General features: G+C 45.3%; 1 protein-coding gene across 1 annotated transcript; it reads left to right on the plus strand.

The window, feature by feature from the left end:
- Positions 1-96,529: 96,529 nt before the first annotated feature.
- On the plus strand, positions 96,530-100,092 carry KLHDC7A (kelch domain containing 7A). The gene has a single exon (XM_082273482.1). The coding sequence runs from the start codon at positions 96,713-96,715 to the stop codon at positions 99,689-99,691; it is 2,979 nt and encodes a 992-aa protein (XP_082129608.1). The 5' UTR covers positions 96,530-96,712; the 3' UTR covers positions 99,692-100,092.
- Positions 100,093-144,179: the final 44,087 nt, after the last annotated feature.

The following is a 144,179-nucleotide window of genomic DNA, read 5'->3' on the forward strand; positions in this document are numbered from 1 at the left end:
AGCGTTAACAGACATTTTCCTGAGAAAGTCCCAAGTTGTACTTAGTTGAGCCTAAAGGAGCATCCCACTCATTCCCTTCTCCCATCCCCTTAATTACAATAAAACAACAAAACAAAGATGCCGGAGTTGTTCATGTGTCAGTTCTCACACCCAGGGTCGCAGCTCTCATGGGCTGGAGGGGTAACCGTTAACAATGGCAGACCCACATCAGGCCCAATGCCTGGAAAACCTGCTGGAGAAGTGGAGGATTGGCCAAGTAAAAGTGCTTTTACTCTCCCCTTGAATAAACAGGCGTTTAACACATACAGTGCAGATACAGCCCCTCTGCATGGGAGGATATTCAAGTTTCCCCTAAATAGAAGTGTTGAGGCTTTAGTACTACTTTAACCGTCTTCGAGATTTGTAAATGGAATAATAAATGGCACTCCAGTTAAAAACAAAACAAAAAAAAAAACATTGCTTAGAAACTCTCTTCTTACCCAACCGGTTGATCACACCTTGTGAAAGGCCCTTCAGATCCCACATTTTTGGTAATGAACCTTCCAATGCTGGAAGTCATGGCTATTTCAGATTCTGGTCTGAGATGAGATTAGACGCTGGAAGGGCTTGTGGGAAATCAACATGGTACTGGTGTACTATTATGATTTTTACAGCCTTGCTGGATAATATGCAGAGGCCGAGCGAGGCTTGGAATTGCACGCTGAAAGACAAGTATAAAAAGGCGAGCTGAAAAACAAAGGGCCGCCGGTATCTCTGGCTGTTGGTATAATGGCATTTTTTTTTTGAAGATTGTGAAAACTAAAATTGCTGCAATCTTCGATAGCGGGGATCTTCTTAACGGCAATAGCTCGAAATGTCAAATCGTTCTCACACGGTGCATCCAGCAGGGCAGATGTTTACAAATTCCAGGTCCACCTGACTTTTAAATGACAGTTTTTTTCCCATCATACAAATAACAACAGGTCGTAACACAGATTCTCTTTGTTCTGGTTAAATCCCACGCTATATGTTCTCTATAAAATCAGTAGCATCGTTTCCGATGAGATCTCCTGTCCGGAATTAGTTTTGTGGATCACGAGTCAGGCGGGATTTTAATGTCGCGGTGGCTACACGTAAGCGGTCGTGTTAATCAGATTTAAATCTAATAATGTTACGATCTGTGAAGTCTAAATAGAATTTTTCAACCGAGAGAAAGTGCGAGGTGCTGGATACAAGTTATTTTGTGGATAACGAAAAAAGTCTTTAGTGGAGTTTAAGATTATTATTATTATTCAGGATTTCTATAGCGCCAGCAGTTTACGCAGCGCTTTACAATATTAGAGGGAGACAGTACATTTACAATAAAATACAAGAGGATTAAGAGGGCCCTGCTCAGAAGAGCTTACAATCTAATGGGGTGGGGTAGGTGTTACAAGAGGTTGTAAGAGTAGGGAATGAGCTGACGGAAGATTAGTTGGTCGTGTGATAGGCTTCCCTGAAGAGATGAGTTTTCAGGGATCGCCTGAAAGCAGCTAGAGTAGGGGATAGCCGTACAGGTTGAGGTAGAGCGTTCCAGAGGATGGGAGAGGCCCTGGAGAAATCCTTGGGTCAGAGAGATAAATGTTGGGCACTTCTAACCAAAAAAGAAAAGGGGGATCCACCAAAACGAAAGGGCACAGGGGATGTCCCCAAGTTCTTAATATACACTGTCCCAATGGCCGGGTACAAGGCAGCACTGGCGGTAAACTTCGAGAATTCCAGCTAGCAGAAGTAAGAGGAAAAACAGGCGCCACTGTTCACCAATCCTGGAGACGAGCATGGGAGGAGGAGACAAGGGAGCTTGAGAGTAGGAGGTCTTGAGAGGAGCGGAGAGGACGGTTTGGGTGATATTTGGAGACAAGATTGGTGATGTAGCTCGGGGCAGAGTTGTGAATGGCTTTGTATGCTGTGGTTAGTATTTTGAATTTAATTTGCTGGGCAATCGGGAGCCAGTGTAGGGATTAGCAGAGAGGGGAGGCAGACGCTGAGCATTTGGTAAGGTGGATAAGCCTGGCAGCAGCGTTCATGATAGACTGAAGAGGGGATAGCCTATGAAGTGGTAGGCCTATGAGAAGGGAGTTGCGGAGGTGAAGTCTACAAGCTTTTGACAATGATTGGATTTGGGGCTGAAAGGACAGGTCAGAGTCCAGGATTACACCTAGTACCCTTTCATGAGGGGAGGGATTGATGGTTGCACTATCTTCCACATGTCTTACTTTTGCTGCTGTATTAAGCTGAAGCACCCATCCGGTTCTAATACCTCTCCGCACACTGTTGGTGGCTCTGCCTTTCTCATTTTCAGGGAGATTGTCCAGTGGGGAGTGTCGGCATCCGCAATGCAGCCTGGGCACCTGCTTCTCCCTTGTCCCCATTCTGCAGTCAGTGGGAGCCACTGGGAGACCCCCCCCCCCCCCACTGCCCCCATCCTCCCAATGCTCCACTATCTTCCACATGTCTTACTTTTGTTGCTGTATTAAGCTGAAGCACCCATCCAGTTCTAGTACCTCTCCGCACACTGTTGGGGGCTCTGCCTCTCTTATTTGCAGGGAGATCATCCAGTGGGGGCTTTCGGCATACGCAATGCACCCTGGGCACCTGCTTCTCCCTTGTCCCCATTCTGCACTCAGTGGGAGCCACTGGGAGACACCCCACTGCCCCCATCCCCCCCAAAAGCTCCACTATCTTCCACATGTCGTACTTTTGTTGCTGTATTAAGCTGAAGCACCCATTCAGTTCTAGTACCTCTCCGCACACTGTTGGTGGCTCTGCCTCTCTCATTTGCAGGGAGATTGTCCAGTGGGGGTGTCGGCATCCGCAATGCACCCTGGGTACCTGCTTCTCCCTTGTCCCCATTCTGCACCCAGTGGGAGCCACTGGGAGACCCCCCTACTGCCCCCACCCCCCTCCTCCCCCCAAAAGCTCCACTATCTTCCACGTGTCTTACTTTTGTTGCTGTATTAAGCTGAAGCACCCATTCAGTTCTAGTACCTCTCCGCACACTGTTAGTGGCTCTGCCTCTCTCATTTGCAGGGAGATCATCCAGTGGGGGGTGTCTGCATCCGCAATGCACCCTAAGCACCTGCTTCTCCCTTGTCCCCATTCTGCACTCAGTGGGAGCCACTGGGAGACCCCCCTACTGCCCCCACCCCCCTCCTCCCCCCAAAAGCTCCACCATCTTCCACATGTCTTACTTTTGTGGCTGTATTAGGCTGAAGCACCCATCCAGTTCTAGTACCTCCCCGCACACTGTTAGTGGCTCTGCCTCTCTCATTTGCAGGAAGATTGTCCAGTGGGGGTGTCTGCATCCGCAATGCACCCTGGGCACCTGCTTCTCCCTTGTCCCCATTCTGCACTCAGTGGGAGCCACTGGGAGACCCCCCTACTGCCCCCACCCCCCTCCTCCCCCCAAAAGCTCCACTATCTTCCACATGTCTTACTTTTGTGGCTGTATTAGGCTGAAGCACCCATCCAGTTCTAGTACCTCCCCGCACACTGTTAGTGGCTCTGCCTCTCTCATTTGCAGGAAGATTGTCCCGTGGGGGTGTCTGCATCCGCAATGCACCCTAAGCACCTGCTTCTCCCTTGTCCCCATTCTGCACTCAGTGGGAGCCACTGGGAGACAAGCTGTCACTGGTAAATACAGAAGCCGGATGTCTGTGTTTACAAAAGATAGTGGTGAGCAGGGAGCCGAGGGCCTGAGCCAGAGGTAGTGGAACGGAGTTCCACCAAGTTCCAGCTGAGAAAAAGCCCTCTCACATTTAATTTGCAGCTTCCGATTAGTTATTGTAGCACATTTTTTTTTTTTCCTTTTGAATTGTGCAGCTCTAGCTAGAAATAATCAAAATACAATGTGAAAATGAAGATCTAATTTTATATGTTGACCATGCACTTTACGATAAGCAACAAGTTTTATCGTGTTATTTATGTTGCAAGTCCCACAAAATGAATACACCATACATATTGCATTACTGATCATTGGCGTGTTGTCATTTCTCATATCTTATGTTTTGGCCAAAAATAGAAAATCTGCCTCCTCTTACTTGCTCAGCAGTAATCACCACATGCCATGTTCCTCTTTGTAAGACAAAGCATCTCATTTATCAAAGAGGCCAAAATCAGATCCATGGCAACCAGTGTTTCCATACAGTTCTTCTCTCGGAGACTTATGTAAACCGAGACGTTGAGTGGTCATAGCAGCTGGTGAGCAACACAATTGTTGGCCTCAGGTCATCATGTAGCACTACTAAAGGACGCAAACAGCCCACAGGCCAGAATATCTCTACCAAAGTGAAAGGTAGAAGGAAGTTGAGTGAGAAGTCACCAGTCACGTATGGGGTCACCAGTAACGTGGAGGTTATGTTGATGCTATTCCATGAACTATCAACTCATTGCTGTTTTCCGAAACCTGCTGAACACAACATTCCTGCTGCAAGGCAAAACGCTGTAGAAGATCATCATTTCCGACTAAATTATGTATTGAAGAGGACATATCAGAAAATCCAATTGTTCTTTATAGATATAGACCTACCGGCCACTTTATTAGGTACACCTGTTCAATTGCTTGTTAACACAAATTGCTAATCAGCCAAATCACATGGCAGCAACTCAATGCATTTAGGCATCTAGATGTGGTGAAAACAATTTGCTGAAGTTCAAATTGAGCATCAGAAAGGGGGCTGAGTTGACTTTGAACATGGCATGGTTGTTGGTGCCAGACGGGCTGGTGTGACACTGTGGGACTGCGGGGGCACTGTGATGAAGAGGGGGACTGTGGACACTGATATAAAGGGGGAGTGTGCTGCAAAGGGGGGCTGTGTTGTGAAGAGGAACTGGGGACCCTGTGGGACTACTTTAAAGGGGGTACTGTGATGTAAAGAGAAACTATGGACACCAATATAAAGGGGGGGACTGTTCTGTAAAGAAGGGTTGTGGTGTGAAGGAGGCTGAGGACAGATGTGAATATCCCATACCCTGACCCATCCACAACAACCACCATCCTCCCCTGACACCATCGCCCCCCCCCCCCCCACCAAGACCATCGCCCCCCCCCCCCACCGAGACCATCGCCCAAAGGGGGGCTGTGATGTGAAGAGGAACTGGGGACCCTGTGGGACTTCTTTAAAAGGGGCGCTGTGATGTAAAGAGGAACTATGGACTCCAATATGAAGGGGGGGACTGTTCTGTAAAGAAAGATTGTGGTGTGAAGGAGGCTGAGGACAGATGTGAATATCCCATACCCCGACCCATCCACAACAACCACCATCCTCCCCAGAGACCATCTCCCCCCCCCCCGAGACAATTGCCCAAAGGAGTGCTGTGATGCTGTGATATGAAGAGGAACTGGGGGCACTGTGGTGTAAAGAGGAACTATGGACACCGATATAAAGGGGGGGACTGTGCTGTAAAGAAGGGTTGTGGTGTGAAGGAGGCTGAGGACAGATGTGAATAGCCCGTGCCCCGACCCATCCGCAACAACCACCATCCTCCCCTGAGACCATCGCCCCCCCCCCCCACCTGAGACCATCGCCCAAAGGGGGGCTGTGATATGAAGGGGAACTGAGGACCCTGTGGGACTGCTTTAAAGGGGGCACTGCGATGTAAAGAGGAACTATGGACACCGATATAAAGGGGGGGACTGTTCTGTAAAGAAGGATTGTGGTGTGAAGGAGGCTGAGGACAGATGTGAATATCCCATACCCCGACCCATCCACCACAACCACCATCCTCCCTCGAGACCATCGCCCCCCTCCCAGTCCCTTGGAAAATTGGCTGCCATGAAATCGGCACCTAGTGCCAAAAAGGGTGGGGGCTGCTGCCCTAACACAGTGGTCCTCAACTCCGGTCCTCGGGGCCCACTAACGGGCCAGATTTTAGGTATTACCTTGGGGAGATGCAGACTAGAATACTGCAATCACTGAGCAGCAAATGAGATCACCTGTGATGTCATTTAGTTATCTTGCAAACCTGGCCTGTTAGTGGGTCCCGAGGACCGGAGTTGAGGACCACTGCCATAACAGACTCCACTCCATCTCTAATAATGGCACAGTGCCACCTACAGGAGGGAGGGTAAACCTGCCCCTGCTGACATGTTGGCCATTATTGGGCACATCCTCCACAGTCCAGATCCTTGTCAAAGGTAGATTTAGGAGACACAGAGAGAAATTGAAGGCAAATCAGGTTCCATAATGTGATTTATGACCGTATCTGAAGAAATGCCTCTTTGTGCTACCCAATCAGAAGTATCCTTTCCGGTCTCCCATGATGCAGTGGTAGAATGCGATGCAGAATCTAGTTACTATCAGCAGGTATATTAATTCTTCCTATAGACGTTTTGTTAAATAAACCGACTGTAAGAAGAGAGAAGTAAAGTGCGGGCGGATGGGGATAAGCGCGTCGTGAAACACTATCAGCATGATGTTGTGTTTTGTAGTTGTGGGTTGCTGGTTTATATTAAGCACCTGATAGGGGACTTTTATCTACACTGCTGTGCTGTATTAATGCTTTCTACATCAATGTATACTGTATATTATAAGCCTCTAGAATACCGCACTGAGCCTTCTATAATTCGCTGCATTCTAGTAGAGGGGATGTTATGCTTCTTGTGCATTTTACAAGACGGAGCTTTCCATATAAATAAACCTTCGTTCCAAGCCCTTCATCAGGGATTATTCACGTGTGGAATGTTTTATTACTGGGAATTTATATATATATATATATATATATATATATATATTTAAAAAAAAAAAGGCTCTCCATTGTGCATTGCCAAGGATAGGCCAGTGAGGAGTTTAATGAAGTGGTGTATCCAGAAAAAAAGGCTTAAACTGATACTAAACACACACTGTTCCATTTATATTTACAATGTTTCTTTTTCTTTCTGTATGTGGATAACGGCACTGTAATTCTAAAAAAAAACAAAAAAAAAAAAAACCCAAGTACCTTTTTCCTAATTAACCACTTCTGGATCTGAAGATTTTCCCCCTTAATGACCAGGCCATATTTTTCGATTCGTCACTGCGTTAATTTAACTGCCAATTGCACGGTCGTGCGACACTGTACCCAAATAAAATTTATGTCATTTTTTTCCCACAAACAGAGCTTTATTTTGGTGGTAATTGATCACCTGTGCGATTTTTATTTTTTGCGCTGTAAACAAAAAAAGAGCGACAATTCTGGAAAAAAAAAAAACAATATTTTTCACATTCTTCTATAGGACATTCTCCCCCCCCCCCCCCCCAAAATGTAAAAATCAAAACTTTTTAACATTTTAGGCATTTTGTTTTCTGCTACATATTTTTGGTAGAAAAAAAAACTAAATAAGCGTAAGAGAGAGTGAGAGTGGGTCTGCCCTCTGAGTCTCTGAGTGCCAGCATGACTGCCTTCTGAATCTCCAAGCCCCAGCATGATTGTCCTTGGAGTCCCCTAGCCCCAGCATGACTGACCTCAGGGTCTCTGAGCCCCAGCAGGACTGCCCTACAAGTTTCCGAGCCCCAGATGACTGCCCTACAAGTTTCCGAGCCACAGATGACTGCCCTACAAGTTTCTGAGCCCCAGCATGACTGTCCTCCAAGCCCCCGCATGACTGCCCTCTGAGTCTCTGAGCCCCAGCATGACTGCCTTCTGAATCTCTGAGCCCCAGCATGACTGTCCCGAGTCTCTGATCTCCAGCAGGACTTCCCTCTGAGTTTGCGAGCCCCAGCATGACTGCCCTCTGAGTCTCCAAGCCCCAGCATGACTGCCTTCTGAATCTCTGAGCCCCAGCATGACTGTCCTCTGAGTCTCTGATCTCCAGCAGGACTGCCCTCTGAGTTTGCGAGCCCCAGCATGACTGCCCTCTGAGTCCAAGTTTTGCATGTGGCCCAGCAGGATTGTCCTTGGAGTCCCCTAGCCCCAGCATGACTGACCTCAGGGTCTCTGAGCCCCAGCAGGACTGCCTTACAAGTTTCCGAGCCCCAGCATGACTGCCCTCTGAGTCTCCGAGCCCCAGCATGACTGCCTTCTGAATCTCCGAGCCCCAGCATGACTGTCCTCCCAGTCTCTGAGCCCCAGCAGGACTGCCCTCTGAGTTTCCGAGCCCCAGCATGACTGCCCTCTGAGTGCAAGTTTTGCATGTGGCCCATCAGGATTTTCCTTGGAGTCCCTTAGCCCCAGCATGACTGACCTCAGGGTCTCTGAGCCCCAGCAGGATTGCCCTACAAGTTTCTGAGCCCCAGCATGACTGTCCTCCAAGCCCCCGCATGACTGCCCTCCGAGTCTCCGAGCTCCCGCATGACTGTTCTCGGAGCCTCAAAGCACTAGCATGACTGCTCTCCAAGTCTCAGAGCCCCCGCATGACTGCCCTCCGAGTTTCTGAGCCCCATCATGACAGTCCTCAGAATTTCAGCCATTGAGGACCACTTGTTCAAATTATTAGATTGTAATACAATGTCTGGGCCATCACCATTTCATGCATTGAATACCACAGCTTATAAAGAATAACACTCCTCCATTTTCTCAGGTATAAAACAGCTTGGCTCATCCCGCCTCATAAACATGTAAATAGTTTTTTTGCATCTCGTAACTATGACGAGGTCATAAAACGGAGCTCCATATAAACTATTTATTATGGGGATTTTGCTTTGTTTATGCAGGCTCTGACATTTGTTTTGGCATGGCGGCTCTCCATCATAGCGAATGTCAAAGATTACATTAAGGCGCGGGATGAATTTGGGGCTGCTCCCCTGTGTAACACGGAGTAGAAGGTCAGCGACAAAATGGCCTCTGACCACCGTCTCCGGCTCACAAATGACTTGGATAGCGATGTAAAAGCAATCAGTCAGCATCATATAAAAAGCCTGCTCGTTTCTCTGTGAACTGCTTTCTCAGTAAAAAACCTGCTTTATGGCTTTTTCCCTCCAACCCAACCATCCAATGAATCCTCTTTTTATGATTTGATACAGTTACACTAAAAAGAGATACCTTAGTTGTTCTCTGGGGGCTATTAACGAAGGAATAATTTATCCTGGAAATTTGTTATGTTGGAATCACCAATTAGATGTAATTATAACTTACTGCGGCTCGTGCGGCTCTACAGCCGAGGAATTTGGATGGCATTAAAATCAAATTAGCATATATTAATATAGCCGGGCTTCTGGGCTACATCCTGCCAGGCCGCAGAGGGGGTGGGTGACCACAGGTGGGAAACAGGTAAAGTCTATAGTGTGAACCCAACAGTATAGACCAGGGGGTCTCCAAACTTTCTAAACAAAGGGCCAGTTTATTGCCCTTCAGACTTTCGTGGGGCCAGACTGTTGCCAGTGGGAGAAGAAAATGCCCCGGCATCAGCCATGCTGATCTTTGGTTTTGGTGAGAGGGATAGTGTTACTTGCCTAGGATCATTGGGAGGAATGGTGCCCCAATGTTGTTATTCAAGGGAGGAATAGGGCCCTATAGTTGGTGTTAGTAGGAGGAATAGTGCCCCCCATCATTGGTGTTAGTGGGAGGAATAGTGCCCCATCATTGGTGTCAGTGGGAGAAATGGTGACCCATCATTGGTGTCAGTGGGAGGAATAGTGTCCTTTCATTGGTGTCAGTGGGAGAAATGGTGCCCCATCATTGGTGTCAGTGGGAGGAATAGTGCCCCATCATTGGTGTTAGTGGGAGGAATAGTGCCCCATCATTGGTGTCAGTGGGAGGAATGGTGACCCATCATTGGTGTCAGTGGGAGGAATAGTGTCCTTTCATTGGTGTCAGTGGGAGAAATGGTGCCCCATCATTGGTGTCAGTGGGAGGAATAGTGCCCCATCATTGGTGTTAGTGGGAGGAATAGTGTCCCATCACTGGTGTCAGTGGGAGAAATGGTGCCCGATCATTGGTGTTAGTGGGAGGAATAGTGCCCCATCATTGGTGTCAGTGAGAGAAATGGTGCCCGATCATTGGTGTCAGTGGGAGGAATAGTGCCCCATCATTGGTGTCAGTGGGAGAAATGGTGCCCCATCATTGGTGTCAGTGGGAGGTATAGTGCCCCATCATTGGTGTCAGTGGGAGAAATGGTGTCCCATCATTGGTGTCATTTAATGGAATGGTGCCCAAAAGGCCAGATAAAGGGTAAGTAAAGGGCAACATCCAGCACGCGGGCCACAGTTTAGATGGTAAAGATAATGATCATTAGGCCTATAGAAGGAAAAGAATCAGAAAAGTACATGTGACACCATTAGCAGCTAATTAAATGCTAGGTGTCATTTGGCAAAGAGGAAAAAGGGAGTATTGAGGATGTGAAATCTGTGATGGTAGATGGACAGCTTTTAGTTACACATTTTTTCGGCAAGGGTGCCCTCTTCCCACACCTCCATTTATTCTTCCTTTACTTACCGGCTTCAACCCCACCTCCCACAAAGAGCAGATTTATATATTTTTTGAGCTTACCCAGCTGGCTGTTCGCCATGATGTGGCTAGTTAAAGAAAGTATGCATGGACACCACATTTAGAGAAGGTTTCTATGGACACCAAATTTAGAGTAGGTATGCATGGATAATACATTTATAGAAGATATTCAGAAATACCAAATATGGACACAAAATTTAGAGAATGTATACATGGACACAAATATGGTCACAGAATTTAGAAAAGGAATGCATGGATACCAAATTATAGAAGGTTTGCTTGGATACCAATTTTTGAGAAGGTTTGCAAAAGCAGACGGACCAGCAAAACCTCTCAGCCTTAGCCAGCAATGGTCGGTATCCGTATTTTTGGAAATTCAGCTGCCATGCAGCAGATGATGGGCATGTCATATACAGAACAAAGATTCATGAGTAATTACACATAGCACAGCCAGGTAAGGTGCAACTTTACTCTTTACTAGAAATGCATACTTTTAGTGCCCATGCACAGCTTCTCTAAATTTGGTGTCCACGCATACCATCTCTAAATGTGGTATCTACACGTAACTTCTCTAAATTTGGTGTCCACACAGTTTCTCTAAATCCGGTGTCTGCACATACCATCTCTAAATTTGGTATCCAAGCGCAGCTTCTCTAAGTTTGGTGTCCACTCATACCATCTCTAAATGTGGTATTTTTTTTTCTCTCTTTGTTTAAAAAATAAGAAATCAATAAAAATCATTGAAAAATTAAATGTGGTATCTACACGCAGCTTCTCTAAATGTGGTGTCCATGCGCTGCTTCTCTAAATTTGGTGTCTGCGCATACCTTTTCTAAATTGGGTGTACACTCATACCATCTCTAAATGTGGTATTCACGCACAGCTTTTCTTAATTTAGTGTTCATGTGTACCTTCTCTAAATATGGTGTCTACGCATACCATCTCTAAATGTGGTATCCACACACAGCTTCTCTACTGTATATTTGCTATCTACACATACTTTCTCTAAATATGCTGTCCACGCATACCCTCTAAATATGGAGTCCATACATACCCTCTCTAAATATGGAGTCCACACATACCCTCTAAATATGGAGTCCACACATACCCTCTAAATATGGAGTCCGCACATACCCTCTAAATATGGAGTCCACACATACCCTCTCTAAATATGAAGTCCACACCTCTAAATATGAAGTCCACACATACCCTCTCTAAATATGAAGTCCACACCTCTAAATATGAAGTCCACACATACCCTCTCTAAATATGAAGTCCACACATACCCTCTCTAAATATGAAGTCCACACCTCTAAATATGAAATCCACACATACCCTCTTTAAATATGAAGTCCATACATACCCTCTCTAAATATGAAGTCCGCACATACCTTCTCTAAATATGAAGTCCACACATACCCTCTCTAAATATGGAGTCCACACATACCCTCTAAATATGGAGTCCACACATACCCTCTCTAAATATGAAGTCCACACATACCCTCTCTAAATATGGAGTCCACACATACCCTCTTTAAATATGAAGTCCACACATACCCTCTCTAAATATGGAGTCCACACATACCCTCTCTAAATATGAAGTCCACACCTCTAAATATGAAGTCCACACATACCCTCTCTAAATATGGAGTCCACACCTCTAAATATGAAGTCCACACATACCCTCTTTAAATATGAAGTCCATACATACCCTCTCTAAATATGAAGTCCATACATACCCTCTCTAAATATGGAGTTCACACATACCCTCTCTAAATATGGAGTTCACACATACCCTCTCTAAATTTGGTGTCCATGCATACCTTCTCAAGATATGTAGTCCACACATACCCTCTCTAATTAAGGTGTCCATCATATGTGTTGACCATGCATACCTTCTCTAAATTTGGTGTCCATATTTGGTGTCAATGCATACCTTCTCTAAATTTGGTGTCAATGCATACCTTCTCTAAATTTGGTGTCCATGCATACTTTCTCTAACAAGCCACATTGTGCAGAACAGCCAATTGGCAAAACTAAAAAGTGTTCAAGTCTGCCCTTTGTGGTAGGAAACTGAAGCCATCAAGTCAGCTGCAATACTTCCTTAGCTGCCTTTTCCTTTCTCGCTACCCCCCCCCCCCCCCGCCCTGGTTTTCCGGATTCAGTTGACCCTGGTCTCTCCGCCCAGAAAAGACAGAAGATCAAGAAATCCCATTGCAGTCTTGAATCACCAACAACCAAGATGAAAGCATGCCTCTGTATTGCAGCCTCAGAGATTCCATTGGAGCAACCATCACTTTTTTTTCAACTGTTGCAATAGGTAGAAATAAAATGAAAGTCCATGTTATACTTCTTTTTTTTTTATGTTCCTGGGTCTAGCATATTATTATTGATGAAGCAAATTGCATTAACTATAGTTAGAGCCAGTCAGGGAGCCCCGTCGGGATTTAAAGATTTGATGAAATGTTAAAATGTTTTCACAATGGGAGGTATGCATAAAATAAATGCTGGGTAAAATTGTAGCTTAAAAATAGAATATTGAGCCCAGTGTGACCCCTCCATCATTTCAAACGATAAACGGAAAATGTAATGTGTTACAGTAATCAGCAAAAACACACATATATATATATATATATATATATAATACACACACGGTATAGTGTCAAAAGTATTGGGACGCCTGCCTTTACACACACATGAACTTTAATGGCATCCCAGTCTTAGTCCGTAGGGTTCAATATTGAGTTGGCCCACCCTTTGCAGCTATAACAGCTTCAACTTTTCTGGGAAGGCTGTCCACAAGGTTTAGGAGTGTCTATGGGAATGTTTGACCATTCTTCCAGAAGCACATTTGTGAGGTAAGGCACTGATTTTTGACGAGAAGGCCTGGCTTGCAGTCTGGCTTATAATTCATCTCAAAGGTGTTCTTTCGGGTTGAGGTAAGGACCCACAAAGTTGGGAGCATGAAATTGTCCAAAATGTCTTGGTGTGCTGATGCCTTAAGAGTTCCCTTCACTGGAACTAAGAGGCCAAGGCCAACCACTGAAAAACACCCCCACACCATAATCCCCCCTCCACTAAATAATTTGGACCAGTGCACAAAGCAAGGTCCATGAAGATATGGATGAGCGAATTTGGGGTGGAGGAACTTGACTGGCCTGCACAGAGTCCCAACCTCAACCCGATAGAACACCAGTGTCTGACCTCACGATCCATGTCTTTATGAACCTTGCTTTGTGCACTGTTTAAAATTATTTAGTGGAGGGGGGGGATTATGGTGTGGGGTTGTTTTTCAGGGGTTGGGCTTGGCCCCTTAGTTCCAGTGAAGGGAACTCTTAAGGCGTCAGCATACCAAGACATTTTGGAAAATTTCATGCTCCCAAATTTGCAGGAGCGGTTTTGGGATGGCGAAAATATGTATGGTAATACTGCCCTATGGATGCGTAATTGCTACTCTCAATCCAAAAATGCTGCTGTTGAAGATACTAGACACAGCGCAAATTGGGATATACAACAAATAAAGTGACTAGTGCCAAAAAGATTCTTATGGGCGGTTGATAAATCTCAATGTGCAATATTCCAAATAAATAAATAACTTCACCCCAATTGGAATCATAAAGTGCTACAATAATGTGAAAATTAGGTGCAAATATGATCTGCGTGATATAATGCAAAAATACCAAACTATAAGTCAATACATCTATAATAGTGCATATATAATGAATAAATAAAGTCCCAAAGTATATAAATAAATCATTGAATTAAGTCCCAAAGAAATCCAATTCCTTAAGCAAGTGGCCAGTGAAAAGTGCAAAGTGCTTGGGTGCTCCTTAGTATACAAATTAGTGACAATCCGTGCCAAAAGATAAGGTGCAATGGTGGAAGGTCCACTCCCCATGGATACTACCACTTACCAGACTCCCTGGACCCCTTAGCAATATTACAATATATCAAATACGTCTTTGATAACACCCCGGAGGAGGGCGAAACGCGTTGACGCAATTTCTGGTTTACGCAGAAGAGTTGAAGCTGTTATAGCTACAAAGGGTGGAGCCAACTCAATATTGAACCCTACGGACTAAGACTGGGATGCCATTAAAGTTCCTGTGCGTCTAAAGGTAGGCGTCCCAATACTTTTGACAATATAGTGTATTGGGTCAAACTCGATGGAACAGGTCATGTCATCACTCCATGTTTCCAAAAGATTTGTCTTCTCTGGCATCTGCAATAAATAATTTCTTCCTTTGGCCATGTAGACCTACCAAGGAACGATAAACAAAATCTCCAATAATTACATCAAGATGATGAAACTGCCATGAATGACATTTGCTCCTCCGGAATACAAATTGGAAGCCAGTATAAACCAGCACGGTTTGTAGGCTCAGATACAAAAAAAAAAAAGTACACAGTGGAAAATGGGGACGAGAAGAGAGATGAAAGTCAGTTCCTCTCGGCAGAGAAAGAACTCAGCGGCTGAAGGCGTGAAAAATTCATTTGTAATGGAAAATTCAACTACAGAGCTTGACTTTGTGTGTCGGCGTTCAGCAGTCTGGAAGCCGCTTCGGCTCGTGGATGAAACAGCGGTCACAATGCAACACAATTCTGACCTGTGACGGGGGAAAGAGAACTACGGGGAAGTAGGATACTCCGAATGAATGAATGAATACTTGACTGTGCCGGTGGGTCTGAGGACAGAAAAGCGAGGGAGAAGCAAACCTTTGTGTTGCCAGAGGCAACATATAACATGCCAAAACCTTTAACTAAATGTCACCGTGGCCTACTGAAGTTCTACGGGTTAAAGGCTCAAATCACAAAGATGGAAGACAAGGATAAGTGTTCTCGCTTTAACCACGAGACGGTTATTTTTAAATCTGATTGGACGTAACTAAAAATAACTGTCACTTCTTTTGAAAATAAGTATCTATATCCTGGTGTTGTTAGCTTTAGGATTTGAGCCTATTAAGATAAGGTGACCAGATTTTTAAAATGAAATCCGGGGACATTTTTTTTTTTCATCAGCAAATGGCACAGGACTGCATAATACACAGAGCGCTGGGCACAGGACTGCATAATACACAGAGCGCTGGGCACAGGACTGCATAATACACAGAGCGCTGGGCACAGGACTACATAATACACAGAGCGCTGGGCAGAAGACTACGTAATACACAGAGCACTGGGCACAGGACTGCATAATACACAGAGCGCTGGGCACAGGACTGCATAATACACAGAGCACTGGGCACAGGACTGCATAATACACAGAGCACTGGGCACAGTACTACATAATGCACAGAGCACTGGGCACAGGACTACATAATACACAGAGCGCTGGGCACAGGACTACATAATACACAGTGCGCTTGGCACAGGACTACATAATGCCAGAGCGCTGGGCACAGGACTACATAATACACAGAGCGCTGGGCACAGGACTGCATAATACACAGAGCGCTGGGCACAGGACTGCATAATACACAGAGCGCTGGGCACAGGACTGCATAATACACAGAGTGCTGGGCACAGGACTGCATAATACACAGAGCGCTGGGCACAGGACTACATAATACACAGAGAACTGGGCACAGGACTACATAATACACAGAGCACTGGGCACAGTACTACATAATGCACAGAGTGCTGGGCACAGGACTACATCATGCACAGAGCACTGGGCACAGGACTACATAATGCACAGAGCACTGGGCACAGGACTACATAATGCACAGAGCACTGGGCATAGGACTACATAATGCACAGAGCACTGGGCACAGGACTACATAATACACAGAGCGCTGGGCACAGGACTACATAATACACAGTGCGCTTGGCACAGGACTACATAATGCCAGAGCGCTGGGCACAGGACTACATAATACACAGAGCGCTGGGCACAGGACTGCATAATACACAGAGCGCTGGGCACAGGACTGCATAATACACAGAGCGCTGGGCACAGGACTGCATAATACACAGAGTGCTGGGCACAGGACTGCATAATACACAGAGCGCTGGGCACAGGACTACATAATACACAGAGAACTGGGCACAGGACTACATAATACACAGAGCACTGGGCACAGTACTACATAATGCACAGAGTGCTGGGCACAGGACTACATCATGCACAGAGCACTGGGCACAGGACTACATAATGCACAGAGCACTGGGCACAGGACTACATAATGCACAGAGCACTGGGCATAGGACTACATAATGCACAGAGCACTGGGCACAGGACTACATAATACACAGAGCGCTAGGCACAGGACTACATAATGCCAGAGCGCTGGGCACAGGACTACATAATACACAGAGCGCTGGGCACAGGACTACATAATACACAGAGCGCTGGGCACAGGACTACATAATACACAGAGCACTGGGAACAGGACTACATAATATACAGAGAACTGTGCACAGAACTGCATAATACACAGAGCGCTGGGCACAGGACTGCATAATACACAGAGCGCTGGGAACAGGACTACATAATATACAGAGAACTGTGCACAGAACTGCATAATACACAGAGCGCTGGGCACAGGACTACATAATACAGAGGAGGGTGTTAGGCACAGAGTGCAGGGTTCAGAGAATTGCTATGCACAGAGGGCACTTCTGCCTCCACATCCATAGCTCACCTCTGCACCCTTCTCTCATAGATTATCTCTGCAGCCACCTCTTAGCCCTTCCCCCACATGCTCTCCATGCAGCTGCATCAGCTCTGACCCCTCCTCCCCCACTGCCCTCACCTTTTCCTCTGTGCTGAGTGGGTCTAATGGGAGTGGTTTCATAATTATCTATCAGCTGTAGCAGCTGCAGGGCTTTAATGAGGAAAGCTGCATGGCCTGCATCCCTTCAGACGTGTTCCTATTGGGAGGATCTCACCAAAAATGACATTTATGTTACAGGGGATGCCAGAAATCTGACTTGTATCTTCTGGGAAAATTGGTGAGCCAATCACACAAGCAGGAAATTATGTTTCTGGGGGTGTGGTCAGTATACATTCTGTGTACAGAACAGCTCCAGGCGGCCATATTGCATTGCATTTTCAGAAAATTACAACAGCGGCAGATTGAAAAGGAAAGGGAATTTTTAATAACATTCAATTACAATCTGATTCGTGACGCTATATTGTTTTTTCTTTATTTGCTGATTTTTTTTTTTTCCCCCAGGAAAGTGAAGTTACCATTTAACCACTTGCCGACCGCCGCATGACTATTTACTGCGGCGGTCAGCCACTACTGGGCAAAGCGACGTAGTACTACCCCCCCCCCCATGAACCTCTAGGGGGCGTGCACGTGCCGCCGGAGGCGCGTTCCCGCCCCCGCTCGTTCCCTGACATCCCCGCGCGAGTGAACGGTGGCTCCGATGTTCGCCGGTCACTCGTGATCTCCCGCTGGAGAGGGAGAAAGGCAGACGGCTGATGTAAACAAAGCCATCTGTCATTCTCCCTGGTGTAACTGCAGAGATCATACGATCCTGCTATATAGGATCATATGTCTCTGTGGTTACATCACAAGCCACGCCCCCCCACAGTTATAATCACGCCCCTAGGGACACATTTAACCCACTTTTTACCAATAAAGTTAACCCCTTCCCTGCTAGTGTAATTTTTACAGTAACAGTGCATATTTATAGCACTGATTACTGTAGTAATGTCACTGGTACCCCCAAAAGTGTCAAAAATGTCAGTCAAGGGTCCGATCTGTCCGCTGCAATGTCGCGGTCCCGCAAAAATAAATTGCAGATCGCCGCCATTACTCGTTAAAAAAAAAATCAATAAAAATGACATAAATCTTTCCCTTTGTTAGTAAATGTGATAACTTTTGCGCAAACCAATCAAAATATGCTTCTTGCGATTTTTTTTACCAAACATATTTAGCATAAAACAAATTGGCCGAAAATGTTAAAAAATTTAGATTTTTACATTTTTTTGGGGGGGGGGGGAATAAATTTGAAAAATATTGTTTTTTTTTGCAAAATTGACGCTCTTTTTTTGTTTATAGCACATGATCAAAAAACCGCACAGGTGATCAAATACCACCAAAAGAAAGCTCTGTTTGTGGGAAAAAAAGGACTTCAAATCCGTTTAAGTACAGCAGCGCACGACCGCGCAATTGTCCGTTAAAGTCACGCAGTGCCGAATCGCAAAATAGGCCATGGTCAGGAAGGGGGTAAAATCTTCTGGGGCTTAAGTGGTTAAGCGCTCTAAAACTTTTGGCCAAACTGTCACTGATGGGAGAACGCGCCTGAGTTTTCACCATGAATCCCCCCCCTCCCAAGCCGTTTAATTCCCCTCGTCCGTCATTATGATTATATTTAGGAGGGATCGTAGGTGACGCGCCACTTGCTAAGCACCATTTCACTTGGGATCGCCACTCAATCCGGAGACTGATGTATTGTGGGAACACCGGAGTTTTATTGAAAGACAAATCAATTGAGCCTCGCCTGCCGCAATTAGTGTCAGCTCGGCTAACGCTCTCGGAGATTTTGATGCCTGAGAATGCTTCCTCCGCATCCTCCTGGCTCTGTATGTTAATGAAGCCTTCATTGTTTTGCGTGGTTTTATAATAAGCAGACAATGACAGAGGAAAGATATGAAAAATCTACAATATCTGGATCGGTTACGCCGCTGCGTCGTGTCATTGATTGATCTCCTGGGTTACGCGGAGATTCTTGTCGCTACCGAGCAGAACAAAAGCCATTCCGTTCGGGCACAAAGCGTTACAAACTTCATCATTTAAAGATCTCAATCGCAGTGTGAACCAGAGACTGACTGCAAGCAACGGAGCCAAAAAAAAGGAGCCCAAAAATGCTTACCGCAGCAATATGGCTCCCTCTGCCCCCCGTCGCAGCGCCTTTCACTTTCAGAAAATAATTGCAGGCTGTCCCTAAACAAAGTAAAAAAAAAAGTGAACATATGCCTCTCAATAATGCAGAATGTCATTTTCTACTTGTAGTGTCAGAATTTTGCCTATGCAGGAACTTGAGAAATCAAACAAAGTCCATCTGTGCGCTGCAGAGAATTCAGCCGCCGTTCCCAGCAGAGGGGCGCTAGGCGGCGGCAAAGCTCCTGGGTGGCCCCCCGACAACATGCAGCAATCTGCCATCGTTATTTCTACCTGGCTGGGCTTGGAGATATGCAGCGCTGTGTTATATAAAGCATCAGGAGACATTTGGGGGCATGACCACCCTCATGAATATAGTATATACCATAAACAACCATTACAAAAAGAAAGAAAACAGAAGGCACAAGACGTACAACACTGACAGAGGTGCACTGCGCACATTATAAGTGAAGGGGATGGCAGACATTGTGCTAAAAAATAAAGTGAAGCTGAGCAGTGCTGTTGTGTTGGTTGAAATGTGCTCTAGACTGCACACAAATTTTCTCGGCCAACAACAACCAATTTCAGAAGTGATGTCATGTGCTGGTTTACTTTCCGTGTGTTTTTTCTTCTCTGAGCATGCCCAGTCTTGCTCATCTGATTTTTGTCTGCCGAAATCTGTAGTGACTGACGGAAAATTGGCCGTTCTGTTGACGGCCAACAAAAATTTTATAGCATGCATACCAGATTTTGTTCGGCCGAAAAGTCAGAGTCGGTTGTCGGAAGCATCATACTAACAAGCCAAAAATCGGCCGATCGGACGTTGGCCGAAAATTCACGGCCAACAATCGTTGCGTGTGTACGAGGCATAAAACTGCATCTACAGTCAGGTTCATAAATATTGGGACATTGACGCAATTCTAATCTTTTTGGCTCTATACACCATGGCTCTATACACCACCACAATGGATTTGAAATGAAACAAACAAGATGTGCTTTAACTGCAGACTTTCAGCTTTAATTTGAGGATATTTAAATCCAAATCAGGTGAACGGTGTAGGAATTACAACACTTTGTATATGTGCCACACACTTAAGGGACCAAAAGTAATGGGACAGATTAGCAATCATAAATCAAACTTTCACTTTTTAATAGTTGGTTGCCAATCCTTTGCAGTCCATTACAGCCTGAAGTCTGGAACGCATAGACATCACCAGACGCTGGGTTTCATCTCTGGTGATGCTCTGCCAGGCCTCTACTGCAACTGTCTTCAGTTCCTGCTTGTTCTTGGGGCATTTTCCCTTCAGTTTTGTCTTCAGCAAGTGAAATGCATTCTCAATCGGATTCAGGTCAGGTGATTGACTTGGCCATTGTATAACATTCCACTTCTTTCCCTCAAAAAACTCTTTGGTTGCTATCGCAGTATGCTTCGGGTCATTGTCCATCTGCACTGTGAAGCGCCGTCCAATGAGTTCTGAAGCATTTGGCTGAAAATGAACAGATAATATTCCCCGAAACACTTCAGAATTCATCCTGCTGCTTTTGTCAGCAGTCACATCATCAATAAATACAAGAGAACCGGTTCCATTGGCAGCCATACATGCCCACGCCATGACACTACCACCACCAAGCTTCACTAATGAGGTGGTATGCTTTGGATGAGGAGTAGTTCCTTTCCTTCTCCATACTCTTCTCTTCCCATCACTCTTCGATGTTGTTTGGCAAACTCTAATCTGGCCTTCCTGATTTTGAGGCTCACCAATGGTTTACATCTTGTGGTGAACCCTCTGTATTCACTCTGGTGAAGTCTTCTCTTGATTGTTGACTTTGGCACACATACACCTACCTCCTGGAGAGTGTTCTTGATCTGACACACATACACCTACCTCCTGGAGAGTGTTCTTGATCTGGCCAACTGTTGTGAAGGGTGTTTTCTTCACCAGGGGAAGAATTATTCGGTCATCCACCACAGTTGTTTTCTGTGGTCTTCCGGGTCTTTTGGTGTTGCTGAGCTCACCAGTGTGTTCTTGCTTTTTAAGGATGTTCCAAACATTTGATTTGTACACACCTAATGTTTTTGCTATCTCTCTGATGGGTTTGTTTTGTTTTTTTTTTCAGCCTAATGATGGCTTGCTTCACTGATAGTGACATCTCTTTGGATCTCATATTGAGAGTTTACAGCAACAGATTGCAAATGCAAATAGCACACTTGAAATGAACTCTGGACCTTTTATCTGCTCCTTGTAAATGGGATAATGAGGGAATAACACACACCTGGCCATGGAACAGCTGAGCAGTCAATTGTCCCATTACTTTTGGTCCCTTAAAAAGTGGGAGGCACAAATACAAAACTGTTGTATGTTCTTCATCTTTCTCCTGATTTGGATGTAAATACCCTCAAATTAAAGCACATCTTGTTTGTTTAATTTAAAATCCATTGTGGAGGTATTTAGAGCAAAAAAGATTAGAATTGTGTTGATGTCCCAATATTTATGGACCTGACTGTACACTATATTACCAAAAGTATTGGGACGCCTGCCTTTACACACACATGAACTTTAATGGCATCCCAGTCTTAGTCCGTAGGGTTCAATATTGTGTTGGCCCACCCTTTGCAGCTATAACAGCTTCAACTCTCCTGGGAAGGCTGTCTACAAGGTCTAGGAGTGTGTCTATGGGAATGTTTCACCATTCTTCCACAAGCACATTTGTGAAGTTAGGCACGGATGTTGGACAAGAAGGTCTGTTTCTAATTATAGAGCAATCAAGATAAACAAAAACAAAAAACTGTGCTGTATCCTAAAAGTCAAAATATAAGGGCTAGTGTACATGGACTTCAGACTTCCAACTGAAACAAAGGACTCTTATCTCGTATCTGGTAGAAAAGGGGTCGATTAGAGGGCTCCTAGTGCTAAACACTCCTGAAGGTGGTAACAGAAAGTGAGAGGATACAGAGTGGCACAATTGGCAGTGTTGCAGGCTGTACTGGAATGGTGTCATGGCCCGATGTCTGGCACAGAGAATTTAAGATCATGGAGCAGGATCTAAATGAAGGAATACGGTGGTACTGGAGCAGGTTACGGGAACTAGGTTGAGGCTTCTGCCGAAGGTGAGCACAGTCAAGCAGTGGGATACCAGACAGAGGCAGAGTCGGAGCACAAACCGAGGTAGTGCTCTTAAAAGTGTTCCCCTACACCAGTGGTTTTCAATCTCATTGAGACTAGGGATCGGGAAATTCTTCCAAAACCTTCTGTGCCCTACCAGCAATACAAAACAGTTATATTACCACCATAAAATTATGGGAATGCAAACTATGTATTCAAATGTTGAAAGGTTCTGGATGGGGCTGGGTGCCACTGTGGAGGTGATTGATGGTCTGGAGGGGGTTAGGTGGCTCTGCAGCAGACTTTTAGCCCTGTAGGGGTTGGAGGTTTCTAGAGGGGACAGGGGTCTCTTCAGGAGGTTGGGGGATTTGCAGGGGCACCGTGGAAGATTGGAGTGCACTGCGGGGCTAGGAGGTGCAGTGGGACATTTTTGGATATTGAAGGCACTATGGGGCTGGAGGCTCTGTAGTAGGTTGGAGGGGCAATGTGGGGGCTAAGGGCTCTCAGAGGGCCCATGGGCAATGTGGGGAGTTGCAGGTCACTGTTGGCAACTGTAGGAGTTTATGGGGCACTATGGGAGTTGGGAAGCACTATGGTGGGTTACAGATCTACAGATGGCTGGCTGGAGGCCCAGGAGGAGGGGGACCACAGCCTGGCAGCAGGCCACGACCTACTGGTTGAGCTGCTCTAGACAAGCTCCTATCAGACAGATGACAAATAAGGCCAATGTCCCTGGGGGGGGGGGGGGTTAATATAGATGTATTCTTCCTCTAAACAATTTGGAAGTGTGACACAGAACTTTTGAATCAGTTACATTCTTGCATACAAAATATCAGGTCACCCATGTCTATACAAGGTCTGGGGTACCAACCAGTATAGGCACATCTGCTGTGTACCTACCCCAACGATCAATAGGGCACCCTTGTAACTTTTATTATGTTACATCAGCACTGTGCAGATACTGACTGGTAACTGCATACGTCAACAAAGTGCAGCCAGAACAGAATATTGCCTATGTCAGAGCACTCCGAGGATTAGGGAGTTTGGAAAACTGAATGAGGGAGGCTAATTGATGCTTACGTTGATGAAACTGATTAAGCCAATAATGCCTCTATTGATTATGTAGCTTAATGTACATAATAAAGCAGCTCAGTCTGGCTACGCTTGGCTGCAGACAAACCTCCGTGATTACACTCCAAACCTGTGAATCTCCAAGATGGAGGAGGAGGAGGAGGAGATAATGGGACCATATGTGACCATTATATCACTGCCGACACTCTGCGTTAACATGTTTAATCGCGTAAAGCCACGGCTATGAATCTGCGCTCCGTTTTACAATCTGTAGACTCATCAATTCTGTCATTTTTCTCACAATATGGAATACAACACCTACTTGTCTAGCATGGGGCCTGTAACACTGAAGAGGCACAGTCACACTGACTGGGGACTGCCAAAGCTTAAGCCCCGTACACACGATAAGAAATTCGGCCGGGAAATTTCTTCCGACGACCGATCTGTCGATTTTCGGCTTGTTAGTATGATGCTTCCGACAACCGACTCCGACTTTTCGGCCGAAAAAATCCTGGTGTGCAGGCTATGTAATTTTTGACGTCCGTCAACACAACGTCCGATTTTCGTGCAGTCAGTACAGAGTTCGTCAGACAAAAATCTAAAATCGGAACAAATGCTACCGAAATCAGCGCAAGATGCCCAGAAGAGTCACGGCCAAAAACTCACTTCCTCTTTTGTAGCGTCGGACGTAGTGACGTCATCTTTTTTCGGACGACAAAATTCGTGTGCTGTCATGAGCACATTTCAACCAACAGACACGCACTCTGGACAAAAGACGGACGACCGGTCGGCGGAAATTCGTTGCGTGTGTACGGGGCTTTAGGCTGAACCATTAGAGAGCTTATCAATTTTCTATAAACTAGAGAAATTGGGTGCACGGTACACACAAGGGAGCCAAGGTGGTCTTACCTTTTGGAGTCATCTTAAAGAGAATAAAACTTGGTTTTGGTAAAATGTATGAATATATTTATGCCTCTAATGTCCATTGAAGTTCCGGCGATTGGCATTTTTTGCAAATCTATGCAGCATTCTCCTAGTTAGAGTAGGCTGCTAGGTAAATTTATTGAGCTCCTCTGTAGGCAGAGGAGAAGGGGTTGATTCTTGGGCTGTTCAGTGTCTTACGGGCTGCTGTTCTGCTACTTCTCTTTGTCTTCTGAAAGATTCCTGAAGTATACAGTGGGGAAATAATTATTTGATCCCTGCTGATTTGGAAGTTTGCCCACTTTCAGTGAGAAAAATATTTTTTGATTCCCTACCAACCAACAATAAATCTGGCTCCCACAGACTGGCTACAGTAGGTGCTCATGTGGTACAAAGATTAGTCCTGTCAATGTTAGAAGGTGCTCCTAACGACAACTCCTTATCTGTATAAAAGGGACCTGTCCACAGAATCTCTTTCTTTCATTCGAACCTCACCAGTATGGGCAAGACCAAAGAGCTGTCAAAGGAAGACAGGGACAAGATTGTAGACCTGCACAAGGCTGTAATGGGCTTACAAGACCAATCAGCAAGAAGCTTGCTAAGAAGGAGCAATCATTCGCAAATGGAAGAAATACAAAATAACCATCAATTGCCCTCAGTCTGGAGCTCCATGCAAGATTTCGCCTCATGGGGTAATGATGATCATGAGAAAAGTGAGAGATCTGCCCAGAACTACATGGGAGAAGCTTGTGAATGATCCCAAGGCAATTGGGACCACAGTACCTGGTTGGAGGCAGAGGCGCTGGGACGGCTTCCCTTGCGGCTGAGTGCAGAGAGCCCCTGAAGGTGGTAACAGGCAGTGCTATGCTCAAAAAAGCAGGGGTTGACAGCTGGGACAGGCTGAAGAGTTTGAATGTCTGCTGGATGGCGGCTGACAAGCAGGATGCGCTTCTGGGCAAGAGTCCCTTTAGGAGTAGCAGATGAGACTTGGCAGAAGGGAGAGCCAGTAGCCATACATGAAAAATCAGCCAGGGGTAAAGCAGCAAGCAGAGTTTGTAGTCAGCCAGGGTCATACACTGGTAGTCAGGCAGCAGCGGAGTCAGAAGAGCAAGCCAGAGGTTATACAAGGATCGGCAGGCAGAGTGGAGTCAACAGAACAAACAGGGGGTCAAAGCCAGGAATGAAGGCAAGACAGGTGAGTAACAGGAAATCCAATAATACCGTTCTCTGACAGTCACCAAACAATCCATTGGTAACACAATACACCACCATGGATTGAAATCCTTCAGCACACGCAAATAAATAACACAAAACCAAAACCCCTACACTGATTATTGAGCCAGTGGAAGAATGCCAGAAATGCTGTGTGCCTGACTGTGCGTGCTGTGAATGGGGAAATAGGCTGAACTGCCTGCAGCTCCTGCAGGGGTAGTGCTACACTTACACTGGGTCAGCTTGGCATGATACAAGTATCCATAACTGATATCCACAGGGCCACTGGTGATGCTGTAAAACTCAAGGCACTCTATGAATGGAAGAGGTGCCAAGCAAGTGATCCCTTGTGTTCAGTGTGTAAAACTTGGAAGATCGTGGCTCTTACTGTACGTAGCACAGATTAAAATAGGCATTTAAATCATCATCAGCACCCTACCAGATATATGGAAATTTGCATTGAACCACCAAAAACACCCAATGCGTTTCAGCGAGCACTTCCTCCTTTCTCAGGGCTCGAAAATTGGATGGTATTAGAATGATGAGATGCAATAGGAGAACTAACCCAGCCAGCAGTTCATAGTGCCATTAAGATTTGACAGTCTCTATCAGGCCCTAACATAGTTCTACGGCATCTCAAGTCCTGAGGAAGGGGGGAGGCCTTTCCCCTGAAATGTGTTGGATGTTTTTGATGCTCTTAACCAATAAACATTTCAAAAAGACCTTTACATTAAATTATTTTTGTACTAGGTGCTCCTTAATACCCACCCCAGAATTCATCATCTGTTGAGGGCACTATTTGTCACGATCAGAGATGTAGCAGCCTAGGACCAGAACAAGGTCCACCTATACAATACCTTCATCATGGATTCGCGTCTTTGAGGGAGACACACTCCATTGTGGATCCATCAGAACCAAGCCCCACGTCTATTGGTCCAGCACCATCACAGCCTAGGACCAGAACAAGGTCTACCTACACAATAACTTCATCATGAATTTGCTCATTTGAAGGAAGACACACTCCATTGTAGATTCATCAGAACCATGCCGTACTTCTATTGGTCCAGTAACATTATAGCCTAGGACCAGAACAAGGTCTATCTACACAAATACCTTCATCAAGGATTAGCTCCTCTGAAAGAAGACACACTCCATTGTGGATCCTTTAGAACCAAGCCTCACTTCTATTGGACCAGCACCATCACAGCCTAGGACCAGAAAAAGGTCTACCTACACAATACCTTCATCAAGGATTAGCTCATTTGAAAAAAGACACACTATTGTGGATCTATCAGAACCAAACCTCACTTCTATTGGTCCAGCACCATCATAGCCTAGGACCAGAACAAGGTCTACCTACACAATACCTTCATCATGGATTAGCTCCTTTGAAAGAAGACACACTATTGTGGATCCATCAGAACCAAGCCTCACTTCTATTGGTCCAGCACCATCACAGCCTAGGACCAGAACAAGGTCTACCTAGGACCAGAACAAGGTCTACCTACACAATACCTTCATCATGGATTAGCTCCTTTGAAAGAAGACACACACTATTGTGGATCCATCAGAACCAAACCTCACTTCTATTGGTCCAGCATCATCACAGCCTAGGACCAAAACAAGGTCTACTTACACAATACCTTCATCAAGAATTAGCTCATTTGAAAGAAGACACACACTATTGTGGATCCATCAGAACCAAGCCTCTCTTCTATTGGTCCAGCACCATTACAGCCTAGGACCAGAACAAGGTCTACCTAGGACCAGAACAAGGTCTACCTACACAATACCTTCATCATGGATTAGCTCCTTTAAAAGAAGACACACTATTGTGGATCCATCAAAACCAAACCTCACTTCTATTGGTCCAGCACCATCACATACTAGGACCAGAACAAGGTCTACCTAGGACCAGAACAAGGTCTACCTACACAATACCTTCATCATGGATTAGCTCCTTTGAAAGAAGACACACTATTGTGGATCCATCAAAACCAAACCTCACTTCTATTGGTCCAGCACCATCACATACTAGGACCAGAACAAGGTCTACCTAGGACCAGAACAAGGTCTACCTACACAATACCTTCATCATGGATTAGCTTCTTTGAAAGAAGACACACACTATTGTGGATCCATCACAACCAAACCTCACTTCTATTGGTCCAGCACCATCACAGCCTAGGACCAGAACAAGGTCTACTTACACAATACCTTCATCAAGAATTAGCTCCTTTGAAAGAAGACACACACTATTGTGGATCCATCAGAACCAAACCTCACTTCTATTGGTCCAGCACCATCACACACATCTTCTTTATAAATATTTTTTTCCTTAAAAAAACATTTTATTTGGTTCTGCAAAAGTCTCAAAATTGAAACCCTTTTATTGGCTTTTGAGAAAACTAGAAATCCGGGATATGTTCCGTTCACGTACTATAAATCAGCAGTACTATTTTAAAGCTGTGGGCTTGTCACAAACTTCTACAAAGTGACAAGAACAACAAAGAAGCGGTATTGTTATACGCAAAAGCCTCACTTCCCTATAAAAGTCCTAATAAGCTGAACAATTGCTTTCCCAGAGAAGGTGCTTCTTTTAAATCAGGTTAAATGCCTAAAAATTGGAAGCTGCTCACCGTGAAACACTCCAGTAGTAAAAAGATGGAAAGCAAAGCAATAAAGTGAAAGCATAAAAATTAATTGTGAAATTGTGACATAAAAAGTGTAACCCTTCCCTTTACTATGGAACGTGAGGACAGCACAACCTCGGGACGTCAAAGCCCCAAGTAAATGTTATCCGGAAGGTCACTGGCAAAATGTTATTCAGTAGGATCTGCTAAGTTAGATTGCTAGCTTATGGGGCATGGAGATGGATTTTTGTACTTTATGGTTGCTCTGCGTTTCCTGAATAATTCCTCGAAAATCAATAAGCAGGTTCTGTAGCAGAAGCTTTGAGTATCTTACGGCTAAAGCAAGCATAAGTGAGTTAAAGGGGGTCCTTTTATAACCCCAGCCCACGTTCGGAGTGGCGGATTAAATGCGCACTGTCCCCCTGTCTGCGGCGGAGCTCCAGGCATCATCTGAACATGATTAAACAACCATTATGCCCACTCACTAAGAAAATTGAGATTTACAGACTTCCGACTCTCCATTTAAATGCAAATGAAAAGTTTTAGCCTGGAACCATGGAAATAAAGAGACAGCATTAAAGACACAGGAGTGCTGTAAAGGTCGCTGGGCCACCGGTGAGATGGCTCCGCCAGACTGACAGGCTTTCGATGGCGGTACACTCATCGCACATTACCTCCCTGTACCGGGAACGTCTCCTTCACACTGGATAGAGTTAGTGAGCCTAACACAGCCCCTGACAGCGTCTGTCTGCAACGCTCTACAATGTCCCAGCAACGCGCCAAGGTCACCATGTAGAAATGTCCCTGAATGCAAGGCTGGGATAGGAAATGGGTTAATAGGTTTATGTTACATTCTATGCGCATGAGTGAGGTCAAGGTGACGGTAACAAGAAAACCTGAAACTACTTTTTTTTTTTTTGCAGAAATACCTAGCATTACTTAATATAACCTTGTAATCTATAGCAGCCTTTCTCAACTTTTTCACCCTAGAGTAGAGGTGTCCAACCAGTGGCCCAAGAGAGGTAAGCATGTGGCCCAGCATGTCTGTAGGGGCACTGTGCAAGCATAGAAAGCTATGGGGGTCAACAGTGATAAGTTAGGCACATGCACGGCATCCCCGGTGTCTCTCCATACATGCAAGCATAGCTGCCATGGTGGCCAACAACGAGAATCTAGGCACATGCATCTCTGGAGGGATGCCAGGGCTCCTGAGTTTGTAATAACACCGGCAGCAGCAGCAGCAAATGCAGGGACTCCCGATAGCCCCAAGCTAGTAAATGCTACATGGCTGCATTTAGAGGATGCCTGGTTGTGCTGGGCTCCCTTCACCCTCCCAACGCCCCTTGCCCTCAAGCTCCTCTCTATTTTCTCACACAGCACGTACCAGGGTTGCCAACTGTCATTAACTGACCAGAGCCTAAGACGGAACCCAGGAACAATGCCCGAGGTGGAACCCAGGACCAGTGCCCGAGGCGGAACCCAGGACCAGGGCCCGAGACGGAACCCAGGACCAGTGCCTGAGACGGAACCCAGGACCAGTGCCCGAGACGGAACCCAGGACCAGTGTCTAAAGATGGAACCCAGGACCAGTGCCTAAGGATGGAACCCAGGACCAGTGCCTAAAGATGAAACCCAGGACCAGTGCCTAAAGATGGAACCCGGGACCAGTGCCTAAGACGGAACGCGGGACCAGTGCCTAAGACGGAACCCAGGAACAATGCCTAAGACGGAACCCAGGACCAGTGCCCAAGACTGAACCCAGGACTAGTACCCGAGACGGAACCCAAGACCAATGCCTAATACGGAACTGAGGATCAGTGCCTAGAATGGAACCCGGGTTCAATGCCTAAGACGGAACTGAGGATAAGTGCCTAAGATGGAACCCGGGACCAGCGCCTAAGACGGAATGCGGGACCAGAACCTGGCTGAACCCAGGATTGTTAACTCTGGTCTTACTAGAGAATGGTGGAAAGCATCATATCTTTCTTTTAAATCAGTCACAAAACAGAAAGGATTTAGAAAGAAAGGTAGTAAATCAATTTGCAAAATATACAAGACGTGCCACTATACCTGGCAATACCTACCAAAATGTGTGACTTATCCTCTACCGCCCATAGAAGATGCTCAAACATCTGAAACATGAAGGATCACAGAAGTGAGTTGTGTGATCTACCTTCAGAGACAAGATTTCAAGCCCAGCTCAAGGTGTTTGAAGTGAGAAGCCTCATTCAACCAATTTCTGAAACACTTTTTAACTTTCCTCCTCTATCAAAAAAAGTCAAGTCATTTAAAGTGGAACTTTTTTTTTTCTTTGTGTTGATGGAGTTCAGAAATGTTAAGCTTGTCAGGATTTCAACGCACAAAGCAAAGTGAAGAGTCAAGTTTTCGGTTAGTACATTAAATTACCACTGGGCACAATGGCCCAGCATGCCGCAGCTCTCCACAAATTGGGGGTACCCCTTAGGAATGGGAGTTTAGAATTCAGATATAAACAACCTAATAAGAACATGAAAGAACATTTTCAAGAGTCTTCTTCAGGGCTCTCATTTTAAATATAAATCAAAAAGGGGGACAGCGCTCAATATTGACTGTGCATAACAAAACCACAAATCATAAATAAATAGATAGATATTGGTTGGGTTGCCCCAAATAATTCGATATAGAATGACTGTGCAACTATAAGTAGATAAAAGACAACTTAAAGTCCAAAAGTGCAAGTGCAATTTGTGCAACAAAGGTAATTTGGCAAAATATGCAAAAATATCCAAAAATAGTGAACAAAAGGTTGAGCAGCTGATCAAAAACACAAAAACCAGTAAACACGAACCAGACAAAAGGCAGCGCTCAATAATAACTGTGCATATCAAAAATCACAAATAAATGAATACAATTGGGTTGCCCCAAGTAATTCAATAAAAGTGACCTGTGTGATGTAAATAAATATATATATATGAAAATATTGCAACTAAAGTCCATTCATAAATGTGCAGGTGCAATTTGTGTAGCAAAACAGGTTTAAAGTGACTGCAGTGCTCAGTGTTCAAAAAGGGTGCATCCTAAGGGCTCTTTCACACGGGTGGTCCGATCAGATCCGCCTGTCAGTTTTTTAGGCGGATCTGATCGGATTCTCCATGCAGCTCTATGGGGCTGCGGGTGTCAGCGGAGACACCTCCGCTGACACCCGCTGCCATCCGCATCCGATCCTGTGCTGAAATCTGGACGGATGGAAACCCTATTTTTCCATCCGTTCAGTAATCGGATCGGATCGGATCTGATGAAAGCGGACAGGCGGTCCGCTCTCATCCGATCCCCCATAGAGGGCAGCGGGGGCTGAGACACCTCCCTCTCCGCTCTGCAAGCGGAGACGGAGCTGTCATCCGCCGGCTCAGCGGGGATCGCGGATCGATCCCAGCTGAGCAACACGGATCCGCCTACGGAGGCGGATCGTGTGAAAGAGGCCTTATACAAATTCAGATAGAGGAATCCGTCACCAGGTGTGATGCATACTAGCTCATTATGGGTTTCTCTTTCAGGTTGAAAAAAAAAAAAAAAACAACCTCTTTAACACCTCAAACCTTTGAGGCATAAAGATGTTCATGGGGATTGTGTGCCCCAAGCCCAATAAAAAACATGCCCACCAAAGGGCCCCCACATCCATTATTTGATATCATGATAATCAAAATTAAAATAACATTTATCAGGAAGTGAGATTTACATGCAACAGCACCTTGTCTATATGCAAAGTTATATGACATACCCCCATGTTACTGCTCCCCCATCTTGGCGCCCTAGGGCATCCATGGGTGCAGTGTGTGTCAGCACAGTGGGCCCCCCACCCCCACCCAACAGGGCCTGTGTGCAGTGAACAAGTTGCACCCATGGATGATATGCCACAGGAACAGGGCTAGGGTAGTATAGGGGGTGGGCTAGTGTAGTATATAGACAAGCTAGGGTAGTATATAGACAGACTAGGGCAGTATAGGGACAGGGCTAGGGTACTATAGGAGCGGGCTAGTGTCGTATATAGACAAGCTAGGGTAGTATATAGACAGACTAGGGCAGTATAGGGACAGGGCTAGGGTAATTTAGGAGCGGGCTAGTGTCGTATATAGACAAGCTAGGGTAGTATATAGACAGACTAGGGCAGTATAGGGACAGGGCTAGGGTAGTATAGGAGTGGGCTAGTGTAGTATTTAGACAAGCGAGGGTAGTATATAGACAGACTAGGGCAGTATAGGGGCAGGTTAGGGTAGTATAGGGGCGGTATAGAGAGGAAACATATTACCTCTCTGTTGCTCTCTCCCAGTGCTCCCACAGTCTTCAGTGACTAGCCTCTTGCATGCACAAAAGCAGGCCAGCCGCACCTTCCAATCCAGTTCCACCAGGGCCATCTTACCGAATGGGCACGCTGGGCAGTTGCCCGGGGGGCCCCACCTGCCCAGCCCCAGCCAAGCATTAGTCCCAATTCCCGTGTGCATCCGCCTCCGAACTTAGCAGGTGGCAAGTGCCTGTCAGACCACTTGGGCTGTGGAGGGAAGCCCACAACTGCAGTAATGCCTGTCCGCCTCCACGGGAACAAGCACACACAGGACAGTCGAGTCTGACTCCTGTCCCGGTGTGTGTTCACCGGACCCAGCCGCCCAACTTGGAAGCTGTCATTAGCATGGCACTGCTGTACCAATAAATATCGCCTTATCAATAATATGCCTTTTTATTAACGTTGGTGAATGTGCAGGCAGGGCTCCAGTGCACTGCATTGCCCATGGGCCTGTAATGCTCTTAAGATGGCACTGAGCTCCACCCAATAGAAATGCAAGCCTCGCAAGCTGCGCTCGAACATCGGCTGCTGGCGGAGCCGGTGGAGAAGGGATCTTTCATTGCTCTCTGTGGGTACCCCATTCCCGGCAGCACACAAGTGTGTTCAGGCGTTTAACAGCCGGTGTTAGACTGTGTGGGAGCACTCTCGCCTGGCAACTATGAGTATGCGTGTTGAGGGCAGCCTTTTTTACAGGGCAGTGGAGCAGCCCGGGGGGCAGTTGCCACACACAAAACTGCTAGATAAAAAATCTTTGGCTTCAATTTGCTGCCCCTCTCGAAATGCTACCTGGGTCCAATGGACCCAGTGGGACCCATGGTAGGGTGGGCCCTGAATGTCATAGACTTGTGTGTGTCTTGTTAGCCCATGTAAATTAGAGAAATGCTCAGCGCCTGTGCTAGCTATTTCCTTAATTAACTTTCTATATTGCCAGTACCACCATTGGCTACAGACCCTTCTATACTGACTGTGGGCAACAGTGCAGGACAGGTAACCTGATCTTGTCGATAAATGGGCTGCTTACACTTTGATTATTGTTTGCAATATTTCAATCCTGCCCACAAAATGGGTATTTTCACGCAGACATGTAAAAAGGTGAGACTGCAGAGGTGTAATTACAGCTATATACCATTTTTAATTACAGGTTGGCTGGTGTTCAGCTGCATGTGGGTGGTAGGTAGACATTAGTAATGATTACGTGAAATATATTTTCCTTGATAGATACTTGATATAAATACTCATGGTTGCACATATACAGAGTGATGCACCGTCATGAAAAGGTTTTTCCTCTCCTTTAGCAGTAAAAATAAAGTTTCTAGAAGATGAGGAGACCAGCAGGACCATCTGAGCAGATGTTGGGTCTAATTTGAATGTAGCCATCCAGTTGTCATAGGTCTCTAGTAAATGTCACTTTCCTGTGGAGTAGTAGTATGCCCAGAACAATTTATAGCCTTTCATTGGATTTCTACCCTAGGTTTAGGGTTGCTGCTGTTCCCTACACGGAAAGGGTTTAACATATTTCCATCAGTTCTGACCCTTCCTAGCAGGAAGTGACCCAATAACCAAGGCAGATCCCCTCATTAACATTGGGTAGAGTCTAGTAAGGTTGGGTAGAGTGAGATGTAACTTAGCGAAGGAAGATGTAAATGTGGACTAGTGGAGCCATGTTTGGTTCTCCTACGTGGGCTTCCCCTACCATGAGCTTTAAAAGGCACCGGCCACTCAGCACTGACCTAAAATGAATAAGGACTAAGCCTCTCTTTAACAGAAAGCAAACCCTATAATCCTGGTATATCGTCTCATATACATTGGGTAGAGTCTAGTAAGGTTGGGTAGAGTGTATCTTAAAGAAGGAAGATGTAAAGGTGCATTAATGGAACCATGTTTGATCCCCCTACATTGGCTTCCTCTACTTTGGGCTTTAAGGCAGCCAACACTCAGCACTGACCTAAAAAGAATAAGGACTAAGCCCCTCTTTCACAGGAAGCAACCCAATAATCCTCACAGATTCTCTCATATACATTGGGTAGTATCTAGCAAAGTTGGGTAGATTAAGCTGTATCTTACAGAAGGAAGATGCAAAGGTGGACTAGTGGAACCCTATTTGGTTCTCCTACAGTATGTGGCCTTTCCCTACCATTGGCTTTAAGGCACCTGATACTTAGCACTGACCTAAAAGGAATAAAGATTTGACATCTTACTAGGTCATGTGGGTTCTATGGACTGTATCAAGATGTTTATTCTTCTTGTGGCCACCCTGTCATTCAGAGGTGTCTAACAAATTTACCTGTCCTGGGTAGTAGTATGCCGTCCCCAGGCCAAGCAGTCGTTTTCTTCATTTGGTTTCTCCTTTAGGTTTAGAATTGCTGCTGTTTCCTGCTGCCACCACTGGGTGTCACTGGCACTCAGGACAATAGTCATGGGGGGGGGGCAGTACCAATCTTGGGCTAATGAGAAGTTATGTATCCTCTGCCAACTACTGGGAGTGCCATTGCCAGTGGTGCATGCTGGGGAAGGACACCAGAGCTTGGCTGGGGCCTAGCTCAGAATCCTCAAGCTGGCCCACCTGGTCAAGGAGGGTACAGTACCCAAGGTGGAGATCCAGTGGATGGAAGTCCTACTAGAGGGGGATTGGTCTCCAGAATCCTGTCACTAACTTGGATGGAGGAGAAGATTGGTGGAATTTAAAGCCCTGTAGCTGGAGACCTATACCCTCTTTCCCTGTGACAGAGGGATTTTAAAAAGTGACTGACACCCATCTTTGTCTTGACTATCTTCTTAACGGTTATGGATTCAACCTGGGATAATGCTAGCCCTCTCCCTACCCCCAGTCAGGAGAGACGCTATGGTCAAAGGGGTTCAATCTACTGCATGTCAACAGCCTCAGTTTGTAGTAGAAGGATATAGCTGGCCTTTGGTTCCTGTAAAAAGCACAATGCCAGCCTCCCATTGTACAAAATCGAAACGCCGACTTCGGGTCACGGTAAATGCACAATACCAAACTATTGCTGGCAAAAATAAAAAAAAAATAAAAACAGATCGCAGTAATGGGAAAATATAATGATGAGTGATACCTATTGAAGGCTACCTGAATAGAATACAATTAAAAGCTTTCAAAACATATGGGGTCTCTCCATCAGAAAAGCCTGACAAAAATATCTGAGAGGTCGGAAAAAACATGCAATTTTAATCTGCTGCAACGTGTAATTACCTAATATTGCCCTTTTGTGCGCCAATTGAAGGCCAACATTCTGCAACTACACATTATAGTAACTTGAATGCCGGTTGTTAATGGATAATGCCAGCCTCTCACATTTGAAAAACCCATCAGTGGCATCAGGTAGATGTAAATAATTACTGCCGGAATGCGGTGGACAAATCAGTCACTAAGTGAAACTTTTTGGGGACCAGTGACATCAATACAGTGATCAGTGCTAAAAATATGCACTGTTGCTGTACGAATGACACTGGTAGGGAAGGGGTTAACATCACGGGGCGATCAAAGGGTTAAATATGTGACTAGGGAGTGCTTACTAACTGTGTGGGGGAGGTGCTTGTCAGTGGCGGCTGGTGCTCCATGGGGGGGGGCCGGGCGGCAGAATGACCGCACCATACACACTCCCCTCCCCGACCACACCAGGCCGCACACCATACCCCCCCCTGCAGGACCGCAGCAGCACCCCCCCCGCTCACTCACCCTCCCTGCCTGGACATCTGCAGCAGCAGGGGCGGCGGCTTCTTCCCCCTCTTCTGCGGCTCCTCCTCCTCCATGCCCAATGGCATAGCTTCTCCTTTCAACCAATCAGGAAACTGGTCTCAGGGCCCGCTGTGATCCATGTGACAATAGCAAATATTCAGTCGCTATTGTCACACAACTGGGTGGGCTTGGGGCACAGTGCTCTGCGCCCCGAGTCCACCCTTTTTTTTTTCCTATTAGAGCCTCTGGCTCTAATCACATGGTTAAAAAAAAGCCTTATTGAAGTCCATGCGTCCGGCGCCCTGCATGTAGATTAGGGGGCCAGACACATGGCGCTCCCAATGCACCAGCCGCCACTGGTGCTTGTACTGTGTGAAGGCAGGGATCCATGTTCCTGCTTAGCAGAAACACAGGACCACAGCCGTCCCTTGTCACAGAACGCGACCTGCCTTCTTTACATCGGCAGATTACCATTCTGCCTGTCTCCTGAACGATTGGCGGGTCCCAGCGGAAACACAGCGTCTGCCGGACACACTGATTGGCTCCCGCTGTGTCCAGACCTGGAAGTGCAGAATCACGTATAGGTACGCCGCTTTGTATAGTATATGGTTAGCAAGCGGTTAAAACACACATCCATGAAACGTCGACAGACTTTGGTACCCAACATTGTCCATAAGCAATGCTTTAAAAGCCTTTATGGGTCATCAGTTTAGAGTTTGAACCAAAAAAATATTGAAAGGAGCGCCAGACCAAAACCAGATGAAAGAGTCTAAGATCATTTTAATTACTGGTAATATCAAAATGGGCAACGCGTTTCAAGAGCAACACCCCTCACCCTTATCAGGCCTCACTGCTTGTGGAAAGTTAGATAAAGATCTGTTTTCTGAGTCCTTCCAAAATTAATCCCGTGTTGAACCTTGATGATGATGATGATGATGATGGTCCCCCCTCCCCCCCCCCCCCGAAACACAGTCATTGGATTTTTTAATACATACATTGAGACCAAGGCAGGGGGACTGTGTTTCTACATACAGTGGGACCAAGGCAGGGGCACTACATTCCTATATAGTGTGGGACCAAGAAAGGGTAGCTATATTCCTACATACAGTGGGACCAAGGCAGGGTGGCTATGTCCCTTAATACAGTGGGACCAAGGCAGGGGCACTATGTTCCTATATAGTGTGGGACCAAGGAAGGGTGGCTACGTTCCTACATCGAGTGGCATTAAGGTAAGGTGGAGAGATTTTGCTGCACTGAAAGTAAAGGGGCTGAATAGTTTTGCACGCCACATTTTTCAGTTTTTCATTTGTTAACAAAGTTTGAAATATCCAATAAATTTCGTTCCACTTCATGATTGTGTCCCACTTGTTGTTGATTCTTCACAAAAAATTACAGTTTTATATCTTTATGTTTGAAGCCTGAAATGTGGCAAAAGGTTGAAAAGTTCAAGGGGGCCGAATACTTTCGCAATGCACTGTATAGTTTAGAAGAATTCTTATGTTTTTAAACCAGATTTTAGTGTCACTTGTAAAGATCAAGCTTAAAAATAAAAAAAAAACTTAAAAAGGAAAACTCTCTAATGGCTCCAGGAGCAAAGCTGCTAGAAGCCTAAAAATATCTCCTGTCACCTAAACATGCTATAAATTGCAGCAAAAAAATGAGACACCGCCAAGAAGTAAAAAAAAAAAAAAAAAAAATGACAGTAAATAGCAATGGGGAGAACACAACTTATCTTAAATGGCATCAGCGAACTATTTGCTTTTCAAAGTACTTCTAGCACTCGGTAAATTAGAATATCAATGGAAAAAAAGGCCTCTTCGCCTCTCCTGCAGGTTCTGTGTACATTTGTGGGCACCTTCAGATCCACCACTTTCCGAGGCTCCCGTGTAATTGTGTCTGTTAAACCCACATATCCATATTTATACGGAGGAGTATAATCCGCCTTTCACGCCGTACTCCGCGCCGTACACAAAAAGCCATTACTGAAGCCTTCACATCACTCCCGCAGACGCCGTCCGTGATCTAGCGTATATTGTGCTTTTACAATTCCCTGAAAGCGTTCCCTGAAGCATTTTTTTAAACGCATTTTCTTTTACCAAATTCGCATTTTACAGGAAGTGCGGCGGAAGATACCCGCCTGATTTTTTTTATTTTTTTTTTTCCGCAATGTGTCAGAAAAGTTTGACTTCATTCGTTTCATTTGCAGGTGTCAGCTCCTTGCGCGTTCTGCGGAGGCTACGGGGGGAAAATATATAGCCGGCACAATTAACCACTTAAGCCCCGGAAGATTTTACCCCCATTCCGACCAGGGGGTCTTTTGCGATTCGTCACTGCGTGAATTTAATGGACAATTGCGCGGTCGTGCGACGCTGTATCTAAACTACTTTGACGTCCTTTTTTTCCCACAAACAGAGCTTTCTTTTGGTGGTATTTGATCACCTGTGCGATTTTTTGATCATGCGCTATAAACAAAAAAAGAGCATCAATTTTGCAAAAATAACAATATTTTTCAAATTTTTTTATATGAAATTCCCCCCAAAAAAATGTAAAAATCAAAATTTTTTAACATTTTAGGCCAATTTGTTTTATGCTACATATGTTTGGTAAAAAAAAAAAAAAAAATCGCAAAAAGCGTATTTTGATTGGTTTGCGCAAAAGTTATTGCGTTTACTAACTAAGGGAAAGATTTTTGTCATTTTTGGTGTTTTTTTTTTAACGCGTAATGGCGGCGATCTGCGATTTTTTTTGCGGTACTGCGACATTGCGGCGGACAGATCGGACCCTTGACTGACATTTTTGACACTTTTGGGGGTACCAGTGACATTACTACAGTAATCAGTGCTATACATATGCACTGTTACTGCAAAATGACACTGGCAGGGAAGGGGTTAACTTTATTGGGGAAGGAGGGGTTAAGTGTGTCCCTAGGGGCGTGTTTCTTACTGTGATTGGACATGGCTACTGGTGTAGGAACAGTGATCAACGGTCCTACATAGTAGAACCGTATGATCAACATTCCTACACAGGGGAGAATGACAGGCGGCTTGTTTACATTAGCCGCCTGCCTTTCTCCCTTCCCGGCGCACAATCGCAAGTGACCGGCGGACATCGGGTCCGCCGGTCAAACGCACTGACTTCCCCGGGAACGAGCCGGGGCGGGCGGGCGCGCGCTTGTCCGCTATTGGCTCACGAGCAAGTGACAGGCTAGTGACGTACCGGTACGTCACTTTGCCTGGCCGGGGCTGACCGCTGCAGTATATGTACTTGCGGCGGTCGGCAACCGGATAACTGAGTAATCACATAAAGAGGAAATTCATCTATGACTTGCCAGATAACATGTCTAGTGGCCTCCATCCCTCTGTGTATACATAAAAAAACAAGAACAAGAATGTGGGACTTTGAATGAGGTTAACTAGACATGAACGTTTATTACAATAATACATAAACATATAAAGATATTGTTGCATAAGCACATACAGAGATGTAGCATACAGTAGATAGCATAGTACAAATTGATACAAATAAAATACAATGTTTCTAGGATCACACAAGGATCTCTCAAAAGTAAATGAGTACAATAGGACATCATGATCTCTATGTGCTCACAGTCTTAAATATGTCGCAATATAATAGGCAATTGTAGGCTCGACGCGTTTCATGGACCTCCGTCCATTCATCAGGAGCTTGAATATAAATGTTGTGTCTAAAAGTAAATAAAAATATGGGTTGTAAAAATATGCTAGTATTATGTAGTAAATTATACTGAGGGGTATAGTGGAAAAACACGTGTCGTAGATCCATGAGCAGGCCAGTATAAGGGAGGGAGACCGAAGCCGATCACGCCGTACTCTGCGCTGTACACAAAAAGCCATTACTGAAGCCTTCACATCACTCCCGCAGACGCCGTCCATGATGTAGTGTATATTGTGCTTTTACAATTCCCTGAAAGTGTTCCCGGAAGCATTTTTTTAACCACTTGCCGACCGCCGCACGACTATTTACGTCGGTGGTCAGCCCCTCACAGGCAGAGCGACGTAGGACTACGTCGCTAGCCTGTGAGGGTCTAGGGAGCTCCCGTGCGCCGCCGGATGTGCACTCCCGCATGGTCACGGACACCCCCGCGCGTGTGACCGGCGGACCCGATGTCCGCCGGTCACTCGGCGATCGTCGGTGCAGAGGGAGAAAGGCAGGCGGCTGATGTAAACAAGCCGCCTGTCATTCTCCCCTGTGTAGGAATGGTGATCATACGTTTTGGTACAGTTGATCACAGTTGATCACTGTTCCTACACCTCAAGCCACAGCCAATCACAGTGAGAATCACGCCCCTAGGGACACACATAACCCCTCCCTCTAAAAATAGTTAACCCCTTCACTGCCAGTGTAATTTTACAGTAACAGTGCATATGTATAGCACTGATTACTGTAGAAATGTCACTGGTAACCCCAAAAGTGTCAAAAATGTCAGTCAAGGGTCCGATCTGTCCGCCGCAATGTCGCAGTCCCGCAAAAGAAAAAAATCGCAGATCGCCGCCATTACGCGTTAAAAAAAAAAAACAACAAAAATTACAAAAATCTTTCCCTTAGTTAGTAAACGCAATAACTTTTGCGCAAACCAATCAAAATACGCTTTTTGCGATTTTTTTTACCAAACATATGGTAAAAAGAAATTGGCCTAAAATGTTAAAAAATTTCGATTTTTAAATTTTTTGGGGGGAATTTCATATAAAAAAAAATGTGAAAAATATTGTTATTTTTGCAAAATTGACGCTCTTTTTTTGTTTATAGCGCATGATCAAAAAGAAAGCTCTGTTTGGCTTACCTATAGGTACTGTAAATATCTCCTAAACATGCACCGTTTAGGAGATATTTACCTTACATGCAGCCAGTGACATCACTGGCGCATGCGCTCTGAAGGAACGGCCGCTGGTGCCGTTTCTTCGGAGCTCCGTGCCGTGACCGTCGGCTCCCGCGAGCGTGCGTGGGAGTGACGTCACCGCGGCTCCGGCCAATCAGATGGCCGGATGCCGCGATCCCGGAAGACGGGCGACTGGACATGTCGCCCGTCATACAGGTGAGTGGGCGGCACGGCGGGGGCTCGTTCTTAGGTAAGTATTGCATACTAGCTCAGTATGGGTTTCTCTTTCAGGTTGCTGCAAAAAAAAAAAAAGTTTTGAGGGTTTACAACCTCTTTAAGCAGTGTCGTAGATCCATGAGCAGGCCAGTATAAGGGAGGGAGACCGAAGCCGATCACGCCGTACTCTTCGCTGTACACAAAAAGCCATTACTGAAGCCTTCACATCACTCCCGCAGACGCCGTCCATGATGTAGCTTATATTGTGCTTTTACAATTCCCTGAAAGTGTTCCCCGAAGCATTTTTTTAAACGCATTTTCTTTTACCAAATTCGCATTTTACAGGAAGTGCGGCGGAAGATACCCGCCTTATTTTTATTCTTTTTTTTTTTGTGTCAGAAAAGTTTGACTTCATTCGTTTCATTTGCAGGTGTCAGCTCCTTGCGTGTTCTGCAGAGGCTACGGGGGAAAATATATAGCCGGCACAATTAACGGAGTAATCATCAAGCCTTGCGAAAAGTTAGAGAGAAAAAAAAAAAATACAGGGAGAGAGGAAAAAAAAAAGCGCGGCGGGTTTTTATTCTTCGACAAGAGGACGTTTTTATGGGCTGTGTTTGCAGAATGGATAATTCATTTCTCTTAATTAACAGGTTTAAAATAGTAATCCCGAGAGGAGGATTTAGAGCCGGGGAGAATAGTAAATTGCGGCAACTCTGGAGGAATTCAGGATTTGGACCCAATATAGAGTGGAGGAAATAATGATTTGATCTCCTGCAGATTGAACAAGTTTGCCCACTTACAAAGAAATGAAGGGTCTATAATTTTGATCATAGGTGCATTCAGAGAATAGGTGCAGGAACCCCCCCCCCCCCCCACCGAGTCACCCCTTGTCTTCACCCTCTACCCACCTCCGAATACCGTCCCTTGGCTCCTCCCCTTAGCCACCTCTCAGTACTGCCCCTTTCTGAGAATACAGAACCAAGTATCATTTTGTGGTGCTAAATAATTTGTATGGATTTTTTTTAATGATAACAAGTAAAGCAGTAAAATAGATTCACTGCAACCAGCAAAAATAGACCCCCTCAAGCAACAATGGACTTCACCTTCACCCCAGCAACAAAAGATCCCACCCCAGCAACAATAGATCTAACCCCAGCAACAATAGATTCCCCCACACAGCAACAATGGACCACACAACAAAATACCACAACAAGCAACAAAAGATCCACCCCAGCAACATTAGACCCCCCCCCCCCCCAGCAACAACAACAGATCTCCCAGCAGCTAGCATTAATAGACCTTTCAGCCGCTAGCAATAAAAGATCTCTTCCTCAACATCAGAATCCCCCCCCAGCATCGATAGAACCCCCCACCAGCAACAATAGACCCTCACACAAAACAGATCCTTGCCAGTGATCCCACACTAGCCAGTCAGCATCAATAGACCCGTCAGCACACCCCACGCCCCTTGCTATTATATACATTTAGAGCTGGAGGTGCCGGGACTGCAATCCCCCCCCCCCCCAGCATTCCCACTGTAAAAAAAAAAAGCCCTGAGTGTATTTCAATGATAGAGACAGAATATCAACCAAAAATCAAGAAAAAAACACACAATACAAATGTTATAAATTGAGTTGCAGGTCAGTGAGAAAAATAAGTATTTGATCAATGAGCAAAACATGACTTAGTAGTTGGTGGAGAAACCCTTGTTGGAAGCACAGAGGTCAGATGTTTCTTGTAGTTGGTGACCAGGTTTCCACACATCTCAGGAGGGATTTTGGCCACTCTTCTTTACAGATCTTCTCTAAATCCTTAAGGTTTCATGGCTGTTGCTTGGCAACTCAAAGTTTCAGCTCCCATCATACATTTTCTATAGAATTAAGGTCTGGAGACTGACTAGGGCACTCCATGACCTTAATGTGTTTCATCTTGAGTCACTGCTTTGTTACCTTGGCGGTATGTTCTGGGTTATTGTCATGCTGGAAGACCCATCCATGACCCATCTTCAGTGTTCTGGCCGAGAAGGTTCTCATCCAAGATTTTACAATACATGGCCCCATCCATTGGCCCCTCAATGCGGAAAAGTCGGCCTGTACCTTTGCTCCAGCCCCAAAGCCTAATATTTCCACCTCCATGCTTGACTGTAGGGATGGTGTTCTTAGGGTCATAGTCAGTAGTTTTCTTCCTCCCAACACGGGGGAGTCAAGTTAATGCCAAAGGGCTCAATTTTGGTCTTCTCTGGCCACAGAACTCTCTCTGAATCATTAGGATGTTTATTGGCAAACTTCTATATGGCCTCTACATGTGCCTTCTTGAGGAGGGGGACCAGGCGGGCGCTGCAGGTTTTCAATCCATGGCGGTGTATTGTGTTACCAATATTTTGTTTGGTGACTGTGGTACCAACTGCCCTGAGATCATTCACAAGCTCCTCCTGTGTAGTTCTGGGCTGATCTCTCACTTTTCTCATTATCATCCTTACTACATCCTTACGAAATCTTGCATGGAGCTCCAGACCGAGGCCGATTGATGGTTATTTTGTATTTCTTTCATTTGCGAATATTAACTCCAACAGTTGTCTCCTTCTTCTCACCAAGCTTCTTGTTGATGGTCTTGTAGCCCATTCCAGCTTTGTGCAAGTCTACAAATCGTGTCCCTGACGTCCTTTGACAGCTCTTTGGTCTTGCCCATGATGGTTTGAATGGAGGAAAAGAGATTCTGTGGACAGGTATCTTTTACACACATAACGAGTTGTCATTAGGAGAACCTTCTCACATTGACCGGACTAATCTGTGTACCACATGAGCACCTACTGTAGCCAGTCTGTGGGAGGCAGAATTATTGTTGGTTGGTAGGGGATCAAATACTTATTTTACTCACTGAACTGCAACTCCATTTAGAACATTTGTATCGGTTAGAAACCGTTTGTTAGAAACTGCTAATTGGCTAATATGCATGCACGAATTAGCTCCCGTTAGCAACCGCTATTTGGCTAACGTGCATGTGTGAATTAGCCAATGCGCACGTCATGCGTTCTCACGTTTGCACGCACTGACCCAGACGTTTTGGCGCCAAAGAAGGCCTATTTAAAGGCAACTGATGCACTGGCACCTTACTGTCTTGTCTTCAGCTCTTGCCGTTGTTCCTGAACCTGTGACCTGTTTCCTGCTGATTTCCTGTTGACCTTTTGGCTTGTTCCTGACTCCGCTCGTCTGCTGCCCGTCCTGACCCTGGTTTGTTTGACCATTCTCTCAGATCTGCCTTGTCTGTTTACCTGCATTCGGACCTTGACCGGTTCTCCCTTGGTGGGGCGACCCTGAGGACCGCGACCTGGTATCCACACGCAGCGAAGTCCATCTTCACCACCAGAGGCGATGGCGAAAACCAGTGGATACTTAGACTCCGCTCCTCAGGCTAGCCTGTGTCACTTACCTTGGGGGTTCCTGTCCAAGCTCCGCCCTCTAGCGAACATCAGGGCCTATATCTGCCGTCAGGCTACCACCAGGGCCCTAACAGTATCACTTGCTTTTTTCTGGATTTTTGGTTGATATTCTGTCACTGTCATATAAAATTCTCCTATGATAAAAATTATTGACCCTTCATTTCTTTGTAAGTGGGCAAACTTACACAATCTGCAGGGGATCAAATCATTGTTTTCGCCACTGTAAAGCAGGTCACACATACTGAGCAGACATGGGAGGCTCGTCACCTTTCTCCATTATACTGCTAACTGGCATCGTTCTTCTAACCTCTGCACTCCCTGGAACGCAGCTCGAACCATGCCCTTAGGTTCGATATGTTAATAAGGCACTTCGTTCTTGGAGCAGAGACTTCTGGGAAATCCAATGCCATCTCGAACAATGACCTGCGACATGCTCTTAATATCCGGAATGCCAATCGTCTCTTCAGGCAGGAATGACAATGTCCGCTGTGTCTACATGGAGTTCATTATTAACAAAATAATAATGTTCCAGCATTGAATAATTCCAACCAGAGCCATGTCCATAATGACCAGATAAAAGAACCCAGTTATGGTACTGGAAAAACTTCAACTGTGCAGAAATTTAAAGTGAACCTCCCAAATACAGTATTTTAACCCCTCAATGCCGACCTCGCACAAATACGCGGCTCCACTAGATTGGGCTTTTTCTGTGGGGCCACATATTTGCGTATCTCCCTTTGTGGCTCTTCCAGCACACAGACCAGGGTATCATCAAGAGCCCTGAGCTCTGGACCAACGATCAGGACCCAGAACACCAGATTTCAGGTCACCTGATTGCTGTGATAGCCTCTGATTGGCTACCACAGTGATCAGTCACTGGGAAGCCCGTCCCCCCATGTTTTCTGTCTGGGAATGGAGGTGAGAGATACATTGTATCACTCTCTTTCCTTGCAGAGAGAAAAAAATAAATAAAGTGTTTAAAAAAATTATTAAAAAAAAATACAAAAAATGCCTAGATCAAGGTTTGATCTAGGTCAGTGCCAGGGTTAGTGTTTTGGTCAAGATCAAGGGCCAAAGGTCAGGGTAATTTTTTCCGACAGGATTATTTTATTTTTTAACCACTATGCTGAATCCTGTGATCTCCTCCTGTCTGTCACTGAGAAGATCCGCCTGCTTTGTTTAAATAAGCAGGCGGGTCTTCTCACCGTTTTCCCCGACGATCGGGGAAGGGAGGCGGATATCGCCACCTCTCCTCCTCCGGCCCAACTCCCGCTGTGTCTAAACACTAGATCGTAGGTCTACGTCGCTGGACCCAGGAGAGCTGCACTGCCGCAGCAGGATTACTGTGAGCAGTTGGCAAGTGGTTAATTAGTATCAGTGTCAGTCAGTGTCCATGTGTCCGGTTAGATGTAATGCCAAATTTTCTGAAACGCCTTTGGAGACGGCTTGTGGTAGAGAAATGAACATTCAATTCACGGGCAACAGCTGTGGTGGACATTCTTGCAGTCAGCATGCCAATTGCACGCTCCCTCAAAGCTTGTGACATCTGTGGCATTGTGCTGTGTGATAAAACTGCACATTTTAGAGTGGCCTTTTAGTGTGGCCAGCCTAAGGCACACCTGTGCAATAATCATGCTGTCTAATCAGCATCTTGATATGCCACACCTGTGAGGTGGATAGATTATCTCGGCAAAGGAGAAGTGATCACTAACACAGATTTACACAGATTTGTGAACAATATTTGAGATATAGGCCTTTTGTGTACATAGAAAAAGTCTTATATCTTTGAGTTCAGCTCATGAAAAATGGGGACAAAAACAAAAGTGTTGCGTTGATAATTTTGTTCAGTGTATACAGTATATATACACACAGTATCTCACAAAAGTGAGTACGCCCCTCACATTTTTGCAAACATTTTATTCTATCTTTTCATGTGACAACACTGAAGAAATGACACTTTGCTACACTGTAAAGTAGTGAGTGTACAGCTTGTATAACAGTGTAAATTTGCTGTCCCCTCAAAATAACTCAACACACAGCCATTAATGTCTAAACCGCTGGCAACAAAAGTGAGTACACCCCTAAGTGACAATGTCCAAATTGGGCCCAAAGTGTCAATATTTTGTGTGGCCACCATTATTTTCCAGCACTGCCTTAACCCTCTTGGGCATGGAGTTCACCAGAATTTCACAGGTTGCCACTGGAGTCCTCTTCCAGTCCCCCATGATGACATCACAGAGCTGGTGGATGTTAGAGACCTTGCGCTCCTCCACCTTCCGTTTGAGGATCCCCACAGATGCTCAATAGGGTTTAGGTCTGGAGACATGCTTGGTCAGTCCATCACCTTTACCCTCAGCTTCTTTAGCAAGGCAGGGGTGGTCTTGGAGGTGTTTCTGGGGTCGTTATATTGGAATACTGCTCTGCGGCCCAGTCTTCGAAGGTAGGGGATCATGTTTTGCTTCAGTATGTCACAGTACATGTTGACATTCATGGTTCCCTCAATAAACTGTTGCTCCCCAGTGCTCCACCACCATGCTTGACTGTAGGCAAGACACACTTGTCTTTATACTCCTCACCTGGTTGCCGCCACACACACTTGACACTATCTGAACCAAGTAAGTTTATCTTGGTCTCATCAGACCACAGGACATGGTTCCAGTAATCCATGTCCTTAGTCTGCTCGTCTTCAGAAAACTGCAGGCTTTCTTGTGCATCATCCTTAGAAGAGGCTTCCTACTGGGACGACAGCCATGCAGGCCAATTTGATGCAGTGTGCGGCGTATGCTCTGAGAACTGACCCCCCACCCATTCAACCTCTGCAGCAATGCTGGGAGCACTCATACGTCTATTTCCCAATAACATGAAGCTGAGCACATGCACTCAACTTATTTGGTCGACCATGGCAAGGCCTGTTCTGAGTGGAACCTGTCCTGTTAAACCGCTGGATGGTCTTGGCCACTGTGCTGCAGCTCAGTTTCAGGGTCTTGACAAATCTTCCTATAGCCTAGGCCATATTTATGTAGAGCAACATTTATTTTATTTTTTTCAGATCATCAGAGAGTTCTTTGCCATGAGGTGCCATGTTGAACTTCCAGTGACCAGTATGAGAGAGTGAGAGCGATAACACCAAATGTAACACACCTGCTCCCCATTCACACCTGAGACTTTGTAACACTAATGAGTCACATGACACCGGGGAGGTAAAATTGCTAATTGGGCTCAATTTGGACATTGTCACTTAGGGATGTACTCACTTTTGTTGCCAGCGGTTTAGACATCAATGGCTGTGTGTTGAGTTATTTTGAGGGGACAGTAAATTTACACTGTTATACAAGCCGTACACTCACTACTTTACATTGTAGCAAAGTGTAATTTCTTCAGTGTTGTCACATGAAAATATAGAATAAATTATTTACAAAAATGTGAGGGGTGTACTTACTTTTGTGAGATACTGTGTATACGAAATGTAGCTTTCCGTATTATTATCTACAAGTGGCATTATACGTTGGTGGGCACAGACATTTTTTGAAGGTATCAGATCTTGAGCTGCCACAATACTAAAAGGCATGGAGTCCTATTTAGTGACTTCTCCAGCTCCGTGTCATAGAACAATATCCCGCCTGAAATTCTTCATGAAATACAAGCGCTAGATTGAAAAGACGAGATTTATTTTTTTCACTTTAACGGGGAGAACACAGGTCAGTGCTCACAATTTTTTCTCTGGGCAAAACAACTGTCATCAGAAGCTAAAGAAGCCGCCCAAAGACTGTAATTCAGCTCCAGCGATTGTTAAATATAGATTCAACAATTATTGGTGAGATTCGCAGACCGAGATGAAACGATCGTTCGGCTTGATATGGGTGATTCTGCATAGACATGCAAAAGACGGGATCAAAGCACAATAATCGAATGGCTGACCAGGCTAGATGGGAGTATTCGTTCCATCATCCATCATTCCATGACTAGAAGATTCGTCAACCTTTAGTGGGTTTAAACGGCCACAGCAGCCAATTTATTACCAAATTAATAAATAACAGAAGCCGAACAATTTTCAACAATGTAAGCACAACAATGCAACCAGGAGAGGGTCTTTGGGTGTCCTTAGGGCACACTTTATGACTATAATCGACCAAGTCCTCAGCCGCGCCCCATCCATGTCGAAGACGTTGTGACTTACACATTTTAGACTTTCCCCCAGAGGACCTAGCTCCTGGGAGAACCACCAACAACCAACCAGGTGGAAGCAATATGAACACATACATGCAGCGCTGAATCAAAACATAAAGAATAAAGTCCAAAATTATCCAATAGTGATTTAAAACAAGATCTTCCACCCCAGTATTAAGGCCATGCAGTACTGAGCCCAAACCTCCACCACACACTGTCTCTTACTCTAATGTGTGGACCATCGTTCCCACAATGGTCAAACTGCGCAGTGGGTGATTTAAAAGGATCACTCAGCCTTATGCCTCCAGAGCGGTCTTGTACTAGAATCTCTCCAGTATGTCCACAAAGTGCCTCATATGTGAAAAGAGGATCAAGGAGAGAGACCCATAGTGTAGTATATTCTCAGCAATTTATTAAGATAAATAAAGTTGCACTCACCAAACGACAGATAAAATGCACATGTCAACACGAAAAAACTTCTTGTTTCCAACCAACAAGATGGCCGACCTCCAGGCGTGATGACTAGATTTAAGTCTAGCTCCTTCCAACGCGTTTCGTCATTAGGACGTCAACCAGGTGGAAGCGCCATACCCTAGATGAGCCCCCAATTCTTTAACACTATGGTTATTCACTGACCCCCCCCCCCCTCAAAGACCCCCTGACCTGCCAGCTGCTGCAACAAAAGTGGCAAATGTTAAACTCTTTTCATATAAAATGAGCAACATAAAAAAAAAGAAAATCGCCCCCCTCAACCGACAATACACCAAAACCCAGAGTACAGGGCGGGAGGGAGACAAAGTCTTCTCCTCACCTAAACCTTCCAGAATGACTACCCATCAACCACTGCGGCTCCACCCTACCCATCTGACCCTCAGCAACCACACACAACTACAGAGTTCTTTCTGAACTCCTCTCTGACCTGTTCCTCCCTTAGTAATGACGACCCTATGTCTATTCTCTCTTCTCCAGGTCAAACTGGACAGTGTGTGGGGGACACTGCAGGATCCACATCCATGGAATAGATGGCTGGGATTAGAAATCTGTTGGTGTATATCACGTGGGTTCTGAAACACTTGATCCCCTCAGACCTTTTCTGACACTTCCAGTTTACAAGTAACATTCAGTATTTTTTTCTAAAAAAGGACTTGGAACCCCCAAACATTATATATATATTTTTTTGAAAGAAGAGGCCCTGGAGAATAAATGAATGGGTTTTGCATTTTTTTATGTCACACTGTATTTGCGCGGCGTTTTTTTTAAATGCAATTTAAAAAAAAAATACACTTATTTTAATTTTAATGCAAAAAAATTCAATACATAACCCTAATATGTCACGCGTTAAAATTACGTGTGCCGTGCAACAGCAACAGACGGCGTAAATTTTACTATCTATAGGCGAGGCTTTTTATAGCCTTTACAGGTTACCACTTTAGATTTAAAGAGGAGGTCTGGTGCTAGAATTACTGCTCGTGATCTGATGTTCGCAGTGATATCTCACGTGTGGTACAATCTCTTTGGGTATGTTTTTTATTGCTGTCACAATGTAAACATCACCTGTGACAGCTACTCTTTATGGAGAGATCTGGAGTCTATAAGACCCCCGATCCCTCCTCTACCCTTAAAGTGGTAAAGTCTGCTTTGTGATTTTTACCCACAGGTAAGCTTATAATAAAGCTTACCTGTATGTAAGAATATCTCCTTAATGTGCACCATTTAGGAAATATTCTCTCTTTTGGCAGCCGGTGACGTCATCGGCGCATGTGCTCTGAAAGAACAGCATACCTATGCCGTTCCTTCAGTATGCTGTGCTGCAGCTGGGACTTTTGCACTCACGTGCGGGAGTGACGTTGTCCAGACTCGGTCAATCAAGCTGCTCGGAGCCCACGAACCCAGAAGGGAAACCGAGTGAAGATGGAAGCCAGTTGCTGGAGTCTAAGGTAGGTGATTTGGGATCCTCCAGCCAGAAGCTTAAGACTAAGGTAGTTGATTGGGAATCCTTCGGTCAGAAGCTGGAATCTAAGGTAAGGGAATTTTCGATTCTCTGGTCAGAAGGTAGAATCTAAGTTAGGCGATTTGGGATCCTCCAGCCAGTAGCTGGAGTCTAAGTTAGGTAATTTGGGATCCTCCAGTCAGAAGCCAGAATTGAAGGTAAGTGTTTTGGGATCCTCCTGTGAGAAGCCAAAGTCTAAGATAAGTGATTTTGTATCCTTCCGTGAGAAGACAGAGTCTAAGGTAAGTGATTTGAGATTCTCTTGTAAGAAGTTAGAGTCTAAGGTAGGGGATTTGGGATCCTCCAGTCAGAAGATAAAATCTATGGTAGGTGACTTGGAGTCCTCCGGTCAAAAGCCAGAATGTAAGGTAAGAAATTTGTGATTCTCTGGTTGGAAGGTAGAGTCTAAGTTAGGTAAATTTGGGATCCTCCAGCCAGAAGCTGGAATCTAAGGTAAGTGATTTGGGATCCTACCATAAGAAGCCAGAGTCCAAGGTAAGTGATTTGGGATCCTCCCGTGAGAAGCCAGAGTCTAAGGTAAGGATTTTGGAGATTCTCAGATCAATAGGTAGAGTCTAAGTTTGGTGATTTGGGATCCTCCAGCTAGTAGTTGAAGTCTAAAGTAAGTGATTTGGGATCCTCCAGGCAGTAGCTGGAGTCTAAGGTAGGTGATTTGGGATCCTCCAGCTAGAAGTCAGAATCTAAAGTAAGTAATTTAGGATCCTCCAGTTAGAAGCCAGAGTCTAAGGTAAGTTTACTTGGGATCCTCCAGCTAGAAGTTAGAATCTAAAATAAGTAATTTAGGATCCTCCAGTCAGAAGCTAGACTCAAAGGTAAGTGATTTGGGATCCTCCAGCCAGTAGCTGGAGTGTAAGGTAGGTGATTTGGGATCCTCCAGCCAGAAGCTGGAGTTTAAGGTAGGTAATTTGGGATCCTCCAGCCAGAAGTCGGAATCTAAGGCATGTAATTTAGGATCCTCCAGTCAGAAGCCAAAGTCTAACGTAAGTTTATTTGGGATCCTTCAGTCAGAAGCTAGACTCAAATGTAAGTGATTTGGGATCCTCCAGTCAGAAGTCGGAATCTAAGTTGAGTAGTTACATACATAGTTACATAGTTACATAGTAGGTGAGGTTGAATAAAGACAATAGTCCATCCAGTTCAACCTGTGTAGGTGTGTGTGGCTGTAATCATCTCACATACCCCTGAATGTTCTGATCCTTGAGATGTAAGTCTAAGAGTACAGTAGCTTCTCCTTTTTTCCCTACAGTGGAGACACCTGTTTAAGTGGCAACTAAGAGGAGACTTCATCTTGTGTCTACGGGACGAGAAAGTGAGGAGAAATCATCCAGACAAAACAGAGATAGAAAAAAAACTAAGGCTTTAGATATAAATATTTGGGCTACCAAATTGCTACACTAATTTTAATTTGGCAAACTGGCAGACAAAAATTTGCAGGAATTACTTCAGAAAACTAAATAAAAACGGGAGCTGCTGACCACTAAAATCCTGCTGGTGTTATGTTTTCCTTCAGTGATAAATCCTTAATAGTTGATGTGGACACCTCTTCACTGCTGCTCCACTTTCCATAAACCTGCCCCCTCGATGTCTGTAGCCAACACAACGATGAGAACCATCAAGGCTCACTTCATGCTCGTAACTGAAGAAAAAAAAGGAACTGTAAACTCCTCGTCGGGAGGTCACTGACACAATCACTCGTGAAACTAATTTCATCTTTTAATTGCTTGTTATGGCTTATCGTTCCACCTCGGTTGGTTCACCCAAAGACTTCATTGAAATGAAGCACATTCTGGGCACGAGCTGGAACCGCGGCCTGGTACAAGACGTTAGGACGAGAAGCTGTGTAAACCCTAATAACACGTCTCTGAGCCAGATAAGAAATTAATCACTGTATTATGTGGCTGCAAAACAAATAGGAAATAATGAGTGTGGATTAACGCTCTACTTTCTCTTCGTGCCACATTGATGCGTTCCAGATGTTATTAACAGAAGCCGGTTTTAAATCATTAGTGCTGCAGATATTTTCGCCTTGCAGCCATTCAGAGGATGGGCGACGCTGGATTTCCATTGTGGAGTTAATCATCGTCTAGAGGAAATTATTAACTGGAACACTTGTTCAGTTCAAGCTGAATGCACGAATGGTATGCGCAAAAGGACGTTCGTATGCCAAGTTACTGGTCTCCAAAAAAAATAATAAATTGGCCACAAGGTCAACTATATCGGTTACAAGGATTTTCAATTTCACAATCTTTGTTGCAGATCCTTCTTTGCTTCTGTTAAAAGGACAAGTCCATTTTGATTGAGAAGAGAAAAAAAAATAACCCCTTGTGGTGACTAATGTACATTGCAGGGATTTTAACAAACATTATAGCAACTTGTGTTGCTCTGAAGAAATAGCTGTTTGTTTCACCATGTCCTGTACAGACCGATTCTGAATGTAAGGGCCTGGTTCATTATAATCACCTGGTGCACTCTCATTCTCAGTGTTCTGATGAGAAAGGGTCATTCCTTCAGAAGTGATTAATCCTTGGGTAGTATCTCACCAAAACTGAACTTCATTTTGCAGATGATGCCTCAAATAATGCAAAGTCCTCTTTCCTTCCTGCCACCTGGCCCATTAAGGGTTCTAAAAGCTGGGAGGACTAGGTGGGCATTCGGGTCATGTGACAGCTGTGATTGACTAACAGTGGTCACATGATCGGAAAGCTCCCGATCGCTAGTTTACACTGGAAGATTTCCGGTAACAGCCAGCTACTGTGGCGGGAGCACACTCTCATCATGGTACGTGGTTTACACAGGGCCACATATATGTACACTGTATGTGTGTGGCCAGCATTAAGAGGTTAAGTACACCTTCTTGGGCATCTCACAATGCACTGCCGGAACCTCTTATGTGTCACGGTCAGGGGTCAGGCTTGGAGACCAGTAGCTATAGCAGCAGAGAGGCAACCACTGACTGGCAGAATAGGTACAGGAGCATGTTCCACTGGTGGATGATGGGGGCTCACCCAAGGTGCAAGGTCTAAGTGTTAACCAGTATTCACCAGAACTCCTGATAGTGGGGATGGGTCTTGCTGAGTGGTAGTACCAGGTTATGGTCCACAGGATCCCCCCCCCCCCCACACCAAGAAGTGAGCAAATGGGAATCAAATTCTAGATATAGCAGGTAGGGATCAAGCATAAGCATAATCAGTAAACAAGCCAAAAGGTCAGTAACAAGTGTTTACAGGTTGGGATTAAGCCAAAGGTTGATAAAGAGAGGTAAGAGTGACAAGGTGAGAGATTGGCTGGAGAGTGCACAATAATCTGGCTTACCCCAGGTGGTAAGACAGTAAAGCTAGCTTCCGTGTTCTTCACCTATAGCAGCCCTCTTTCCATAAGGCAAGCAGGCCTACTGGTACTCGGTTGTCCCCAAGACACATACAAAATGCTATAGTGCTTGGCCACCATGCTGGGGTACGTGCGAAATGAGCAAAGCAAACAGGTACTTGCGGTTTGCAGACAGGCGGAGTAGTTCAATGACAGTCAAGGTACAAGGCAGGCAAGGTTTACAGTAGTCAGGGTCCAATCCATTGTCAAAAGGGAGGCAGAGTTCAGAGAATAGTTGATCCAAGGTGGAATCCAATCTAGCAGAGCAGGACAGGCAGACAAGGAGCTTGAGCACGTATTACACACGCAATCATAAGCATGAGACTGCAGGCTTAGCTGATGTAAATTGGGTTTGGTCTCCACCTAGAGGCTGGCCACATCAGTCACCTTGCAGGTGGGACACACCGACAAGGAGAATGCCACAGCCAAAACCAGGATACGGGAATGAGGAGCAGGAGTGCTACACGCTTCTGACACTGGCAAACAGGAAGTGCAAAGGTATGGCTTAAATAAGAAGTTTATGGAAGAAGCAAATGATTCAAGGTTCAAGAGAAACAAGACACAAGGCAAGGTTGTCTACAAAATAGGGCAGGGGGATGTCCAGCATCTCAGGTGGCTCAGCAAGAAGAGATACTGCTAGACACAGACGCAGAGGTTGCAGGTTCAGATCCTGACATGAGGTCAATGAAGTGGCTGCATTGCAGTGTGTTACAAAAGGGGGCTTGGGAGCCTCGGGAACTGAATTTTGACTCCATACCAGGATCTTATGGCACCTGCCTATGCACAGTAAAGATAAATCCCTGTGCTTTTGCCAATGACATGTTCAGTTTATGTGACATTATGATTATTTTCTTGGATCCGTCTGTCTTTGTAGTAGAACCCGGTAATTGTCACGTTGTGAACAGAAAACGTCTGAACATAATTTGTCCTCTACAATTATCACCAGACAACAGGTAGGATATGTCTGGTTCTCTGCAATATCTGCCATGTTTCTTTACTGGATCGGATGGGAAATGTCTTTCATTCAGCACTCTGGGTCCTCTTTTTGCCGCACTCAGTCTTGGCTGGTAAAATTAAAAAGGACGTCAATTAAAGCTCAGCTTTCTTTTTTTTTTTTCGCCTTTTGAAGACCTGGCAGTAAATAATGCAGGACAGCACTGAGCTACAATCTGCCTTGATTATTCCATTATTGATGAGTGGCGACACCTCCTCTGCTGACAATCTGATTAGTTGGTAAAAAATTCATCCGCCGTTCTTTGGGCAAAGGCGGAAGCCGCCCGGCACCCCCAGGAAACCGCGTTCAGTAGATTCAGGAAATTTCAGCCGGGGCTTTCATGAAACTTTGAAGGTGCAATTAAATTCAATTAGCATCAGGACAGTGAGACGTTCCGTGCGTAACGCTAGGTGGGGAGATGGGCAGAGAGATTGGCACCCTGGCACTTGGCTATTCCCTCCGATCTTTGAAGATAATTCTGTACTGTACAAAGCCTTCCTGCAGACTGAACAAATTACGGCGTAATGCTATTAAAGGGAAACAAGCAGGCCACTGCTGACCTTGTTCTGGAAATGCTGGCTGTATGGCCATTTCAATTACCATTTACTTCCTAGCGTAGGATGCCAGGCAAATGTAGTTTTTAGCTCCTTTTGTAGTCAAGGGAGCAGTGATTGTTTGTTATAGTCTGTTCAGGGTTTCCCAGGCTAAGAGTTTGACTGTCTCCCCTTGCTTCTGGAAGAAGTTTCTAGAACATAGGGCTGGGAGAGTCAAATGACCAAGATGAATCAGTGCCATCTTAACAGCATCATAGGCCCATGGGCAAAGTAATTCACTGGGGCCCCTACTTGCCTGCATCAGGTATCCCAATCACAACGCCCCCTTACTTCAGCTTCCCCCATCACAGTGTCCCCCATACATCTGGCGGTCTAATCACAGTGCCCCTTTACATCAGGTTCCTCCATCACTGTGCCCCCTTACATTAGGTTCCCCCATCACAGTGACCCCATACATCAGGTTGTCCCCATCACTGTGCACCCTAACATCAGGTTCCCCCATCACTTTGCCCCCTTGCATCAGGTTCCCCTCTTACTGTGCACCCTTAAATCAGGTTCCCCCATCACAGTGCCCCCTTACATCAGGTTCCCCCCTCACAGTGCCCCTTACATTAGGTTCCCCTTTCACTGTGCCCCCTTACATTCGGTTCCCCCATCACTGTGCCTCCTTACATCAGGTCCCCTCCTCACTGTGCCGCCTTACAGCAGGTTCCCCCATCACTGTGCTCCCTTACATCAGGTTCCCCCATCACTGTGCCCCCATCACAGTGCCCCCTTACATCAGGTTCCCCCATCACAGTGCCCCCTTACATCAGGTTTCCCCATCACAGTGCCCCCTTACATCATTTTTCCCCATCACAGTGCCCCCTTACATCAGGTTTCCCCATCACAGTGTCCCCCATACATCAGGTTTCCCCATCACAGTGCCCCCCATACATCCGGCGGTCTAATCACAGTGCCCCTTTACATCAGGTTCCTCCATCACTGTGCCCCCTTACATCAGGTTTCCCCATCACAGTGTCCCCCATACATCAGGTTTCCCCATCACTGTGCCTCCTTACATCAGGTTCCCTCCTCACTGTGCCGCCTTACATCAGGTTCCCCCATCACTTTGCTCCCTTACATCAGGTTCCCCCATACATCAGGTTCCCCCATCACAGTGCCCCCATACATCAAGGTTCCCCATCACAGTGCCCCCTTACATCAGGTTCCCCCATCACAGTGCCCCCTTACATCAGGTTCCCCCATCATAGTGCCCCCTTACATCAGGTTTCCCCATCACAGTGCCCCCTTACAACAGGTGTCCCCATCCATCAGAGTTCTGTTCCCCCTTATACTCACAGATCACAAATGTTGTTCCCACCTGCAATGAAGGCAGTTCTTCCTTCCTCTTCCGCACTGAGGTGAGTTTTGAGTGTCAGTGCCAGCTCTCTTCCACCTCCTGCAGGAGGGATAAGAAAGCTGAATCCTCTCCCAAGCAAAAGCCAGGCGCTGCCCCTTCTAACAGAAGTGACATTGCAGTTACTCCTGTCAAAAAAGAGTGCCACAAGCAGAAAAATCACCAGTGCACCCCAACACACTTCCTGCACCCCCCTTCTCCTGGCCCTGATCATGGACCCCCATGCACCTGGGACCCCTGGACAGTGCCCATTCGTTAAGACAGCCCTGGCCTGAATATCTATCATGCCCTAGCCAATCCATGGTGGAGAGTGTCCAGAAGGAGGCTAGGGAGATAATAAATAGGTAGGAGAGTATGTCCTTTTCTCTTCTGGAAGGGTTTCAAAGCCTTTTGGGGGATGCTGCCCCTCTGAGACAGCCTTTGGAGAACCTGAAGCAATCTATCCAGGAGCTGGCAGAAGGACTTCACCTTATGGGAGCCAGCTCCCACAGCACAGAAAAAACTGGCACCAAGACACATCCAAGTACTTACTGTATATCAATTGTATGAATGAATAGAGAGCTGTAACAATGTGTCTTTTATTTCTGCCTTGAGTCCTGCTATACCTCTATGAAAACTAGAATAATATCCATTGTTATCAGTAGGGACGTGTAACAAGCATTGGCAAGAAAGAACAATAAGCTACAGGCAGCCAAGTTCCACCTTGCTGAAATGAAACCGCTGAAAGATGAATTCTAACTTCAGTGCAGTATCCCCAAAATAACCCCCAGTGCCATTCATTAAACAAAGGGCAATGATTTCTAGTCTACGTATTCTGAAGAGCTTGCAATCCATACCCTGTACTCTTCCGAAAGGGAGTAGATCTTTGTCTGAAGCTAATATATCTAAACCTCTAGAACTTGTGAAGCTCCGCCAGGCAGGGTTCCCACTTCCCTTTGTCTTTGTTCTCTGCGGTATTCCGCTAAGCCGTGCAAGTTGGGGGTCACCGATATGCCTTTAATCTGACTCTGCAACCGAACTTATTATTGCGTGAAAACTACTTCCACATCAAATCTGACCTAGAAAAAAAAAACAGATGGAAAGTCCCGAGGCGAAGAAATAAAAAAAAAAAAAAACGCCTTTACACTACAAACACAATATCAGAAAGCATTCCTGAGCTTTGTATCCGTGGAAGATCTGAAGGACTGTCAGAGAGTGACCGAGGAGGAAACGGTGAGGAGGGACCAGGATGGGACAACTGTACAACCGCCACACACCGGGAAGATGGCGGACTGTGATCAGAGCATGCAACAAACACTGGACGGTGTCTGAATACGCCTGCACTGAGCAGGGGAGAATCAACATCAATAAGAACATCAACTAGAGTGTTCTTCATTGGAAGGAAGAAGAAATAATCTGATACATAGAAGCTGCAGAGACAAAGATCAGACATGTGAACTGATACAGGGGCGTAACTACAGGGGTTGCAGGGGTTGCAATTGCAGCCGGGCCCATGCGGCTCCCCTGTACACCTGGATAGGAGGGGTGGCGGGGGCAGCATGTAGAGAAACCACTGACCTCCTTTTTCCTTCTGTAGCTGCAGGAGGAAAATGGAGGAGATTGGTTCCTCTGTATGCTGCCCCCACCACTCCTCCTATCCAGTTCACTTGTGTTCTGTTGTCTCTGGGCGCCTGTGTGCTCCCCCCCCCCCCCCACCACTGTGCTCCCTCCCCTCTCCTGCCGGCTGCTGCAGGGGATGTGTCACAATGGAGAACCAGGAAGGGGTCGGTAAATATGTAATTTACCAGCTCCTTCCTTTTCTGAATGGACAGAGTCCTAGTCAGTCACATTGTAAAAAAATAAAATAAAATGATAAAAAATAATACAATTAAAATACCAAAAAATAAAAACTACTGACACCAGTGGGTGAACTTCCAGGATCACAAAGGTCACACTTGCAACCGGGCCCTGGCATTCCACCACCGTGGGGAGACCCCAAGATGGCAGGAAGGGGGGCCACTGCAGAACTTGTGAAAGGATCCTGTTGTGGGACCGTAATAAAGGGCCCCGCAATGAGAGTAAAGGGCCCCAGGATCAGTAGTAAGAGCCTCAGGCTTGAAGGGAAGGGCCCCGGCCAGGGGTCCGGGGGGGCCCTTCATGGTTTCTTGCACCAGGGCCCTTAAGGTTCTAGTTACGCCTCTGGTCTGATATATTGACAATAGCAGAGAAACATTGTAACTGGCTGGAAATGTTACATATGCATCCAGCCTAATATACATATTTACTTTATTTTACTTTATTTTATTTAAAAAAAATAAATAATATATATATACACTATATTGTCAAAAGTATTGAGACGCCTGTCTTTACACACTCCACTGGAGGGATCTGCTTTACTAGCAGATTATGACATTAACCAGCAGGGGGACCAATTTTTTTTTAGGGTACAGTTTATTACTGCTTTAAAAAGTTTCCCTTAACAGCAGTGCCAGGACACGATCATCCAGTCCACAGGGCAAAAACGGAAAGTTGCGCATTTCATTATGTGCGAGCTTATGAGGCGAAAAGGGAGAGAGGCTGCACAGGCTGCACCTCCTCCTGGCTCTCTTCTTTTCTCCTTGCTGCTTCCAGCAGTGGGCAGACAGGAGTAGTTATTCTGCTGTGACTACCCCTGTCAGTACAATACACACTGCACCCAGGGCAGTCGTCCCTTCTGCCCACCACTTGTCTGGGCCCTGCTTAGCAGCATTAAAAGAGAAGTATGGGGTTATTGCGTATATATACTTACCTAGGTGGATGCAGCATCGGTCCGATGCTGCATCTGTCCCCTGGCGCCTCAGCACTGAGAACCGAGCGATCGAAGACAACCATCAGCTCAGCTCAGTTCTGACAGCTCCCAAGCAGAGAGCTGCTAGCTGTCAGTCACTGGCTCTCTGCTCTGCCCCCTCCTCCCTCATTGGAGCTGTGGATGGGCGCGGAGCGGCCAGGTCATGCTCTCAGCGGTTCACTGAGAGGCTGAGCCGAGTGTCGGTCCAGGCACCTGAAGGATCCCAACTCCGTGGTCATGACGACGCGGTGCCTGGACCGACATCTGTGACGTCAGCAGAGCGCGGACTTCAGACCCCTCTCTGTTGTTGAAATTAAATTTGGCTGTACATCTCCTTTAACTTAAAAAGACAAAAAATTAGGGTTCAGGCTGCAATACTCACCTCTAAAACAGAGCGCTCTCCTGCAGTACCTCTTCTTCACCATAATATGTCCTCAGTCTTTTGTGTTAAATGATGCCCTGGAAGACTGAGCACATACAGGGAGTCTCGGTCATGTTACCTTTAAAGCCCATCTCGGGAATATTATCCCCACTGGAAGATTTCTCCTCTATTCCTGTTCTGGTGACAACCCAAAATTTGGAATTTTCTTTCACTTTCAGTGATAACGGTCACCAGGACAGATAGAGGGGGTAAATCCCCCTATCAGGGGCACACAGCAATAGAAACCCCTCTCTACGTCATCCAAAAATAAAATAAAAAGTTTTGCCTTCAGTAATACTTTAAATGGAGCCCTATGGAGGTGGGGATCGCCAATCTGTAGAAGATTCCAATAAGGAGTATTAGGAAAAGAATCTCAGTCCAAGAAAGGCTTCTACAAACTTTTATTTCTCTTAGATTAGTAGATCTGCCTTCTAATTAACTTCCAGTTAATGATGTGTTCATTTCAATTCTAGGTTATTTATGCACTGGTGGAATCTCATCACACGGAGCGGGCACCGCGCTGCCCGGAGGAAATCCAGAGGAGGAAGGGCTGTGGGCACGTCTCAGCCGGTAATGAGGACTATCCAGCAGAAAATACAGTATCTCACAAAAGTAAGTACACCCTTCACATTTCTGTAAATATTTTATTCTATCTTTTCATGTGACAACACTGAAGAAATGAGACTTTGCTACAATGTAAAGTAGTGAGTGTACAGCTTGTATAACAGTGTAAAATTTACTGTCCCCTCAAAATAACTCTAAGTGACAATGTCCAAATTGGGCCCAAAGTGTCAATATTTTGTGTGGCCTCCATTATTTTCCAGCACTGCCTTAACCCTCTTGGGCATGGAGTTCACCAGAGCTTCACAGGTTGTCACTGGAGTCCTCTTCCCCTCCTCCATGGTGACATCACAGAGCTGGTGGATGTTAGAGACCTTGCACTCCTCCACCTTCTGTTTGAGGATGTCCCACAGATGCTCAATAGGGTTTAGCTCCCCAGTGCCGGCAGCCCCAGACCAAAAGTGAGTACACCCCTAAGTAAATCTTTCCCCACTGAGAGAGGACGGTCGGATTTTGTAAACACATCTGACCGTTCTTCTCTCTGGAATGATCATAGAGCGCCTGTGATCCTTCTATATAGGAACACAGGTCTCTATGATCATTTCACAAGCCCCGCCCCATACAGTTGGAATCACTCCCCTAGGCCCACATTTAACCCCTTGATCACCTACAGTATTAACCCCTTTCCTGCCAGTGTCATTAGTACAGTGACAGTGCATATTTATAGCACTGATTACTGTAGTAATGTCTCTGATCCCCCTCCCCCCCCCCCCCAAAAAAGTGTAAAAAATATCAGTTAAGGGTCCGATCTGTTCGCCGCAATGTCGCAGTCCCGCTAAAAATCGCAGATCACCGCCATTACTAGTAAAAAATTAAAAAAAAAACAATAAAAATTACATAAATCTTTCCCGTAGTTAGTGGACACAATAACCAATCAAAATAAGCTTATTGCGATTTTTTTTACCAAAAATATGTAGCAGAAATAAAATTGGCCTAAAATGTAAAAAAAATTGTGATTTTTAATTTTTTTTTTTTTGGGAATGTTATATAGCAGAAAGTGAAAAATTGTTTTTTTTTTCAGAATTGTCACACTTTTTTGTTTATAGTGCAAAAAATAAAAATGGCACAGGTGATCAAATACCACCAAAAGAAAGCTCTATGTGTGGGGGGAAAAAGAACATTCATTTTATTTGGGTACAGTGTCGCATGATCGCACAATTGTCCGTTAAAGTAATGCAGTGCCGAATCGCAAAAAATGGCCTGGTCATTAAGGGGGCAGAAGTGGTTAAGGGGGTGTGGCAGGGGGGTGTGTCCGGTGCCTGCATACTTTTGGTAATAGGTGTCCCTCATTCCCATCTCAAAAAGTTGTGAGGTATGCTCGTGGCACAGACCTGGTCCACCGTTGTCACCATGAAAAAACCCCGCCCTGAGAAATGGCAACCATCAAAAACAGGAATTGTCCGCAAAAGGGTTGCAGGAGAGCAGCAGCACTGAGATCCAACAAAGGATGAAAAAAATATTGTATTAAAATAAATTGCATAAGATATAGCGTGCTTTAGCAAAGTAAATGTCAGTGAAGGATTACATCTACTTTACCGTCCCCCCCCAAAAAAAAGTTTTTTTTTGCCTTTAATGTACATTCACGTCTGACCGTCCTCGCAGGTCAATGGGCCTTCTTATCTCCCAGCAGCATGGAGCAGACGCTCGGCATGCAGAGATTAAACCGGTCTATAGAACGTCTTGAAGTACAGACACAATAAGAGGGGGGGGGGATCTGGAAATGGCGTTCTTATGAAGAGGAGCGCGGTACAGGCGGAGACGAGAGCCACAGACGAGTCCTAATTGTCTCCATTAATACGATGAACCTGGATGTGTCCTCTTCACGCTGAGGATTCTTTTGTCTCATTGATTGCTACACAAACAGGAATCCCGCAGACAACGAGCTCCTGACTTGGACTGCATGCAGTATGAGGGTGGTGCAGACAGGAGACCGTCGTATGAAATTCCCCGACTCTGCAGAAGAAATCTCCGGATGTATGTGGAGAGCTCCATGGCTCTGCCTGGTTTAGCGGAGGCCATTCTGCTTCCCTTTGGCCTTCTTTAAGTCTTTTGTGGGTAGATCCGTTTTGGCGTCCTTTTACACGCATTTAAAAAATTGTTTTAGGCCTGAAGATTAATTAACCCCCCCCCCCCAAAAAAAAAACCCTAAATTATAAATTGGTGGTAGTTCCGATTTTTCCATGTCATGCATGAGCACAACAGTTTATCAAGTGAAATATTTCAGTAAAAATTACACTAAAGTTAATTTAAGGCTGAGCTCAACAAATCCCAGGCGCCAGGTCGTCATGGCAACCAGAAATTGCATCCTGGCGCCTGGGCCTTTGTCAGCCCATTCCCAGGCATGAGCAATTCCTATTGACCGATGCCCTGGATATGCTGTTTCCAGGCGCCGGGCAGCTGGTTGCTGACCGTGCAGTTAGCTAGTTCTGGGAGAGCGTCCATTGACTTGCCGGTTATCGGCAGAACTTTCCTCATGTGCTGTCCCAGCGTGAGGAAAGGAGAGCTGGTAACTATCAGTGTAAATATACCTGTCAGAATTGCCAATCAGTTCAGCCCATCAGTGCAGCCAATTAGTGCCTCCTCATCAGTGTAGCCCATCAGTGCCTCCTCATCAGCGCAGCCCATCAGTACCACCTACCAATGCTCATCAGTGCCGCCTATTTGTGCCAATTAGTGCCACCTATCAGTGCAGCCTATTAGTGCCCATCAGTGCAGCTTATCAGTGCCCATCAGTGTAGATCATTAGTGCCTCATCAGTGCAGCCCATCAGTGCCACCTTATCAGTGCCCATCACTGCCACCCATCGGTGCCCATCAGTGTCACCTATCGGTGTCCATCATTGCCGTCTATCAATGCAGCCTATCAGTGCCTATCAGTGTAGCCCATCAGTGCAGCTCATTAGGGCCTCCTCATCAAGACCTCATCAGTGCCCCCTACCAGGGCCCATCAGTGCCACCTATCAGTGCCCATCAGTGCAGCCTATCAGTGTCACCTATCAGTGCCCATCAATGCAGCCCATCAGTGCCTCCTCATGAGGGTGGATCAGTGCCCATCTGTGCTGCCTCTTCATTAGTGCCGCCTATCAGCACCCATCAGTGCCGCCTATCAGTGCCCCATCAGTACCGTCTATCAGTGTCCATCAGTGCCTCCTCGTCAGTACGCATCAGTGCCGCCTATCAATGCACAGCAGTAAAGAAGAAAAATTACTTATTTGCAAAATGTTCTAACAAATTAATTTTCGGTTTTTTTTTTCAAAATGTGCAATCTTTTTTTGTTTTCTTGGCAAAAAATCTTAAAACAAAAACAGTGTTGATAAAAGAGGAGCCCCCCCCCCCCCCACCCAAAAAAAAAAAAAAAAAAGAATTTAGCAGCTACAAATATTGATTTTGAAAAACCAGGTAGAGAAGGTATTCGCAAAATACCGTGAGAAGGCATGGGGGAAGGCATGGGACGATGGGAATCACATAAGGTACCAAGGACCCGAGGGGTGGGGGAGGGTGTTGTGAGTTCACCTTTTCCATCTTTTTGTGAAAAGGTGAACTAATCCTTTAATGTTTTTTAAAATCTTGCTTTTAATTATAGCTTTTAACTACCTTTGTACACGTGGCGTATGAAAGGTATGGTGGTGACTGCGCTTTATCATTCCCATCTCTTAATGCAATCTGATAGGTGGCTCATCCTGTTCTCTGTTCACAAAACATCTTCTGTATGATTGTGAAAGTCACAATAAAATACTTTTAGGCAAATCTCACAATATCACCTCAATAGAGATTATTTATAAATAAGTTTAATAATATTTCACTGGTTGTTTTTATAAAAAGTATCAATTCTGACATCCACCACCTTTCTACAGAGCTGGATTCATCCAGTAAAATGTATAAAGTAGAGCAGACATCTCAACTAGGGTTCTGTGGAACGATAAGGTTCCTCCAGAGGATGCTGGGGTTTGATTGGATGATTGATTTCCCATCTGACGGTGTCTGGAGGGTTCCAGGACCAACATCACATCACAAAGTCAGAGGCATGACTCCAATTATATTTTTAGCGGCCAATGTAAGAGGCATTCTTCCCACTGACCACCAATGTAAGGGGCATTCTTCCCACTGGCCACCAATGTAAGGGACATTCTTCCCACTGATCACCAATGTAAGGGGCATTCTTCCCACTGACCACCAATGTAAGGAGCATTCTTCCCACTGATCACCAATGTAAAGGGCATTCTTCCCACTGATCACCAATGTAAGGGACATTCTTCCCACTGATCACCAATGTAAGGGGCATTCTTCCCACTGATCACCAATGTAAGGGGCATTCTTCCCACTGACCACCAATGGATGGAACATTCTTCCCACTGACCACCAATGTAAGGAGCATTCTTCCCACTGACCACCAATGTAAGGGACATTCTTCGCACTGACCACCAATGTAAGGGACATTCTTCCCACTGACCATCAATGTAAGGGGCATTCTTCCCACTGACCATCAATGTAAGGGGCATTTTTCCCACTGACCATCCAATGTAAGGGGCATTCTTCCCACTGACCACCAATGTAAGGAGCATTCTTTCCACTGACCACCAATGTAAGGATAATTCTTCCCACTGACCATTAATGTAAGGGACATTCTTTCCACTGACCACCAATGTAAGGAGCATTCTTTCCACTGACCACCAATGTAAGGATAATTCTTCCCACTGACCATTAATGTAAGGGACATTCTTCCCACTGACCACCAATGTAAGGGGCATTCTTCCCACTGACCACCAATGTAAGGAGCATTCTTCCCACTGACTACCAATGTAAATACCATTCTTCCCACTGACCACCAATGTAAGGGGCATTCTTCTCATTAACCACCAATGTACAGTAAATGCATTCTTCCTATAGACCACGAATGTAAGGAAATCCTTCCTGCTGACCACCAATGTAAAGGAAATTCTTCCCGCTGACCCCTGATGGATTCATTTTAGCTAAGGGACTTGAAAATTAATTCAAACATTTCTTTGAAAGATTTCGGCTTGGTTTTCTATGAAGGATGCCGATAATTTACTGTATCCTAAACCTGGTGATTTCTGCTAATTCAGTGTCAAGGATCGCTAGTTAGGGAACTTTCCTGAAAGCAGTGTATCTGTGGTCAGTATTTCCAATTTAATTTGGCAGTGTAACTCAACAAATGGGATATTCTAGGCCTCCAAACATGAGAAGCTCCATAAGTTGCGCTTAAGCAGATGTATACTAGTAGATTTATAAAGTACTTTATTTTTAATGATGGTGCCAGCCGCGACTTTCTGATGACCTTGGCAGTGCAAGGAAGAACGGGTCGTGGCGCATCTCTGGTCTGTAGCCATGTGCATCTCAGTAGCTTTCTTTCAAGTCTGTTTTGATGAGGAAGCTGGAGAACCAGTCAACAGAATTTAATGACTCTGAATTGTCACTGAGTTTTGTAGTTGTAGCTTGTGAAACTACCTGATTGGATGCCCAAGCGTCTTCTGAGTTCTCCGAATGTTCAAAGCGCTAATTATCTCCTTAGATAGGGAGCGCATGTGGAGTGCCTGGGTAGCAGTTTCCGTGTTTGGCTCCGATTAGTTCTTGGCTTTCCAGCCTGGTAACAGTATGAAGCCTATAGAGATCGGAAACGACGGGCTGGGTAGTACAGAAGAACACTTGACCACTCCACGCCGTCATTCATTGCCATGTCTGAGCTCTTCAATGCCGCCATTACCATACCAGTCAATGGAATTCTGGATTGTCATTGAGTTTTGTAGTTGTAGCTTGTGAAACTACCTGATTGGATACCCAAGCGTCTTCTGAGTTCCCAGAATGTTTAAAGCACTAATTATCCCTTTGGGTAGGGAGCGCATGTGGAGTGCCTGGGTAGCAGTTTCTGTGTTTGGCTCTGATTAGTTCTTGGCTTTCCAGCCTGGTAACAGTATGAAGCCTACAGAGGTCGAAAACGATGGGCTGGGTAGTACAGAAAAACGCCTGACCACTCCACACCGCCATTCATTGCCATGTCTGAGCTCTTCAATGGCGCCATTACCATACTAGTCAACAGAATTCTGGATTGTCATTGAGTTTTGTAGTTGTAGCTTGTGAAACTACCTGATTGGATGCCCAAGCGTCTTCTGAGTTCCCAGAATGTTTAAAGCGCTAATTATCCCCTTGGGTAGGGAGGGCATGTGGAGTGCCTGGGTAGCAGTTTCTGTGTTTGGCTCCGATTACTTCTTGGCTTTTCCAGCCTGGTAACAGTATGAAGCCTACAGAGGTCGAAAACGATGGGCTGGGTAGTACAGAAAAACGCCTGACCACTCCACACCGCCATTCATTGCCATGTCTGAGCTCTTCAATGCCGCCTTTACCATACCAGTCAATGGAATTTAATGACTCTGAATTGTCACTGAGTTTTGTAGTTGTAGCTTGTGAAACTACCTGATTGGATGCCCAAGCATCTTCTGAGTTCTCCGAATGTTCAAAGCGCTAATTATCTCCTTAGATAGGGAGCGCATGTGGAGTGCCTGGGTAGCAGTTTCCGTGTTTGGCTCCGATTAGTTCTTGGCTTTCCAGCCTGGTAACAGTATGAAGCCTATAGAGATCGGAAACGACGGGCTGGGTAGTACAGAAGAACACTTGACCACTCCACGCCGTCATTCATTGCCATGTCTGAGCTCTTCAATGCCGCCATTACCATACCAGTCAATGGAATTTATTGAAACTGAATTGTCATTGAGTTTTGTAGTTGTAGCTTGTGAAACTACCTGATTGGATGCCCAAGCGTCTTCTGAGTTCCCAGAATGTTTAAAGCGCTAATTATCCCCTTGGGTAGGGAGCGCATGTGGAGTGCCTGGGTAGCAGTTTCTGTGTTTGGCTCCGATTAGTTCTTGGCTTTCCAGCCTGGTAACAGTATGAAGCCTACAGAGGTCGAAAACGATGGACTGGGTAGTACAGAAAAACGCCTGACCACTCCACGCCGCCATTCATTGCCATGTCTGAGCTCTTCAATGCCGCCATTACCATACCAGTCAATGGAATTTAATGACTCTGAATTGTCACTGAGTTTTGTAGTTGTAGCTTGTGAAACTACCTGATTGGATGCCCAAGCGTCTTCGGAGTTCTCCGAATGTTTAAAGTGCTAATTATGTCCTTATATAGGGAGTGCATGTGGAGTGCCTGGGTAGCAGTTTCCGTTTTCGGCTCTGATTAGTTCTTGGCTTTCCAGCCTGGTAACAGTATGAAGCCTACAGAGATCGGGAACGACGGGCTAGGTAGTACAGAAGAACGCCTGACCACTCCACGCCGCCATTCATTGCCATGTCTGAGCTCTTCAATGCCGCCATTACCATACCAGTGCATCAATTCTTCTGGCTCAATAGCAGAAGTGGGAGCGAAAGCCGGCTACTTAAATGAATTCATATTTATCAATTTATTTGCAGGATTTGTAGAAGTGTGTTTATTTATGCGTCAGGGAAAAAAAACCCCTGAAAATTCAAATTACTCGTACCTATTTCTCACATCCCGTGTTTACGATATCATTTCTCCCAAACTGAACCTTGCGGAAGGCATACGAGGTGGCAGGGAGGTGATAAGCAGGTGGCAAAGTTCTCCTAATTGCCTCAGTTTGTTGTGCGTGTGAGTGAAAAACGAAATATCTGCAGCTAAACAGACTGCCTAAACGGTGAACCGCCACCTTATCGCTGCAGACTGCCATTAAAATGCGCTTGTTTGATGCTGCAATAGGTTTTTTCTTCTTCTTATTTGTATCTTAAAAAAAAAAATAAAAAAAGATATTCCTACTGGGGATAGTAAATTATTTTTTTTTAATTAGGATTGCCTGCAGTTCCTCGGTTGGATCCATGCCGCTGATAAGGCCTTACACGAACAAGTCCCAGAGCCGCAAAACCGCGCGCGTGATGGTGGTGCCCTGGACGCTGTATACTGTGATTATTTGTAGAGGCCGCGAGCTCAGAGGAGGTTATCATGCAAAAACTCAAAGTCTGCCAAATGGGAGATTCACGTAGAACACTGGAGCAGAGAACGAATACATAATGTATATATACTGTTTATACTTACTATATCTCTCATGTTATACTTGCAGTGAGTGCAGTTTACCAAAGAGGAAAGCAACATCTCCGTGTTCCAACTAACAGGAGTTTACAGGGAGGAATAATGAGGGGCAATTTTATCCTATGTATTATGGAAAACATCCATACACAGAGACACCGACATGTACATCTGTTGTACCAGGCCAGAAATGTTCAAAAATACCTAAAAAACAAATGATCAAACACACTATTTTATTAACCACTTTAATACCGGAAGGATTTGCCCCCTTAATGACCAGGCCCTATTTTGCCATTCGGCACTGCTTTACTTTAACGGACAATTGCGTGGTTGTGCGACGTTGTACCCAAACTAAATTTACATCCTTTTTTTCCCCACAAATAGAGCTTTTTTTTGGTGGTATTTGATCACCTGTGCGATGTTTATTTTTTGCGCTATAAACAAAAAAAAGAGCGACAATTTAAAAATATATATATATTTTTCACATTCTGCTATATAATATTCTCAAAAAAAAATGTAAAAATCTATTTTTTTTAACATTTTAGGCCAATTTGTTTTCGGCTACACATTTTTGGTAAAAAAAAAAATCGCAATAAGCATATTTTGATTGGTTTGCGCAAAAGTTATCGCGTCTACTAACTACGGGAAAGATTTATGTAATTTTTATTGTTTTTTTTTATGAGTAATGGCGGCGATCTGCGATTTTTTGCGGGGCTGCAACATTGTGGCGGAAGATCGGACCCCCTAACTGCCCTTTTTGACACTTTTGGGGGTACCAGTGACATTACTACAGTAATCAGTGCTAAAAATATGCACTGTTACTGTAAAAATGACACTGGCAGGGAAGGGGTTAACCCTGTTGGTAATCAAGGGGTGAAATGTAAGCCTAGGGGAGTAATTCTAACTGTAGAGGGGTTGGGCTTGTGAAACAAACACAGAGACATGCGATCCTATATAACAGGATCAAATGAGCTCTGTGATCATCTCAGGGAGAAGGACGGTCGGCTGTGTTTACAACAGCCGACCATCCTTCTCTCTCAGCGGGGAACGATCGCGGGTGTCAGGTGGCAATCGGAGCCGCCTGACACCCGCAGCGGCTTCCCCCGATGACAACCGGGGGTGGGAGCGTGCCGCCGGTGGCGCACGCTTGCCCCCTAGCTGCCTTCAGGTCTACGTCATTTTGCCTGTACGAGCCAGCCTGCCGCAGTAAATATACAGGAGGTGGTTGGCAAGTGGTTAATAGATGCAAACCCAGTAATTCCATCTGTAGGGTTCTCATGAATGCGGGTTGAGGGGCTCCAGAATGTCAGTTGTGAGAAGAGAAAATAGTTTTTCAGTTTTCTCTAGGATTGGTAACTCCGGGTTGAGTTCTGGAGTCCAGAGACTTTGAAGAGTCTTGGGAGAGATGAAACCTCTAATCCTATGATCATGTCTTACAGGAAACTAGCAGTTCCAGCTGTAGGGTCCTCATGAATGAAGGTTGAGGGGCTCCAGAATGTCAGCTCTGAGAAGAGAAATCGTTTTTTCAGTTTCCTCCTGAATTGGTAACTCCTGGTTGAGTTCCGGAGTCCAGAGACTTTGAATAGTCTTGGAAGGGATGAAGCCTATAACCCTATGTTCATGTTTTACAGGAAACTAGCCGTTCCAGCTGTAGGGTCCTCATGAATGAAGGTTGAGGGGCTCCAGAATGTCAGTTCTGAAAAGAGAAAATTGTTTTTTTTCCCGTTTTCTCCAGGATTTGGTAACTCCTGGTTGAGTTCTGGAGTCCAGAGACTTTGAAGAGTCTTGGGAAGGATGAAGTCTCTAACCCTATGATCATGTCTTACAGGAAACTAGCAGTTCCAGCTGTAGGGTCCTCATGAATGAAGGTTGAGGGGCTCCAGAATGTCAGCTCTGAGAAGAGAAATTGTTTTTCAGTTTTCTCCAGGATTTGGTAACTCCTGGTTGAGTTCTGGAGTCCAGAGACTTTGAAGAGTCTTGGGAAGGATGAAGTCTCTAACCCTATGATCATGTCTTACAGGAAACTAGCAGTTCCAGCTGTAGGGTCCTCATGAATGAAGGTTGAGGGGCTCCAGAATGTCAGCTCTGAGAAGAAAAATAGTTTTTCAGTTTTCTCCAGGATTGGTAACTCCTGGTTGAGTTCTGGAGTCCACAGACTTTGAAGAATCTTGAGAGGGACGAAGCCTCTAAACCGCTGATCGTGTCTTACAGGAAAAAATGGATTTTTGTAAGAACTTACCGTAAAATCCTTTTCTCTTAAGCTCATTGACAGACGTAGTCTTCTTGATTCTCAAGAGCTGGGTTATGTTGTCTCCGCAGGAGTAGGACTAGGCAGAATGACAAAAACGTTCTGGCTCCACCCTAGGGGGCAGTCCCTGAGGGTATATCCTCCCTCTCTCTGCTACAGGGAATCAGTTCTGTTTAAAGCAGTACAGAGAAATTAACCCAACCCAACTCAATGATAGAGGGGCGGGTACTACGTCTGTCAATGAGCTTAAGAGAAAAGGATTTTACGGTAAGTTCTTACAAAAATCCATTTTTCTCTATCGCTCATTGACAGACGTAGTCTTCTTGATTCTCAAGAGCTGGGACATCCAGAAGCAGTGCCACAAATGAGGGGTGGGATTGACAAAATCAAATCCAATCTAGTAGGCCCAACCGGTGCCAAACTAGAAGTTTTAAAGGCTCATTATAAACAAAGAATGAGACTAAAGAAAAATTTTCCAACGGAAAAAAACCCTCGAGGTAGACCACTGGTCTCCTCAAATTGCGGCCTGCAAAACCTTGCGGCCAAATGAGGCATCAGACGATGCCATTACATCAATTTTATAATGTTTGGAGAAGGTATGCACCGACGACCAGGTAGCCGCCTTGCACACCTGGACCACTGACGCCTGATGGCGAAAGGCCCATGACGCACTAAGTGCCCGAGTGGAGTGCGCCTTAACAGGGAACGGGGGCTCCCGACCCTTAATAGAATAAGCCTGCACTATCGTCTGTCTGATCCATCTGGAAATGGTCGCGGCAGATGCAGGCAACCCCTTTTTGGGTCCATCTGGGATCACAAAAAGTGAATCCGTCTTGCGAAACGAGTCTGTCGTTTTCAAGTATACCCTGATCGCCCGGACCACATCCAAGGAGTGCAAAGCAAATTCCCGAGGATGACTGGGCTTAGGACACAGGGAAGGTAATACAATTTCTTCATTCAGATGAAATTCTGAAACTACTTTTGGTAGGAAGGATGGATTCGGACGAAGAACCACCTTATCTCTATGAACCACCAGATATGGTGAACGACAAGATAATGCGGCCAGTTCTGACACCCTGCGTGCAGAAGTAATAGCCACCAAGAAGGCCACCTTCTGGGACAACGTGGGTAGAGGAATCTCCCTAATATCTTCAAAGGGAGGTTTCTGAAGAACCGACAACACTAAATTAAGATCCCAGGGGGGTAACGGCGCGCGCACTGGCGGAGCCAGATGTCGCACCCCCTGGATGAAATTCCGCACCAAGGAATGAGTAGCCAAAGGCTTCTGAAAGAAGATGGCTAATGCTGAGACCTGACCCTTGATAGTACTCAAGGCCAGTTTCTGCTCAACCCCTTGTTGCAGAAAAGCCAATATTCGACTAATCGAATAAGACCGAGGACGGAACCCCAAAGGTTCACACCATGCAATGTAGGACTTCCATGTGCGATGATAAATCTTTCTGGAAGTCGCTTTCCTTGCTTCAACTAGAGTAGGAATAACTGAAGCTGACAAACCTTTGTCTTTCAGCACCTGGGTCTCAATAGCCAGGCCGTTAAAGCCAGCGATCGTAAAGCAGGATGGAAGATCGGTCCCTGAGACAGTAGATCCTCTCTGAGAGGAAGTCTCCACGGGACGTCCGCCACCAGTCTGACCATGTCGGCGTACCAAGCTCGACGAGGCCAGTCCGGAGCTACCAGGATTACTGGGATTCCTTCCTCCTCTACCCTGCGAAGAAGTCTTGGCAGTAACGCGAGAGGAGGGAAGGCATATATTAGCTGGTATTGCCCCCACGGGGCGATCAGGGCGTCTGCGGTTTCTGCTAGAGGATCGCGGGAGCGAGCCACGAATCTCTGAACTTTCCTGTTGAATCGTGATGCCAACAGATCCACATCCGGGGTGCCCCACCGTAGGCACAACTGGTGGAAAACGTCTGGATGGAGGGACCATTCCCCCTGATCCAGGGTCTGACGGCTGAGATAATCTGCCTGCCAATTCTCCACCCCCGGAATGAACACCGCAGAGATTGCTGGAACAAATCGTTCCGCCCAGCGAAGAATGCAAGCCACTTCTTTGGCCGCTCGGACACTCTTGGTGCCCCCCTGGTGATTGACATAAGCCACGGCCGTGGCATTGTCCGACTGGATCCGAACCGGGCTGCCCTGGAGCTGCTCGGTCCAGAGAATCAGACAAAGTCTGATCGCTCTCAGTTCCAATACATTTATCGGTAATCTGGATTCTTCCGGGGACCAAAGTCCCTGGGCAGATAATTGACCGAGAATTCCTCCCCATCCGGATAGACTGGCATCCGTGGTCACTATCGTCCAATATATTGGCAGAAATGACTTTCCCTGGCTGAGCATTGGAGACCGAAGCCACCAAACCAGAGACTCTCTGGTCTGTTTGCTCAATCGTATCTGATTGTCCAGGGATTCCGGATTCCGATTCCATCTGAGGAGAATCTCTTGCTGAAGAATTCGGGTATGGGACTGGGCAAATGGGACTGCTTCGAATGAAGCCACCATCAACCCCAGAACCCTCATGCAAGTCCGAAGGGAAGACCAGCTGTTGGACAGTAACAACTGGACTGCTGATTGAATCTTTTGAAGTTTCCCTACCGGAAGAAACACTCTTGTCCTGACTGTGTCTAGAATTAGACCCAGATATTCGAGCCTCTGGGTGGGAACCAGAAAGGACTTTTGCTGGTTCACCAGCCACCCGAATTCCTGTAAAGAAATCATAGTAATTTCTATGTTTTGTAGCAAGGTCTGAGGAGACTCTGCATGAAGCAGAAGATCGTCTAGGTAACCTAGAATCGATATACCTCTTTGGCGCAGAAGTGCCAACATTGGGGCCAACACTTTTGTGAAGACCCGCGGAGCCGTGGCGAGACCGAAAGGTAACGCCACAAACTGATAGTGGTTCTCCTCTACGGAAAAGCGTAGAAAACGCTGATGTCCTGCGAAAATGGGAATGTGAAGATAGGCGTCCTTGATGTCTATGGACGCTAGGACATCCCCTGGATGCAGGAAGGCTGCTACCGTGCGAATGGACTCCATTCTGAATCTTCTTATGTTGACGAAAGAATTGAGTGCTCTTAAGTCCAGAATTGGACGCACTTTGCCCTCTTTCCTGGGTATTGTAAACAGGTTTGAATAAAACCCTTGAAACCGTTCTGTCCAAGGAACGTGGACTACCACTCCTTGTTGTAGTAGATCTGTGACTGCTCTCCGCAGATCTTCTAGACGATCCGGAGATAGTCGGATATTGGAAGGGAAGAATCGCGCCGGTGGAAGAGATCGAAACTCGATCTTGTACCCTGACTTTATGACTTCGCAAACCCATTTGTCCGGGATTCTGGAAAGCCATGGATCCGGGAACCGGCGAAGACGTCCCCCCACCCCAGTTATGGGTGGGGGCGCACCTTCAGGCTTTGGATGGTTTATCTTCAGGTCTGGAGGGGGCGGGCTTTTGCTTGCCCGACCAACGACCCCTGATGCCTCCTGCAGGAGGCTTGGAGGACTTAGTTTTTTCACCCGCTGGACGAAAAAACCTCTTGTGAGCAGAAAAAGAAGGCCCTCGTCTTTGACGAGTTCCTCTACCTTTAAAATTTTGCGGTAAAAAGGTGCTTTTTCCACCGGTGAGATCCTTAATGATCTCATCTAAGTTGGCTCCAAATAGACGTTCTCCTGCCTTGGTCGGCTATCCAACCTTTTAGCCACAGTGTGCGCCTGAGAACCACTGCTGAGACTGATGCTCGCGCCATTAATGGAGTGGCGTCTAACGCCGCATCACATACAAACTGTAACCCCTGTATCATTTGTTCCAACAAATCTGATACCGCCTGAGGGACTTCTTCTAAGTCCCGGCGTAACCACTTGGTCCATTCAGTTACAGCCTGCGAAACCAGACCAATAGCAATTATTGGCCTGAAAGCTGATCCAATCAATGAAAACATGGTGCGAGACATAGCTTCTATCTTGCGATCCACTGGATCTTTAAAAGACGGAGCGTCTTCCAAAGGAATAACCGTGGCTTTATTCAATCTAGCAATTGGTGAATCCACCACAGGTGGTTCTGTCCATTTCTTAATAAGGGTTTCCTCAAACGGATAACGCCTGTCAATGCGTTTGGAAATATTAAAAGTGCGTTTTGGCAGACGCCATTCTTCATCGATTGGATTGCCAAAACATTTGGGCAATGGAAAAACCTTTGCCACTTTGATGCGCTTTTTAGTCCCAAAAGGGATCTCAGTTTCAGCTATTTCTGATGGAATACCCTGTAACCTTAAAGTCTCTTGAACAGATACAATGAGTGCGTTTACCAACGCTTCCTCTCGGGCTATGGCTGATGCCGAAACATCCTCCTCACTGTCTGAAGAGACAGGACCCGAGACACCAATACCAGATGAAGTACCTGCAACTGCAGAAATAGGCTCAGAGTCTGAATCCGAGGTTTCAGATAATAAGGGGTTAGGCGGGGGTCGCTTTCTTGCGCCCTGTCCCTGACAAGCCACTTCCACCCGGGACACAAAAGTTTCCATAATGGCTGACAAAGATTCAATTGTCAATGGGGTGCTGGAGGATCCCGCAGACCCCTCGAGGGGATCCGGAGGAGATACATGAGTGGCAGGGTCCATGTTAATACAGAACACTTTTGCCAGCAATAAACAAAAAACTTCTTTTTTTTTTTTTTTTTTTTTTTTTGTGTGTCTCCCCCTAGCGCAATAGCGCCCCTCAGAGTACCTGCTTCTCGATCCCAGAGAGAGAGAGAGGGACCCCCAAGGCTCACCAACCGATGCAGAGCAGTTTCCAACAAACTGCAGCCAGCGTCTGTCTTACACAGACTGGAAGGAGCTGTTTGCTTTTTCCCGGGCAGAAGGCGTGGCTCCGCCCCCTGTGTACGCCTTCCGGCGTTCCCAGCCCTCCACGAGGACGCTGGGCTCACAAAACATGGCCGCCCCCATAGAAGAGACATAAGACTCCAAAAACATGGCGGCCGGCGTGACCTGAGGACATACATGCATTCGGTCTACGGCAAAATGGCGGCGGACCGCCGATATCGTCTTCCCAGCACATCCACCTGCACTCTGCTGAGAGGTGACATATGGATCTACAGAGATACACTGCACATAAGGTAGTATTATACCTCCTATGTTTGCTGTAATGTTACAGTCTGCTGGGTAGAGTGCTAGCTCTTGAACCAAGTCCACTTCCCACAAACACATGCTGTATTACAAGGGGGACTTGTAAGTGTCAGATATATACTGACCATATATGGAGGGGCCCATAATATATACTGCCTCATAAATGAGGAAAAAAAGGGAACGTTTTACTCACCATACCGAACCGACAGGCACCCTCTCTTCATAATACCCTCTCCACCGAGGTGGGGGTTTGTGGACGCCTCGACTCTCTGGTCCTGGCGTCCAAGCGAGCTTTTAACTCGCAAAGTCAGTCCCTTAACTGGGACTCCGTCGCGGCCGACTCAGCGCACTGGTCTGCACGCGCTTTTTAGGCAGAGACCGGGGTGACCACTGGATCTCACATCCAGCCCGTCGCCCGGCCCCGCATACTTACTTGAATATGTCGCGGCCGACCAAGCGCAATGCCTGGTCTGCACGCGCTCGTAGGCCGGCTGGGGTGACCACAAGTGTCGCCCAGTCCGGCATCTTTGCTTGAAGATCTCACAGGAAAAAAACACTGGAGAAAAACTACCTAAAAAATGTCTTTTTCTTAAAGAAAAAAAGTCTTGCCAGGACCAAAAGATCCCAGCAAGGAACTTAGGTCCTTACTCCTGACTAGACAGAAAAAAACTGATTCCCTGTAGCAGAGAGAGGGAGGATATACCCTCAGGGACTGCCCCCTAGGGTGGAGCCAGAACGTTTTTGTCATTCTGCCTAGTCCTACTCCTGCGGAGACAACATAACCCAGCTCTTGAGAATCAAGAAGACTACGTCTGTCAATGAGCGATAGAGAAACAGCAATTCCAACCGTAGGGATCTCATGAATGAAGGTGAGGGTCTCCAAAATGTCAGTTCTGAGAAGAGAAAATAGTTTCAGTTTTATCCAGGATTGGTAACTCCTGGTTGGGTTCTGGTGTCTAGAGGAGTCTTGGAAGGGACAAATCCTCTAACCCTATGATCATGCCTTACAGGAAACCAGCAATCCAACTGTAGGGTCCAGAATGTCGGTTCAGAGCAGAGAAAATATTATTTTTTTTCAGTTTTCTTTAGGTTCTGGAATCCAGAGACTTTGAAGAGTCTTGGGAGGGATTAAGCCTAAGCTACATTCCTGTGGCTGTAACAGTCAGGGAGTGACAGCTCCGAAACCAGTAGCAAATCATCATTGCTTTCGGCTTAATTATTCACAGAGGAGATCGGAGAATGGGTGTTCCTCCATCTCCTCTGTGTGAATCGATCCTGGCTGTTTACCACTGTCCTGGGCTGGGGCTCACTGGAGGAATAGGAAAGCCTGGGAACCACTATAAGCGTTCTGTGGTTCTGCAATCAGGTCTAAGCAAAGTCCATTAAAACCCCCAGTACTGGTACCTCTGAGGTCTCTGGAGCAGTTGTACAGTTCATGGGCTGCCTACAGGCAGCAGCCTCTGAACCTCTAGAAACCTCCCAAGGAGAAGAAACCCTGCTTTCCAGTGTCTCAGACTATTTATATCCATTCCAGCCCCCTACTAGACTTTAGGAGCCTAGGTGAACAAAATAACAGCCAGCAAACACCCAGGCAGGTGCTAGGATTCTAGAGACCTATCACTCAATTTCCATCTTCTGGCGTGCTTTGAGATGGCCCATGTTTAAGACTCTCCACACTGTGGGTGTAAACTGTTTGTTCCACTCTGGCTATGTGATGCTTCTACTAGGTTTTAAGCTTTGTTGGCTGCTGTATATGCTATTTGTTGACTCTATACATTAGTGATGTTCTTCTACAGTGTAAACCCCTGAAAAAAGCATCTAATTTCTGAAACGCGTTGGGTAATTTCTGTGTGGTTGGTCCTCAGGAGACTACTATATCATCAACAGATACTGTAGAACACCATCTTATGTTGTTTTTTGCTTTTTTGATGTCAAACTATTACACCAGCCAAAACTTAATTTTAACTCTATTGATTGTTCTAACGCGTTGTATTGAGCTTTTTATACTAAAAAATTCTCAAGACATTGTTATTTCATCCACCTAGGCTCATAATGTCCCGTAGGAGTTCTCTTTTGTTTTTGTATTCCAGGATGTTCCTCTCCTGGGGATTGGCTGGAACCCTATGAATATTCAGGCTAGTTGATTTGAATCTCCCGCCCTAAGCTCTGGAAGCTTCTTTTAGAGGCAGGGGAAGCAATCTTCCAGCCTGTTAGACCAAAACAAACAATTACTGTCCCCTCGATTACAGAAGGAGCCAAAGCTAAATTTGCCTAGCATCCTACACTTGAAGGTAGACATGTGCAGAACAGAAAAATTTGTTTTGTTTCGGATAGATTTGTTATGTTTTGTTTTGTTGATTCATTTTGGAATTTGTAAAAAAGTTTTGTTTAATTTATACATTTTCTAAAGAATTCCAAATTTTAGTAACAATTAAAATTTAGATTGGTTGAAAAATTATCGACCGAATCGAGTTCTGTGTGAAGAATAGCTGGTTGTTAAGGAGCAGGCTGGGAAGCCTCAGCTTCCACGCTAAGAGCTGAAATGTAAATAAAACAATGCCGGCAATAGAAAAGTCAGAAAAAAAAATTGGGTGGGGTCCCCCCCAATCCATACCAGGCTCTTCGGGGTCTGGAATGGATTTTAAGGGAAACCCCACACCAAAATAAAAAAAGGGAGTGGGGTCCCCCCTAAAATCTATACCAGACCCTTATCCGAGCATGCAGCCTGGAAGGCCAGGCAATAGAAAAGTCAGAAAAAAAAAAACTGCGTGGGTCCCCCCAATCCATACCAGGCTCTTCGGGTCTAGAATGGATTCTAAAAGAAACCCCATGCCAACATAAAAAAAAAAGGAGTGGGGTCTCCTCCAAAATCTATACCAGACCCTTATCCGAGCATGCAGCCCGGAAGGCCAGGCAAGGGGGGGGATTGAGCGAGTGCCCCCCACCCCCTCCTGAACCATACCAGGTCACTGGCCCTCAATATGCCTCCTACCCCAAAGCACCTTGCCTCATGTTGATGGGGACAAGGGCCTCTTCCCCACAACCCTGGGCTGTAATTGTGGGGGTCTGCAGGCAGGGGGAGCTTTTTGGAATCCGGTCCCCCCTATGTGAATGAGTATGGGCTACATAGTACCCCTACCCATTCACCATATAAGTGGAAAAAGTGGTAAAGGCAGTACATGAGTTTTTGACAATTCCGTTATTAAAAAAATCAAGTAATAAAAAAAACAATGTCCCGCCGGTGTAGATCCATTGTCAATCACGTCACCCGCTGCACCACCAGACCCGTAAAATGAAAAAAAAAAAAACCTCTGGCCTCGTCGAAGGCTCCTCGCCGATTGCCTGCTCCTCTGTCTGAGATTTCTTAAATAGAGTAGGGGTGGAGTCGCTTGATGACGTCAGCGGGCGTCTACAACCCCTTGTGATTTCACCAACCCAGCATTCCCCATTACCATTTCATTAGAAGATTTGGATACAAACGAATCTCCAAATAACCAAAAATTGGTCTAAATTTACATTCGGACCGAAACGAATTGCACATGTCTACTTGAGGGGTGCTACAGTGAAGTACATCGAAAGGCACACATACAGTATACTGGGGTGATACATAGAATGATGAAGTTCAATTGGGAAAACAAGAAACAAAGTAGAATAAAAGTAGCATTTATTTTTTACTAGAACTGCTGAGAATAAATTGATCGGACAAATGTCCTCCTAAACTATCCAATGCTTCCTGAAGAGCGTCTGTCGATGTGTAATGTTCAATAAGTGTATAAGAGATGTCAGAGGACGGGAAGTGCCGTTCCAGGATTAGGTGGACGCTCTAACAATGCTCTAACGGGGACATTGATTCAATGCGACTAATTAAATGGTGATGTTCTGAGCTCTCTTCTTTAAAAATTGTCAGGTGTATCAGTGAGCAGAGTCTGAATTCCGCAAGTTCGGAGAATTGTTCCAGGCAAAGGCCGAGTCACTTACCGGGATAAATGACAAATCTGTTTTATTTATTGAAGGAAGTTATTTAATGGAATCAACATTTTATACAGGGAGTCTAAAGGCCTCATTCACACTTTCTAAATGCAGGAGACGTCATCTTGGAAGTATAAATAACTTTTAGGCCCCTGTGCATGCAACACAGGCATTTTATTGGGTGGGGGTTAGGGGGGCCCTGCTGCCAGCAGCCCCCCAAAAGTCTTTGGCAGGCTGAAACACACTGCGGCTGGACCCCGTACCAAGTAGTGCTCACATTTAGGGGCCTATGTGTCTGGGACAAATTCCTGGAACGCAGGTATTCTGCAGTGGAAAGCCCCTTCCTCCGCACCTGGTGTCAATGAAACCCAACTCTGAACCATTTGGATTTCCCAGCTATAGGAACATACACTATATTACCAAAAGTATTGGGACGCCTGCCTTTACACACACATGAACTTTAATGGCAACCCAGTCTTACTCCGTAGGGTTCAATATTGACTTGGCCCAACCTTTGCAGCTATAACAGCTTCAACTCTTCTGGGAAGGCTGTCCACAAGGTTTAGGAGTGTGTCTATGGGAATGTTTGACCATTCTTCAAGAAGCGTATTTGTGAGGTCAGGCACTGATGTTGGACGAGGTTTGCAGTCTCCGCTCTAATTCAGCCCAAAGGTGCTCTATCGGGTTGAGATGCAGGCCAGTCAAGTTCCTCCACCCCAAACTCGATCATCCATGTCTTTATGGACCTTGCTTTGTGCACTGGTGCGCAGTCATGTTGGAACAGGAAGGGGCCATCCCTAAACTCTTCCCACAAAGTTGGGAGCATAAAAATGTCTTTGTATGCTGGAACTAAGGGGCCAAGCCCAACCTCTGAATAACAACCCCCACACCATAATCCCCCTTCCACCAAATGATTTGGACCAAGGAAGTGGGCATAGGCACGTACATGCACGCAGGAGTGTGCACGCACATGGGAGCGTGTAAACAGTTCCTGTTGTAGCCAGACAGGCTATTTAAGGGATGCCCTTGCACACTTTCAGTGCAGAATGATCTTCAGCTATTCCTGGGTGCCCTGCTTATATCCTACATTATATCTGTTGCTGACTCGGCTTGGTTTTGACCCGACCTTGGATTCTGTTTATCGGTTCCTAACCTTGGCTCACTCCTGATAACGTCTATGCCTGATGCTTCTGTACTTCGTTGCCTGCACGTTGCGGACCCTGACTACCCATCTGTCTCCAGTTTGGCTCCACATTATCTCCAAGTGTATACCCTGGCTGGCCCTCATCTCAGCTTCAGTTGTTGTAGTGTGTGTTCCTGTTTCAAGGTTTCTGGGAGCTCTGCCAAGCCACACATTCAGAGTTTGCAATTCCTGCGGAGTACCCCTTTAACCTGGTCTATTCAGCATTGTCTCTATTGCTGACCTGATGCCCTGCCAAGTCTTCATCTCCGGCTGCAAGTTCTGCTATCAACACCTGATGGCACTCGTGTTGCTCCTGTCCCTTGGCACCCTCTGTTCCACCTTCAGTGGGGCCGAGGCTGGAGATACAAGAGGGGCCAACCTTGTCAATTTAGTCTCCTACCAGGTACAGAATACCGTGCTTCTTTGGGCTCAGCACCTCCTGTTACCACCTCCAAGGATGCTTGGTATTCAGCCCCAAAGGGAAGCCCTCTTGTCACTTCGGCCTCCAACCAGGTACATGACACACCATACAAGTCTCAACTGATGGGATATCCACAACAGGGCTTACTTGAAGGTATGGAGAGTCTCTAGTTAGTGAAAGTGAAAACTAGAGACACATTTATGAACCTGGTCCATTGTCACCTTCAGGACAGCATAAAAAAAAATTCAATATGCAATTATAACATCGCCATAAAAAAGGCAGCCATGACCAGACCACATGACCGTTATTTTCCTATGCATACTTAAAACAGACAATTTCTGGGAGATTAAAAACTCTCTTTTTTATTGCAGAGTCTCAAAATGTAATTACAAGTTGGCAGAAACAAACACATGATAAGGGCATTCATAAGCTTCCTAAATATTAATGAGAAAAGCACATTTGCGTCCAAGATACAAAGCCTCGCCAGATCGGTAATAGAAAATCTTTGAAATAAATGGAAAGTAAAACAAGTTTTTTTTTTTTTACATTTATTTAATATCCAGAATCCTTTGTAGATCTGAGGTAGAGAGCCGGCCGTATATCATGGGGGGGTTCTTAAACAGGGATTTGTTTGCCAGCAAAAGTCCACCATTCCAAAAAGAGTAGAAGCGTCTCCTATATATTCAATATCGTCTCTTGGATAAGAAAACAAACAAAACGGGAGTGCAGAGATTACCGGGCCTAATGCGTTCTGTAACCAAAGTGTGCCAGGACCGTAAATCAAAAAACACATTTCCATAGAGATCATTGTTTAATGCTTATTCATTTTCTAAGCTTAGAATTTCAATATAATATTGTAATATCTTTCCCTGATTTCTCTGTCAGAATCAACGGCTCAACTATCAACCCGTCCCCCCATGCCAAGGTCCTAGGTGTAATCCTCGACTCTGAAATATCCTTTCGGCCACACATCCAGTCATTGTTCAAAGCTTGCCGCCCCAACCAATGTATGAGTGCTGCCAGCATTGCTGCAGAGGTTGAAGGGGTGGGGGGTCAGCCTGTCAGTGCTCAGACCATACGCCGCACACTGCATCAAATTGGTCTGCATGGCTGTCGTCCCAGAAGGAAGTCTCTTCTAAAGATGATGCACAAGGAAGCCCGCAAACAGTTTGCTGAAGACAAGCAGACTAAGGACATGGATTACTGGAACCATCTCCTGTGCTCTGATGAGACCAAGATAAACTTATTTGGCTCAGATGGTGTCAAGCGTGTTGATGGCAATCAGGTGAGAAGTACAAAGACAAGTGTGTCTTGCCTACATTCAAGCATAGTGGTGGGAGTGTCAAGGTCTGGGGCTGCATAAGTGCTGCCGGCACTGAGGAGCTACAGTTCATTGAGGGAACCATGAATGGCAACATGTACTGTGACATACTGAAGCAGAGCATGATCCCCTCCCTTCAGAGACTGGGCCGCAGGGCAGTATTCCAACATAACCCCAAACACACCTCCAAGACGACCACGGCCTTGCTAAAGAAGCTGAGGGTAAAGGTGATGGACTGGCCAAGCATGTCTCCAGACCTAAACCCTATTCAGCATCTGTGGGGCATCCTCAAACAGAAGGTGGAGGAGCGCAAGGTCTCTAACATCCACCAGCTCTGTGATGTCATCATGGAGGAGGGGAAGAGGACTCCAGTGCCAACCTGTGAAGCTCTGGTGAACTCCATGCCCAAGAGGGTTCAGGCAGTGCTGGAAAATAATGGCGGCCACACAAAATATCGACACATTGGGACCAATTTGGACATTGTCACTTAGGGGTGTACTCACTTTTGCTGCCAGCGGTTTAGACATTAATGGCTGTGTGTTGAGTTATTTTGAGGGGACAGCAAATTTACACTGTTATATACAAGCTGTACACTCACTACTTTACATTGTAGCAAAGTGTCATTTCTTCAGTGTTGTCACATGAAAAGATAGAATAAAATATTTACAGAAATGTGAGGGTGTACTTACTTCTGTGAGATACTGTAAATCCTATATAATAATAATAATAATAACATTGACAAAGTGTGACGTACTAAACATGGAAATGTAGGGACTATCTGGCAAATGGGAAAATCTGGTCAGGCTCCCCATTGCATAGCTACCAACTGTCACTGATTTCGAGGGACTGTCCTTGATTTAGACCAAAGTCCCTTTGCCCCTTTTTCCTCCTCATTTTGGTCTAATCTATATAGTTGTAAATAAATAAAACACATTTTTTATCTTTCAAAATGTGTTTTCCAATTTTAAAAGCCAGTACAAAGAAATAGTAGTAAAAAAAAAAAACTTGTTTACCTAATCTTATTTTTTGTATAATTCTTCTTTAGAGGGGCGTGGCAGGGGGTGTGTCCTATGCTTACAAACTTTTGCTAATAGGTGTCCCTCATTTCCAGGGCTTTTTTTTCTCAGAGAATAGGTGCTCTGAGAACTTCCCTCTTCTGAGTTACTCTTCGTCTCTGCCCCCTACCCACCTCTGAGCACCGTCTCTTGACTCCAACCCCTACCCACCTCCCAGTACTGCCCCTTTTAGAGAATACAGAACCAACTATCATTTTGTGCTACAAAGTCATTGGTAATGAGTTTGATAGACGTGTGCATGGCAAAAAAAATTTGTTTTTCGTTTTGTTTATCTAGTTATTTAGTTTTGTTAAATTCGGTTGATTCGTTCAATCTGTATTTGGGATTTTTGGGATTTGTATTTGGAAGTAGTATTGTGTCTTTTTCGAATTTTCTTTGAATTTACCGATTCTTGTGATTCAAAGCTCTTGAGTCGATACATTTTTAAATCAGTCGAATTAAAAACTTTAGATTTTTTTTTCTTTTTTGATTCGAAAGTGAACAAACAAAAGAACAATCTTCATCAAATGGTTACAATGACTCAGAAGGAAAGGCGCTGGGACTGATGGAAAAGGAACCGGCGATCAAAGGACCCTTCATGGTTTCTTTCAAAGTTCTAATTACATAGTTACATAGTAGTTGAGGTTGAATAAAGACAATAGTCCATCCAGTCCAAGTAGGTGTGTATGGCCGTAATCATCTCTCATACCCCTGAATGTTCTGATCCTTGAGATGCATGTCCAAGAGTCTTTTGAAAATAGCCATACTTCCCGCAGAAACTACGTCTCTGATCTTCATCTAATCGGGGTAGGACCTCGGGCTTGGAGGGAAGGGCCCCGGGACCAAAAGAAAGGGTCCCGCACTGATGGACGATCAGGGGGCCCTTCATGGTTTCTTGCAATGTTCTAGTTACACCTCTAGTCTTCGTCTAATTGGGGGGGGGGGGCCTTGGCCTTGGAGGGAAGGGCCCTGGGACCAGTAGAAAGGGCCCTGGGATTAATGGAAAGGGCCCCAAGACTGATGGAAAGGATCCCAAGACTGGCAATCAGGGTGTCCTACATGTTTTTTTTGCAAGGTAAGAGTTATGCCTCTGGCCTTCATCCAATTGTGTGTGGGGGGGGGGGAGAGGGCTTCGGGATCAGAGGGAAGAACCCCCAGGACCGATGGAAAGGGCCCTGGGAACGATGGAAAGGACCCAGGCGATCGGGGGGGGGGCCCTTCATGGTTTCTTGCAATGTTCTAGTTACACCTCTGGTCTTCATCGAATTGGGGGGGGAAGGGCCTTGGCCTTGGAGGGAAGGGCCCCCGGGACCAGTAGAAAGGGCCCTGGGATTAATGGAAATGGCCCCAAGACTGATGGAAAGGATCCCAAGACTGGCAATCAGGGTGCCCTACATGTTTTTTTTGCAAGGTTGTAGTTATGCCTCTGGCCTTCATCCAATCGGGGGGGGAAGGGCCTCGGGATAAGAGGGAAGAGCCCCCAGGACCGATGGAAAGGGCCCTGGGAACGATAGAAAGGACCCAGGCGATCGGGGGGGGGGGGCCTTCATGGATTCTTGCAAGGTTCTATTTATACCTCTGGTCTTTATCCAAGCAGTTGGGACCCCTCCAGATGCTCTTCCCACCAAAAAGTAAGCTGGGGTCACTATGGTTCCACGGTTGGGGCCATTTTGGAGCCTTCTCTCCCCTTAGCATTCAGTTCCACCCTCACTAGATTATGCCACACAATTCCTCCCTTTGCCTCTCCCCAATTCCCACTCTTCTGCCCTTGGGATCGCTCCTCCTCCCTCCTTTGACAGCTCCCTTCTTCGTGTTGGGGGGTGGCAAATCAACAAAGACCACTAATGCCGTGTTGGGCTTCGTAAACCAAACAGAAAACCTTGTGCAGATCTTCAAAGACAAGAAAACCATCAACGATGAAACTATTGAAAAGTAAAAAAAAATATCCGCCTTTAGTAGAGAAGACGTAGCAGAAGGCTATCATGGCCCATGTAGCAATGATGCAGCTGTTCTGAAAAAATGATCCGTATAATTCTCTCCATGTTGAGGTTTTAAAAATGGAACAGAAATGTTCCATAGAGCGGCTCAATGTGTCCCTTTATTCTGCAGCTGGTACCTTCAGACGACTCTTCTGCCAGGCTTACGCCGATTGCGTTAAAAAAATTCACATTTCAGGATTTCACGAGCTCCGGGTGTTCTCGTCTCCTTAATACAAAGTTCTGGGTGCAGAAATAATACACGAGGTTCTATTCCATTGACTTAGTGAAGTGGTGACATCTTCTAGCAGCCTTTCTACGACAACAGGCCTTGTCATGTACAATCTGAGCATTAGTCGCCATGTGAATTTCTTAATAGGAAAAGCAAGTCATTTAACACTCCAATGCTGCACTGCTACACTCTACAAGCCAGGCTGTGTAGCTGGCGAGGAAGACATGCTGACTCCCTTGTATTAATGCTATGGTTTCTGACATTTGCTTTACCCAAAGATTTCTCATCTTGCATACAGAATTCTCCTAGAAGTATAGCGTTTTTTTTTATTGACTAAAACAAGACTACATATAGGGTTGGGATTTGGGGGTCCAAGGGGATCTGAGGGCTTCAGCCATAAAGAGGTTGGTTGCAGACCCTTGGAGTGATGCAGGATGTCCACTTAAAAAGAAAAGAGGGAGACGGGAGAGCCCTTATAGTGTAGAAAATGGCTCAAATACAATGATTACCCTAAAATGGTTTCTCCCTGAAAGCAAAAAGGAGGTAACTTAGATCTGCTGAGGTTGTGGTTACCCCGTAGGGCACGGGTGTCAAACTCAACTTAATTGCGGGCTGCTTCTACAATATGAATGCCTTCATAGGGCCAGTTGTATCTGTAAGACAAGTTTTCCATAGCACTCTTCCCCCCTCCTTACATCAAGTGTCGAAAGCCCCCCCCCCCCACCATAAGCATTAATGAATGCAAGATTTCCAGAACAACTCACCCCCCTTTATATCGGATGTCAAGAGCCCCCACCACCATCAGCATTATGATTGCCTTCATAGGGCCAGTTGTATCTGTAAGACAAGATGTCCATAGCACCCCCCCCCCTTACATCAAGTATCGAGAGCCCCCCCCCCCACCATAAGCATTAATTAATGCAAGATTTCCAGAACAACTCACCCCCCTTTACATCGGATGTCAAGAGCCCCCCCCCCCCCCCACCATCAGCATTATGATTGCCTTCATAGGGCCAGTTGTATCTGTGAGACAAGATGTCCAGAGCACCCCCCCCCCCACATCAAGTGTCGAGAGCCCCCCCCCCACCATAAGCATTAATTAATGCAAGATTTCCAGAACAACTCACCCCCCTTTACATCGGATGTCAAGAGCCCCCCCACCATCAGCATTATGATTGCCTTCATAGGGCCAGTTGTATCTGTAAGACAAGATGTCCAGAGCACCCCCCCCACATCAAGTGTTGAGAGCCCCCCCCCCCCCCCCACCACCATAAGCATTAATTAATGCAAGATTTTCAGAACAACTCACCCCCCTTTACATCGGATGTCAAGAGCCCACCATCATCAGCATTATGATTGCCTTCATAGGGCCAGTTGTATCTGTAAGACAATATGTCCAGAGCACCCCCCCCCCCCCCCTTACATCAAGTGTCAAGAGCACACACACACCATAAGCATTATGATTGCCTTCAAAGGGCCAGTTGCATCTGTAAGACAAAATGTCCAGAGCACCCCCCCCCCCTACTTTAGATGTCAAGAGCCGCCCCACCTTTAGCATTATGATTGCCTTCATAGAGCCAGTTGTATCTGTAAGACAAGATTTCCAGAACAATCCACCCCTCTTTACATCAGGTGTCAAGAGCCCCCCAAACCACATTATGATTGCCTTCATGGGGCCAGTTGTATCTGTAAGACAAGATTTCCAGAGCCCCCCTCTTTCTTTTTTTTTTTCCCTCTTTCATCAGATGTCGAGAGCCCCCCACCATCAGCATTTTGATTACCTTCATAGGGCCAGTTGTATCTGTAATTTGGTATTACTAATATCAGGTATTACTGTCACATGTCCCGGGAGGGTGGGGGGGGGGAGAGAGGTTAGGGGTATATTTGGAGAATGCCTGGACATTCCCAATAAGCCTGCCCACACAGGCATGTGAAGGAAAAGGGCTCTTGGAATATGTAGTTCATGTCTGTTAATCAGAGTGACTTTCCAACAGGTAATGTAGACAGGCTCTTGCCAATGTCCAGGTATTACCCAAAATGTTCCCAGGAACATGTCCCAGTCCTACCTGTTGGGAGGTCACTTTGACAGATGAAGACATGCCCCCAGAACTATATTGGGTAATACCTGGACATTGGCAAGAGCCTGCCTACACAGATGTGTGAAGAGAAAGGACTCTTGGAATAACTGTTCCCAGGAACATGTACCAGCCCCCAGAACGATTTTGGGTAACATCTGGATATTGGCAAGAGCCTGTCTACACAGATGTGTAAAGGGAAAGGACTCTTGGAATATGTAGTTCTGGGGGCATGTCTTCATTAATCAAAGTGACCTCCCAACAGGTAAGGCTGTGAGATGTTCCTGGGAACATTTTGGGTATTACCAGGACATTGCCAAGAGCTTTTCCACACAGATGTGTGAAGGGAAAGAACTCTTGGAATATATCTGGGGGGGCATGTCTTCATCAATCGAAGTAACCTCCCAACCGGTAAGGCTGAGACATGTTCCTGTGAACATTTTGGGTAATACCTAGACATTGGCAAGGACCTGCCTACACAGATGTGTGAAGGGAAAGAACTCTTGGAATATATCTGGGGGCATGTCTTCATCAGTCAACGGAACCTCCCAAACGGTAAGGCTGAGACATGTTCCTGTGAACATTTTGGGTAATATCAGGAAATTGGCAAGGACCTGCCTACACAGATGTGTGAAGGGAAATAACTCTTGGAATATGTAGTTTTGGAGGCATGTCTTCAATAATCGAAGTGACCTCCCAACAGGCGAGGCTGAAAGATGTTCCTGGGAACATTTTGGGTATTACCTGGACATTGTCAAGAGCTTTCCCACACAGATGTGTGAAAGGAAAGAACTCTTGGAATATATCTGGGGGGGCATGTCTTCATCAATCGAAGTAACCTCCCAACCGGTAAGGCTCAGACATGTTCCTGTGAACATTTTGGGTAATACCTAGACATTGGCAAGGACCTGCCTACACAGATGTGTGAAGGGAAAGAACTCTTGGAATATATCTGGGGGCATGTCTTCATCAGTCAACGGAACCTCCCAAACGGTAAGGCTGAGACATGTTCCTGTGAACATTTTGGGTAATATCTAGAAATTGGCAAGGACCTGCCTACACAGATGTGTGAAGGGAAATAACTCTTGGAATATGTAGTTTTGGAGGCATGTCTTCAATAATCGAAGTGACCTCCCAACAGGCGAGGCTGAAAGATGTTCCTGGGAACATTTTGGGTATTACCTGGACATTGTCAAGAGCTTTCCCACACAGATGTGTGAAGGGAAAGAACTTTTGGAATATATCTGGGGGCATGTATTCATCAATTTCAGTAACCTCCCAACCGGTAAGGCTGAGACATGTTCCTGTGAACATTTTGGGTAATACCTAGACATTGGCAAGGACCTGCCTACACAGATGTGTGAAGGGAAAGAACTCTTGGAATATATCTGGGGGCATGTCTTCATCAGTCAACGGAACCTCCCAAACGGTAAGGCTGAGACATGTTCCTGTGAACATTTTGGGTAATATCAGGAAATTGGCAAGGACCTGCCTACACAGATGTGTGAAGGGAAATAACTCTTGGAATATGTAGTTTTGGAGGCATGTCTTCAATAATCGAAGTGACCTCCCAACAGGCGAGGCTGAAAGATGTTCCTGGGAACATTTTGGGTATTACCTGGACATTGTCAAGAGCTTTCCCACACAGATGTGTGAAAGGAAAGAACTCTTGGAATATATCTGGGGGCATGTCTTCATCAGTCAACGGAACCTCCCAAACGGTAAGGCTGAGACATGTTCCTGTGAACATTTTGGGTAATATCTAGAAATTGGCAAGGACCTGCCTACACAGATGTGTGAAGGGAAATAACTCTTGGAATATGTAGTTTTGGAGGCATGTCTTCAATAATCGAAGTGACCTCCCAACAGGCGAGGCTGAAAGATGTTCCTGGGAACATTTTGGGTATTACCTGGACATTGTCAAGAGCTTTCCCACACAGATGTGTGAAGGGAAAGAACTTTTGGAATATATCTGGGGGCATGTATTCATCAATTTCAGTAACCTCCCAACCGGTAAGGCTGAGACATGTTCCTGTGAACATTTTGGGTAATACCTAGACATTGGCAAGGACCTGCCTACACAGATGTGTGAAGGGAAAGAACTTTTGGAATATATGTGGGGGCATGTCTTCATCAGTCAACGGGACCTCCCAACCGGTAAGGCTGAGACATGTTCCTGTGAACATTTTGGGTAATATCTAGACATTGGCAAGGATCTGCCTACACAGATGTGTGAAGGGAAAGAACTCGTAGGGTATGTATTTATGTAGTTCTGGGGGCATGTCTTTGTTAATCAGAGTTACCTCCTAACAGGTAAATCTGGGACATATTCCGAAGGGGAAGAGGAAATTTAGGGGTAAGTTTAGGTAATACCTGGACATACACTTGAAGCCAAGTTCCCAGTGTTTCCACAGGGGAAGAGGCAAGTTTAGAGGTAAATTTGGGTAACACCTGAACATATCCTTGAAGCCAGGTCCCCAACGTTTTTATGCTCACAGTAGTCCATCTAAAACATACCATCCGGCTGACAAACAAATGAGCTGAAAAACTGGTCTTTCTTGGCTCTGATCATTGTGTAAGAGACAATCAAAGGCTTCCATGATTCGATATCTTGGAAGAAAGCAACGTATTTATTTACATTTCTCACCATGTGTTTGTACATCATATTATGGTCTTGCGTCTGAACAGACGCCGGCGCTCTGAAATCATACAAAATGGAGAAAAAGGGAGGGGAGAAGGGCGCTCTGTACACAGGCTGGCTTCTGCAGCCTCCAATTATCTTTTAATTCAGCCGCTGTCTTCATTTGTTCCTTTCATCTCCTTGTTCTCTTTTAAAAATAATTTATTTCAGCGAACGCCGTCTCAGCCCCTGGGACTGCATCCAGCCTTGCATATTTAAACACGTGGCACCGCCAGATGCTGTATGTCAAAAATAAAGTTGGTGGCAGCAGTTTAAAATTAGATTTGGATACTAAAAAGGTATCTTTTTTTCCCTTTTAATCAATATCTAACTTTCTGTAACAACGAGCCGACGTTCGTTCAACATTGACCCCACACGCCTTCCGCCAATTTGACAATTAGTTTTTTCCTAAATGCCACGTTTTGAGTTAAACAAGTGCGCACTCCTTACAGATGGCCTCCTAAAGCGATCATTTCCAGAGAGGAAATAAGAGGCACCTTCACGCTTCTGGCTCATGTCCTCTGCCGCGTCGGACGCAAGCTCCGAGAAAAGTGATAAATAAGGTTTAATACGCGGCAGAACGTTACACGGAAATTAACTGTTCTTTACGAAGTAGAGAACGGCCACTGAGGTCAGAGGTTGGGAGGAGCCCATTAGCATATAAAGGGCTGCGTTCTGGAAGGAAGGGACTCCTTCCGAAATTTACTGCATAGTCAAGTCATAATTTAGGTATTAAATACATAGAAATGAGATCAATTCTGCTGGAACAGCTAATGCTAAAGATGCATATTAACCGATAATGGGGACTTGGTTTTATGACCACCAGAATGTGGCTGCATTTGGAAAAAATAAATCACTGTACAAAAAATTGTTTTACTGCCGAGCAGGGCTTTTTTTTCAGCGGGAACGCGGGGGAACGCAGTTCCGGCACCTCCAGGACTGACTGTATGTAATGGCAAAGGGTGCTGGGATGTGCTGCAGGGTCTATTGATAATAACTGCTGGGGGATCTATTCAAACTGGAAGGGATATAGGAAGGGGGTCTGTTGTTGCTGAGGTCTATTGTTGCTGCTGTGGATGTATTGTTGCTGGGGGTGGGTCTTATGTTGCTGGGGGGTCAGTTGTTGTTGGGAGAGATCTACTGTTGAGGGAGGGGCCTATTGATGCTGGCTGTAGGGAGATATGTTGTTGTTGCTGCTAGGAGTCTATTGTTGTTGAGGGGGAAATTTTGTTGCGGGTGGTCCATTGTTGTTAGAGGGATCTATTGTTGCTGGCTGCAGGGGATTAATTTTACTGCTTTTCTTGTTATCATTCCCAAATTCCATACACATTACTTAACCCCCCAAAATGATACTTGGTTCTGTATTGTCTTAAAGGGCAGTATTGGGAGGTGGGTAAGGGATGGAACCAAGGAACGGTGCTTGGAGGTGGGTAGGGGGCAGAGAAAAGAGGTACCTCTAAAAGAGGGAGTTCCTGCACCTATTCTCTGAGCAAAAAAGCCCTGCTGCCGAGATAGAAGATGACTTGTACATTAGGAACCCATGTATTTGTGTGTTCCTGAGCCCAAGGCTGGGTCCACAATACCTGAGCATGAAATGTTCTACATCAGGGGCCTCCAAACCATGGACCACAGGCCACATCTGGCCCAATACAGAATTTTATCTGGCTTGCAGCTTGGGTCATTGGCATATCCCCACAGACTGAGGATTCGGGTCAGCAGAGGCTGCCTATGGTATCTGCTTCAACCTGATATAAGGAGGACCCTGATGGGAGCTCTTGTGTAAAAGGGGACTGATGGGGGCCCTGATGTAAGCAGAGACTCTGATGGAGACCATGTTGTAAGATGGCACTCTGATGTAAGGGGGAACTCTGATGGGGACCCTAATGTAAGGGGGAATTCTGATGGGGACCCTGATGTAAGGGGGAACTCTGATGGGCATTCTGATGTAAGTGGGGGCTCTGATGGGGACCCTGATGTAAGGTGGGTACTTTCTAAAGAATTTAAACTGCAGGATTTTGCACTGTGTTCGTTTAGGTGCACCAGAAAAATGGTTTAGTGGATTTAAAATTAAAGGTTAATTGGGTTTTAACCACCCTCTGTTCAAGCCATTGGTGGAACTACCAGGGTCTTGTAATGGAGGACTTTAATGAGGACCCTAATGTAAGAGGGAACTTTGATGGGGACCCAGATGTAAGGGGGCTCTGATGGGGACCCAGATGTAACAAGGGGGCTCTGATGGGGACCCAGATGTAATGAGGGGGCTCTGATGGGGACCCAGATGTAAGGGGGGCTCTGATGGGGACCCAGATGTAAGGAGGGGGCTCTGATGGGGACCCAGATGTAAGGGGGGGCTCTGATGGGGACCCAGATGTAAGGGGGGCTCTGATGGGGACCCAGATGTAAGAGGGGCTCTGATAGGGGCCCAGATGTAAGTGGGGGCTCTGATGGGGGCCCAGATGCAAGGGGGGGGGCTCTAATGGGGACCCTGATGTAACGGAGGGGTTTGATGGGGACCCTGATGTAAGGGGGAACTCTGATGGGGACCCTAATGTAAGGGGGAATTCTGATGGGGACCCTAATGTAAGGGGGGCTCTGATGGGCAATCTTATGTTAGTGGGGGCTCTAAAGGGGAGCCTAATATAAGGGGGGCTCTGATGGGGACCCTGATGTAAAGTGAGTGCTCTCTAAGGAATTTCAACTGCAGGATTTTGCACCGTGTTCGTTTAGGTGCACCAGAAAAATGGTTTAGTGGATTTAAAATTAAAGGTTAATTGGGTTTTAACCACCCTCTGTTCAAGCCATTGGTGGAACTACCAGGGTCTTGTAATGGGGGACTTTAATGAGGACCCTAATGTAAGAGGGAACTTTGATGGGGACCCAGATGTAAGGGGGGCTCTGATGGGGACCCAGATGTAACGAGGGGGCTCTGATGGGGACCCAGATGTAATGAGGGGGCTCTGATGGGGACCCAGATGTAAGGGGGGGCTCTGATGGGGACCCTGATGAAAAGTGAGGGCTCTCTAAGGAATTTCAACTGCAGGATTTTGCACCGTGTTTGTTTAGGTGCACCAGGGAAGTGGTTTATTGGATTTAAATTTAAAGGTTGGTTGGGTTTTAACCACCCCTCTGTTCAAGCCATTGGTGGAACTACCAGGGTCGCAAAGGTCACACTTGCAACTGGGCCCCAGTGTTCCTCCATGGTCGGGTGCCCGCTGTGGGACCGTAAGGCTCTGTTAACACCGCTGCGACCCCAAAGAAGTCATTTGACTTGTTAGTGACTTCCATATACATGCTTCCGCTGCTTTAGGTAAGCCAGCAGTAGCAGACAGCTGCTCCAATATAGACTGGGGTGCTAGCCCATTTCACTGTTGTATCAATCCAAACTTGCAATCTCAGGAAGTGTGCAGGCTCCTGAGATTTCAAGTTTGGATTGCTTGCAATTTCCTTGACATATCCTTGTGATTTCCTTGCCACTTCCTTGTGACTTGCTTGCGATTTTGTTGCCACATGCTTGCGACTTCCTTGCAACTGTCTTGTTTGCACTTTCCTTGCGACTACCTTGCAACTTGCTTATGATTTCCTTGCAAAAACCTTGCCACTTGCTTGCAATTTCCTTGCGACTACCTTTCCACTTGCTTGCAATTTCCTGGCAGGCTCCTGGGTTTTGTAACACTTTAACATTCCAGTCCACTCAAATTGCACCAAAGTCGAAGAAAGGTAGTGCAGGAATCTCTTTTTATTTTAATTTGAGTCTCATTAAGACAGCACCCATTAAAATTAAGGGCCCCAGGGGAAGGGCCTCTGGCTCGGAGGTAAGGGCCCTGGCTGGAACCAGAGGAAAGGGCTTTCGGACCAATGGAAAGGGCCCCATAACCAGAGTAAAGGGCCTTGGGACCAATGGGATGGGCCCTAGAACTAAATAAAAGGTCCAACTAGAACTAGAGGAAAGGGTGTGGGGACCACTGAAAAGGGCCCTGGCAGTTCTAGTTACTCCTCTGGTTCAAGCCAACTTGCACCAAAAGCAGTTTCTTCTGATCTCTTGGATGTAAAACATTCCAGCAAAATTATACCCAACATATTGGACAGCCCCACGATCCTCTAGAACAGGGGGTCTTCAAACTGTGGCCCTTTGCTTGACTTTATCTGACCCTTGGGGCACTATTCCTCCCACTGACACCAACATTGGGGCATAATTCCTTTTACAGACATGAATATTGGGGGTCAAAAAAACGAAGAGATTTCCAGTCACAACTTACCAACCAGCCAGCGACCAACCGAATTGACCTGTCTAACAGTATGCGTTAAAAACAGGGGTTTGGTTGCACACATTTGCAAATACATGCGTAAGCTGCAGGCCACGGCAAGGCACCCTGATATCTGCAGTCCCTAACTCTACAATTTAAAGAGTCTCTACAATGAGAGCACATGCATTTAATGGGATAGATGGAGGACAGGTGACTGGAGGGAGCCCACCCCTCCTTAAAGGCACAGGGTCACACTGAACACCCAGCACATCGCACAATGGCGGCAAAGGTGTCAGTGCGTTGCCTGGCTCAATGTGGATATCAACGATAATGCAAAAAATAATATTGGGGGCACTATTCCTCCCATTTGACACCAACGACGGGGTACCAGTCCTCCCACTGAGACCAATGTTGGGGCACTATTTCTTCTTCTAATGCCGAAGATGCACGCTTACTCCCACTGACACCAGGAAAATTTCTACTCACAATGGCCACAGTCCGGCCCCCCTAAAAGATAGTGAACTGGCCCTTTGTTTAGAAAGTTTGGAGAACTCTGCTCTAGAACAAATGTAGCCTACATTGCAACATGGGAGTTTATTGATTATGGGCCCATTTAGCGTTGCGATAAGTTGTAAATTGTTATCATGTATCTTGTATTACAGTAAAGAATACATGTGTATCTAGAGGATCCAATATTCTGGTTATTGTATTTACCACCAGGATGTGTCATCCTTCTACAGAAGCCGAGCTGTCCAGCTATTGTTGAACAATATTAATATCCTGCAAACAGGACTTGTATTTGCTTAGCAAATAGTAGCTCGGTGTTGTATTGTTTCCACGGGTATTTGTTTTCCTGCCCTTCCTATGTTGCTTAAATATGCAAAGTTTGTGCAGAGCAGATGGTGGAGGGCTATGGATGAAGTAGCCAGTATTTCTGGATCCTGGGCCGCCTGTGCTCACCTTGTCACTGACCGCACACTGTTGCACGGAAACTCCGGCTGGCTTCTCTAGAGCAGACCCAACTGGTTTTCAACAGGCAGAATAATTACATGGATTCCTGACATTCTTCCGCTCTCACTTGATATAGAATAATGATTAACACGGTGTGGGAGAGCAGAGCGTGGCAGTTGGACATGCAGCTCGTGGGGAAAGTTGTCCTGTCGGCAGCCGCCTTATTTCTTTTGGGTCTGGCCTATAGATTCTATAAGTTCCGAGCCCTCCAGGGACATGAGCCATCAGACCAACATGGCCCCGATCTCGGAAGAGGAGAGGGCGATGTCACGGATAGCCCCCAGCGAGAGCTCGCAGGTGATGAAAGCAGTAATCTGAGATTCCGACGTGTAAACAGTAACCTGCAGAACGGCTTAGTCACAGATCCTGGAGGAAAGCACTTTGCTGATCCTTCGCTCGGTACACACGAAGTCCATATCACGGCTCAGGAGAGATTTGAAACTGCTGATGTTATCAATAAAGACCAAAATCATTACGGTGGAGAAGCTACGGAGGAGTTGCGCAACAATCTTGATCCCCTGCAAAGCCGTTGTCATCATGGAGATGACACCACCGGCCAGAAGGACAAGTGCGATGGGATGGAAATCATCAACAAAACCCAGAGCGAGCAATGCAGAGAGGATCCAGAAGGCAGAGAAATGCTGGAGAAGTCGGAGCTGGTGAAAGACCCCTCAGAACCAGCCCCCAAAAACATTACGGCACTTAGCTCTATTGACTTATCCTTGAGTCACCAAAATGCAAGAAAGCAAGAATTGCACAGGTTCTCTTCCATGTCTGAGGTCCAAATGCAGGAGGGCCTCATCACTGAAGATGGCAAGGCGCTTCAGATTCTGGTATCGGGGGGCCTTCGAGGGAAAATTTATGACTATCACGTTGAGTCTACATCCCATTCAGTAACCGCAATGAACACTTTGGGCATTAGGAAAGACTCTGTGCAGTCCCCACTCTGTAGGGATGACTCTCTGCAGTCCCCACTCTCTATTATAACATCACATATACCAACATCAGAGGAAGAAAAGGAAAAATATAGAGATCTCAAAGACCTTGTGGAGGCTACAGAAGAGGAAACCAAAGGTGATGACTCAAATCAAGAATTGCACAAGTTCTCTTCCACGTCTGAGGTCCAAATGCAGGAGGGCATCCTCACAGAAGATGGCAAAGCACTTCAGGGGGGCCTTAGAGGAAAAATGTATGACTATTACATTGAGTCTACATCCCAATCAGTCACAGCAATGAACACTTTGGACACTGGGGATGACTCTCCTCAGTCCCCAATCTTGAGAAATGACTCTCCTCAGTCCCCACTCTCTAGGGATGACTCTCCGTGGACCCCAGTCTCTAGGGATGACTCTCCGTGGACCCCAGTCTCTAGGGATGACTCTCCGTGGACCCCAGTCTCTAGGGATGACTCTCCGTGGACCCCAGTCTCTAGGGATGACTCTCCACGGACCCCACTCATTATAATATCAGAGGAAGAAAACGAGACATATATGGATCTCAACGACCTTGAGGAATCAACAGAAGAAGAAACCAAAGGCAATGACTGGAATCAAGTAGCCGAGTTACAAAAACAGCACCCTACCAGTGACAATAACACGAGAGATGAGGGTACAAATATCGATGGAGATCCTCAGCAGACCAAATTCCAGTCAGTTACTGAGGTATGTGCTCCACAGTCAGAGCTCACTTATATAAAAACCGATCTACAAACACCGGAGGAAAATGAATCAGTTCAGAAGAGTGTGGAAAACACAGCAGATGATTTCAGCAATAAGACACCAGATCAAGCAAATCAATTGCAAGAAAAAGACTTCTCCAATGACAATAATGAAGAGCAACAAGCAGAAAGTCAGGTAACCAGCTCCAGCGACTCTGCTTCTGCTAATCTAACAACTTCATTTTCCGACACCGTAGACCAGAACATTGGTGCAGCTCTATGTGTACAGACAGGTCCCAGTACCTACCAAGTTTCTTTGAACCCAGATTCTAAGTCCAATATACACATTGATTTGGGGAACTGTTACGAGGTCCTCTGCTTGGCCAAGAAACACAACCTTGAACCCCTTAAAATAGCTGCCTACAACGTAATGAGCCATGACTACCTACAAGTGCTGCAGAATTCCTCAATCTATGGGCGGCTCAACCCCACCGAGAGAGATCTAATTCTGGAAGGCAGAATGAAGGGTAGACAGTTTGTGGTTGTTGCTGACATTGATACTCAAGCCACTTCTCCAACCCAAAACAAGAGCAGTCTAAGTTATTACGATGCTGACAATGATGTGTGGCAATCTTTATCTCAAATTCCAGTTGAAGCTGTCAGCAGAGGCAGCTCAATGGCAACAATGTTTAATTATCTTTTTATTGTCCTTGGATGTGATGGTCTGGGGAGGGAAATGAAACCGTCAAGACGCGTCCTGTGTTACAACCCTCTAACGCACATGTGGAAGGAAATCAGCCCTCTTAATGAAGGTAGGCCTCACTGCAAACTTGTGACGCTCAATGGTTTCCTGTACGCTATTGGGGGTGAATGCCTTCACACAGTTGAAAAGTATGACCCACGTCAAAACCGGTGGTCCTACGTGACCCCTCTTCCAAATGATACCTTTGCTGTCGCCCACATGGCGACTGCGTGTGAGGATGAGATTTTTGTGACTGGTGGAACCTTTCGTTATATGCTGCTAAGGTATCGCGAACGTGAAAAAGTTTGGAAGAGCAGTCTCGTTAGCGGCAGCAAAGACCGAACCACAGAGATGGTGGCCTCCAAAAGTTTTCTATATCGGTTTGATCTGAACCGTAACATGGGCATCAGCGTCCACCGCTGTAACATCAGAGCCAGGATTTGGTACGAATGTGCCACGTACGCAATGCCTTACCCAGCACCCTTCCAGTGCGTGGTTATAGACAAAAATATCTATTGCCTCAGCAGGAACTTTCACTTGCGTTTCCTTGCAGAAGACGTATCACCCAGATTCGTGGATACAAATCTTCAGCCTGTGCCATCGCCGAAAGGCGTTCTCTTCCCTCTCGTCCTTGTTCTGCCGGTGAAGGGCACGCACTGAACAAGTTCAGATGGTCATGGTCAGAATCAGTTTTTATCATTTGGAGTTTAGTGGAAATCCAAGATGCAGCAAACAAGTCAATCGAAGCTAATCAACAGTCTGATCCTAACATAGGCTAATTCCACGTACGGAACATAAAACCCAGAGAATGTAAATTATTCACAGTCTTTAATGGTAGTTCTCCTGACAAATGCACAGTTATAAACGGCAACATTGAACTGGCTCAGCGCACTGCGCTAAAGTTGTTTTTTTTTTTTTTCAAGATGGAAACTTTTTCCAAAAATGTACTTCCTATCTCCATAAAGGACCTATAAATCCAGTAGCCTAGCAGGTAAAACACAACATTTCAAAAGTAATTTATTTGTATTACTCTACTATCTAAAAGCTATGATTGTTGAATGGGGGACTTCATATTTTTCTTGGTGGGGGGAAGGGGAGGGGGGGGGGAATGCATATATTTTATGCGCACAATGCAGCTTCAGATTGGGATCAAGATTACCCAATTGTAAAGAGTGTAAAGATTTGTAAATTCTGAGCTGTCCAAATCTTAGAACTTTTATCTCTTGTTGTATATACTTTGTAATATAGACAGAGGGAGGGGGAGAGGGAAGGGGAGAGCGAGAGAGCGAGGGGAAGAGAGAGAGAGGGGGAGAGCAAGAGGGAGAGAGAATGAGGGGGGTGGGAGAGTGAGGGGGGAGAGAGAATGAGGGGGGAGAGAGAGTAAAGGGGGGAGAGAGAGTAAAGGGGGGAGAGAAGGGGAGACAGAGAGAGGGAGAGGAAGAGGGGAGAAAGAAGGGGAGACAGAGAGAGGAAGAGAGAGGGAGTGAGAGGGGGAGAGAAGGGGGAGGGGAAAAGGGGGGAGAGAGGGGGAGAGAGGGGGGAGAGAGGGAGGGGAGAGAGGGAGGGGAGAAAGAGGAGGGGGGAGAGCGAGAGGGAGAGAATGAGGGGGGAGAGAGAGTAAAGGGGGGAGAGAGTGAAGGGGGGGAGAGAGTGAAGGGGGAAAGAGAGTGAAGGGGGAGAGAGAGTGAAGGCGGAGAGAGAGAGTGAAGGGGGGGGGGAGTGAAGGGGGGGAGAGAGTGAGGGGGGGGAGAGTGAAGGGGGGGGAGAGTGAAGGCGGGGGGAGAGAGTGAAGGGGGGGGAGAGAGTGAAGGGGGGGGAGAGTGAAGGGGGGGGGGAGAGTGAAGGGGGGGGGAGAGAGTGAAGGGGGTGAGAGAGTGAAGGGGGGGAGAGAGTGAAGGGGGGGAGAGAGTGAAGGGGAAAGAGAGTGAAGGGGGAAAGAGAGTGAGGGGAGAGAGAAGGGGAGACAGAGAGAGGGAGTGAGAGGGGGGAGGGGAGACAGAGAGAGGGAGGGGAGAAAGAGGAGGCGGGAGAGAGAAAGAGGAGGGGAGAGAGAGAGAGGGAGGGGGAGAGAGAGAGAGAGACATGGAGAGAGAAAGAGAGAGGGGGGGAGAGAGGAGAGAGGGGGAGAGAGGAGAGAGAGGGGGAGAGAGGGGGGAGAGGGGGAGAGAGGGGGGAGGAAAGAGAGAGGGGGGAGAGAGAGAGGGAGGGGGAGAGAGAGAGACAGGGAGAGAGAGAGAGAGGAGAGAGAAAAAAATAAAGAAAGAAAGAGAAAAAAAGATAATATATATATATATATATATATATATATATATATATATAGATATATATATATATAGATATATATATATATATATAAAATATAGTTTTGTATATATCAAGAGAGAGAGAAGGAGAGAGAGAATATGAGAGAAAATAATATATACATTGTGTAGATAAAAAAAAAAAAAATATATATATATATATATATATATATATATATATAGAGAGAGAGATATATATAAGACATACCCAGGCAAACTTTACAGATACGGTATCCATTTTCACAATGAAGCTTTATTAAAATCTGACATTTTTGCTAAATACTAAAACACGTTTTGCTTTTGTTTTGTTTTTTCACAATATAAAGTACGTTTTATCTAATCTTAATCAGTAAAGGGAGCAGTCTTGCAGCAAGTTGCAGCCACACAGGGTTAAGCCATAATCACTGGTTACAGGCACAATAGTTCCTTGTGAAATGCCAGCTCATAACCTGAAACCTAAGCAAATGCTGAGTGTCACCTCTCAGGTAAACACAGATCAGGTGTATTTGACATTTAAATTATGGTATTTGCAAGCCAGAGTGCTGTGCTATGTCAACAGTAGTTAAAGGGATAGTCCAGGATTAGGTTATGATACTGGTTAAACAACCTGGGTGTGCTGTACATGCAATCTGTAAGGGACCAAACACTTATCTATTCTTTTCTCAATTATGGGTGATTGCTGGTTTGGTGAATTCCATGCGTGTCTCTATCTTCCCCTCATTAACCCCAGTGATGACATATTTCCATGTAATGATCATGGCCATTATAAGGCTCAGTGATGGTGAGTCCCCAATTCCCCCTCCAATGGATCCTTAATACACTGCCTGTATTCAGATTTTTGGAGGGGGGGTCATTTCACAATTGGGGTCTCCAAAAACGAGAAGCCAATGGATAGTCCAGGTTCAGGTTATGATACTGGATATACAACCTGGGTGTGCTGTACATGCAATCTGTAAGGGACTAAACACTTTTCTATTCTTTTCTCAATTATGGGTGATTGCTGGTTTGGTGAATTCCATGCTTTTCTCTATCATCCCACCCATGAATGCCATTGGTGACATATTTCCACCAGACTTCCCACTTGCAATGCAATGATCATGACCATTATAAAGCTCAGTGATGGTGTGTCTCTCATTCCCCCTCCAATGGATCCTCAGTAAACTGCTTTTATTCAGATTTTTGGAGGGGGGTCATTTCACAATTGGGGTCTCCAAAAACGAGAAGACAACAAGAGATCCAAGAAAATGAATAGTCCAGGTTCAGGTTATGATACTGGTTAAACACCCTGGGTGTGCTGTACATGCAACCTGTAAGGGACTAAACACTTATCTATTCTTTTCTCAATTATGGGTGATTGCTGGTTTGGCGAATTCCATGCTTGTCTCTATCATCCAACCCATGAATGCCATTGGTGACATATTTCCACCAGACTTCCCACTTGCAATGCAATGATTATGAACAATATAAAGCTCGGTGATGGTGTGTCTCCCATTCCCCCTCCAATGGATCCTCAGTAAACTGCCTTTATTCAGATTTTTGGAGGGGGGTCATTTCACAATTGGGGTCTCAAAAAATGAGACACCAACAAGAGATCCAAGCAAATGGCACCCAACCAAAACTGGAAAAACCAGCTCCTGTGCATAGTTGTGTGAAGACATTTCCATTTGTTTGTGGGGATGAGAAATAGCTGTGGTGCTCATAGTTCCTTTCTAGGTCTTTTGGAGGGCGTTAATTTCACAGTTGGGGTCTTCTGAAATTAGAAGCCAACAGGGAGATCCAGCCAAACAGAAACAGCCCAAAGCTGAAAAACCAGCTAATTTGCATACGTGTGTAAAGACATTCCCAAGTGAAATAGTTGTGGTGCTCATACCAGACACGTAGTCACTTTCACTTTGGAACATTCTTTTGTTGTTAGAGTCTTCTCATGTTGTCTTAGAAATATTTAGGTTTCCTTATATACTGAACAGCACCTATGTACACTAAAAGTGGTCCTGAAATCAAAAAGTTAATATTTTTTGATCTTATAGGGACATCTAGAAGTGTTTATTGTGCCAAGCCATTGACAATTCTACTTTGTGCCATTGTTTCCTCTTGGAAAATACGAGGGCTGTACTGAAAGTAATGCAAAAGTGGCCTTAATGTTGACCTCTTCAGTACGATGACCACTAAAGATGGGGGTACTAAAGATGGGAGCACAATTCCTCCCAATGACACCAAAGAAGGGGGCACAATTCCTTCAAAGAACATGAAAGATGGGGGTACAGTTCCTCCCAATGACTCCAAAGATGGGGGCACAATTCCTCCCAATAACACCAAAGATGGGGACACAACTCCTACCAATGACACCAAAGATGGGGACACAACTCCTACCAATGACACCAAAGATGGGGACACAATTCCTATCAATGGCATCAAAGATGGGGACACAATTCCTACCAATGACACCAAAGATGGGGACACAATTCCTACCAATGACACCAAAGACGGGGACACAATTCCTATCAATGGCATCAAAGATGGGGACACAACACCTACCAATGACACCAAAGATGGGGACACAACACCTACCAATGACACCAAAGATGGGGACACGATTCCTACCAATGACACCAAAGACAAGGACACAATTCCTACCAATGACACCAAAGACGGGGTCACAATTCCTATCAATGGCATCAAAGATGGGGACACAATTCCTACCAATGACACCAAAGATGGGGACACAACACCTACCAATGACACCAAAGATGGGGACACAATTCCTACCAATGACACCAAAGACGGGGACACAATTCCTACCAATGACACCAAAGACGGGGACACAATTCCTATCAATGGCATCAAAGATGGGGACACAATTCCTATCAATGGCATCAAAGATGGGGACACAATTCCTACCAATGACACCAAAGATGGGGACACAACACCTACCAATGACAGCAAAGATGGGGGACACAATTCCTACCAATGACGGGGACGCAATTCCTACCAATGACACCAAAGATGGGGACACAATTCCTACCAATGACACCAAAGATGGGGACACAATTCCTACCAATGACACCAAAGACGGGGACACAATTCCTATCAATTGCATCAAAGATGGGGACACAATTCCTACCAATGACACCAAAGATGGGGACACAATTCCTACCAATGACACCAACAATGGGGCACAATTCCTACACTGACACAAAATATGGGGCATTGCTTATTCCCAATGACGTTGGAACCTTTTCTACTCCCACTGGCCACAGTCCGGCCCCCCTAAGTCTGAAGGAAGTGGCCACCTTTGTTTAGAAAGTTTGGAGACCCCTGCTATAAAGAAAGAGTTACTCTACTAATATGAGAAATGTAAATGACCTATGTAAGTTAATAAAGCTATGCCCACTTTTGCATTATTTTCGGTGTAGCGTGGATTGCTCTTTAGGGAGCATTTGACAGGCGAGGGAGGAGGCACTTGGCAGGCATTGAGGGATGCTTGCAAAGCGACCCAATTCAATTGGTGAGTGCTACGGTTAAGAAAAGCGACAGGGGTTATAATTCCTACTGCGGCATGCGCACACCACCAGCCACTGCCTCTGCAGCTAAAGGAGGTAGCAGTTGGGGGACCATATAACTGCAGTTCAACCCCAGGGTTTTACCGCCCCTTAACCGTTAGTGTGAACGAGCCCCAAATCTATTGTCTGACTTTCTCTCAGCAGTATGAGCCAAGACAAATGTGTCTATACCGCGTCTTACAGCAGGAGGCTCAGAAATGCTTCCTTTTCAATTTAGCTTGTGTGCAGAATTTTCATCAGAAAGACATCTTATCCAAAACCACTAGACAGGTCTCCTTCCACCCGGGCACTCGCTCACGTGCTCTCAGAACACGTACGCTGCCAAGTTTAGCACACGGGATCCGGATGAACAAGTTTTCCAAGAATAAGCTCTTTAGAAATGTTTCATCTTCTTACAGGAGACTTCGCTTTTCTACATCATCAGATTGTCCTCCAAAACTGCAATCACTTCACTATGAGACTCCCAATTCACAGAGACCCAGAGAAAGACTTCCAGATTTACCGAAAAGTTCACATAGTCCCGTCCTTCCTTTATTCATGCTTTACTTCCAACAACCTTACTGAGCTCGACCAATGACAAGCAGATCGTGCTCCACTGGAAATATATAAAAGTGCCTTCAATACGTCTGCCCAACAGAGAACAACCGACCTGTAGTTACCTACAGCAGTAAAAATGAAAGATAAAGTTGATTCCTAAATGGCAGCACCTTGCCCCATTCCTAAATTATAGCACCTTGCCCCATTCCTAAATGACAGCACCTTGCCCCATTCCTAAATTATAGCACCTTTCCCCATTCCTAAATGGCAGCACCTTGCCCCATTCCTAAATTATAGCACCTTGCCCCATTCCTAAATGACAGCACCTTGCCCTATTCCTAAATGGCGGCACCTTGCTCCACTCCTAAATGACAGCACCTTGCCCCATTCCTAAATGACAGCACCTTGCCCTATTCCAAAATGACTGCACCTTGCCCCATTCCTAAATGACAGCACCTTGCCCTATTCCTAAATGGCGGCACCTTGCCCTATTCCTAAATGGCGGCACCTTGCCCCATTCCTAAATGACAGCACCTTGCCCTATTCCTAAATTATAGCACCTTGCCCCATTCCTAAATGACAGCACCTTGCCCCATTCCTAAATTATAGCACCTTTCCCCATTCCTAAATGGCAGCACCTTGCCCCATTCCTAAATTATAGCACCTTGCCCCATTCCTAAATGACAGCACCTTGCCCTATTCCTAAATGGCGGCACCTTGCTCCACTCCTAAATGACAGCACCTTGCCCCATTCCTAAATGACAGCACCTTGCCCTATTCCAAAATGACTGCACCTTGCCCCATTCCTAAATGACAGCACCTTGCCCTATTCCTAAATGGCGGCACCTTGCCCTATTCCTAAATGGCGGCACCTTGCCCCATTCCTAAATGACAGCACCTTGCCCTATTCCTAAATGGCGGCACCTTGCCCTATTCCTAAATGGCGGCACCTTGCCCTATTCCTAAATGACAGCACCTTGCCCCATTCCTAAATGACAGCACCTTGCCCTATTCCTAAATGGCGGCACCTTGCTCCACTCCTAAATGACAGCACCTTGCCCCATTCCTAAATGACAGCACCTTGCCCTATTCCAAAATGACTGCACCTTGCCCCATTCCTAAATGACAGCACCTTGCCCCATTCCTAAATGACAGCACCTTGCCCTATTCCTAAATTACAGCACCTTGCCCTATTCCTAAATGACCGCACCTTGCCCCATTCCTAAATGACTGCACCTTGCTCTATTCCTAAATGACCGCACCTTGCCCCATTCCTAAATGAGCGCACCTTGCCCCATTCCTAAATGACCGCACCTTGCCCTATTCCTAAATGACCGCACCTTGCCCCATTCCTAAATGACCGCACCTTGCCCCATTCCTAAATGACCGCACCTTGCCCTATTCCTAAATTACAGCACCTTGCCCCATTCCTAAATGACCGCACCTTGCTCCACTCCTAAATGACCGCACCTTTCCCTATTCCTAAATGACCGCACCTTGCCCCATTCCTAAATGACAGCACCTTGCCCTATTCCTAAATGACCGCACCTTGCCCCATTCCTAAATGACCGCACCTTGCCCTATTCCTAAATTACAGCACCTTGCCCTATTCCTAAATTACAGCACCTTGCCCCATTCCTAAATGACCGCACCTTGCCCCATTCCTTTATTCATGTTCTACTTCAACAACCTTACTGAGCTTGACCAATGAAAAACAGATCGTGCTCCACTGGAAATATATAAAAAAGTGCCTTCAATATATCTGCCCAACAGAGAACAACCGACCTGTAGTTACCTACAGCAGTAAAAATGAAAGATAAAGTTGATTCCTAAATGATGGCACCTTGCCCCATTCCTAAATGATGGCACCTTGCCCCATTCCTAAATGATGGCACCTTGCCCCATTCCTAAATGACAGCACCTTGCCCTATTCCTAAATGACCGCACCTTGCCCCATTCCTAAATTGCTGCACATTGCCCTATTCCTAAATGACCGCACCTTGCCCGATTCCTAAATGACAGCACCTTGCCCCATTCCTAAATGACCGCACCTTGCTCTATTCCTAAATGACAGCACCTTGCCCCATTCCTAAATGACCGCACCTTGCCCTATTCCTAAATGACAGCACCTTGCCCCATTCCTAAATGACCGCACCTTGCTCTATTCCTAAATGACAGCACCTTGCCCCATTCCTAAATGACTGCACCTTGCCCTATTCCTAAATTACAGCACCTTGCCCTATTCCTAAATGACAGCACCTTGCCCCATTCCTAAATGACAGCACCTTGCCCCATTCCTAAATGACAGCACCTTGCCCTATTCCTAAATGGCGGCACCTTGCTCCACTCCTAAATGACAGCACCTTGCCCCATTCCTAAATGACAGCACCTTGCCCTATTCCAAAATGACTGCACCTTGCCCCATTCCTAAATGACAGCACCTTGCCCTATTCCTAAATGGCGGCACCTTGCCCCATTCCTAAATGACAGCACCTTGCCCTATTCCTAAATGGCGGCACCTTGCTCCACTCCTAAATGACAGCACCTTGCCCCATTCCTAAATGACAGCACCTTGCCCTATTCCAAAATGACTGCACCTTGCCCCATTCCTAAATGACAGCACCTTGCCCTATTCCTAAATGGCGGCACCTTGCCCTATTCCTAAATGGCGGCACCTTGCCCCATTCCTAAATGACAGCACCTTGCCCTATTCCTAAATGGCGGCACCTTGCCCTATTCCTAAATGACTGCACCTTGCCCTATTCCTAAATGACAGCACCTTGCCCCATTCCTAAATGACAGCACCTTGCCCTATTCCTAAATGGCGGCACCTTGCTCCACTCCTAAATGACAGCACCTTGCCCCATTCCTAAATGACAGCACCTTGCCCTATTCCAAAATGACTGCACCTTGCCCCATTCCTAAATGACAGCACCTTGCCCCATTCCTAAATGACCGCACCTTGCCCTATTCCTAAATGACTGCACCTTGCCCCATTCCTAAATGACAGCACCTTGCCCCATTCCTAAATGACAGCACCTTGCCCTATTCCTAAATTACAGCACCTTGCCCCATTCCTAAATGACTGCACCTTGCCCCATTCCTAAATGACTGCACCTTGCTCTATTCCTAAATGACCGCACCTTGCCCCATTCCTAAATGAGCGCACCTTGCCCCATTCCTAAATGACCGCACCTTGCCCTATTCCTAAATGACCGCACCTTGCCCCATTCCTAAATGACCGCACCTTGCCCCATTCCTAAATGACCGCACCTTGCCCTATTCCTAAATTACAGCACCTTGCCCCATTCCTAAATGACCGCACCTTGCCCCATTCCTAAATGACCGCACCTTGCCCCATTCCTAAATGACCGCACCTTGCCCTATTCCTAAATGACCGCACCTTTCCCTATTCCTAAATGACCGCACCTTGCCCCATTCCTAAATGACAGCACCTTGCCCTATTCCTAAATGACCGCACCTTGCCCCATTCCTAAATGACCGCACCTTGCCCTATTCCTAAATTACAGCACCTTGCCCCATTTCTAAATGACCGCACCTTGCCCCATTCCTAAATGACCGCACCTTGCCCCATTCCTTTATTCATGTTCTACTTCAACAACCTTACTGAGCTTGACCAATGAAAAACAGATCGTGCTCCACTGGAAATATATAAAAAAGTGCCTTCAATATATCTGCCCAACAGAGAACAACCGACCTGTAGTTACCTACAGCAGTAAAAATGAAAGATAAAGTTGATTCCTAAATGATGGCACCTTGCCCCATTCCTAAATGATGGCACCTTGCCCCATTCCTAAATGACAGCACCTTGCCCCATTCCTAAATGACAGCACCTTGCCCTATTCCTAAATGACCGCACCTTGCCCCATTCCTAAATTGCTGCACATTGCCCTATTCCTAAATGACCGCACCTTGCCCGATTCCTAAATGACAGCACCTTGCCCTTTTCCTAAATGACCGCACCTTGCCCCATTCTTAAATTGCTGCACCTTGCCCAATTTCTAAATGGCAGCACCTTGCCCCATTCCTAAATGACCGCACCTTGCTCTATTCCTAAATGACAGCACCTTGCCCCATTCCTAAATGACCGCACCTTGCTCTATTCCTAAATGACAGCACCTTGCCCCATTCCTAAATGACCGCACCTTGCCCTATTCCTAAATGAGCGCACCTTTCCCCATTGCTAAATAACAGCACCTTGCCCCATTCCGAAATGACAGCACCTTGCCCCATTGCTAAATAACAGCACCTTTCCCTATTCCTAAATGACAGCACCTTGCCCAATTCCTAAATGATAGCACCTTGCCCTATTCCTAAATGACTGCACCTTGCTCTATTCCTAAATGACCGCACCTTGCCCCATTATTAAAAATCTAACTGTAAATAGTAATAAAAACTTAAAATTATTTTTTTAAAAATCTACTGAAACCATCCGCTGCACTGCTGACACCAATCTCTAATAACACCATCCATTGCTCTGCTGACACGGTCAGTATATACTGTATACACATGCGCACACACAAATGTGTTTGAGCTTTGGGGTACACACCCTAATGCAATAGGCTACACACACCTATGACGGCATACAAGCAACATTAATATTTTTGTCAGTTTTTAAAAATCATTCTTAAAATAAATGCTGGCACTTCAGTAAAAATGCACCAGAAAATATCCTTAAGAACAATGCATAAAATCCACGCAAAGACCCAACGCATTTCAGCCATAAGGCCTTGATTAAAGCCTAACGGACGAAACACGTTGGGCCTCTGCGTGGATTTTATGCATTGTTCTTTATACATAAAGGCTATTTGCTGGTGGATTTTACTGAAGATCCCGCATTTCTATCAAGCCTGAGCACCGGTGAACTCACTCACTTTGATTACCGACAGGAGGGAGCAGCACTGTGTCTTTTTTGCAGATTGTGCCTTTAGAATAAAATGAAAATATAATATTTAATACAAATAAATTACATTGTAATTCTATGTATTCTATTTAATTCTATTTGTTTAATAAAATGTACAGCTAATGTGGAGTTTTTGTCAAAAACCTCATTTCAAGAACATAGAAGGCCTTTCAGAAATGCAGTAACAGTCAGCAACGGTTCACACCCGGGGTGGGGTGGGGGTGGGGTGGGGGTTTGAGTTTAAGGGGTCCATTTTTCTGGGGGGGGGCAGTGAGTTTAAGGGGTTCGTTTTTCTGGTGGGGGAGAGTGTAGGGGTCCATTTTTCTGGGGGGGAGGGGGTGAGTTTAAGGGGTCAATTTTTCTGGTGGGGGGGAGTTTAGGGGTCCATTTTTCTGTTAAAACAATATCCAAGTGATAGCTTAGGGTTTCGGGAGCCCTGCTTACCCAGGGTAGGTTGGTTTTAGCCGTTTGAAACAAAGAATCTTAAAGCTGAACCAGAGGCGTAACTAGAACCTTCCCACTGATCTCAGAGGCCCTTTACCCCCCATTGTGAGACCTTTTATTACGGGCCACTTTCCTGCTGTTTTGGGGTGCCCCCACGGTGGTGGAACACCAAAGCCCAGTGCGACCTTTGTGATCCTGGTAGTTCCACCACTGGTGTCAATCATTTTCTTATTTTTGTTGTTTTATTTATTTATTTTACTATTTTATTTTTTAGTATTTTTAACATTTTTTAGGACCCCCTGTTGGGGGGCTTTGGTGAAATAGCAGACCCCTGTTGTTTCACTTTTGAGACTGAGGAAAGATCTATCAGTCCCTTTCCCTGCAGCCTCAGCTTCACACAATAAATGTACAGGAATAGCTCTGCGCAGAGGCTTCCTGTTCATTCCTAAACTGAAGCATAGGAAACACAGTTTACTATGCCTTAGCTATGAATGAATTAAAAAAAACCATGGTACAGATCACTGACTACTCATTAGGAGAAGGAAGGGGAGGGTAAATTACAGCTCACCGCTCTCCATCCTAACAGATCCCCCACAGCAGCTGGCAGGAGGTGGGAGGGGGAAACCCAGCAGTACTGCAGGGGGGCAGGGATGCACACATGGGCCTGGTGCAACAAGACAGTGATAGGGATGCGGCAGGAGCGGCATGTAGAGGAACTAATGCCCTCCATTTCCCTTCTGCAGTCACTGAAAGTCATCTGGAGGGAGGAGAAGGGGATTCAGTGGCTACATGGAGGGATCCGTTCCTCTACATGCCACCGCCACCTCCTATCCAGGTGTACAGGGGGGCAGCACCGGCTATAGGGTCCCCTGTACATACGCCCTTGAGCTAAACTCTGGGCACAAATACTTTGCATTTTTATACAGTCCTTAATGGCCACAAAAGATATAAACTATTTGATGTGCACTGACTGCCTTTGCAAACCCAGATATTACCTTGTAAATGTAGTAATATCATCACTGTGCTGTACATAGTCTGTGCACAAGATCACACCCACTACAGGAAAGCTACAGGGAGCGGAGACAAGACCAGCCCCCCTGTACAATAGGAGGGAGCAAGATGTGGGTGGGGCTCAGCAGGCTCCACCTATTACAAGCTGCTTGCAGAGAACCACAGGAGGGGCGGAAACAAGAACAGTTGCCCTGTACAATGAGAGAGAGCAGAGCTGAGGGCTCCACCCATTACAGGCTGCCTGCAGAAAACTACGGAAGGGGGCCGAGGCCAGACCACTCCCCTGTACAATAAGAGGTAGCAAGCTGTGGGAGGGGCTCAGCAGGCTCCACCTATTACAGGCTGCTTGCAGAAAACTACAGGAGGGGGCGGAGACAAGACCAGTCACACTACACAAGGAGAGACCGCAGAGCTTTGGGAGGGTTCTAGCAGGCTCCACCCACCACAGGCTGCCTGCAGAAAGCTACAGGAGGGAGCAGAGACAAGACCAGCCCCCCTGTACAATAGGAGGGAGCAAGCTTTGGGAGGGGCTCAGCAGGCTCCACCCATTACAGGAAGCTTGCAGAGAACTACAGGAGGGGGCGGAGACAAGACCAGTTCCCCTGTACAATGAGAGAGAGAGAGCAGAGCTGTGGGAGGGGCCCAGAGGGCTCCACCCATTACAGGCTGCCTGCAGAAAACTACAGAAGGGGGCCGAGGCTAGACCACTCCCCTGTACAATAAGAGGTAGCAAGTTGTGGGAGGGGCTCAGCAGGCTCCACCTATTAAAGGCTGCTTTCAGAGAACTACAGGAGGGGACGGAGACAAGACCAGTCACCCTACACAAGGAGAGACAGCAGAGCTGTGGGAGGGCTCTAGCAGGCTCCACCCACCGCAGGCTGCCTGCAGAAAGCTACAGGAGGGAGAAGAGACAAGCCCAGCCCCTTGTACAATACGAGCTTTGGGAGGGGCTCAGCAGGCTCCACATATTACAGGCTGCTTGCAGAGAACTACAGAAGGGGGCGGAGACAAGACTAGCCCTCTTGTAGAGGGAGCAATCTTTGGGAGGGGCTCAGCAGGCTCCACCTATTACAGGCTGCTTGCAGGAAATTGCAGGAGGGGGCGGAGACCAGACCAGTTCCACTGTACAATGAGAGAGAGCAGAGCTGTGGGAGGGGCCCAGAGGACTCCACCTATTACAGGCTGCCTGGAGGAAGCTACAGTAGGGGGGCGGAAACCAGACCAGTCTCCCTGCACAAGGAGAGAGAGCAGCAGTGAGCGGTCATTATTACAGGAAGTCTCGCACTGGATTACTGCACAGATCTGGAAAAAAATACACAAATCGCACCTGGATTCAAGAAGAAGATGACACATGATGAATGGATTTAGACAATATTTGGTTCTTCCAGATCTCAGCTCTAACTAAAGGTGGTATTGGAGATTAACGGCCACATGCCTGGAAAACGTGCACCGCGATGAAGGGGTAATGATTTTTTAATAAAAAGTTACACAAAGATAGAAAAGGGCCTCCAGCAATCAATAAGATATTGGCATATTGTTCTTGGATCAATTAGCAAACGTTTTATAATTGGCTTCTATAGGTTTCTATGTATATTCAGCAGTACTTGCACGGTTTTATTGAGTGACACCCAATCACCAGTAATGACCTGATAGACACCATGGGAGTCACAGCACATCCCCATAATAAGTCATTACTGTGGTGAACCTATAATCTAGGTTAGGTGTCCGTTCCATCATCGATGGTCTAATGCAGGGCCACCAACAGGTCACGTTCTCCAGATCTCTTCATGAGCTCACAGGTCAGATCACCAGCATGCATCTCTTAGGACACAGCCAATTGTGTGCGATTTTATTTTGCAATCAATGGTAAGCCTGGCAACTGTTACCACCATGACAATGGCTCCCTATGAGAACTGAGACATGCTATCATTTTACAAGCCATTATTTGGGACATCACCACCAAGCCTTACTATTGTATATATCTAGGGTGGGTATTGGGGAGCACCTAGCACAGGAGGTCATATCATTTAAAGGTCTTTTTGAAAAGTCTGCTGATTAAAAGCAACAAATTAACCAACACGTTTCGAGGGAAGGCCTCCCCCTTTCTCAGGGACAGATTTCAGGACATGATGAGTAGAAAAGTAAAAAAGGCGCTGGTATAGATATATTATTTGCACTGGATTAGGGGTTAGAGTGCTTAGTGCTAGTATGCAAATGAGGCTGTGAATATTCAAAATAAAGTGCTAGCTTTTCTGTTCAAAATTGCTGAGAATGTTACCTATGAAATAGGTACTAACAGAAATGTATAGTAACTAAGTAGAACTACTTCACTACTGTACTTAGTACGGAAAGGCGGTATCTGTACTTTCCTAGAGTAGAATTTTTTTCTCCTACTTCCACTTTTACTTCACTACATTTCTTCAATGATTTCAATACTTCTACTCCGATATTTTTTTTTTGTGCTGCATAGTTACTCGTTACAATTATAAAAATTACCACTGCCAGAACAGTAGATGGCAGATTTCATGAAGCTCAATACATGTGTATTATCAGCGCATACGAAAATAAATGCTACTGTATGTATAATTAAAAGCTGCATTTGAAATAATAAAAAACAATATGATGTTCAAACTTTTGACTTCTTTCTTTAACCACTTGCCGCCCGCCGCACGACTATCTACGTCGGCGGTCAGCCCCTCACAGGCAAAGTGACGTAGGGCTACGTCACTAGCTTGTGAGGGTCTAGGGAGCGAGCGCGCGCAGCCGGAGGCGCGCTCCCGCGTGGTCACGGACCCCCCCACGCGTGTGACCGGCGGACCCGATGTCCGCCGGCCACTCTGCGATCGGCGGGGGAGAGGGAGAAAGTCAGGCAGCTTGTGTAAACAAGCTGCCTGTCATTCTCCCCTCTGTATGAGAGCTGATCATATGGATCTACTATGTAGATCCGTTGATCACTCTGCATACAGCTGAAGCCACAGCCAATCACAGTTAGAATCACGCCCCTAGGGACACACACAGCCCCTCCCTCTCAAATAAAGTTAACCCCTTCACTACCAGTGTATTTTTACAGTAACAGTGCATATATATAGCACTGATTACTGTAGAAATGTCACTGGTAACCCCAAAAGTGTCAAAAATGTCAGTAAAGGGTCCGATCTGTCCGCCGCAATGTCGCAGTACCGCAATAAAAATCGCAGATCGCCGCCATTACGCGTTAAAAAAAAAAACAACAAAAATGACAAAAATCTTTCCCTTAGTTAGTAAACGCAATAACTTTTGCGCAAACCAATCAAAATACGCTTTTTGCGATTTTTTTTTACCAAACATAGGTAGCATAAAACAAATTGGCCGAAAATGTTAAAAAATTTTGATTTTTACATTTTTTTTGGGGGGAATTTCATATAAAAAAAAGGGAAAAATATTGTTATTTTTGCAAAATTCACGCTCTTTTTTTGTTTATAGCGCATGATCAAAAAATCGCACAGGTGATCAAATACCGCCAAAAGAAAGCTCTGTTTGTGGGAAAAAAAGGACGCCAAATTCGTTTAGGTACAGCGTTGCACGACCGCGCAATTGTCCGTTAAAGTCACGCAGTGCCGAATCGCAAAATACCCCCTGGTCGTTTAGCAGCCAAATCCTCCGGGGCTTAAGTGGTTAATAACTACGTAACACAGTACTTGTACTTTTACTTTCAGCACTTGAGTAGTACTTTTACTCAAGTATGGGTTTTGAGTACTTTATACAACTCTGGGTACTAATTAAACATATATACTTTTCTCAGCAGTGCAGTCAATACATAATAATTCTTTAAATATAATTGCTTAAAGTGCTAGATAGTGCAAAAAAATTCTATATAAAAAATAAATATAATTCATACAAATATTTTTCAATAGTGCTGTGCTTCTTGAAACTTTAAAAGATTTTAAAACTTTCAATAACTTAAATATAAGTACAATGGTCCGTGAATAAATAATAAAACAATACTCCAATGATAAATAAATAAATAAATGATAAAATAATGCTTCAATAGTGCTAAAATGGTGAACTGTGATCCAAAAAGTTCATGCAAAAAATGGTGCAGGGGTTAATTTCCTATGGATCAGGTGCTCCAATGAGAAAAGGTGGTAATCAATGCCTCTTACCAGAAATCACTAGGTCACACAGACCTCAAACGCCTTTAATCCTATTATATAGGTGGATCAGACCATTAGGACTCCTTCATTCCTCATTAACCACTTTACCACCGGAGGATTTTGCTGTCTTACGTCCAGGCCACTTTTTGCGATTCGGCGCTGTGTGATTTTAACTGACAATTGCGCGGTCGTGCGACGCCGTACCCAAACGAAATTTACGTACTTTTTTTCCCCACAAACAGAGCTTTCTTTTGGTGGTATTTGATCATCTGTGCGATTTTTACTTTTTGCGCTATAAACAAAAAAAGAGCGACAATTTTGAAAAAATAACAATATTTTTCAAATTTTTTTATATGAAATTCCCCCCCAAAAAAATGTAAAAATCTAATTTTTTTAACATTTTAGGCCAATTTGTTTTCTGCTACATATTTTTGGTAAAAAAAAAAAAATCGCAATAAGCGTATTTTGATTGGTTTGCGCAAAAGTTATTGCGTTTACTAACTAAGGGAAAGATTTCTGTCGTTTTTGGTGTTTTTTTTTTTTAACGAGTAATGGCGGCGGTCCTTTTTTTTTTGCGGGACTGCGACATTGCGGTGGACAGATCGGACCCTTGACTGACATTTTTGACACTTTTGGGGTTACCAGTGACATTTCTACAGTAATCAGTGCTGTACATATGCACTGTTACTGTAAAAATGACACTGGAAGGGGTTAATTATATTGGAGAGGGAGGGGTTAATGTATGCCTGGTGCTTACTGACATGTGTGGGGGGAGGTGACTGAGTGACACAAGGACAGATCGCATGTTCAGCTATGCTGAACACTGCAATCTGACCCTGCCTGTCACTTATGCCCAGTACACACGATCCGAAAATCGGGCGACGTTCCATCCGTTTTTTTTCGGATTCTAGCAGCTCTCAATAATATTCGCTAAACGGGAGAGGTTACTCATGATACGAATTTTCTCGGACAATAATTCTTAGCTTCCGGTATGCGTAACCACGCTGTAGCGTGTGAGGGGAAAATGATGTCTACTGCTCATGCGCTGTCTACTGCTCACCATTTTTTTCGGACGAACAACATACTGATAATACGATTATCGTACGATGTGTTATAATACGATCAAAATTTTTATGCTTGCACGACCGGATAATATCTGGTGAACTGTCGTGATCGCCTCTCGTAAGCTGTGTACTAACGATCCGATTATCGTCCGATCCTTTCACAAGCGTTAATTTTCGTCCGATTTTCGGATCGTGTGTACGGGCCATTAGGAGATCCGCCCGCTTTGTTTACACAAGCGGGCGGATCTCCAGACTCGATTCCCCGATGATCGGGGAAGAGCAGCGGTGATCACCGCCGCTCCTCCCCTGGCCCGACTCCCGTTGTGACTGAATACAGCGGGAGCGAGCCTCCGGCGGCGCGAGCGCGCCGCCGAGAAGGGGGAGTGTCTGCCGACGTAGGTCTACGTCGTCAGACCTACAACAGCCACTTTGCCGCAGTAGAGCTCCAGTGAGCAGCGGTAAAGTGGTTAATTATATGTTTGGTATCAAAGGATAACATAAAGATAAATTTATCCTTCTCCTCACTCCTCCAATTGTTTTTTCATGTAGATCTACGTGAAAAAACAAACATTTTTTTTTTTTGTTGGTTGAACCAGATGGACTTGTGTCTTTTTTCCACTATGTAACTATGTTATAAAGCAGAATGTGAAAAACTCTTTTTTTGTTTATAGCGCAAAAAATAAAAATCGCAGAGGGGATCAAATACCACCAAAAGAAATGTCTTTTTGTGCGAAATAAAAATATATCAATTTTATGTTGGTACAGTGTCGCACGACCGCGCAATTGTCCATTAAAATAACGCAGTGCTGAATCGCAGAAAAAAAATGGCCTGGTCATAGAGGGGGCAAATCCTTCTGGTCCAGAAGTGGTTAAAGGGCTAATGCCTTTATGGTAGGGATGGTTAGTTAAGGGCTGGGAGGCGCAAGGATCTCCCAGTGATGTGCCCCCCCTATGGTTGGTGTCCCAGGGGTGGAAAATAGAAGAGGGCAGAGCAAGGCTGCTAAACCTGGCTCAAAGCCAATGCAAAACGCTTCTAAAAAAGCATTTTTACAGCTGCTTTTTCCAGAACTGGCTTGGTAGCTAATTTTTTTTCAAACGCCCCGTGTGCATGAGGCCTTAAGAAAAGTAAAATAAAAAAAGCAGCAACAATGCACAAATAACGATCAAATAAACAAATGCAACAAATGCAAAGAACTCACTTAAAGCGGATTTCCAGCCTCAAAATCGACTTAGGGCCATCCGCTTGCTGAGTGTCACCTGAAAAAGAAATGGATAATCGCGATTTTTATTTTTGTTTACTTACCTTGATATTGAAGAAAATATACTCGCCTTTCTTCCTCTTTCTCCCTCTGTGGCCGCGGCCCGCACTGTCACTTCCTCCTTGCATTGATTCCTGGGAGCTGAACGTCATCGCTCCCAGGCATCAATTCGCCTGCACCGGCCCCGCTCGTCACTTCCAGTGCAGGCGTGACATTCCCTGCTAAACAGCTTCTCGGCATGCCCAGCCTGCCCCGGAAGTGACGGCGGGGCCGGTGCAGTGCATTGTGGGACCGAAGGGGACACAGAAGAGTACGCAGAAGAGGGCGTGCTGGCTTCAGCTGCCCACACCTGAGATGGCAGCGCTGGAGAAGAAGTTTTCAAGATAAGTATTTCTTCTAAAAGGTAAGTGTGACCCGGGACAGTTCAGGGGCTATCCATTGTGGAATGTACTAGCCCTGACTGTCCTGGGGGTATTTTTATCCAAAAAATCATGTCCGAGGCCGGATTTCCTCTTTAAAGAGAAATCTGAATTAAACTAAACAACTGTAAATTCAAAGTGCAACAGCGCTGAAAGCTGAAAACTGTCCTGGGCAGAAAGGGGGTAAAACTTCCCCTTATTGAAGGGGCTGAAGGACATTTTGCAATGGCTTGCGGTAGCTCCCAAGCTGCTGTTGCTGCTCTTGCTTTACAATGCTGTGCCTCTACCTGGAGGTCTGCGGACTAACAGTCATTGGGGACCATCAAAGACTGGAATGAAGAATCACTGATGGAATCCCTCCGCCCTGAGCAATTTGAACACTTTTCCTGCTTTGGCGTCCATAAATCAGCCCCAACCTACCCTCTCCTATAGCGATGTAATATCAGGAGGAAGCAGAATAAGTCCGTATGCGGCATCCAGATTTCGGAGCCAGCACTACCCTGATTTACAGCACAGCGTACGGGAGAGACGGGTCTTCACTGTATTTGCTTTTGGCAAACTTGATTTGTGATTTATAGATCACACTTTCTGTACATAGCCTGGGGAGAAGAAAAATATTAGGCCGTGTCTTAAAATAGTACATAAGGCTTTTCTCTCTCTCTTTCAGGCCGTACAGCAAGATGGGCACAAACAGTATGCAAGAGAACATCATAAATCTCCAAACGTGAGGGGACAATTGTACAAAGGAGAGGAAGGGAACCGGTAATGCTTGGTTCACGTCTATACATGTGCGACCAAGCGTGCGTGTTTCCATGAGTCTTCAGCGAGGTCTTGCATGTAGGGCAGCCCATTCATCTAAACACGAAGAAGCATGGGAAAGAAGTCTCTGACTCTTTTCCAAAAATGTGCCGTAATGAACAGCATTGTTGGTTCGGCACCATGCGTTTCGGAGCGCGTGCAAATGCATGTTTGCAGATGCGTGGCATTGAAAATGAATGGCACTGCCGCATGTCTGCCAAAAGAAATGCATTCCTCTGCATGATGGGAAAGTCCAATCAATAAGCAAGCCTGCTTTTTTTTTTTTTTTTTTATGGACCTCCGTGGCGCGGTGATTAGTCGTTCCCTAAAAAGTAAAGGGTCAAATCATAGCACACGAAAAAGCGCACAAGGGTACAGAATAGAACCAACCTCCGAAGAGAAAGGGCCTCAATCCCTGGACTCCCCTGGAGCACAAGACTCCTTAGAGGGGGAAGGGGTCTGCCTAAGGTGGTCAAGGTTTCAAGTGCTTGTTGAGGGCTCTGCCGAAGAAAGGTTGGGAAGAGGACCAAAGACCCAAACGAAGGGCAACAGATCCTCTCCCAAACATCAGGGCAGGTTCTGACCAACCTAGATCCTCCATCTCTGTAAAAAAAAAAAAAAAGTGCCCATGATACATAATTGCATTGCACAAGGTGGGCCTTCTGGTTGGTATACGGGTTGCTCCGAGCTAGCCAGAAGGCCTGCTCAAGAAGCATGTGCAAAGTGGGGTACCAAACCCAGTGTTTTTCCAGCACCCCTGGGACATCACCCACATGGGGGCACATCACTGGGAGATCCTTGCCCCTCCCAGCCCCCGACCAGCCATCCATACCAGAAAGGCATTAGCACTTAAAGAGAGTCTGCCTACAGCCAGGGTCAAGCCTTCCAAATCAGGTAAGAATCAACCCGGGATGAAAAAATCCATCACACAGTACCCACCTTTTTACATCAGGAACCAGTGGCGGCCGGTGCGTTGGTTATTACATCAGGAACCAGTGGCGGCCGGTGCGTTGGGGGCGCAGGGGTGCCGCCCCCCCTAACCATGCGTCCGGCCCCCTAATCTGCATGCGGGGTGCGGGACTCATGGAGTTCAATGGGGTTTTTTTTTTCCTGAGTCACCCGATTAGAGCCAGAGGCTCTAATAGGCTTCAGTAAAGGGTGGACCTGGGGCGCAGAGCAGTGCGCCCCGAGCCCACCCATTGTGTGACAATCGCGAATGAAAATTCACTATTGTCACACGGATCCTCATCCTGGCCAATAAGAAAGCGGGTCCGAGACCCGCTTCTTGATTGGCCGAAAGGTAAAACCATGCCATTGGCTGAGGAGGAGGCAGGAGGACTCGAGGAGACGCCAGGGGACTGAGGAGAAGCCGCCGTTGCATGAGGTAAGTGCACTGGTCTGGGGGGGGCACGCTACGCTGGTCACTCTGCATTGAATGGGGGCACGATGATCTCTCTACATTGAATGATTGAATGGGGGCACGATGATCTCTCTGCTTTGAATGGGGCCACATTGATCTCTATGCATTGAATGGGGCCACACTGATCTCTCTGCATTGAAAGGGGGCACACTGATCTCTCTGCATTGAAAGGGGGCACGCTAGTCATTCGGCATTGAAAGGGGGTACGCTGGTCATTCTGCATTGAAAGGGGGCACGCTGGTCATTCTGCATTGAAAGGGGGCACGCTGGTCACTCTGCATTGAAAGGGGGCACGCTGGTCACTCTGCATTGAAAGGGGGCACGCTGGTCACTCTGCATTGAAAGGGGGCACGCTGGTCACTCTGCATTGAATGGGGGCACGCTGGTCACTCTGCATTGAATGGGGGCACGCTGGTCATTCTGCATTGAAAGGGGGCACGCTGGTCACTCTGCATTGAAAGGGGGCACGCTGGTCACTCTGCATTGAAAGGGGGCACGCTGGTCACTCTGCATTGAAAGGGGGCACGCTGGTCACTCTGCATTGAATGGGGGCACGCTGGTCATTCTGCATTGAAAGGGGGCACGCTGGTCATTCTGCATTGAAAGGGGGCACGCTGGTCACTCTGCATTGAAAGGGGGCACGTTGGTCATTCTGCATTGAAAGGGGGCACGCTGGTCATTCTGCATTGAAAGGGGGCACGCTGGTCATTCTGCATTGAAAGGGGGCACGCTGGTCATTCTGCATTGAAAGGGGGCACGCTGGTCACTCTGCATTGAAGGGGGCACGCTGGTCACTCTGCATTGAAGGGGGCACGCTGGTCACTCTGCATTGAAGGGGGCACGCTGGTCACTCTGCATTGAAGGGGGCACGCTGGCCACTCTGCATTGAAGGGGGCACGCTGGCCACTCTGCATTGAAGGGGGCACGCTGGCCACTCTGCATTGAAAGGGGGCACGCTGGTCACTCTGCATTGAAAGGGGGCACGCTGGTCACTCTGCATTGAAAGGGGGCACGCTGTGGTCACTCTGCATTGAAGGGGGCACACTATACCTTGATTGCTGAAGGCCCCTTTCACACTTTTGTGACCTCAAAGTCACGCAGTTTTTACAGCGTTTTTTGCCGCAAAGCAATGCCTATTACATTTTTCTGTTTGCGCCCCTCCAAAAATTTTGAGCACCAGCCGCCACTGTCAGGAACTACTAACCAGCGCCCCCAGCTGGGTAGAAGGACATCAGCATTCTATTCTGTGAACTGATAAGAACACATACTACACTTGGAATGATCTTATCTCTGTCCCACCGACAACAGAATCGTCTTCATCACACAAAATACTGCTTTGACACCTTTACAGTTTACCAGATGGAGATACAAAATGAGGTCTACCATCCAAGAAATGAAAGAATCGGAAGAGGCAGAGGAAGGGCGCATTGCTCGGAAGGAACGACAAGTAGACTGGGTGCAGAAACGGTCTAATGAGAGCGCTGTGCCGGGACGAAGTACATACCGGGTGTTATATAGAGTCTGGTGACTCCATAATAATAATTCAGAGTGATAGAAGGCGCATTTCTCTTTCTACCGTAAAATGATTCATTGATCTTGTGTAGAGCCGCCATCCATCTTCTGCTCTGGCACAGTGACACAGATGTCATTACCGGGGATATTAGCCATCACCCTCTTATTGACAGCAGTATGGAGGATGTATGGCTGGGGCCAGGGAGGGAGTCTAATGACTGGCATGGCTGTTTATGTACCCGGGTGGTGACAATCAGAAGTATGGAGTGTACTGCACACCTCAGCGAACAGGAGAAATGAAGAATACAAGCTGGGAACCTTCATAGTCCAGTATAGGGTCATACTGGGAATGCCAACAAAGATATGGAACATTATTCTAGCCTGTCCTGGTGCAAGGAAGGTCATCCTGTGTGTTCCAATATGAGAAGACCAATGTATACACGTTTCTGCTCGACAAACATATTAGCATGCGTGCTATGCTGCACGTGTATAGCAGGACATGCACGCTCTGCACTGGTATTGGCTTCTGCCTATTTGAGCACACAGGCCAGAAAGGAACCAGCACTTACCTACAGAACACACCGGCCAGAAAGGAACCAGCACTTACCTACAGAAACACACAGGCAAGAGGGGAACCAGCACCTACCTACAGGAACACACAGGCCAGAGGGGAACCAGCACCTACCCAGAGGAACACACAGGCCAGAAAGGAACCACCACTTACCTACAGGAACACACAGCCTAGAGGGGAACCAGCACCTACCTACAGAACGCAAAGGCCAGAGGGGGCAACTACCTACAGGAACACACAGCCTAGAGGGGAACCAGCACCTACCTACAGGAACACACAGGCTAGAGGGGAACCAGCACCTACCTACAGAACACACAGGCGAGAGGGGAACCAGCACCTACCTACAGAACACACAGGCCAGAGGGGAACCAGCACCTACCTACAGAACACACAGGCGAGAGGGGAACCAGCACCTACCTACAGGAACACATTAGGTGCAAATACCAATTCAAGCAGAACTAAAGCCAAAACTTTGTCTTTTTTTTTTTATTTTTTTTTTAGGTTTGGATAGAGTAAGGGAGGGTATAATCCCTGTCAGTTTTTCTTTCCATCTGTGCCCCCATTGTGGATATTTCTCTTCACTTTCTGTCCCATGGCCAGAACAGGAAGTGAGAGGAAATCCCTCCATAGTGTTGGAATCCCTGGTTGTCACCAGAACTAGTGTCCCTGTTGGAAAGACCCCCCCCCCCCCTCTACTCCTGATATCCGTCACAAGAACAAAGAGGGCAAATCTCCAGCACGTCCTGCCTAAAAAAGCTCTAGCTGTTACTATTCAGTAGGTTAGCAACTCGTTGGTTTGGGGGGCCCCTCAGGATGCCTAGGCCCCCTACATGTGTATGGGCTGTCCCCCCCCTCCCCCCCCCATGATGGCAGCCCTGACTATATCCAAAACTAAAAACTTGTGCATTTAGGGCTGTTTCACAACACAACTCGGCGCAGGAAAAGGCACATTCCAGGGGCGTAACTACAGGGGTTGCAATTGCAACCGGGCCCCATGCTCCAGGGCCTGTGCGGCTCCCCTGTACACCTGGATAGGAGGGGCGGCGGGGGCAGCATGTAGAGAAATCATTGTCCTCCTTTTTCCTCCTGTAGCTGCAGGAGGAAAATGGAGGAGATTGGTTCCTCTGTATGCTGCCCCCGCCACTCCTCCTATCCAGTTCACTTGTGTTCTGCTGTCTCCCGGCCCCTGTGTGCTCCCCTGGTACCTCCCTCCCCCCACTGTGATCCCTCCCCTCTCCTATCGGCTGATGCAGGGGATGGGTCACAATAAAGAACCAGGAAGGGAAGGGGTTGATAAATATGTAATTTTCCAGCTCCTTCCTTTTCTGAATGGACAGAGTCATAGTCAGTGACAATGTAAAAAAAATTAAATAAAAATGATAAAAAATAATACAATTAAAATACCAACAAATAAAAACTACTGACATCAGTGGGTGAACTTCAAAGGTCGCAAAGGTCACACTTTGCGACCGGGCCCTGGCATTCCACCACCATAGGGGGGGGGCCCAAGATGGCAGGAAGGGGGCCCACTGCAGAACCTGTGAAAGGGTCCCACTGCGGGATATAATAAAGGACCCCACAAAGAGAGTAAAGGGCCCCAGGATCAGTGGGAAGAGCCCCGGCCAGGGGTCCGGGGGGCCCTTCATGGTTTCTTGCACCGGGGGCCCTGAAGGTTCTAGTTACGCCTCTGGCATGCTCAGTGCTTTAAGTGGGCCAAAAGAGGTGCCCGGTATTCTATTATAGCCTATGAATTCCCCCCCCCCACCCCACATCAGGGTCCCCACAGGCTGGGACTCCGGAGCAGGGAGTCTCACTGGTGGTGACTGGTCCGGCTCTGGAGTGGGAAATATTCTTGGGGGGGGCAATTGAGGGTGCAGATGTCCAAAATTAGCGTACTGGTACGCTAAGGCGCATGGAGAGGTGGCGGTATGCTCAAGAGCCATATTTGGAAGTGGCGGTACTGAGGACCAGTGCATACCGGCCCACTTAAAGCACTGGGCACGCTCCATCTTCTTTGCTTGCGTCGCTCTCAAAAAAGCACCGCTGTTGCAATCTACTACCGGAGCCAATGTAATGTCACCGGGCATTCCAAACCCAGGTCGCATGGCAGCCACCAGATCGCACAGCACTGTAGCAAAATCGCCCCGCACTGGAGCATGCAGGAATCGCACAAGAACGTGAGGACTTTGATGACAAAAGCCCACCCCTTGCGGCTTGCGCTGTCAGTCTGCAGCAGCCGTTGCTTATTCTGCTCTATTCTCCATTATAAGGTCAAGTCACTAAAAGCATAACGCATGGAAGGCTTGTCAAAGCTCTAATGGTATTGTTGTATGGAAATTTCCACACGCGCATTCTATTACTGAATGCGCCCGCATTGTGCATGCAAATTCACAAAGACTGTTTTGTGTCCCCGGAAAATAACGCTGGCTTTTAGCAGATATAAACTGCGAGGTTATTCGAGGTTTTCCTACAGAGAGCGCAGAGAGGAACGGAGCGCCATTTTTAGTGGAGGTGAAATACCACTTCAGGGGATCAAATACCAATTATTGTAAAATAAAGGCTTCCAATGGCTACATAATTATTTCACGCAAAGAGAAGATTTCACACCCGTGCGATAAATTAGATGTGTGAAATTAACGTTTTAATGGGAAAATAATCACGTGGTTAACCACTTCAGCTCCGGAAGATTTTACCCCCTTAATGACCAGGTCATTTTTTGCGATTCGGCACTGCGTTACTTTAACAATTGCGCGGTCGTGCGACGCTGTACACAAATAAAATTGAGGTCCCTTTTTTTCCCACAAATAAAGCTTTATTTTGGTGGCATTTCATCACCTCTGCGTGATTTTGCGTTATAGGCAAAAAAATGAGCGACAATTTTGAAAAAAGAAACACTATTTTTTACTTTCTGCGATATAACATTCCCAACAAAAAAAAATTAAAAAATCAAATTTTTTTATGCTTTTAGGCCAATTTGTATTCTGCTACATATTTTTGGTTAAAAAAAAAAAAAAAATCCCAAAAAAGCGTATTTTAATTGGTTTGCGCAAAAGTTATAGCGTTTACAAACTACGGGATAGATTTTTGGACTTTTTATTTTTATTTTTTGTTTTTACTACTAATGGCAGCGATCTACGATTTTTAGCGGGACTGCGACATTGCGGCAGATGGATCGGACCTTGGACATTTTTTACACTTTTTGGCGACCAGTGACATTACTACGGTAATCAAAAAAAAAAAAAAATCCAAATAAGTGTACATTGATTGGTTTGCGCAAAAGTTATCGCGCCTACAAACTAGGGGTTATTTACTGGAATTTTTATTTATTTATTCATTTTTTTACTAGTGGCAATCATCAAATTATAGCGGGACTGTGATATTGCGACGGACATTCAGACACTAACTGCCACTTTTTGGGAACCAGGGACACTAAGACAGTGATCAGTGCTAAAAATATGCACTGTCACTGTACTAATGGCACTGGCAGGGAACGGGTTAAACATCTAGGGGCACTTAAAGGCGCCCGGCCACACTGAGCGATCAGGGGGGGGAAAGGACCTTAGTCAGGGAGGTGACCAAGAACCCGATGGTCACTCTGACAGAGCGCCAGCATTTCTCTGTAGAGAGAGGAGAACCTTCCAGAAGAACAACCATCTCTGCAGCACTCCACCAATCAGGCCTGTATGGGTGTGGCCAGATGGAAGCCACTCCTCAGTAAAAGTCACATGACACCCCACCTGGAGTTTACCAAAAGGCACCTGAAGGACTCTCAGACCATGAGAAACAAAATTCTCTGCTCTGATGAAACAAAGATTGAACTCTTTGTCATGAATGGCAAGCGTCATGTCTGGAGGAAACCAGGCACCGCCCATCACCTGGCCAATACCATCCCTACTGTGAAGCATGGTGGTGGAAGCATCATGCTGTGGAGATGTTTTTCAGTGGCAGGAACTGGGAGACTAGTCAGGATGGAGGGAAAGATGAATGCAGCAATGTACAGAGACATCCTTGATGAAAACCTCCTCCAGAGCGCTCTGGACCTCAGACTGGGGTGAAGGTTCATCTTCCAACAGGACAACGACCCTAAGCACACAGCCAAGATAACAAAGGAGTGAATACTGGACAACTCTGTGAATGTCCCTGAGTGGCAAAGCCAGAGCTCAGACTTGAACCCGATTGAACATCTCTGGAGAGATCTGAAAATGGCTGAGCACCGACCCTCCCCCATCCAACCTGATGGAGCTTGAGAGGTCCTGCAAAGAAGAATGGGAGAAACTGCCCAAATATAGGAGTGCCAAGCTTGTAGCATCATACTCAGAAATACTGGAGGCTGGAATTGGTGCCAAAGGAGCTTCACCAAAGTATTGAGCAAAGGGTGTGAATACTTATGTACATGGGATTTTTTTATTTTTATTAAATTGGCAAAGATTTCAAACAAACTTCTCTCATGTTGTCATTATGGGGGATGTTTGTAGAATTTTGAGGAAAATAATGAATTGAATCCATTTTGGAATAAGGCCGTAACATAACAAAACGTGGAAAAAGTGAAGCACTGTGATGCAGTGTAACCACTCCATTTGTACCGTAGAACATGGCCCCTTGGGAAGAGAGTGAAGGAGAATCTGAAAATGTTGGGAGATGTCCCCAAAACAAGTGATAAGGGGAAATTTTCCAATGGGGACACCTGTTTTGGTTTGTCTGAGAGGGGAATTCCTGTCGCTGTGGAAAATTTCCTCTAACTTCCCGTTCAGGGGCGTAACTACAGGGGTTGCAATTGCAACCGGGCCCCATGCTCCAAGGGGGCCTGTGCGGCTCCCCTGTACACCTGGATAGGAGGAGTGGCGGGGGCAGCATGTAGAGAAATCACTGTCCTCCTTTTTCCTCCTGTAGCTGCAGGAGGAAAATGGAGGAGATTGGTTCCTCTGTATGCTGCCCCCGCCACTCCTCCTATCCAGTTCACTTGTGTTATGCTGTCTCTGTGCCCCTGTGTGCTCCCCTGGTCCCCCCCCCCCCCCACTGTGCACCCTCCCCTCTCCTGGGGGCTGCTGCAGGGGATGTGTCACAATAGAGAACCAGAAAGGGGTTGGTAAATATGTAATTTACCAGCTCCTTCCTTTTCTGAATGGACAGAGTCATAGTCAGTCACATTGTAAAAAAATAAAATAAAATGATAAAAAATAATACAATAAAAATACCAAAAAAAATAAAAACTACTGACACCAGTGGGTGAACTTCCAGGATTGAAAAGGTCACACTTGCGACCGGGCCTTGGCGTTCCACCACCATAGGGTGGGGAGGCCCCAAGATGGCAGGAAAGGGGCCCACTGCAGAACTTGTGAAAGGGTCCCACTGCGGGACCGTAATAAAGGGCCCCGCAACAAGAGTAAAGGGACCCAGGATCAGTGGGAAGAGCCCCGGGTTTGAAGGTAATGGCCCAGGCCAGGGGTACGGGGGGGGGGGCCCTTCATGGTTTCTTGCACCGGGGCCCTGAAGGTTCTAGTTACGCCTCTGTTTCCATTGCATTTCCAGTGGACCAAGGGAAGAGAGACGTCCACCCCCCCCCCCCCCCCCCGAGGTACACTGACAAAAAATAAACTGACTGGGGTTTTAACTTTTCCCTTTCCTAGAAGTTTTGCCCGCACATACAGTAACTCTCACCTGAAAACCCCCCCAGAAGTCTTTATACTCCAGATTGTGCCGTAGAATAAATAATCCCCGCTAATTTCCTGAAGGTCGCTACTTAATCAGCCAGATAAAATTAAGAAATCTATTATTAGAAAGTTAATCAGATATAAATCTTTGTGGCTATACTGAATGGAAATGAGGATTTAAAACGAATTGTAATTTACAATCAACATTAAATTGCTGTATTGCTGTATTTAAAAGGTGGGGGGGGGTGCTTTATTTTGTTCTATATGATAAATACATTGATTCTAAAACCAACCAGGGTCCTCAGATCTCATCATGAAAACAATTAAAAGTTTACATTTTAAAACAATAATTGAAAAGTTAAAATCTATGCAGCCATAAAATATATACATTTATAACTACAGTATAATATAAATAAATATATATTTTTTTAATATATAAAAAATAACAAAAGAAAAAGCTACCTGGAAGGCCACGTGATCCACCCCCCTCACCCCCCCCCCCCCCAGACCCCAGCTGAGCACCAAAGTAAATATTAAATATTTAAATATATAAAAATATTATATCTAGAACTATACTATAATTTTTTTTATAATACTAAAAAAAACAAATAAATAAAAAGCAACCAAGATAACAGGGGGATGCACAAGCCCCACCCCTCCCAAGACCCCAGCTGAGCACCAAATTAAACGAATATTTAAAGAAAAAATTATATATATATATATATTTTATAATACACACAAAAAATTAAAAATTAAAAGCAACCAAGATAACAGGGGGGCTGCATGAGCCTCCCCCAACCCCCCTCCAAAAGAACCCATCTGAGCACCAAAGAAAACTCATATTTAAATATAAAATATAATTTAAATGTAAAACTATAGTAGAATATTCAAAAAAATAAAATGAAATGATATTTAAAAAACAAAAAGCTACCAAGATAATGGGGGGGGGGGGGGTGTGGCTGTGTGAGCACCACCGCCCCCCCCCCCCCCCCCAAAGAAAAATCCAGCTGAGCACCAAACTAAACTCATATTTAAATATACAGTATAAATATGTAACTATAGTATATTATAAAAATATTTTTATGATATATATGAAAATAAAAAAGCTAACAAAATAACAGGGAGCCACATAAGCCCCACCACTCCCCCATATCCCCCTGGACCGTAGCTGAGCACCAAAGTAAACTCATATCTTAATCTAAAATATAGAACTATAAATATAAAATATATTTTTTTTAAATATATAAAAAAAAAGCTATCAAGATAACAGGAGACAGCGTGAGACCCACTGCTCCTCCCAAGACCCCAGCTGAGCATCAAAGTAAACTCATATTTTAATATAAAATAGAAATATATAAACTATAAAATAAAAGACATTTTTTATAATATATACAAAATAAAAAAAAAAAAGCTACTAAGATAACAGGGGGCTGCGTGACCACTCACCCCCCCCCCCCAAGACCCCAGCTGAGCACCAAAGTAAACTCATATTTTAATATAATATATATATAATTTTAATATAAAATATAATATAAAATATATAAAATAATATAAAATATAATATAAATATAGAATAATATAAAATAAAAATGTTCAAAATATATATAAAAAAGCAAAAAATAAAAAGCCTTTAAGATAACAGGGGGCTGCATGAGCCCCACTGCTCACCCACCCGAGCACCAAAGTAAACTCAGATTTAAATATAAAATATAATTTAAATATATAACTATAGTATAATCTAAAACTTTTTTTAGAAGATGTAAAAAAAAAAAAAAAAAGCTACCAGGATAACTGGGGGCTGCATGAGCCCCACTGCTCCCAAGACACCAGATGAGCATCAAAGTAAACTCATCTTTAAATATAAAATATTTAAATATAATACAAACTATAGTAGAATATAAAAAAATATATATTTTCATAGAATATTAAAAAAAAAAAAAAAGCTACTAAGATAACAGGGGCCCTTTGAGCCCCACTGCCCCCCCCCCCCCCAAATACCCCCAGCTGAGCCCCACTGCCCCCTCCCCAAGACCCCCAGCTGAGCCCCACTGCCCCCTCCCCAAGACCCCCAGCTGAGCCCCACTGCCCCCTCCCCAAGACCCCCAGCTGAGCACCATTGATCTAAAGTGTAATTTCCCACCAGGTCATCTAAATTCTGACACCACACAACGGTCACAAAGTTATGTTTAATCAATCACAGAATGTGTAACAGCTCCATTAGAACTGAACTATTACTCTGGGGGAAATCAATACCAGTTTCTTATCAAAAGATCCTTTTACTTTCACACTGCGGGCCGCCAAACATCTTCCAAGATATCAATGTCAGCTAACTGGACCTTCCAGAAATGGAAATGGTTATAAAATGCTGGGAATTTAAAGAGCAACTCCAGCCAAATAGTTACATTTCAGAGCTGTAAGTTGCGTATAATGGCTGCTTTTGTTGCCCAAAGATTGGCAATGTAACAGGGGCACATACTTGTGTTCCCCCCGCATGTGCTGCACTGTATGGTTGCATTGAATAGAGTAAGAACAGTTATCAGAATCCCCAGAATTCAGCTTTTGCACCAATAAAAGCCATCACGGTCACGCTGGTAACAATCGTCCCCAAACTCTACATTTTCTTCATACCCAAGTATCCCCTCCCCTCAAAACCACCAGGTTACAGAGCAATCACTCCCACTACAAGCCTGATATCAGCTAGGATTTGGCTAGATAATACAAAACATATTTCAGGGAATTAAAATTACAGTGTAATCCAAAGGGTCGGGCAGGCTGCAGTTAGTATCCTCATCCAAAATCCAGGTAAGGGTCAGGGCAGGCTTCAGTCAGTATCCTCATCCAAAATCAGGCAAGGATCAGAGCAGGCTGCAGTCAGTAACATAATCCAAAATCCAGGTAAGGATCAGGGCAGGCTGCATTCAGTAACTTAATCCAAAATCCAGGTAAGGATCAGGACAGGTTGCAGGTAGCAACAATTCAAAATCTAGGTATAGGTCAGGGCAGGGTGCACCCAGTAACATAATCCAAAATCCAGGTAAGGATCAGAGCAGGCTGCATTCAGTAACATAATCCAAAATCCAGGTAAGGATCAGGGCAGGCTGCAGTTAGCAACAATTCAAAATCTAGGTATAGGTCAGGGCAGGGTGCACCCAGTAACATAATCCAAAATCCAGGTAGGAGGCCAGTGCAGACCGCAGTCAGTAACGTAATTTATATTCAAAGTAAGGGTCAGGACAGGCTGCACTCAGTAACATAATCCAAAATCCGGGTCAGGGCAGGCTGCATTCAGTAACATAATCCAAAATCCAGGTAAGGATCAGGACAGGTTGCTTTCAGTAACATAGTCCAAAATCCAGGCAATGGTCAGGGTAGGCTGTAGTCAGTAATATTGAAATCCAGGCAAGGGTCACGGTACGCTGCAGTCAGTATCCTAATCCAAAATTCAAGCAAGAGGTCAGGGTAGGCTTCAGTCAGTAACATAATCCAAAGTCCAGGTAAGGGTCAGGGCAGGCTGCAGTCCTTTAAATAATCCAAATTCCGGGTAAAGGTCAGGGCAGTAACATAATCCAAAATCCAGGTAAGGGGTCAGGGCAGGCTGCATTCAGTAACTTAATCCAAAATCCAGGTAAGGATCAGGGCAGGCTGCTATCAGTAAACTAATCCAAAATCCAAATAAGAGATCAGGGCAGGCTGCAGTAAATAACAATCAAAACTCCATGTAAGTGGTTGGGGCAGGTTTCAGTCAGCAACAATCCAAAATCCAGGTAAGAGGTCAGGGCAGGCTGCAGGCAGTAACAATCCAAATCTAGGTAAGGGTCAGGGCAGGATGCAGTCAGTATCCTAATCCAAAATCCAGGCAATGGTCAAGGCAGGCTGCAGTCCGTAATGTAACCTGAAATGCAGGCAATCTGTACTCAGGATCAGGCTGATACAATTCAGAGAAAAAAGCGCTAAATACAGGTGCCAGGAAGCTGAACGCAAGCCAAGAGCTCTGGACATGTGATGATCCAAGGGCCAATCAGGGGCCTGTTGTCTGCCAACCGACACTCAAGCCAGAGAAGAGAGAGAGCATTGAGCCATTTTGAGGGGTGCACATACTTTTTCCCATACAGGTAGGTGTGATAGTCAAGTATCTGACAATTAATGGACTTACACACACCAGCCACTTTCTCAGGTACACCTTGCTAGTAACAGGTTGGACCCCCTTTTTGCTACCAGTACTGCCTTCATTCTTCGTGGCATAGATACAACAAGGTGTTGAAAACGTTCCTCAGAGATTTTGCTCCATTGTGACATGATAGGATCACGCAGTTGCAGCCGATTTGTCAGCTGCACATCCATGATGCCAATCTCCCGTTCCACCACATCCCAAAGGTGCTCTATTGGATGAGATGTGGTGAGTGTGGAGGCCATTGGAGGACAGTGACCTCATTGTCATGGTGAAGAAACCAGTGGTGAGATGATTGGAGCTTTGTGACATGGTGCATTATCCTGCTGGATGGAGCCATCAGAAGATGGGGACACTGGAGTCATAAAGGGATGGACATGGTCAGCAACAATACTCAGGTAGGCCGTGGCGCTTAAAAACCATGCTCAATTGGTATGAAGGGGCCCAAAGCGTGCCAAGAAAATATCCCCCACACCATTACACCACCACCAGCCTGAACCGTTAATACTCGCTGATGCTCGGTTTGAACCTCAGCAAGACATCTTCATCACGTTTAAATGCCTAAATGCATTGAGTTGCTGTCATGTGATTGGTTGATTAGCAATTTGTGTTACCAAGCAATTGAACAGGTGTACCTAATAAAGTAGCCGATTAATGTGTATTTATATTAGTGATATTTGACCAGTTGCAATGCCATATTGAAGGCCACATATCTTAGTCTCGAAGTCTCTGAGAAGAAGCCAAATTCTGAGGTAGAAAGACAAGGGGCACAGCTCTGATCTAGGGCTGCACAGCTGATAACCTCTCTAATAACCATTGAAGCAAGGACTTCTGGGTCTCCATGTAACTTCTGAACACAAAGAGGTGCCCAATGAGCCATATTCCTTTGCGAGAAGATAACCTGAAGGCCATATTACGATGGGGTCATTCACTGTATCTGTGGGGACGTCACCCACCATGAGGCCTGCAGACACTCCTGAACCTTCTAATCCACAAACATCTCAATCTTCATCCTTTTCCCACAAGGGGCACAGCTCTGATCTAGGGTTGCACAACTGATAACCTCTCTAATAACCCTCAAACCCAGGACTTCTAGGTCTCCATGTAACTTCTGAACACAAAGAGGTGTCCAATGAGTCAAATTCCTTTAAGAGAAGATAACCCGAAGGCCATACAACGATGAGGTCATTCACTGTATCTGTGGTGACGTCACCCACCATGAGGCCTGTAGACACTCCTGAACCTTCTAATCCACAAACATTTCAGTCTTCATCCTTTTCCCACAAGGGCCACAGCTGATAATCTCTCTAATAACCCTCGAAGCCAAGACTTCTGGGTCTCCATGTAACTTCTGAACAAAAAGAGGTGTCCAATGAGCCAAATTCCTTTGCGAGAAGATAACCTGAAGGCCATACTACAATGGGGTCATTCACTGTATCTGTGGTGACGTAACCCACCATGAGGCCTGCAGACACTACTGAACCCTCTAATCCACAAACATCTCAATCTCCATCCTTTTCCCACAAGGGGCACAGCTCTGATCTAGGGCTGCACAGCTGATAGCCTCTCTAATACCTCTCTAATAACCATTGAAGCAAGGACTTCTGGGTCTTCATGTACCTTCTAATCCTCAATCTTCATCCTTTTCCCACAAGGGGCACAGCTCTGATCTAGGGTTGCACAGCTGATAACCTCTCTAATAACCCTCGAAGCAAGGACTTCTGGGTCTCCATGTAACTTCTGAACACAAAGAGGTGTCCAATGAGCCATACTCCTTTGCGAGAAGATAACCTGAAGGCCATACAACGATGGGGTCATTCACTGTATCTGTGGTGACGTCACCCACCATGAGGCCTGCAGACACTCCTGAACCCTCTAATCCACAAAGATCCACAAAGATCTCAATCTCCATCCTTTTCCCGCTCGGCAAGAACATACATTTTGGTAAAAAAAAAAATCAAAGTTCCTATTTGATATTCCGCGCAGCTGTGCTTCCTTACGTCTCATGAAAGTTATCTTAGCGGAAATTCCAATCTGATGCCAGAATTTGCACAATTAATCTCGGTAATGGAGAGACACTAAAAAGCACTTTAAAGACGGTTAGTGGAAGGGAAGTGCACGGCGTGAACAGCGACCTCTGACCTCCGCAGTAAGCCGGCATCCACCGGAGTGTTGACACGCACAGCACCTGAGCCTTCCCGGGGGCCTGAAATAATTCACTCAGCAGTGAACCTCAGAGCTCCGTGTAACCATCAAAACCTCAACAGATCATCGCCTGGGATTATCCGGATGAGACGCCGGGGGAACGCGCGTTTTCCTCTCAGCCTTTCCTACCTAGTTCTCTGTGTTATCGGCTAACGGTGTTATTAACCCAGCAAGGGTGATGGAACCATAGAAAGGATGAAGATCAAATGGGGACACAACGCAAGATGTACACAGAACAAAACTCATAATAGAGTACATGGAAGCGCTAACGCAAAGTTACATATACAGAAGATATCAGCTTCAGCTCCAGGCCACTTTTATTTTTTTTTACATATTTGTTTGTAAAAATCTGTATTTTTTGCAACAAAAATTAATAAGAACCCAACAGTATATATTTTATTTCTAGAGAATTAATTGGTGGTTGTTGCAATTTTTTATGTCACACGGTATTTGCGCAGCGGTTTTTTTTTAAACTCAATTTTTTGGGAAAAAATACACTTTTTTATATTTCAGGGCAAAAAAACGCAATACATAACCAAATTTATCTGTAAAATATAAAAGATGATGTTACACCAAGTAAATAGATACCATGTTTTTAAATTGCGCACGCCCGTGGAAAGGCGAAAAATGACGTAAATTTTACCATCCATAAAAGCCTTTACAGAGGTTGTGTAATGCTAGAATTACCGCCCATTATCCTGGTGATACCTCACATGTGTGAGGCAACCCCTGCAGGACCAACGTGCATGTTTGCCTTTGCACAGGAGGATGGGGGCACTTAAAAAAAAAAAAAAAAATGTATTATTATCAATTTTATCTATTTATTTATTTTATTTTTTTACACCATTATTTTTTTAAAAAAAAGGATTATTATTATTATTTTTTTACACTTGCTTTAAAAACAAGGATTATTATTATTATTTTAATTTTTTTTTTACACATGCTTTAAAAAAAAGGATTATTATTTTTTTTTTTTTTACACTTGCTTTAAAAAAAAAAAAAAGGATTATTATTATTATTTTTAATTTTTTTTTACACTTGCTTTAAAAAAAGGATTTTTAATATTTTTATTTTTTTTACACTTGGTTTAAAAAAAAAAAGGATTATTATTATTTTTATTTTTTTTACACTTGCTTTAAAAAAAAAAAAAGGATTATTATTATTTTTATTTTTTTTACACTTGCTTTAAAAAAAAAGGATTATTATTATTATTTTTATTTATTTTACACTTGCTTTAAAAAAAAGGGTTATTAGTATTATTTTTATTTTTTTTTACACTTGCTTTAAAAAAAGGATTATTATTATTATTTTTATTTTTTTTACACTTGCTTTAAAAAAAATATTTATATTTTTGATCACTTTTATTGCTGTCACAAGGAATGTAAACATCCCTTGTGACAGAACTAGGCACGTGACAGGTGCTTTTTATGGAGGGATCTGGGGTCTATAGGACCCCAAATCCCTCCTCTGCCCTTAAAAGCATTCAAAACACCAAGATCTGTATTTTTGAATACTTTCAATTTTTTGAAAGATGGCCCTCACTCGACTCTATGGTCTTGGAGGGCCGGAGCGACGTCAAATGTCGTTGCCTAGCAACCGGCTTAAAACAGCCAAATTTTTTTTAACCTTCTTTTTTTTTCTTTTTTAGTGTACTTGTGAGGTCGGAGGTCTTTTTGACCCCAGATCTCACAATAAAGAGGTCCTGTCCTTCCTATTTCTATTACAGGGGATGTTAACATTCCTTGTAATAAGAATAAAAAATTATCACACAACTGTGTAAAAATCAAAAATAATAAAATAAATAGGAAGAAAAAAAAAATTAAAGCCTGCATACGGAAGCCCCGCCCACATATGTAATTAATGTTCAAACCACACATGTGAGGTATCGCCACGATCGTTAGAGCGAGAACAATAATTTGAGCCCTAGACCTCCTCTGTAACTCTAAGCTGGTAACCTGTAGAATTTTTTAAAGCGTCGCCTATGGGGATTTTTAAGTACCAAAGTTTGTCGCCATTCCATGAGCGTTTTGAAGCATGACATGTTGGGCATCTATTTACTCGGCATAACATTATCTTTCACATAATGGAAAAAAATGGGCTAACTTTACTGTTTTCTTATTTTTTTTAATTAAAAAAAGTGAATTTTTTCCAAAAAAAAAAATGCGTTTGGAAGACCACTGTGCAAATACGGTGTGATTAAAAATATTGCAACGATCTCCATTTTGTTCTCTAGGGTCTCTGCTAAAAAAAAATATATATATATAAATGTTAGGGGGTTATAAGTAGTTTTCTAGCAAAAAAAAAACAGATTTTAGCCTGTAAACAGCAAGTGTCAAAATATGATGAAAGCTGAAGAAGACGCACCTTCAGAGACATAAGAGAGTTCCTGACTCTACAGAGCACACCGGTGACCTCCAAAGTTTGGAATTTTTATATACACAAGCCAAAAATGTATTTATTGGCAGGCTAGAACAACCAAGTCATATGGTTTATATGAGAGCAAAAAAAAGGACACCATAAGAATACACGGACCCTGCTCTAGAAATATGTCAGGAATTACTTCTAATTACACCTTTATCTTTACAACGCACCATTAAGAAGACGTGTTACTCAATGAGGACTTTGCATCAAGATAAAGAAAATATGAATGTCAAATTCTTCACCTTCATGAATACAACAAACACGGTTCTATCTGACTCGCTGCAGCTTCTAATGGACATTGCGAGAAGCTCACACAGTGTGCAGTGAAATCAGAGGAAAGGCCAAAAAGGGGGAAAGGCCAAATAGGTACTGGTCTATATCAAAGGTAAATAATTCTACCAGCATCCCGAAAACTCAAATCAAAAACATTGTTACCCCCAATTGGGACTTTAGAGGTAGATAGAAAAAAAATAGTAAGAAAATATAACAAAAAGTAAAGTAAAAATGACCAACATTTTATTATTTTACAGTCTAAAAGCACAACGTGGTCGATTAATACGTTTCCATTAAAGTCAATTAATAAATCACATCATAAAACCATATAGCATGACAACACATATAGTTGTAAACTAAGAGCGCCCTAAAAACGCAGATGTGTTGGGACACCAAGCTGGCCAACACGGCTTATAAGGCCAGATTCAGGGAGGGGGTCACCAAGCAGCCCGGTGCAAGACTGAAGGGGAGGCTGGAGGTCAGACAGAACAATGCATGGTAACAGTTTTGTAATTAAAGTCCAGTGTTGGGGGCAACTAGTTACAAAGTAACGGATTACAGTAACTACATTACTTTTTTTTGGTAAGGAAGTAACGTAACTAGTTACAATACTAATATTGGTAACTACACTACTTTACTAGGCTATAGGAGGTAACTAAACTACTTTACTAGGCTATAGGAGGTAACTACACTACTTTACTAGGCTATAGGAGGTAACTACACTACTTTACTAGGCTATAGGAAGTAACTACACTACTTTACTAGGCTATAGGAGGTAACTACACTACTTTACTAGGCTATAGGAAGTAACTACACTACTTTACTAGGCTATAGGAGGTAACTACACTACTTTACTAGGCTATAGGAGGTAACTAAACTACTTTACTAGGCTATAGGAAGTAACTACACTACTTTACTAGGCTATAGGAAGTAACTACACTACTTTACTAGGCTATAGGAGGTAACTACACTACTTTACTAGGCTATAGGAAGTAACTACACTACTTTACTAGGCTATAGGAGGTAACTACACTACTTTACTAGACTATAGGAGGTAACTACACTACTTTACTAGGCTATAGGAAGTAACTACACTACTTTACTAGGCTATAGGAGGTAACTACACTACTTTACTAGGCTATAGGAAGTAACTACACTACTTTACTAGGCTATAGGAGGTAACTACACTACTTTACTAGACTATAGGCGGTAACTACACTACTTTACTAGGCTATAGGAAGTAACTACACTACTTTACTAGACTATAGGAGGTAACTACACTACTTTACTAGACTATAGGAGGTAACTACATTACTTTACTAGACTATAGGAGGTAACTACACTACTTTACTAGACTATAGGGGGTAACTACACTACTTTACTAGGCTATAGGAAGTAACTACACTACTTTACTAGACTATAGGAAGTAACTACACTACTTTACTAGGCTATAGGAGGTAACTACATTACTTTACTAGACTATAGGAGGTAACTACACTACTTTACTAGACTATAGGAAGTAACTACACTACTTTACTAGGCTATAGGAGGTAACTACATTACTTTACTAGACTATAGGGGGTAACTACACTACTTTACTAGGCTATAGGAAGTAACTACACTACTTTACTAGGCTATAGGAGGTGACTACACTACTTTACTAGGCTATAGGGGGTAACTACACTACTTTACTAGGCTATAGGAGGTAACTACACTACTTTACTAGGCTATAGGGGGTAACTACACTACTTTACTAGGCTATAGGAGGTAACTACACTACTTTACTAGGCTATAGGAGGTGACTACACTACTTTACTAGGCTATAGGAGGTAACTACACTACTTTACTAGGCTATAGGAGGTAACTACACTACTTTACTAGACTATAGGAGGTAACTACATTACTTTACTAGACTATAGGAGGTAACTACACTACTTTACTAGACTATAGGGGGTAACTACACTACTTTACTAGGCTATAGGAAGTAACTACACTACTTTACTAGACTATAGGAAGTAACTACACTACTTTACTAGGCTATAGGAGGTAACTACATTACTTTACTAGACTATAGGAGGTAACTACACTACTTTACTAGACTATAGGGGGTAACTACACTACTTTACTAGGCTATAGGAAGTAACTACACTACTTTACTAGGCTATAGGAGGTGACTACACTACTTTACTAGGCTATAGGGGGTAACTACACTACTTTACTAGGCTATAGGAGGTAACTACACTACTTTACTAGGCTATAGGGGGTAACTACACTACTTTACTAGGCTATAGGAGGTAACTACACTACTTTACTAGGCTATAGGAGGTGACTACACTACTTTACTAGGCTATAGGAGGTGACTACACTACTTTACTAGGCTATAGGGGGTAACTACACTACTTTACTAGGCTATAGGAGGTAACTACACTACTTTACTAGGCTATAGGAGGTGACTACACTACTTTACTAGGCTATAGGGGGTAACTACACTACTTTACTAGACTATAGGAAGTAACTACACTACTTTACTAGGCTATAGGAGGTGACTACACTACTTTACTAGGCTATAGGGGGTAACTACACTACTTTACTAGGCTATAGGAGGTAACTACACTACTTTACTAGGCTATAGGGGGTAACTACACTACTTTACTAGGCTATAGGAGGTAACTACACTACTTTACTAGGCTATAGGAGGTGACTACACTACTTTACTAGGCTATAGGAGGTAACTACACTACTTTACTAGGCTATAGGAGGTAACTACACTACTTTACTAGACTATAGGAGGTAACTACATTACTTTACTAGACTATAGGAGGTAACTACACTACTTTACTAGACTATAGGGGGTAACTACACTACTTTACTAGGCTATAGGAAGTAACTACACTACTTTACTAGACTATAGGAAGTAACTACACTACTTTACTAGGCTATAGGAGGTAACTACATTACTTTACTAGACTATAGGAGGTAACTACACTACTTTACTAGACTATAGGGGGTAACTACACTACTTTACTAGGCTATAGGAAGTAACTACACTACTTTACTAGGCTATAGGAGGTGACTACACTACTTTACTAGGCTATAGGGGGTAACTACACTACTTTACTAGGCTATAGGAGGTAACTACACTACTTTACTAGGCTATAGGGGGTAACTACACTACTTTACTAGGCTATAGGAGGTAACTACACTACTTTACTAGGCTATAGGAGGTGACTACACTACTTTACTAGGCTATAGGAGGTGACTACACTACTTTACTAGGCTATAGGGGGTAACTACACTACTTTACTAGGCTATAGGAGGTAACTACACTACTTTACTAGGCTATAGGAGGTGACTACACTACTTTACTAGACTATAGGAGGTAACTACACTACTTTAATAGGCTATAGGAGGTGACTACACTACTTTACTAGGCTATAGGAGGTAACTACACTACTTTACTAGGCTATAGGAGGTAACTACACTACTTTACTAGGCTATAGGAGGTAACTACACTACTTTACTAGGCTATAGGAGGTAACTACACTACTTTAATAGGCTATAGGAGGTAACTACACTACTTTACTAGGCTATAGGGGGTAACTACACTACTTTAATAGGCAATAGGAGGTAACTACACTACTTTACTAGACTATAGGAGGTAACTACACTACTTTACTAGGTTATAGGAGGTAACTACACTACTTTACTAGACTATAGGAGGTAACTACACTACTTTACTAGGCTATAGGGGGAAACTACACTACTTTACTAGGCTATAGGAGGTAACTACACTACTTTACTAGACTATAGGAGGTAACTACACTACTTTACTAGGCTATAGGAGGTAACTACATTACTTTACTAGGCTATAGGAGGTAACTACACTACTTTACTAGGCTATAGGAGGTAACTACACTACTTTACTAGACTATAGGAGGTAACTACACTACTTTACTAGACTATAGGAGGTAACTACACTACTTTACTAGACTATAGGAGGTAACTAAACTACTTTACTAGACTATAGGAGGTAACTACACTACTTTACTAGGCTATAGGAGGTAACTACACTACTTTACTAGGCTATAGGAGGTGACTACACTACTTTACTAGACTATAGGAGGTAACTACACTACTTTACTAGGCTATAGGAATGCCCTTTCCTGCGTTACCCAAGCCGTGCGATACAATCGTTATTTGGAAGAATAGAGAGGGATGAAGTTTATGACTTTTTGTTGCACTTTATGTTTTATTCTGTTTTTTCAGGTTTTGTTCTCATGTTTCCCAAAGTCTGTGTTTATACAATAAACTCTATGCAGAAAGAGTGTCATGTATCTTCTTCTACACGGTCAATTAAGAAAGAGGAGAGTAAAGTAATAAGTAGTGAAGTTACTTTTCAAATGCAGTAACTAGTAAAGTAATCTCGTTACAATTTACAGAAGTAACTAGTTACATTTTTTGAGTAACTACCCCAACACTGTTAAAGTCCAAGATCAGATGAATTGAAAAGACCGAACATATTTACAAAGATGGGCTACTAATAATTGCGTGCATATTGGTATGGCAAGAGAGAGAGTATTCCATCCAGCTCACAGGACTGGAGAAGAAGTATTGGACAACTCCCTCATACATATTGTGTAAAGAATGCTGAGAATTTCTTACAGAACAGATCAAAGCGGACTCAGCACAGTATTATAACACTTTGAATGTAAAAATATCGAGAACTACCCTGAAAAAACAGAACAGGAAAATAGCACCAATATGGCGGGTGCAAGAGAAATCCAAGAGGAGATTTCCTGTACAGCAAAGTATACAGTGATGTGAATGATGCTAAAAGAAAAGGCTGAGTGTCCATCATTAGGAACTTGTCATTATTTGGTCCATAGTGTAGAAAAGAAGTTGAAGGTAACTGACCTCCACAACACCCAGAAAGAAAGTCATCCAAAGCATTGTTTGAAATGTACCCATTAAAAGTATCCATGTCCTTCTGGACCTCAGTTACCCATCAAAAGTACCCATGTAATCATGGGCTTCGATAACCCATCAAAGGTATGAATGTCCTCAGTTACCCATCAAAAGTACCCATGCCCTCATGGACTTCAGTAACCCATCAAAAGAATGAATGTCCTCAGTTACCCATCAAAAGCCCCAATGCCCTCCTGGACCTCAGTTACTCATTAAAAGTACCCATGGCCTCCGTTACCCATCAAAGGTACTCATGTCTTCATGGACCTTAGTTACCCATCAAAAGTACCCATGCCCTCCTGGACCTCAGTTACCCATCAAATGTACCCATGTCTTCCTTGACCTCTGTTACTCATCAAAAGTACCCTTGCCCTTAGATATCCATAAAAAGTACCCATGTCCTCATGGACCTTAATTACGCATCAAAAGTACTTATGTCCTCCTGGCCCTTAGTTACCCATCAAAAGTACCCATGTCCTACTAGACCTCAGTTACCCATCAAAAGCCCCAATGCCCTCCTGGACCTCAGTTACTCATCAAAAGTACCCATGGCCTCCGTTACCCATCACAAGTACCCATGCCTTCATGGACTTCAGTAACCCATCAAAAGTACCCATATCCTCCTGGACCTCAGTTACCTATCAAAAGTAATCATGTCTGGGCGGCACAGTGGTGTAGTGGTTAGCACTTTCACCTAGCAGCAAGAGGGTCGCTGGTTCGAATCCCAACCACAACACTACCTGCCTGGAGTTTGCATGTTCTCCCTGTGCCTGCGTGGGTTTCCTCCGGGTACTCCGGTTTCCTCCCACACTCCAAAGACATGCTGGTAGGTTAATTGGATCCTGTATAAAATTGGCCCTGCTATGTACCTTAGATTGTACGCTCCTTGAGGGCAGGGACTGATGTGAATGTGTAATGTATATGTAAAGCGCTGCGTAAATTGACAGCGCTATATAAGTACCTGAAATAAATAATAATAATAAATAATGTCCTCATGGACTTTGTTAACCCATCAAAAATACGTCCTCATGGACCTCAATTGATTAGCAAAAGTACTCATGCCCTCAGTTACCTATCAAAAGTACCCATGTCCTTCTGGACCTCAGTTACCCTTTAAAAGTACTCATGCCCTCATGGACCTCATATGGATATCAGGCTGGGTGCACCTATTCTCAATGTATTCAACTTTCTGATGTTGTCCTAATTTTGGTATTCACAGAAGAAGATTAAAACAATTGAAAACTGTTCAAGCCTCAAAACATTGCACTGCTATTTAATAGACAATCTTAGCTTGTTGCTTTATTCACACTACGCATCCCATAGACCATAATTCATTTCAGGAACAAGCAAGAGAGGCAGGGTAGCTACAATCCTACAAACAGTGGAACCAAGGCAGAGTGGCTACGTTCCTGCATATAGCAGGACCATGGCAGGGTGGCTAGGTTCCTGCATACAGCGGGACCAAGTCAGGGCGGCTACGTTCCTGCATATAGCGACCTGGGCAGAGCTGCTA

This window comes from Pelophylax lessonae, assembly GCF_965119305.1.
Source record: "Pelophylax lessonae genome assembly, chromosome: 12".
In the NCBI taxonomy this organism is placed as follows: Eukaryota; Metazoa; Chordata; class Amphibia; order Anura; family Ranidae; genus Pelophylax; species Pelophylax lessonae.

What these genes read in the sequence shown, in the direction of transcription:
- KLHDC7A (XM_082273482.1), top strand. Translation starts at nt 96,713, where the DNA reads ATGATTAACACGGTGTGGGAGAGCAGAGCGTGGCAGTTGGACATGCAG.